General features: G+C 37.0%; 13 protein-coding genes, 2 long non-coding RNA genes and 1 pseudogene across 20 annotated transcripts; 4 read left to right on the top strand and 12 right to left on the bottom strand.

The window, feature by feature from the left end:
• Positions 1-22,694: 22,694 nt before the first annotated feature.
• Positions 22,695-24,317, bottom strand: LOC137736656 (uncharacterized). Its single transcript, XM_068475891.2, has one exon. It carries the CDS (start codon positions 24,251-24,253, stop codon positions 22,955-22,957), a length of 1,299 nt encoding a protein of 432 aa, XP_068331992.2. The 5' UTR covers positions 24,254-24,317; the 3' UTR covers positions 22,695-22,954.
• Positions 24,318-38,496: 14,179 nt separating this feature from the next.
• Positions 38,497-41,715, bottom strand: LOC137737960 (non-functional NADPH-dependent codeinone reductase 2). The gene is made up of 4 exons (XM_068477550.2): positions 41,338-41,715; positions 40,246-40,483; positions 39,955-40,134; positions 38,497-38,926 (listed from the first exon to the last, which is right to left on the bottom strand). Exons 1-4 carry the CDS (start codon positions 41,661-41,663, stop codon positions 38,696-38,698), a joined length of 975 nt encoding a protein of 324 aa, XP_068333651.2. The 5' UTR covers positions 41,664-41,715; the 3' UTR covers positions 38,497-38,695.
• Positions 41,716-45,602: 3,887 nt separating this feature from the next.
• LOC148692003 (protein DOWNY MILDEW RESISTANCE 6-like) lies at positions 45,603-47,699 on the bottom strand (annotated as a pseudogene).
• An 8,774-nt stretch (positions 47,700-56,473) lies between these two features.
• LOC148692002 (uncharacterized) lies at positions 56,474-56,933 on the bottom strand. The gene is made up of 2 exons (XR_015954922.1): positions 56,795-56,933; positions 56,474-56,688 (listed from the first exon to the last, which is right to left on the bottom strand). It is a non-coding gene; the product is annotated as an uncharacterized LOC148692002 (long non-coding RNA).
• Positions 56,934-57,168: 235 nt separating this feature from the next.
• On the bottom strand, positions 57,169-58,303 carry LOC137736942 (uncharacterized). Its single transcript, XM_068476268.2, has 2 exons — positions 58,033-58,303; positions 57,169-57,945 (listed from the first exon to the last, which is right to left on the bottom strand). Exons 1-2 carry the CDS (start codon positions 58,187-58,189, stop codon positions 57,404-57,406), a joined length of 699 nt encoding a protein of 232 aa, XP_068332369.2. The 5' UTR covers positions 58,190-58,303; the 3' UTR covers positions 57,169-57,403.
• Positions 58,304-66,895: 8,592 nt separating this feature from the next.
• Positions 66,896-70,480, top strand: LOC137736876 (inorganic phosphate transporter 2-1, chloroplastic). Its single transcript, XM_068476180.2, has 3 exons — positions 66,896-68,065; positions 69,128-69,319; positions 69,544-70,480. Exons 1-3 carry the CDS (start codon positions 67,310-67,312, stop codon positions 70,366-70,368), a joined length of 1,773 nt encoding a protein of 590 aa, XP_068332281.2. The 5' UTR covers positions 66,896-67,309; the 3' UTR covers positions 70,369-70,480.
• Positions 70,481-70,654: 174 nt separating this feature from the next.
• On the bottom strand, positions 70,655-71,510 carry LOC137736523 (uncharacterized). The gene has a single exon (XM_068475782.2). The coding sequence runs from the start codon at positions 71,508-71,510 to the stop codon at positions 70,872-70,874; it is 639 nt and encodes a 212-aa protein (XP_068331883.2). The 3' UTR covers positions 70,655-70,871.
• On the bottom strand, positions 70,655-74,900 carry LOC148692001 (Nucleotide-diphospho-sugar transferase family protein). Of its 2 annotated transcripts, none has more exons than XM_088683552.1 (6): positions 74,620-74,900; positions 74,174-74,523; positions 73,629-73,881; positions 72,778-73,542; positions 72,406-72,649; positions 70,655-72,241 (listed from the first exon to the last, which is right to left on the bottom strand). In XM_088683552.1, the coding sequence occupies exons 1-6, from the start codon at positions 74,857-74,859 to the stop codon at positions 71,805-71,807; spliced, it is 2,289 nt and encodes a 762-aa protein (XP_088539678.1). In that variant the 5' UTR covers positions 74,860-74,900; the 3' UTR covers positions 70,655-71,804. The 2 variants fall into 2 exon arrangements, with proteins under 2 accessions (XP_088539678.1, XP_088539677.1); XM_088683551.1 differs by having other exon boundaries at positions 72,778-73,548; positions 74,620-74,895.
• Positions 74,901-75,401: 501 nt separating this feature from the next.
• On the bottom strand, positions 75,402-82,823 carry LOC137736276 (uncharacterized). Of its 3 annotated transcripts, none has more exons than XR_015955333.1 (12): positions 82,301-82,798; positions 81,985-82,024; positions 81,265-81,687; positions 79,314-79,621; positions 79,055-79,231; positions 78,779-78,967; positions 78,532-78,606; positions 78,389-78,455; positions 77,252-78,260; positions 77,114-77,170; positions 76,047-76,269; positions 75,402-75,892 (listed from the first exon to the last, which is right to left on the bottom strand). XR_015955333.1 is itself a non-coding variant. In XM_088683550.1 (12 exons), exons 1-12 carry the CDS (start codon positions 82,634-82,636, stop codon positions 75,847-75,849), a joined length of 2,802 nt encoding a protein of 933 aa, XP_088539676.1. In that variant the 5' UTR covers positions 82,637-82,823; the 3' UTR covers positions 75,402-75,846. The 3 variants fall into 3 exon arrangements, 2 of the variants coding, with proteins under 2 accessions (XP_088539676.1, XP_088539675.1); XM_088683550.1 differs by having other exon boundaries at positions 76,047-76,121; positions 82,301-82,823; XM_088683549.1 differs by having other exon boundaries at positions 75,815-76,121.
• A 613-nt stretch (positions 82,824-83,436) lies between these two features.
• ABCB26 (transporter associated with antigen processing protein 1) lies at positions 83,437-88,929 on the bottom strand. 3 transcript variants are annotated; one of them, XM_088682869.1, is made up of 18 exons: positions 88,305-88,929; positions 88,057-88,195; positions 87,719-87,761; positions 87,565-87,609; positions 87,338-87,460; positions 87,120-87,223; positions 86,663-86,717; positions 86,498-86,568; positions 86,288-86,390; positions 85,928-86,138; positions 85,609-85,682; positions 85,190-85,246; positions 85,029-85,103; positions 84,834-84,908; positions 84,475-84,756; positions 84,319-84,383; positions 84,189-84,249; positions 83,437-83,959 (listed from the first exon to the last, which is right to left on the bottom strand). In XM_088682869.1, the coding sequence occupies exons 3-18, from the start codon at positions 87,725-87,727 to the stop codon at positions 83,879-83,881; spliced, it is 1,491 nt and encodes a 496-aa protein (XP_088538995.1). In that variant the 5' UTR covers positions 87,728-87,761; positions 88,057-88,195; positions 88,305-88,929; the 3' UTR covers positions 83,437-83,878. The 3 variants fall into 3 exon arrangements, with proteins under 3 accessions (XP_088538995.1, XP_068332448.2, XP_088538996.1); XM_068476347.2 differs by having other exon boundaries at positions 88,068-88,195; positions 88,305-88,917; XM_088682870.1 differs by having other exon boundaries at positions 87,719-87,807; positions 88,305-88,878.
• A 1,446-nt stretch (positions 88,930-90,375) lies between these two features.
• Positions 90,376-92,734, top strand: LOC137737768 (uncharacterized). The gene is made up of 4 exons (XM_068477321.2): positions 90,376-90,929; positions 91,311-91,463; positions 91,578-91,783; positions 92,394-92,734. The coding sequence occupies exons 1-4, from the start codon at positions 90,444-90,446 to the stop codon at positions 92,599-92,601; spliced, it is 1,053 nt and encodes a 350-aa protein (XP_068333422.2). The 5' UTR covers positions 90,376-90,443; the 3' UTR covers positions 92,602-92,734.
• Positions 92,735-93,314: 580 nt separating this feature from the next.
• On the top strand, positions 93,315-94,009 carry LOC137736797 (Ribosomal protein L18e/L15 superfamily protein). Its single transcript, XM_068476067.2, has one exon. The coding sequence runs from the start codon at positions 93,396-93,398 to the stop codon at positions 93,834-93,836; it is 441 nt and encodes a 146-aa protein (XP_068332168.1). The 5' UTR covers positions 93,315-93,395; the 3' UTR covers positions 93,837-94,009.
• Positions 94,010-96,392: 2,383 nt separating this feature from the next.
• LOC148692000 (uncharacterized) lies at positions 96,393-96,905 on the bottom strand. Its single transcript, XR_015954835.1, has 2 exons — positions 96,769-96,905; positions 96,393-96,683 (listed from the first exon to the last, which is right to left on the bottom strand). It is a non-coding gene; the product is annotated as an uncharacterized LOC148692000 (long non-coding RNA).
• Positions 96,906-97,449: 544 nt separating this feature from the next.
• Positions 97,450-112,947, bottom strand: LOC137736275 (protein DETOXIFICATION 29-like). Its single transcript, XM_088682787.1, has 7 exons — positions 112,442-112,947; positions 111,690-112,231; positions 108,867-108,953; positions 98,657-98,713; positions 98,217-98,574; positions 98,004-98,090; positions 97,450-97,814 (listed from the first exon to the last, which is right to left on the bottom strand). Exons 1-7 carry the CDS (start codon positions 112,796-112,798, stop codon positions 97,725-97,727), a joined length of 1,578 nt encoding a protein of 525 aa, XP_088538913.1. The 5' UTR covers positions 112,799-112,947; the 3' UTR covers positions 97,450-97,724.
• Positions 112,948-116,854: 3,907 nt separating this feature from the next.
• LOC137737977 (protein DETOXIFICATION 29) lies at positions 116,855-123,174 on the bottom strand. The gene is made up of 7 exons (XM_088682788.1): positions 122,678-123,174; positions 121,984-122,525; positions 119,681-119,767; positions 117,984-118,040; positions 117,544-117,901; positions 117,346-117,432; positions 116,855-117,175 (listed from the first exon to the last, which is right to left on the bottom strand). Exons 1-7 carry the CDS (start codon positions 123,035-123,037, stop codon positions 117,092-117,094), a joined length of 1,575 nt encoding a protein of 524 aa, XP_088538914.1. The 5' UTR covers positions 123,038-123,174; the 3' UTR covers positions 116,855-117,091.
• A 10,116-nt stretch (positions 123,175-133,290) lies between these two features.
• On the top strand, positions 133,291-138,958 carry LOC137736901 (spermidine copper dependent amine oxidase 1). Its single transcript, XM_068476216.2, has 12 exons — positions 133,291-133,908; positions 134,358-134,467; positions 134,601-134,906; positions 135,006-135,118; positions 135,225-135,555; positions 135,647-135,862; positions 135,952-136,188; positions 136,474-136,659; positions 137,389-137,529; positions 137,632-137,900; positions 138,143-138,224; positions 138,497-138,958. Exons 1-12 carry the CDS (start codon positions 133,695-133,697, stop codon positions 138,617-138,619), a joined length of 2,328 nt encoding a protein of 775 aa, XP_068332317.2. The 5' UTR covers positions 133,291-133,694; the 3' UTR covers positions 138,620-138,958.
• The last annotated feature ends 3,452 nt before the right edge of the window (positions 138,959-142,410 follow it).

Raw genomic sequence — 142,410 nt, 5'->3', positions numbered from 1 at the left:
TATAGGTTTTTCTAAAAGTGATTTTGACCTGTTTTTTATGAATTTTTTAATAGTCAGGGTTTGGATTCACGTCTCACTTGACATATTGTATTTATTTTATTTTATTAAAAAATTCACCTCATAGTCATTGATACCATGTATAATTTTTCAGGTCGACGGGCCGATGACCCACTCCAACAACACTGATACTATCCCCACTTTACTACATGCCCAATCTGTCAGGTGTGAGGTTTTATCACAAAATGTCTCGATTTTAGTTAGAGTGGGGTAATTCTATTTAAATGGCTCTTTCTCCTTCCCTCTGTCCGATGTGGGACAAATGGGTTGCAACACTCCCCCGCACGTGAGACCCCATTTTATGGGTCACACATGAAGATCCACACATCAGCAACCATGCAGAGCCAAGTCGAAGCTCACCCATCGCGCGGGGCCAAAGGGGACCTACCTAATCACGTGGCATCTTTGGCCTACGTGGAGCCATGTCAGGACTCACCCAACAAGTGGGTGTGAGGTTTTATCACAAAATGTCTCGATTTTAGTTAGAGTGGGGTAATTCTATTTAAATGGCTCTTTCTCCTTCCCTCTGTCCGATGTGGGACAAATGGGTTGCAACACTCCCCCGCACGTGAGACCCCATTTTATGGGTCACACATGAAGATCCACACATCAGCAACCATGCAGAGCCAAGTCGAAGCTCACCCATCGCGCGGGGCCAAAGGGGACCTACCTAATCACGTGGCATCTTTGGCCTACGTGGAGCCATGTCAGGACTCACCCAACAAGTGGGGCCAAATGGGGGCCCACCCAATCACGTGGCAGTACGAGCCCGTCCCTTAACTGTGATATCGTATAGATTTTTTCAAGTCGACGGGCCAATGGCCCACTCCATCAACACCGATAGTGTCCCCACTTTACCACTTGCCAAATCCGTCAGATGTGAAATTTTATCACAAAGGGCCTCGATTTTAGTTAGAGTGGGGTAATTATATTTAAATGGCTCTTTCTCTTTCCCTTTGTTTGATGTGGGACAAATGGGTTGCAACAGATTTTGACCTGTTTTTTTATGAATTTTTTAATAGTCAAGGTTTGGATTCATGTCTCACTTGACATATTGTATTTATTTTATTTTATTAATAAATTCACCTCATAGTCACTTCTCATGAGAGCAATGCTGGAGTGAAATTGATTTTACGGTTTATAAAAGAAGAAAAACCTCATATCTTGGCAATAATCTCAATAACTCTCCCACGACGGATATTGGTGAGTATCTGTAGAAGCTGATTCAACCGAAGACAAATGTTACCTTGCTTGCATTTGGATTTTACCTACTTGCATTAATTTTAACCATCTTTGGCAATTTAGTTGAGACTTCCAATCTGCAAGAACAAGTTGGGGTCACTTTCCTTCTCCTGTTGATATGTAAAGTTCCATGGTTGCCATCCAAAATGATTAGAGCAATAGGAATGCCATTGCTATTGTTGCAATGCTAGGAATGTACTGAGTCAGATGCCAATGTATCATTGAGATCGAATTCTGCATGCAGAAACAAACATCTTGCTGTTTGGGGAAGGACTTCAGAGATGGACGGAATTGATCTCGCGTGTGTAACCTTTGAGTTGGTGCTTCATAACATGGTGTTATTTGGCTGGATATAAGCCAAAAGAATTATGTGCGAGATGTGCAGGATCGCACGTCGAGGTAGTACAATAATAATCTAGAGTTACAAAATATCCCGGTATGGTTTGGCTTTACTGGAGGACACCTGCTATGTCCGTGCCACGACACATAATTGTGACCGCGATCGTTGTCCTTCTTGTAAACTAAAATAGAAAGGAACGAAGTTTCCCGAAAAATGTAGAAGTCTTGAGTGGTGAATGATTCTTGGGATAAGTCGCAGACTAAGTCGCTCTCTTTAAAACGTTTCGCGGCTTTGCCCAAAGTGTGCAAACAGTTCACAAATACCACGTCGTTCCTTGGATAAAACAACCCAAAACCTTCTTCTTCTGATGAAGTTCTTCCTTGCATACCAGAAAAACCTTCGAACTTACGCCTTTTCGATATGTTGCTATCAAACCAATATATGTAAAACTTCTATTTTTTTTCACTAAACCTTTCTACAATTCGCATGACATATATATATATATATATATATATATATATATATATATATATATATATATATATAAAGAGACGTTGGGATTACAAAACCGTAAGGAATCAAAACTGTAGGAGTTATTTGGGGTGCAAAACTATAGGAGTTACTTGGGTTCAAAGCCGTCGGAAATCATAAGGAAAAATTAAAACGGACGAGATCCAAAACGGAAAAAAATCAATACGGAATGATTATGGAAGGATTTTGGATTAAGACTTGTTCTTCTTCTCTATACAGAGAAGGAATCTCAAAACATGTTTATGTGGTGCCAATTACTCCTTATTAACTGATAAGGTTAATAGCAATTAACAATTATATACTTAATATTTCTAATAAAACAAAACATAAATACATATATATATGAATATTTAAATAAAAACATAACTGCTCCAACAATCCCCCACTTGTTTTTATTTAAAAACCGTATATCAAGCAACATATCATAAAGCTATGCATAAGTAAAGGTGTTTCTCAATTTGAACCTACACATAGTGTTAGTGATCCATATTATACTAGAATAACTTATAGTTTTGAACTCTATCTCTGACAACACCTCACACACAACTTGATTAAGGTGAAGTTCAAAAAGCCAGCACATTACGGCCATGTGCTTGTATCCCAGTATAGTGAATGCTCTAGAAACTTGCCCAAGACTTCATAGGAAACGACCTTACTTCCACATTCACATAGGTAAAACTATTAAGGATATTCCTGCAGCTAGATATCCCACTCAACATAGAGTATAGACCTTACTAAGAGAAAAAAAATGTCAACCTAAAAACGCTTCAGGATGTCATGCTTCTTAGGGATGGACATGGAATAATATTCCAAATTAAAATGAGCAAGACTTCACTCATATCACTTGTGACTTGTTATTACCCTTTGAACTTATTTCTTGGGATCTCCAGTCTATAAGTTGGGTTGCTATCACAAATGACTCAATGTTTTACGGGCTTTAGTCCCATTCCTTTCGAGGTTTTCCAAACCTTTTCTCGTGTTAGTCCTTTCTTCAAATGATCAACCAAGTTTTCTTCAGACTGTATATGATACACTCGTACAGCTCTATTAGAGAGATAATCTCTTACAGTGCTGTGCTTACGACATATTTGTTGCCTTTTCCCATTATAATAACGGTTTTGCACTTTAGCTATTGCCGATGTGCTATCATAATGGATCAAAAATGCTGGAATCAGTTTCTCCCATAAAGGGGTATCTGACAGTCGGTTTCTCCCATAAAGAGGTATCTGACAGTAGGTTTCTCAACCATCCTGCTTTTTTGCTTGCCGTAGCTAACGCTATTAATTCTAACTCCATAGTAAACTGAGCCAAGATAGTCTGTTTCTTAGACTTCCATGACACAACCCCACCACCAATACTAAAAATATATCCACTAGTGGTTTTAGAGTCATCTAAAAAGGGTATTCCAATTAGCATCACTGTAACCTTCTAGGACAACGGGAAACTTCTCATTGTGTAATATGAAATTCATCGTTCTTTTAAGGTATCTCATAAGCCTCTTTATAGCATGCCAATGCTCCAAACTAGGTCTGCTAGTAAACTTGCATAAAACTCATACGGCATAAGATATATCAGGCCTAGTGCAATCAGCAACATAACGAAGGCTACCAATAATACTCGCATACTCATATTGTTTAACAGTGTCACCAGTGTTCTTGAACAGTTTTACACTAGGATCATAAAGAGTCCATGCTGGTTTACAATCGAAATAATTATACTTTCTTAAAACATTTTCTATGTAGTGGGATTGATCTAAAGAAAACCCATTTTCGGACCTAGTTATTTTCAAACCAAGTATAACACTAGCTTCACCCAAGTCTTTCATATCAAAATTAGCACATAATAAAGATTTGACATTATTCACAACATGAATATTCGAACCAAAAACAAGCAAATCATCCACATATAGGCATATTATAGTGCACATATTATTTTCAGACTTATAATAGATGCATTTGTCACTTTCATTTATTTTAAAACCATTCGAAGTAACCAAACAATCCAATTTTGCATGCCATTGTTTAGGAGCATATTTCAATCCATAAAGAGACTTGTCTAACTTGCAAACTTTATTTTCTTGTCCTGGAATAATAAAACCCTCTGGTTGATCCATATATATTTCTTCCTCTAATTCACCATATAAGAAAGCTATTTTAACATCCATTTGGTGCACAACAAGATCATGAATAGAAGCTAAAGCAAACATTACGCAAATAGATGTTATTCTAGTCACAGGTGGATAAGTATCAAAGAAATCAATATTTTCTCTTTGTCTATAGCCTTTGGCAACAAGTCGGGCTTTAAAATTTTCAACTGATCAGTCATGTTTACTTTTTTGTTAAGAATCCATTTGCAACCTATTGTTTTGCAACCAGGTGAAAGACCCACCAAGTGCCAAGTTTGATTTGACCCCAGGGAGTCCATTTCATCATTTATAGCTTCTTGCCACAAATCTGCATCTAAAGAAGTTAAAGCTTCTTGAATTGTATTAGGATCTTCTTGTAAGTTATATACATGAAAATCAGGCCGAAAATCTTTAGTTATTTGAACTCTTTTACTTTTCCTAGGTTCTAATGCAGCTTGACTATGTTCTACAACAATAGGTTAATAAATTTTAGAAGAATTAGAACCCCCACTGTAACATCCCACATCGCCTAGGGGAGTAGATCTTGTAAGTCTTATATGTATATTCTCATCTCTACCTAGCACGAGGCATTTTGGGAGCTCACTGGCTTCGGGTTCCGTAGGAACTCCGAAGTTAAGCAAGCTCGCGTGAGAGCAATCACAGGATAGGTGACCCACTGGGAGGTTCTCGTGTGAGTTCCCAAAAACAAAATTGTAAGGGCGTGGTAGGGGCACAAAGCGGACAATATCGTGCTACGGTGGAGTCGAGCCTGGGATGTGATGAGGGCCCGGGCCGAGATGTGACAATTTGGTATCAAAGCCAATCCCTGGCCAGATATGTGCCGACGAGGACGTCGGGCCCTAAGGGGGATGAATTGTAACATCCCACATCGCCCAGGGGAGTTGGATCCTATAAGCCTTATATGTATATTCCTATATCTACCTAGCACGAGACCTTTTGGGAGCTCACTGGCTTCGGGTTCCGTAGGAACTCCGAAGTTAAGGGAGTTCGTGTGAAAGCAATTCCAAGATGGGTGACCCACTGGGAAGTTCTCGTGTGAGTTTCCAGAAACAAAACTGTGAGGGCGTGGTAAAGGCCCAAAGCGGACAATATCGTGCTACGGTGGAGTCGAGTCCGAGATGTGGTGGGGGTCTGGGTCAGGATGTGACACCCACTATTTCGAAGATTAAAAGGAAAATTATTCTCATAAAAATCAGCATCAAGTAACTCAATTATGACATGGTTTTTCAAATCATAAAATCTATATGCTTTGCTATTACATGTGTCACACCCCAATCCCGACATACGTCTAGGATTAACACGTGACGTCACCAAATACCCGTAACTCTAACATACCCCGCCTTTGGGAAATGGCAAAACACAACTTAAGATCCAATTAGGCAATAATTCTTCGTAGACTTTATAGCTGCATCTAACATCCTCGTTAGACTGCTTATGTACCCGAAATAGGGATCAAGCCATTCGTAGTTCATTCAAACATTATCCTTAACTTTTATCACAGTACTTTTAAGTGGAAAATCATAGCACTCACCAATCAATTATTAGAACTTGACATGCTTGAAATTACCAAGTTAAAGGTTACATAACAATCCCACATGACCATTAGCATTTCCACTTCATCCATCACATAAACCATCATGTTTCTCCACATAAAATCACAATACATAGCATGTAACCAATTAAAGAATCAACAAAGCACAATATTATTTTCTAGCCACATCAATCAACTAAAATAATCATACTAATAACAATCATATCCATTGTCATTTCACAAACCTGTCAATTAATCAATTCATGAATCAAAGATGCAGGATCTTAGCATTTAATTACGTCAATGAATACAGTAACATATCATTTCATAAATTTAACCAATGAACTCTATATAATTCCCTACTTGGATTATCAGTAATAACATGGTAATTCTAATTTGTATTCACAAGATCTATTATGGGTAATTCTCATTCACTCGAATCTAGGATACTAAGATAACCTTATGGAAATGAACAAGAGCAAGGATTTCGGACCACTCAATGGAATCCAACAACATCGGGTTCCGGGCCACTGAACGGAACCAAAATACCAAACAGTTTCTTGTAATCTACCCAGACCTGTCATATGTCAAATTAGTGCCTCAAGGGAATGGTGCACTGGTAAATCAGAACTCGGTTAAGCTGTGAAGCTCAGGTGAGTGACAATAATACAAGTATGTGATATTCAATAAAAACAGACCATCGATCACAATCTATAAACATCGAGTATAGAATCATGCTTTATGAAATCATAATCAAGTCACTGAAAAACTCTGAAGGAGTCATCCAGACATCTAACAGCTTTTCCCATTCAAACCACTAAGATTCCCAAAAATCATCGTTCATATGTGCATTAAAAACTAAGGCTAGAAGGACGTAGTTCGGCCGAAGCATGCATAAGTAACCAAATAGGAAGTGGCCCCTTATCGCGGATTAACCAAGCAGAACCAACCCTGCAGTAACCAAATAAGCAGTGACCCCCTATCGTGGATGAACCAAGCAAAGTCACTCCTACGCATCTGTTAGGCAGATTCTGGACCACTCAATGGAATCCAACAACATCGGGTCCCGGACCACTCAACGGAACCAAAATACCAAACGGTTTCTCGTAATCTACCCAAACCTGTCATATGTAAAATCAATGCCTACATCAAAGGAATGGTGCACTGGTAAATCAGAACTCGGTTAAGCTGTGAAACTCGGATGAGTGACAATAATACAAGTATGTGATATTCAATAAAAATAAACCATCGATCACAATCTATAAACATCGATTATGAAATCATGCTTTATGAAATCATAATCAAGTCACTGAAAACTTCGAATGAGTCATCCAGACATTCAACAGGTTTTCCCATTCAAACCACCAAGATTCCCAAAAACCATCGTTCATAAGTGCATTAAAAACTAGGGCTAGAGGGACGCAGTTCGGCTGAAGCCTACATAAGTAACCAAATAGGAAGTGGCCCCCTATCGCGGATTAACCAAGTAAAACCACCCCTGCAGTAACCAAGTAAGCAGTGACCCCTTATCGCGAATGAACCAAGCAGAGTCACTCCTATGCATCTGTTAGGCAGTGATCACCTATCGCGGATTAACCAAGCATGATCACCCCTAAATGTGTGTATATGGCTATACCAAAGATATAAGGATCACCTATCGCGGATTAACCAAGCACAATCCATAGAAAATATGGTCCCCTATCGCGAATTAACCAAGCAAAGTCACTCGTACGAAATTGTTAGGTAGTGATCACCTATCGCGGATTAACCAAGCATGATCACTCCCAAGTATACATGGCTATAAGGATCGCCCATCGCAGATTAACCAAGCGCGATCCATAAAAAATATGGTCCCCCATCGCGGATTCACCAAGCAGGACCATCCATGTACCACTGCTACATGGTGCAGACTCGGTGTCACCTAACCCCGTGACATTAGGGTAACGGTCCCTTACTAGCCCTCGCATTTCTCAACATTTCAAATGTTTATTTATAACACAATTCATAAACATTTCAATATGCACTTCAAATCACCTTTTCTTAAATATTACCAATCCATGAATCAATTCACATTTGATAAAATAGATTGATGGCCAATTATAAAAGAATCACATTCTCATAGAAAACACATTTATAAAACCAAGTCACATTTTCATACTAGTAACCATACATATTATTTCTCATCTATGCAATCAACATTGTAAGGTTTTATGCATATGCTTCGTAACCTTCTTTCTCTATCCTTTAATAAACCAACTTAAAGTTAATGGTTTTCAACTTAAAACACTACCTCTTCACTCCTGCCACTACCCCTTTTTGACATGTAAATGCGGCAAATATATATATATATATATATATATATATATATATATATATATATATATATATATTAAGAGAAATTGGTTCGTTTACCATTGATTTAAATATAAATACTAGTAAACAATCTAAACTCTCAAACCCCAACCAAACACACTCAAATAAGCACAAAATTAACAAGGATGTTATTTCAACTAGAATTCCCTTCTAGGCCTAGATGCTTGGTAACGAAAGTAGCATTTCATATAACAAAACTCTAAATCCAGAAGGTAAAACCATTTTCTTGTTAATCGATATAACAAAACAGTGATTTGGTTTAACTCAATTTAATAACCTTATCAATAATAGAACTTAATAAAGATCCGCATTAACATTTGGTTGTTTACTAACAATTAAGTTTCAGCATCCACATCCAACAATTTCATAGAACAAACTAAGCGTAAGTTCTCTTGGGTAATAAATCAAACACCTTGCAAGCATACATGAATTTATCTACTCAACCAAAAATATCCACTTGCCAGCACCCACAGTTTCACACTCTTCAACACCCAAAAATATCAACAACCACAATCATACAGATCAACAGAATTCTAAATTTATAAAAAAAAAAAAAAAAAAAAAAACCTCACCACTTGCCAGCACCCTTTGTTGTTGTTGTTGCAATTGGATGACCACCGTTGCAATTTGAAGCGAGATTCTCCCTTTGCGGCTCTGCCTCAGAGCAAGAGTGAGAGTGTGGACCTCCCCCTCAATATTTTACAATTCTGGGGATTTAAGTTTTGAGAATCCTTTTCCTTCTTCCCACTTGGAGTTAATGAGATCATCTGGAAGTAGAAAACAGAGAAAGTTCCAGAGAGTTCCTCCGAATGAGAGTCGGGATTTTTTATTTTCTCCCCCCTCCTCCCTGATTGGTTGCTGCCTTCCTCACCTTATTTTCTGATTGGTCCACAAATACACATGCCTAATTGACCTCCTGCCATTTGTCTAATTGGTCCACAATCACTAATCCGATTCATCTTCTTTCCCACAAGGTGAGAGTTTAAATAACTTAAAATCTAAATTTTAGAAAAACAGCTTCAAATGTCTGTAATTATATTGTTATAACCCGGACTCACAAACACCTTTCGCATATGCGCTCATGGTTTCGAGATTTATTCGAAAACATTAATTGTGACCTCGAAAGGACTACAGATTTTAAATTAATTAATTTCCAAACTTCAAACTTCGTAATTAGTTTAATTCAAATCTAAATTCAAATAAATTAATATAAATTCCCTAAAAATAACATAAAATTTCAATAATAACAATACGTAGATTATAACAGTGAAATCCGGGAACGGGATTTTACAACATGCATAACCAATAAAAACACATTCATATGCTCTACTAGCCAATTTCGATCTTTTTGGATCAGGTTTACGAACATAAGCTAAACAACCCCAAGTTTTGAAATACAACACATTTGGTTTCTTATTTTTACAAATTTCATAAAGAGGGATATTCGTTTTTGAGTTAGGAATTCTATTTAACACATAACATACAGTCAACACAATTTCACCCACCAATAAGAAGCAGCTCCAGAACCAAGTAAAGTAGCAACATCCAATTCACAAAGAGTTCGATTTTTTCTTTCCACTATACCATTCATTTCAGGAGAATAAGGAGCAGTAGTTTCATGAATAATACCATATGAATTAAACAAACTAATACATTCAGTGGATTCATATTCTTGTCCTCTATCACTACGAAATCTTTTAATCTTACGATTAAATTGATTTTCAATTTCAGTCAAGAAAGTTTTGAACATGTCAATAGCTTCACTTTTATTTTTCATAAGATAGACAAAACAATAATTCGAACAATCATCAATAAAGGTAATAAAATAACGTTTTCCACTTCTAGTTAACACTCTATCAAATTCGCATATATCGGGATGAATTAAGTCAAGTGGTTCAGATACTCTATTAACAGATTTATGCGAAGTTCTAGTGATTTTAGCTTGACTACAATCTTAACATTTTTCAAAATCAGTCAATGATAAGTTGAGTAAAAAGCCTAAGTTACTCATGTTCTTAACCAAGCGTTTTTTAACATAACAAAGTTTAGCATGCCAAGTATTAAAAGAAGACAACATGTAAGTAGAAGTAGACATTTTATTAACATTCAGTTTAAACATTCCATCAGTAGCATATCAATTTCCCACAAAAACCCCATTTTTAGTAAGAGTACATGTATTTACTCCAATGGTTTAAGTGAATCCAGCCTTGTTGAGAAGAAAGCCCGAGACCAGATTCTTCCTTATCGCTGGAGCGTGCATCACATCTTTCAGTATCAATGTATTTCCAGAGATGAACTTCAACTCCACCTCTCTAGTACCAGCAACATCAGTTGAGTGCTAATCACCCAACAACACATTTCTTCCCTTAGCCACATAATAGGTCTTGAAAGAGAACAATTGTAGCGAACATGGCGAGAAGCGCCAGTGTCCACCCACCACCCCTCGAATCCATCAACAAAGTTGATTTCTGATATCATTGCAATCAGTTGCTCTTCAACAAGATTTCCTGAGAAGCAAAGTTTTCCTTATAATGCACGGCATATTGAATTCGTCTTAAAATTGTTGTAAACTGAAATAGAAATGAACGAAGTTACCCGAAAAATGCAGAAGCCTTAAGTGGTGAATGATTCTTGGGATGAGTCGCAGACTAAGTCACTCTCTTTAAGATGTTTCGCGGCTCTGCCCAAAGCGTGCAAGCAGTTCACAAATATCATGTCGTCCCCAGGATAAAACAACTCATAACCTTCTTTTTCTTATGAGGTTATTCCTTGCACACCAGAAGAACCTTTGAACTTACACCTTTTCGGTATGTTGCTATCAAACCAATATATGTAAAACTTCTTCTTCTTTGTTTGTTTCACTAAACCTTTCTACAATTCACATGACTTATATATAGACCTGGCAAACGGGTCGTGTCTGTCGTGTTCGTGTCGTTTTCGTGTAACACCTGTTATCTTAACGGGTCGTGTCGTGTCACACCCGTTATCTTAACGGGTCCTTAACAGGTCGTGTCACTTTACCCAACGGGTAAAGTGACCCGACCCGTTATGACCCGTTATGACCCGTTAAGAAAAAAATATTTTTTTTTAAAATTTGCACATACCACACATTGCGACATAAATATTACTTGAAAACATTAAAACATTTCTCGTTCAAGTACTATATCTACACTCGAAAATGAAAGCCTAATAAAAAAAATAATACATACACTACTAATCTATTACAAATATTAAATGTGCAAGGATAAAGAGTTTGTTTTTAAGATTGACTAACACTTAGAGTTTATTTATACTTTTATTAAGTATAACATAAGATTTTGTGGTATCCACTTGTGTAAATATTTTAAATTGAAGATCGAATTCATTCATTGTATTCATATAGGGTCAAGGAGTGTAGTTATAAAAAATCATCAAAATCGGAGTTAAAATAACCGTTAAATCGTGATTTTTCGTTTATAACCGTTGAAAAGCTTTGTCCCGTTACTTGATCTCTGAATGTTTTTTTTTTTGTGATTTTTTGCTGATGTGATCTCCAAGCATATACAAACAATTTTGTCGGTTTGGATCGTTGAAATTAGTTTTGGAGAATTCGTAAAACGATAGATTGACTAACACTTAGAGTTTATTTATACTTTTATTAAGTATAACATAAGATTTTGTGGTATCCACTTGTGTAAATATTTTAAATTGAAGATCGAATTCATTCATTGTATTCATATAGGGTCAAGGAGTGTAGTTATAAAAAATCATCAAAATCGGAGTTAAAATAACCGTTAAATCGTGATTTTTCGTTTATAACCGTTGAAAAGCTTTGTCCCGTTACTTGATCTCTGAATGTTTTTTTTTTGTGATTTTTTGCTGATGTGATCTCCAAGCATATACAAACAATTTTGACGGTTTGGATCGTTGAAATTAGTTTTGGAGAATTCGTAAAACGATAGATTGACTAACACTTAGAGTTTATTTATACTTTTATTAAGTATAACATAAGATTTTGTGGTATCCACTTGTGTAAATATTTTAAATTGAAGATCGAATTCATTCATTGTATTCATATAGGATCAAGGAGTGTAGTTATAAAAATTCATCAAAATCGGAGTTAAAATAACCGTTAAATCGTGATTTTTCGTTTATAACCGTTGAAAAGCTTTGTCCCGTTACTTGATCTCTGAATGTTTTTTTTTTGTGATTTTTTGCTGATGTGATCTCCAAGCATATACAAACAATTTTGACGGTTTGGATCGTTGAAATTAGTTTTGGAGAATTCGTAAAACGATAGATTGACTAACACTTAGAGTTTATTTATACTTTTATTAAGTATAACATAAGATTTTGTGGTATCCACTTGTGTAAATATTTTAAATTGAAGATCGAATTCATTCATTGTATTCATATAAGGTCAAGGAGTGTAGTTATAAAAAATCATCAAAATCGGAGTTAAAATAACCGTTAAATCATGATTTTTCGTTTATAACCGTTGAAAAGCTTTGTCCCGTTACTTGATCTCTGAATGTTTTTTTTTTTGTGATTTTTTGCTGATGTGATCTCCAAGCATATACAAACAATTTTGACGGTTTGGATCGTTGAAATTAGTTTTGGAGAATTCGTAAAACGATAGATTGACTAACACTTAGAGTTTATTTATACTTTTATTAAGTATAACATAAGATTTTGTGGTATCCACTTGTGTAAATATTTTAAATTGAAGATCGAATTCATTCATTGTATTCATATAGGGTCAAGGAGTGTAGTTATAAAAAATCATCAAAATCGGAGTTAAAATAACCGTTAAATCGTGATTTTTCGTTTATAACCGTTGAAAAGCTTTGTCCCGTTACTTGATCTCTGAATGTTTTTTTTTTGTGATTTTTTGCTGATGTGATCTCCAAGCATATACAAACAATTTTGACGGTTTGGATCGTTGAAATTAGTTTTGGAGAATTCGTAAAACGATAGATTGACTAACACTTAGAGTTTATTTATACTTTTATTAAGTATAACATAAGATTTTGTGGTATCCACTTGTGTAAATATTTTAAATTGAAGATCGAATTCATTCATTGTATTCATATAGGGTCAAGGAGTGTAGTTATAAAAAATCATCAAAATCGGAGTTAAAATAACCGTTAAATCGTGATTTTTCGTTTATAACCGTTGAAAAGCTTTGTCCCGTTACTTGATCTCTGAATGTTTTTTTTTTGTGATTTTTTGCTGATGTGATCTCCAAGCATATACAAACAATTTTGACGGTTTGGATCGTTGAAATTAGTTTTGGAGAATTCGTAAAACGATAGATTGACTAACACTTGGAGTTTATTTATACTTTTATTAAGTATAACATAAGATTTTGTGGTATCCACTTGTGTAAATATTTTAAATTGAATATCGAATTCATTCATTGTATTCATATAGGGTCAAGGAGTGTAGTTATAAAAAATCATCAAAATCGGAGTTAAAATAACCGTTAAATCGTGATTTTTCATTTATAACCGTTGAAAAGCTTTGTCCCGTTTACTTGATCTCTGAATGTTTTTTTTTTGTGATTTTTTGCTGATGTGATCTCCAAGCATATACAAACAATTTTGACGGTTTGGATCGTTGAAATTAGTTTTGGAGAATTCGTAAAACGATAGATTGACTAACACTTAGAGTTTATTTATACTTAGATTCACCACTTCTATTAATTTTCATTTTTCCCTCTCTTTTTTGTTTCCTTTTCAACTTTTTCTTATCATTTTCACTTTTCCCTCCAACATCTTTCCCTAATTGAATTCCCTCACTTTTTTGTTTTATTTTCAACTTTTCTTAACATTTTCATTTTCCCTCCATTTTTTTTTTCAAAAAGGGCGGCAAGTTGGCAAATGGCAATGGCAAGAAATTGATTATTGAAATTTGAGAATGGAAACAAATCACATCTGAGTCCTGACGCATCAAATTTCAATGGATGCAAAATCATGCAAATATGCAATGCATGATCATGCATATTAAATTATTAATTAATAATTATTATAGTTTTTATAAAATTTAATATATATATATATATATAATTAGTATAGATAGACTTAATATTTTGGGGTATAATTATTATAATTATTATAAATTTTATAGTTAATTTAATATATATATATATATTATAATTTTTAGGGGTATAAAATTGTAAAATTAATGTATATAATTATTACAGTATTTTTTGAGGGTTATAAAATTATAAAAATAATATTCTGCTTATCGTGTATCGTGTTTACCCACGTGTATACCCGACCCAACCCGTTATCTTAACAGGTGCTTATCGGGTTACCCGATAAGACCCGATTCGTTATCGTGTCGACCCAAACACCTGTTAATTTCGTGTCGTGTCGTGTCGGGTTATCGGGTCGTGTCAGAAATTGCCAGGTCTACTTATATATATAGGAAGCCTTCCATTTTTCAAAAAAAATGGGGACATCCTCTTAACTATTAGATTTGGGTTTAATGAAATCATGTGGTTAAGATTCTGTGGCCTGTGATTTAATCTCAGTCACAGAATTTCATTAAAATGAAATCTAATGGTCAAGAGGGTGTCCCCATTTTCTTTGAAAAATGGGGATCATTTCTCTTAAAGGGCCTATATATATAAAGAGATGTTGGGATTACAAAACCGTAAGGAATCAAAACTGTAGGAGTTATTTGGGTTTAAAACCAATGAGATCCAAAATGGAAAAAAATCAATACAAAATGATTATGGATTAAGACTTGTTCTTCTTCTCTATACAAAGAAGGAATCACAAAACATATTTGTGTGGTACCAATTACTCCTTATTAACTGATAAGGTTAATAACAATTAACAATTATATACTTAATATTTCTAAAAAAACAAAACATAAATATATATATATATGAATATTTGAATAAAAACATAACTGCTCCAACACTCCTTTTGATATGATTACCGTCATCATGGTCATTATAGTTTTCCTCTACATTTTGCCAGAATTGTGTGGAAGCGAATGTCAAATTGTATAGAAAAACATTGACACACAGCTTCAAGTGTTGCAATAAGAAACAAACCATAAAATAAAAAAAAACCAGCCAGATTTCGTGCAATATATAGAAATTCTATATAAATTATACTACAAATGTGCTAGTTTTGCAGCGATTATGAAACCCTTGATAAAATGCCAGCTTTTTAATTCTCAATACAAAATAAGGATGGTTACAAAGTACACAGAAAATACAAAAATTCCAAACTTTAGCAAAGAGGCATGCCATATATTAACGCTCTTATTTTTCTTTAGATCATTGTTGGCGTTACAAGCTTAGGATCATGGTGATGAGCAGAGGTGAGTTGCATTAGAAGCCAGCCTTAGGCGCTGGGCCTCGGGGCGAAGCATAGTTCATGCTTTTGGTCCGTTGGAGGCTCGGGGAACGGTGAAGCCTACAACGGAACGAACCTTCATGCGTGGTCGGGGAGCAAAGGCAATTGTTCTTGGTCATGCTCTGCTGTCTCATAAGCACGGCGCACGCGACTTGATCAGCCTGATTATCCGATGGAATCTCCACCTTCATCACGTCCGTCTTGCTTACTTGTTCGTGACTTTCCATTAGACTCGATCAGTACACCTTGAATTATATGGGAAAAAGAAGGACGCAAAGCGAACAAAGAAAATAAAAACAAGAAGAAGAAGAAGAAGAAGAAGAAGAAGAAGAAGAAGAAAGAATTAGTAAATCGTGCACCTAATAAAAACTTGGTGATCCGGAAAACTAGTGAGTGGTGTGACAAGATAGAAACGGAACCAATAATTAAAATTTTGGTACGAAAATATTGTTGGAGAAATTTTTGCTTGAAGGATCTATATCTGCTACTACTACTAGTTTGAATTATATGGATGGAAAGCGAGGGACAAGAAAAAGATAAGTAAAGGTAAAGGGTATCTACACTTTGATTTAAAAACCTTGAGGCGAGGCCATGCAATCTCTCTCTCTCTCTCTCTCTCTCTCTCTCTCTCTCCACGGGTGTGACAATATAATCCATTAACGTCCCACCTACATCACTATCACCTTTTGATAATGCACAACCACCTGTAAAAACCCATCATCATCGTCATCCATAACAGAGCGAGCATTAGTTAAGTTTTCTATTTCATTCACACTTTTTTTTTTGCTTCTTACATTTGTTTTTTTATTTTTAACTTGTGATCGTCAGATCGAATGATGAAAGAAGATCAATAATTAAAAATTAACAAGAGTACGTAGAAGATAAAAATAAGTATGTGAATAACACTATTATTTTTTTAAAATTGCATTGAATCAAGAAACTTCATGAGATGATATATATTACCCTCTTAAATTGATAAAGAGAAACTTTGACATATTGTCTGATCACGGCAACTCGCATATCTAAAATCAATATAAAAATACTTATAACACAAGAGATTTCACTGTTGATCACCTCTACCCAATTTTTTTTTCAAATAATGTTTTTCTTCAAATGGAGATAACTATATATGTAGGGACACCCCACAAATTATCATGGTACACATTATCATGGGGTGCATGTATTTTTTTTTCTTTGAGAGAGATGATTGAGGGTGCTGTGTAATTGCAGGCACTCTCACAAACCAGTATATAGAAGGGTTCTAATGCTTATTCATATCAACTTCCCCCAATTAGGTTGTACATTCACATGAATGCAAAGATTGTTGCAAGAAAAAAGGAAGAGGGTTCACAGAAAGGCTCTGATCCTATAAGTTGGGACAACACAAAGTCCTTCATAACACATGTTACAAATTAATTAAAGACACTTTTATAGGAAATGGATTAAAATAGTCTTTGATACATTTACAAATTAACATACCTCAAATTTAGGGTTTAAATTGTCATCAATTTGGACAGAAAAGGTAAATGCTCTGGAAAAAAAAAAAAATATATATATATATATTCTCTCACAACTTCTCCCATCTCTATTAAAGAGGTGTTACAAATGCGGTGAGTGTAACAATTCTTTTTGCTTCTTCTTTCTCAAGCAATGGGAAGAAATTGGATCGGGCAATTTTGTTTTGTACTATTGGGCTTACATAATATGGGCCGGGCCTATCTCCATCTGTTAAACTTTCTAGCCCACAGTATTCATGATTAACTGGGCTTCTGACAGCAGAGCTTTCTGAAAGATCGGGAGAACTCAATCCTGAGCTTTCTGATTAACTGGGCTTCGAACCTTCGATGAGATGGGTATAAACTTGGCTATAATGCCACGGCACTAATCTCCCGCCGTTTAGATTTTTTGTTTTTTGTCACTTAGTACTATAATCTAATGGTATATCTCTTCATTTGTAAGTGAGAAATCTTAGGTTCGATTTTGCTAAAGGTGAATCTGAACCATATTATTGCTAACTCATTGTAAGACTAAACTCATCTCATTTCCCTTAGTGTAGATAATATCGTTTGCTTAAAAATAAAAAAATAAAAAATAAAAAATAAAAAAAGATATGCGAGTGAAGAAAAGAGGTGTACAGATCTATCCAATGATGCTTTTAGTGCTAGACATGATTAAGGGGAGGGATTAACAAGAATAGTTGAATTTGATTTTCATGAGCATGGTGCACGGCGTTGAGCTTCTCGCATACCCTCCAGGGTTATGTGTCCACAGCCTGGGGTCGTGAGTTCGGAGTAATGATATTATATCTCAACCAAACAAGAGATAGGATTAACATACTAATCCACTCCCACTACTTATCCTCTGTTAAGGGCATTACATAGACCTAAAACTTGGTCCAAGAGAGCTCCCTCCAAACCTAATAAGGGCCATTCTCTTGGTGAAGTAGCTAATTAGTAGAGTCATTAGGAGCTCTTAAACAGTATCTGTATGTACATTCACTGTTGAAGTCCAAGTGTCTAACCTTTACTCCTAAACCGTGGTCCAGCTTCTATTGATCTCAATTATTAACCATTTATAAAAGCACTAAACAGGTAACTTAAAAGAGTTAAACACGTAACTGGTAGAGGAAAAGGGATCTTTAGCTGCTTTTGTGAGGTGCATCCCTATGCATGTAAGCGTACAAGAAATAAGGTAAGTCTAGCCTCCTTCACGTCTCCTTCTAGAGAAATGATTTTCACACCCAATTTTCTTCATTTACACACCCTCTCATAACCATTCGTCTTTTATCATTTTTTCATATCTCAAGGACAAAAGTTAAAACCAAATTAAAAATATGTTTATCTAATAAACCCTAAACTAACTAGGTCATTTGAAAAGTAGTCCCTCTTTTCTGTTCTAAAAATATATTTAAGGCATTTTAGTTAAAATGATCGCTGAGATTTGAAATCAATAGAAGTAGTCCTTGAGTTTGTCTACCATCAATCATTTTGATCATTCCATGAAAAATATTCACAATTTTTTGTCAAATCATTCGGCCTATTGTTTATTAAATTGAGGGTGTTTTTATCATTTTGATCCTTATTTGATATAATTTTTCATGGAATGACCAAAATGAGTGATGATGGACAAACTCAATGACCACTTCTATTGATTTCAAATCTTAGAGACTAAACTAATTAGTTATGCAAATCTCAAAGACAATTTAAAGTCTATATTTAATCTACACCATACAAATAAGAATCCAAGCATACTCTAATGCAACCAACAGTCCCGATTACAACTTTAATGAATCTATAGTAAGATTATATATCAATTTGCTTACGCAATGCTAAAAGTTTTGTAGGCTGTTGTCATGCAAAGGTTTGTACCACACTACTTAAGCATTCAACTTAAAAATTAAATTGTAAGGGAACAATAAATCCACTATTTCTAATTAAAGTCAGAGTTTTTAATTAGGGTTAATCTCAGTTTACTACTTTGAAGTTTCGTGGTTTTCAACATTTGGTACATCAAGTTTTTTTCATCCCAGAATCATACCTCAAGTCCTAATTTTGGGACAATTTCAGACATCCGTTAAGTTTTCTGTTAGAACTTCTGTTAATTGATGACGTGGCACCCACGTGGACAATAACTGAGCGCCACGTGAGTTTTCTGTTAGAACTTCTGTTAATTGATGACGTGGCACCCACGTGGACAATAACTGAGCGCCACGTGTCAATATGAGCTCACTTCAATATTAAAAAGAAAAATGAAAAAAAAACTACCGTCTTCTACCTTCCCCCAACCACCTCCCTCCCTTCTGCAACACCCTTTTTGGCTCTCCCTTTTCTCTCCCCCATTTTTATTCTCCCTTCTCCACAACCACCACCTCCTCTACCACTCCTCTCTTAATCCCCACCCTTCTCTTCCTCCTTCTTATCCTGCACCCCAACCCAAACCCAAACCGAAACCATCACCCTCCTCCTCCTTATCCTACACCCCAGCAAACCACCACCAACCGCCACTCGGTATTTTATCCCTCAGTCTATGGTCCAACAACACCCACCACACTCTCACTCACTCTGAGCTCTGCACGTCACCGGTTCCTCACCTGCTTTTCTCGACAAACATGCCAAATTACTCGACTTCGCAGTCGTCCCGATCTACTCACCATTTAACGGATGAGATTAATTTGTAATAGGTTGCTATAATTGCACTTTGTGTCCATCTTTTATTATTGGTGAATATTGTTTTTGGTGTTCGTTTTAAGATTTGAATACTTTTCAAAAAGTGAACAACGAAACGAATTAAACTCGTAGCTTTGCCACAACTAAGGATGGATTTTGGTGTGTGGAGTGAAGAATATGATTAGGTACTTATAGAAGACAAAAGGGAATCGTCGAAGTTTTTTCTTTTCTACGTATAAAAAAATTCTAATTTGTCCTAAATTTTTACCCTTTTTTATAATTTGTATCTTGAAATAAATCGTGACAGTTTGAATCAAAAGGCAAGAATTGTGCCACGTGTCATAGAGTTGCGTTATTTGCGTTGCTGACCTTTGGGGTTGGCTCCATGCCCTACTTTACTGTCGGGCCACTGGCCTGACAGGTGCATGTGGCACAAGCACATGACGCAACAAATATGAATGAATGAGACATAAACATGAGTATAAGTTTTAGTGATTTGTTTCTTTTCAATATTAGAAGCGGTCACAAATTTGAATTCTTGCGTAAATTAAAAAATATTCTTGTAGACAACATCTTCTAAGTATATATGCATACTCCGAAATCCATAAAATGAAACATAAACATATAATTTTCAAAAGAAAGTGAGATATATGTTAGAAATAAAGTATAAAATAGAGAGAGACAAGAGAGAGAGAAAGAGAGAGTAGGAGGAGAAATTAGTTTCTTATTCTCATTAGCATGCCTATTTATAGGCTCAAAGTTCACAGCAATGAGGAACTAAAATATTAGTATATTAAATATTGGCCATAGATACATATTTTGTGACCGCCACATAATTAACAATATTCGCAACAATATATGTATCCCATGTATTGTTGTTAATGAAGTTTCCCTCTTCATAAAAACAAAACGGATATGGCTGTCCCAAAAGTAGACCTGTCAAACGGATCGTGTGTACTGTATTCGTATCGTTTTCGTGTTAAATTCGTTATTTTAACGGATTATGTCATGTCAAACATGTTATCTTAACGGACTTTAAACTTTAAAACTAAACTCAACATGTTAAAATTAATATTTTACCTACCCCGACAGGTATTACTTTTACCCGTTTAGGACAATATATTACTTCAATAACTAATCGAATGAAAAAAAGAAAATTATACTTAACATTAACATCTAAATTCATAATTTCGTTTTAATTCAACGATACACAATCGTTTCATTTAACAATACATCTACATGCCGCATAAATTGAAAGAGAGACCAAGAGAGATAGGGCTTTAGTTTAACAGGTTACCAATGGGTAGACCTTAATAAACCTGTTATTTTAGCGGGTGCTTGAACGATTCCCTTTAAACCTCTTCTCGAAATCCCTTTTTTCACGTTAAATTAACATGTTGAGCATGAAATTGTCAGGTCAACCCAAAAATATCATATATATATATATATTAAAAGGGTTTGGGTAGGTAAATTTTTTAGCACATCGATATTTTTACACTAAGATGATGAAGAGTTCGACTAAGCCACACAATAGGCAGCCTAATTTGATATCGAATTCGTCATCCACGAGATTCAAATGTAAAACCTCTCATTTTTAAGCGAAAAAAAAATACCACTGAGTGACTAAGTAGGTAAATTTTAGTTCTATAAATAGAACAGTAGAGAAGGGGTTCGGTAACAATAGTTATATAAAAGGGAAATAAAGGCCAAGAGAAAAAGAGCTTTGCATTATTTTATGCAGGCAATAAACTCTGGATACAAAATTAATTGCTGGGGCTTGGAGGACCATTCCTACCTTATTCCTCTGCCTAAATAGCACAGCAAGTACTGAACACTTGGTTAGTGGTGGTCGGTTCAACCCTAATTAGTCAGGGCCCTTTTTTTTAAAAGGGTATCCCACCTGGCACCTGATGGTTCATGCGACCACTTGATTCATTTTCATCAGAAAGCTGCCAAATACATGTTTCCAGGGTTTGACACAAAACCTGAGCAATCTAACAAATTTGAAAAAAGTTAAATATATATTTTGCTTGTGTTTGCATTGATTTTTTCTCTCTTTTTTTGCTCGTTAAAATTGTTTTAGAAATTACTTGATGTAGATGAACTTCGAAAATTAGCGAGGAAGAGAAAATACACTAGAGGAAAATGAGATGTGAAAGTCATTTCTCCCAATACCGTGGCTGGCCTGGAAACGACTCGGGAGAGGCACTACTACTCTTTTGCCATTGGCAGACCGATTACTGAGAAATCAAGGAAAGAAAAACTTTGTCCTAAAACGAACTTATGTAACATTTTTTAGGTTAAATCTTCTGCCCTCAAAACTCGTGGTATCTTTGTGTCCTATCTTATTTGTTGACACTTTGTCATTTATTTAAAATTTACTTAATAGTGTCAACTTTTCAAATTATCTCATGAATAAAAATTTAAAAACTAAAGATAAATAAAGTTAAAAGAACACGTTTCACTTAAGTAGATAAGTCACCAAGACCACGTAGAATTTTGGATGTAGAATATTTGAACTCAACGTATTTATGCCCCTAACTCACAAGGGAGGTGTTCTATTTAGCTAAGCAAGGCAAATGCAACTTCACTTATTATTTTTTTTTAAAACGATTCAATCTTTGGAACAGAGTGAAGAACAAACTGTTTCTACTTAATTTTCTCCAATTTTCACTCTTAATTTTTATTTTATTTTCGCTTGCTGAGTTCAAGAATATTGGATATGGAGCTCATTGAATATATAGGTATCAACAATACAAGAATAATGAAGACAGGGCCGAAAAGTCCAATGATGGCCTTACAAGTTCCCAGATTTCAATGTCAACCATATCACTCTAAGGCCAACTGAACAGACTGAACAGTTGGTGTCACAGTTCTGAAAAACAAAAGCAAAATTAAAACGAGACAAATTTCCAAAACTAAAATAAAATAAAACATAAAAAGAAACCCAGAATTTGCATAATGTAATCAAAATACGATAACAATTCAGATATTTTTCTCTCTTCCTGTCTGTTCCTCACTAAAAACTAAGCAGCGGAAACAGTTTCCGCTAACCTTCTTTAAAATAAAACAAAAACAGAAACCCTAATTTTAGTTGGGAAGAAAAATAGAAAGTTGCATGCAAACTGGTTACATCCATACCCTTCTTTTTTCTAGCTATCTTAAGCTACCTTATCATATGGGAACATTTTGCAGGAAACTATATAGGAATTATTAGTTTTGGACCCTGGCTGCAAACTCACCCATAACCTCAGGGTACTGAAACATGTTATCCACTCCCATGGAGTGATCTGAGCCGCCGCCCAACGGCGCGTGATCGTTGTAAAACGGTACCGCCTGTGGATGTGACACTTGCTGTTGTTGATGATGATGACCCATTAATTCGTTGAAACTACATCCTTCCAGCTTCTGCGGCTGAGGCAGCGGCAGCAGCTCTTGGAAACTGTAACAAACATTTACCTGACGGTGATCGTCTTTTGAGTACCCTCCAACGGACCTTGTCGAAGACCCATCAAAGCTAGGTGTCTGAGCTGCACTGGAAGGATGGGCGTAGTCGTCAGTCCATTTGGGAACATCATTTGATAGTTTCTTGGAGGTGGGTTTTGAGAAGAAGCGGTCGATCACCTCTTCTAGAAACCCGGAATCGGACGCCTCCGTGGGGAAGAAGTCGGAGGAGTAGTGTTGATCGTCGTTGGAGGTGGGTTTTGTGGGAGGAGGTGAAGTAATATCCATGAAGGGAAGAGTTGTAGTAGTAGAAGTAGGAGTAGTAGCCATGGAAGAAGAAGAACCAGTAGTGAAATTAGTACTTCCGGAGATGTTGGCTTCATGGCGTGGACCAGAAGAGGGGTGGTTGACCAAAGAAGCTGAAGAACAACAAGTAGAAGAAGAGCCGTTTATCTTGTACGGAAACTGGTTATTGTAAACGGGAGATGGGCTTTGTGAGGGATTTATGAAATTCCGGAGGAAAAGCATGTTGAAAGAAGAAGTTGCAGCAGCAGTAGTAGCGCCGCCGTAGCCGTCGTTCTGATTAGGAGATGGGTATTGCAAAAACGGTACAGAATTCCAACTAGGAGAGTAGTTAGCGCCGCCGTAACCATTACGAGTTTTAGCAGACGGGTGAGAGTGCATGTGGTAGCTGAAAGGAGGGAAGGGGTGATCGGCGACGACATCGGTAGGCGGGGAAGGAGGATAGACGAAGTTGGTCCGAGCCTTGACGCCGCGCATGGCACGAGCGGCGCAGTCGTAGGCACAGGCGGCTTCCTCTGCCGTGTCGAAGGTCCCCAGCCAACGCCGGTCTTTGGACAGCGGGTCCCGGATCTCCGCCGCGTAACGACCCCACGGCCTGCGTCGCACGCCGCGGTATCTCATTGCACCCGAGGAAGCGGCTGTCGCAGTGTCTCTCAGCGAGCGCTTACTGGTGGCGGCAGTCGTTGACTTCCTTAGCTCTTTAGTGATCGGGTCGGGTTCAGAAGAATGAGTGAATTCGTCCATCCTTCTGATCGCTTCTTCCATTTTTGTTGTGCGAGAGATAAAAGGGTATCTGTGGTATTATGTGCGTGGTTTGTTGATGATGATGATGAGTAGGAAGACAGTTGTGGGAGGTGTATTTATAGCTGGAGATCCATTAAGGAGCTGGAAAGTGACTGATTTTTAATTTTCTTTCAATTCTAGGCGTGTAGAAATTTTTATGGAGTATTTGAGTCTAAGGGCTGGTTTGGTATTGATGTGCTTTGAAAAAAAGTTGTTTCTGCTGTGTTGTGAGAATAAGCAGCTGTGAAATAAAGCAGCAGAGTGTTTGGTAAACTTTTTTGTAAAAGTGCTTTTGAAAAAAAAAAGCAGTATTATAGTGTTTAGTAAACATTTATGTAAAACAGATGTGAAAAAAAGCCAGTTTTTCAAAGCTGGGTTTTGCAGCTTCTTGTTTTTGGCTTTTTTTCACCCAAAACTGTGAAAAAAAGCTGAAGCTGAATGTTTACCAAACACAAAAACAACTCCCAGCTTTTTTTGATACAAGCTTTTTTCAAAATCACCTCAGTATCAAACCAGACCTAAATCACACGATGTACTATTTAACGTTTTATAATAAGATGGTGCTACTCGAGCACTATTTTTTTTTATCTTTTACATTTTATTTTTTATTTTTTAAATTTTTTTGTTTATTAAATCTTTTCAATTTATTCAATCTAACGGTCTGTTAATTTTTGAAAATAATGTGTAATGTTGTAAATACTTCATACATTAAAAGTTGTTTGCATGTATATGGAGGTGGAAATGTGACACAAAATTCGAAAAAGGAGAATCATCAGGGTTGGTTTGAATTTTTCAGAGTAAAATTCTAACGACTAGGATGTGTTCTACTGGCCCAACCGTCTCTGACGCAGAGGTCGTGGTCATTTCCTTCATCTTTGTTCATATTTTCAACCCAGAAGTTGTTGGATGAAAATCGGCGTAAGAGAACCAACCACCTACAGTTTGCTTAGACAAATTGCCACTAACATAGAAGATATGAAACTAGTTTTCCTAAAGAAAAATTACATGTGGATTAGAGTACCCTAAACCCTAGTTTAATTCTTGAGTGTAATATATGAATTTCATGAATATTTTTTTTATAACGTATAAAGGTGTCACAATTGTTATGTCACATCCCGGTCCGGGACGGATCACTTTCCGGGCCCATTCCACCACCGTAGCATGATATTGTCCGCTTTGGGCTTACCATTCCCTCACGGTTTTGTTTTTGGGAACTCACGAGCAACTTCCCAGTGGGTCACCCATCATGGGATTGCTCGAGCGCGCTACTCGCTTAACTTCGGAGTTCTAATGGAACCCGAAGCCAGTGAGCTCCCAAAAGGCCTCGTGCTAGGTAAGGATGAGAATATACATATAAGGATCACTCCCCTGAGTGATGTGGGATGTCACAATCCACCCCCCTTAGGGGCCCGACGTCCTCGTCGGCCCACCACGGCCAGGGTTAGGCTCTGATACCAAACTGTCACATCCCGGCCCGTGGCGGATCACTTCCCGGACCTACTCCACCACCGTAGCACGATATTATCCGCTTTGGGCTTACCATTCCCTCACGGTTTTGTTTTTGGGAACTCACGAGCAACTTCTCAGTGGGTCACCCATCATGGGATTGCTCGAGCGCGCTACTCGCTTAACTTTGGAATTCCAATGGAACCCGAAGCCAGTGAGCTCCCAAAAGACCTCGTGCTAGGTAAGGATGAAAATATACATATAAGGATCACTCCCCTGGATGATGTGTGATGTCACATGTTAACTCATATTAGTTCAATAACAATACGTTTTAAAATCAAATTCAAACAGCTTGATTTGTGTATACGAGATGCAAATTCACTTACACTACTATAAAATTTCTAAAACATCATTTTTATTAGAGAAAATTGAAGTATTGGTTCCTAAACCTTGACTGAATTGGAACTTTGCTCTATAAAAATGTAGAGCAGTGATCCTTTTTAGTAACTCCCCTGCAACATTTGTCTCTTATTTATCATATTATTTAATATAAGCATTGTTTCATATATAACACATTAAGAAATAACATTCACGAATATTTAATTCATAAGTGATGTTCCAGTTGAACCAAAGTTCAAACACCATGCTTCAATATTTCTTATTTCATTTTATAAATTTTCAAGAAATAATTTTAATTTTTTTTGTTAAGGAGTTTTACCGGCATGATAAATAATACAAAAAATTATTTTCACTACATATTCTTGTTACGCATGGACATTTCCTTTGACAGCTGAGAGTAACATGTGGAGAAAATTTTTATTGTGACCGAAACATGAGTGGTACACCACATGTTTTTATAAAAGTAAAGTGGTGAGAAATTTTATTTTTTAAGTTATTAACTTTTTAACACACATATCCCGCAATTTGTATAATGACACATAGTAAGAATATGATCTGATATTTATCGGTTTTCAGATTAATATTTGATATTTATCACGTCAGCTATCAAATTAATATTTGATATTTATCTTTTGATCTTACGTGACAGAAAAATAAGAAGGGGAAGTAAGAATATGATTGATGTAGATTGTATATTAATGATATTGCCGTAAATTACAGGTTGCTTTTCAATGTCAACTCTTTTATTTTATTTTTCACTTAAAAAACTGGAACACTAGTAACACGAAGAAAAGCAAAGAACCAAACGAAACCACGTTTCCGGAAATGGTTATAACATGCACATGACTCCATCCAACAGGCAATGAAACCATGAAAGAGCCTGGAGTTCTGGACAAGCATATAAAAGTAGCTGCTGCTACCCTCTAATTTTGTAATAAATTAAGAAATATAAATTATAGCCATAGGGAGTTGGAGAAGAAAAACAATAATTTATATAAAACTGTTTCATAGTCAAAGTGGTGTTTCAATTTAATAATATAATTTAATTCATGTTAAAAAGATTATCTATGTGAATTATATTTTATAAAACATATCTTAAGTTTATAAAATATAATCTAAAAACATGAATTATATATATATATATATAATATGTATTTACATTATTGAAATTATAACCTCACGTGAAGGGTGAGACCGATACGCGCAAAGGTGGCCTATAGAACCAAGAGTTCTTTCTCTACTTCCTTCTTTGTCCATTGTGATTAACATTCTGAATGAATACATTGGCGGCGCTCAGAAGTTGTTCCTCCTACTTTGGTTTTTGTTATTTTTTATTGGTTTCATGCATGTTGGCAAAATTTTCCATATTTACAGTTCCAAACTTTCAATGGCTTCGCCGGTTTTTTGCATTAGCGTGATGAGTTAGGGTTTGAAAACCAAGGATTTAATGGTCACATGGACTTGTCTGATTTAAAGTTAGGGTGTTTTTAGGTTCTTTATAAAAGGGTTTTTGTTATTAGAGTATTCTTACCCATGTTAAATTAATATGTCTAGATTCCAAATCCAACTAAAACGACACCTCCACCAATTTTGGGGTCATCAAGGCTAACCAGCCATGGCTGGCGCCATGTTGATTCCAAGTCCAAATCCAAATCTAGGGCATTGACGTCAGCGGGTCCACATTAAATTTTTATTTTTATTTTTTTGCACCAAGCGTGCGCTACATGCGCCCACCTGCGAGAATGGCGCGACAAAAACTAACGTTTGGAGCCTGCCACAATAGTAGGTTGGGCATCCAATGGTCACTAGTACATGGCCACATCTCAGATGTCCATTTCAAATTCTTACTTTACATGGCCACATCTCAGATGTCCATTTCAAATTCTTACTTTTAATCCAATGATTCTTACAATAATTGTAGTCACCTTTTCTAAATTAATTTCATCTGTTCAATAATTTACTAAATAATTGAATTGTACATTAAAAATAAATAACTCTTCTGAATAGTAACATTCATAAGTCATCCAAATTCACGTGGAAATGCTCTTAGGCCTTCTTTTATTAAGTTTTGTTTTATTATTAGGTTCTGTTTGGTTGTGAGATGGAGACTAAGGGTGTGTTTGTTTGGCTGGACTAAGGAAAGGAGGTTAAATGTCTACCAATCTAATGCTCTTCTTAATTATCTTTATTCTATTTACCTTAATTCATTATTTACAAGTCTTTGCCCTAGCTTAAAAACGAGTATACATCTTTGTCACACGTGTGTATGCTTCATTTTAAGGAAAATACTTGTGTCTATTCCTGTCCATCTTTTTGTTTGTTCAGTCGTGATTGACGTAGTTTAATTGTACAATTGTTATAGCTGATAACGTTCATTGTCTTCATCATCATTCAAAGATATTCTCTGCCAAACAAAAAAAAATCAATCAATTTAGCAGTCGTTTGTATAATATGACCCTTTAATCTAATGATCAACCGTTGAATACATAGATGAACAAGGTGTACAAAAGGTGAATGCAAATATATTGTCCTCAATTTAATTTCACAAATGCAATAAACAAAATATTTTATTTCATAACCATTATTTAATAAGGCAAACTAATGAAAATGATTTAAAAACTTTGAGTTTTAACGATAAGGACAAAATAAAGGGTGAAGTGAATAGTACCAGGATTGACTTTTTAATATAAAAATATAATTTTTTTGTTAAAGTAAACAGTACCAGAAGCTTTTCATTAAAATTCCTTATTTAATATCATATACACAAGTTCTTATGTAGAGAACAAATAAACGTGTCTAGAAACGAGTAACATTATACGAGAAGTTGTTCATTTATTTAATATATATGAATGACTAAACGGTCATAAGTTTGTTTGAGTCTTTTACACACACAACTTTAAATAATTTTTAGCAAAATAAAATATTTGAATTATGATATTTGCGTGAGTGAAATACATTAATCAGACAATGAGGTGCCCCGTGGAATGGACACAAGTATTATCCAACCAAAAAAATATTCACAGATACGGTACAACTTCTTCCTTCCCAATGTAACTAATTGGGCATGTTCCGTCCAAGATCATACGAGCCCTTATGTTTTTAACCAAACAAGGGATATCCTAGAACACCAAAAGAAATGAGGCAAGGACAAAGGGCACCAAACAACCCGTTAGTTTCAAAAGGAAACCTTAGGGTTTAGCCAAGAGAATCCATTGAGAAAGTACCCAGTTCATGCTCTCAGCAAGTTTGGCAAACTTTTAATTAATCCGGTACCAATAATTGGAATATAGGTTGAGATATTTAATTTCAATATCAGTTAGGGGAGAGAGAGAATTTCCCAGCATAGTGGACTGTTCAGGACCGACCTAGTTATATATCTAATCAAGTAATCAACTCTGATTATTGCACTCATTGCCGTATATTACAGATAGGGATGCTGTTCTATATGAACCACAACAGTGTGTAACAGTACAAGGTTGTTTTTGTACAATAAATGAGAAAATAAACTAGTTTTTATCAAATGATACACTATAGAATTAAAAATAAAGTAAGAATTTTAATCAAGAAAAATGATAGAATTAAAATTAAGAAAGTGAACTATTATTGACATTTCAAAAATTTTAATTGTTCACTTGTCACAAGTATATTTTTCTTTATAAATATAAAAATTTGGAGTGCACAATAAAAAATTTAAAATACTAGTAAGAATTTTCTCAAGAAATAACTTTTATAAGTTTTTTTTTTGCTGACATTTTCTAAAAGTTAATGTGTTCTAAACTTTTCGGATAGCTCGAAGAGTGTAAGGCCATCTCCAACCGAAGGGTTCAGAGGACCAAATGACTAAAAATAACCCAAAAACCATCTCCAACCGAGGGTTAAGCCAAATGGCTCGTGGGCCCTATCGGACAAAAAAGGACCAAAAGGCAACCTAGCCAGCAAGCCAGCCTCAGGACAGGCCACAAATTTGAATGCAACAGCTAGCCGTCGTATTTGGCTTTTTTTTTTTTTTTTTTTTTTTTTTTTTGCAAATTTTTTTTTTTAAATTCTATTTTTTTTTTCCTATAACTTCCTAAGTCATTAAACAACATTAAGTAACATGAAACAACATTAAACAATGTTAAACAACATAAAAATATACAACATAAAAAAAAAAAACATTTAACAACATGAAACTTAAACACATACTCCATGCTTCTTTTTAAATTTAATTTGTAGTTTTTAAATTTAAGTTTTTGTAGTTTTTTAATTTAAGTTGTTGTAGTTTTTAAATTTAAATAATAAATTATGTTTGACCTTTTGACCCTCGATTGGAAATGATTTTTTGTCACAGGGCTATATTTGGTTTTATGACCCTTTGATCATCGGTTAGAGATGGTAAGAAATATAGTCTTGCATTGTTTATTAAAATATTAATTTCTTGGAAGGTCAGAGGGCTAAAATGAGCACTCTAGCCCTCATTCGGTTAGAGATGGCCTAAACCAAACAAGAATCAGTTTTGACCAAATATGTCTTATTGATCCCAAGTATGTTTGGTCTCTAGTATGTTTCTCCAAAACTTTAGTCTCGAGCTTTGTTTATCAGAAACTTTGTTTACGTGTTTCTTTTATATAATATATATTTAGGATTTAGGATATTTTTAAAACTTTATTAGTTTTAATCACTATCCTTATCCTAAAAAATATCATGAATCACACTACCTGAGTGACTGTATGAATGTATCTACATCTATCTTGTTCATGTCAAACCAGGATGCACGTCTGTCTTGTATAATGATCTCGCAAGTCGCAAGCAAAGATTATCACTCTTTAAATTCATATACGGTATGATCATCTGAACATGTTATCTCATGCAATGCTAATAAATATCTGAGATTTTATCCAAAATACTGGTAGCTCCCTGTTTTAGACGGTCACTTCAGGGTACGTGACTAAAATATTATAAACCCTAGCTAGCATATCATATCTGCATTGCCACATGAACACCGACACAAAAGAAAATAATATTAGCAGTAGTACACGAGAGAGAGAGAGAGAGAGAGAGGAGAGAGGTTTCAGAGAGCGAGTAAACGACGGTGAAGAGTATTTCCTAACCAGAAAGAAAAGGAGGGGAGCAGCAAAGATTTTAACGACAAGGAGATCGAAGGCTGTCAGTCAAAAGGGGCAATAGAATCAATGGAAAGTAATTTGGGCAGCTTTTTTTTCTTTTTGTTTGCAGTTGGATGATGGGAAATGAGAAGGTCAGAGACTTTATGACCTTTTTCTTCTTCCATATATTATCGAATCTTAAAATATTACTACAAAATGTTTTATAAATTGAGCTTCTCAATAATCAAGATTTTGCTGGTTGTAGAGTTGTGGTCGACTTGGAGTGGTAAGGAATGTCTTGAAATTCATTTTATTATAAATAAAATTTACAAATTAAATGATGTATCATTAATAATAATGAACATTTTTATTAACGTTTAAGTAATAATTCAACCATTAACTTTCATGTCATTTAATTTACAAAATTTTGTTTACAAATTTAGTTTCCTTAATATTACTGTTCACCAAATATATCATCCTCCCATTCTTTACTTCTTTTAATTATTTACTCAGAAAAACTTTTACTGCTTAGCTTGTTTTCGGGAAAATGTTTAATGATATTCATTAGATATAGATGAGCAAATACGTGAGAAAAATGAGGATATACAAGAAATGTATTAAAAAAATGTACACAAAATGAAACTTAAAATCTGAAAAATACTTATGATTTATAAAACGAACACTATCTTTTAAGAATGAATGAACAATGAGATTTAGGCAACACTACGAAAGACCTTTCTGTATGTGTGATCTAGCTAGAATGTTTTGTTGTTGGATGGAATTCTACATCACATCTCTTGATGAGCAGTCTTGAAGGTGGGGTATGGGAGGCCGTAAACATGAACACGAACAGCAAAACATGAAAAATATTACATCAATTCCAAGAGCTTCGAACCATAGAAAACACAACCACCCACGCCCACCTGCCCTGCCCTCCAGAAAAAGGGCAAAAAAAATGGGAGAGACAGTTTATGCCCCTGAGAATAAATAATGAAGTGAATAATTAATGACATAGGCTACAGCTTTTAACGGTTCTCCACTGTTGGGAGCACTGGGTACGTCTGTATCAGAAGGAACAGGAAGGGAAAAGCGCAGGGGATCCGAGCACGGCACAGCACAGTGCCATTCTGTGATCATCTCATGGCTTTCCTTAAAAATCAGCTGGGTTCAGGGTTCGTATTACAGGCTACAGCAAGCAAAAGCGTGCATGCATGCATATCCCCCATCCAAATTTTGCTTGTTTACGTGTTTTACTACCGAGACTGCTCCAAGTCCACTATTTTATATCTTCTGCTCCTTGCTTTTGGTGATGTTACTTTGCGAATGCCATTAACATTCTCATTTTATATTATCAAACTCTCATTCGGTAATATTCTGTCACTACTTTTCTTTGGTCGCCATCTTTCCGGCATACTTTGGTTTGGATGCAATTCAATTACTCAAGATATAGCAACAGATACGAAACTGGTAAATTAAAGTACCATTAACCCTACAAATTTAAACCTAAACCTAGCTGGCAGCAAATGCATACAATAAATTACGACGAAATTTCAAAATGAGATTAGTCTCCTCGTTTAGGTCAACTACTTCAATGTATTTTAATCAAAGCTGTGGAGTGTGGACCAACCAATGTATTTTAATCAAACTTCGATAATAAATTTCCCCCTCGTTTTATTAAGCCACTAATACTTCCCTCTTTCTTTAAGAAATTAGGTTTTCGCCTGTTTTTTATTTTATTTTATTAATTGAAATCTTATTCATTTTCAATTTTTGATCAATTCATTTGATTTTTATCCATGTCAATTTCAATAATCTTAAATTTACATGTTAGGATATTTAAATTTTATAATTAAAAGATGACATGTAAATTTATTATTATTGAAATTATTTAATCATTTCCAAAGCATAACATATGGTATATTTATATTTATGGTTAAATTTTCCATCAAATATTTTTATTTCTAATTTATACTCATTTTTGAATTTGCAACTATTTTTTAATTTGTTTCCGCTTTATTTTTAATTTTTATTTGTATCCATATATTTAAATTCTTTTTGTGCCTATATTTTTAAAATTTTATTTGTATCCTTAATTTTTTTAAGTTTTTATTTTTATTTTTTGAACAAACGATATTATTTATACTAAGTGGGTGGGAATGGGCTAAGCCTCATGTGGTTCAATTCGCATTTGGCGAGAATTGAGCCTAAAACATATTACTTACAAGTGAAGAGAAATACCACTAGACTGTAATGTAAGTGGATTAAGTCTTTTCCTTGAACTAATAATTTTAAATTCTGATACGTACCCTAAATTAGGTCGCGGGTACATTTTGTGGGTACTTAACATTTTTTTCCTTTCTATATTGAGATTGGTAGATTTTTCTTTTTTGAACAAAACTGAGATTGCTATATTCTTTTGACATGGAGAATGTCTATGTGTGGCTACATTTTTTGACATTGAGACCAATAAGTTTTCAGTTATAAAACAATAATGGCTAGAGAACGCGGGCATCTAAAGCCTCATTTTTTCTTTTACGTGAAACAATATATTGTTAAGTTGTTGCTAGCCACTATTTCTGAAATTCTGCAATTGATTGGGTTGCATCGCAATATAAAAGAGGAATGTGTCCAGACGTTTCGCTTGACACCATCCCCTCCCCCTCTAGTTCATTTCTTGTCCATTGATGTTTGCCCTTGTTCTCATTAATTATCCCCATCCCCTAGTCCACTTCTTGTCCATTGATGTTCTCCTTGTCCTCATTAGATCTTACTACGAGTCATCTTACCGTCTATTCTCCCTATACCAATCCCATCTCGATCCACCGCGAAACGGCTTAGTTTTTAAGCTTGCTTTTCACCTCCTCTGAAGGGTTATGGTTAGCTGTTGCCGCCCTAAGCTATTCTGTACTTAACGCTAGGTTTGGTCCCCTTGATGAATTTTCAAAGTTCTTTCGGAAAAAAAATTGACCAACTCGGTTGGAGATCCATGATTAACCTATTGGAATTTGACTACTGCCTAATTTTACGTCATTGGGTTTTCAATTTATGACGTATTGTCTCCTAATTACGGTACTAATGCATTCTTAAGTTGCATATCTGATTTGGAGTTTTGAGATTGAACCAATGCTCACAAGTGGTGATTTCTCAGTAACTTTGTCCAAATAATGAAACATGCAATACAATGTTGTTTATTTATTTTATTTATTTACAAATTATAAGTACAAATCAATTAGTAATATGAATAGTAGTCCAACCTATTATAAGTACATGCAAGGTTTCCTCGCTTATTAATGTGGAATTCATTTTCAAAACGCTTTTTCATGTGTGAGAAATTTTCAAGCCTAACACGTAGATAACACAAGTAGGGTGACATAGAACACGTGTGGCCGTTAGGCTTACACGTGAGATAACCTGCTCTGATGCTATGAAGAAAATTAATTATGATTCCACCGTAAAATCATTTGGCAGTATGAAGAGTAGCTCAACCTTTTATAAGTACATACAAAGTCTCTCCTCTCGTCAATGTATGATTCATTCTCAACACAAGCTATATTAAGGAAGATTCAAAACTAATTATAAAGAATGCTAAACACTGTTCTAACTAACTTAAATAAACTAAAAGTTCATTTAAAAAATAATTTTAAATGACTAAAAACATTTTAAAGTAAAATATTTTTGAAACAAATTTTTAATAATAATGCAAGTTAATCATATAGATTAATGTAACTAGCATTGCAATTAAACACCTGCCGAACATGCCCAAGTCTAGGGAACTTTTGATCGTACACACCCAGTTGTGCCAATTGGGGTAGATGTAACTAGTATTGCAATTAAACAGTAATGCAATTAACTTTTCTCTTTAGAGAAATTTTTCGTCATGATATATCACGTGTTTTTATATAAATAGTAGAAACTTTTAATATTCAAGTTATTAACTTTTTAAAACATATATTCCAGTCACACTGAGAAATCTCTCTTCCCTTTTAGATAAAGTAACAAGTATTTACACTTTTATGAAGATCGATGTAAATGCAAGACTGAAAATTTAACAGACTATCTGATCTAATTGTCCCCTAATTTGATCGCTCCACAGTAATTTTCTTCAAATTTATACTCACACAAATATAGCAAAAGTAGTTTGAATTTTTTTTGCCCAAAAAGCACTTTATACTTATACGGCCTAGCTTTTACTCCTAAAAGGTCCATGGCATTTTATGAAGTATAAATGCAACCATACTCACAAAATATAATAGGTCAAGGACTCCACTAAAATTAGCGAAATAGACCGAAATAATTATTTTCAAATTTTAATTAATAGAAATGATCGATTTTTTAGTATGTAGCCGTTATGTCGCAAATAAATCAATGTTTTATCCTCAATCTTTAACCTTTTTTTTTATTATTTTAGCCGAATTCTTTTAAAATAAACAAAAATAAGGTTGCTCTATATTTTAAGACATTTTTATCGTTTTAGTTTAAAGCCATTTATAAAATAAAAAATAAAAAAAAACAGAGAATCAGAGAAGCACCTAATAATATTTCTGTTTTAGGCAGCTTTGATAGAGCAGAATAACGATGCATGTGTAGTTTTTTAACTCAATGAGTTGTTTGAATCTTCAACTCGTGCTTTAAATCCAGTTCTGCATCCAGTAATTGAATTACTTCCCCGTCCTGTACTGTATGTATCTTGAAGAACAAGAATAACTAGCAAGAAATTAAAAAAATAATCAAAGAAGATCATACACTTACTATGTATTTATATCATTCTTCTAATAAAATTAGAATCCACTAACATATGTGAGTCTCATCTCTATTAAAGATATGATATGAATGAATGGTACAAATATGTGATAAGAGTAACATTTTTGTTGTATTTAATATCAAGCTTGTTTGCTATTTTATAGATGAGTCTGTCAAAAATGAAACTCTCTACAAACTCTCCGCAACCTTATGTATTTGATACAATATTTTATAATAAGGAAAACTAATGGAAAAAATTTGAAAACTTTGAGTTTTAACGATAAAGACAAAATAAAGGGTAAAATGAATAGTACCATAATTGACTTTTTAGTGTAAAAATATGATTTTTCGTTAAAATGAACAATACCGGAAACCTTTCGTTAAAATTCCGTTTGTAATATTAGTATGAAAACTAATGCTAAACTATGAAGTGGCATAGAATACATGAAAAAACATACTTTTAAAAAACCACATTTTATAATATTTCATTGTATACGATAAACGAACATAATTCACTAATCCTCGAGATTTTTACAAAAGTGATCCAGGATTCGGATTCTATAAGGAGAAGATGTGAGAAATTATTATAAATATTTTTATTTAAAATTAAACACAAATATTACTTGATAAAAACTAATAACACGATATATAATAAATGAACATAATTTGCAAATTCTCATAATCTTCACCAAAAGATCCGGAGAGGATCCTGTTGGCTCCTTATATACGCATCAGGATCCTCTCCTAATCTAAGGATGAGGATCCTCCTAACCAAGGAATGTGGTTCATTGGATGAAAATCCAACGGTTATAATTATTATAACTTTAAAGAGATCCTCATATTTGTAGCCGTTGGATTTTCATCCAACGGCCCATACTCCTTGGTCAGGAGGATCCTCATCCTTAGATCAGGAGAGGATCCTGATCCCTTATATATTGGACCTGGATCCTCTCCTAAGCTAATGGAGAGGATCCACCTCATCAATCATCGTGGACAATTAGATTTTTATCCAACGGCTACAAACAGGGGTTCTCTTTAAAGTTATAATGATTGTAGCCGTTGGATAAAAATCTAACGATCCACGATGATTGATGAGGAGAATCCTCTCTATTGGCTTAGGAGAGAATCCAAGTCCTTATATACTGCCATGATATTGCCTCTTGTAAATCACCAGCAATCATGCGCCACGGGTGCACCGATTGAACAATCATGCGTGCCTTTTCACACGCTAGCTACCAATAGCTGGAGTTGCTCCAAAAGAAGTGAACATGTAGCGTGGTAGGTAGGTAGTTCTAGTGCTAGTAGAGTACTCATCGTGCCCCTATTGTTCTTTATTAATATGGCGGCTGCATGCCCTGCACCTGCAGTAGTTGACCACTTATTTTTCAAAAATTTTTAGTACTCAAAGATGATTTTCACTAAACTAATTACAATTAGCTAACTTCCACTTTAGTAATTAGTTGACAATAATGTTGTCAGACTCATCGGCCATGCGGCTCATTAGTCATGAGAAGTGTCAAGGCTCCATGTTGCATGGATGGTAGTATATGAAAAAGAGTTGCCTAGAATTTGAAGGGATAGGGTGATGCTATAGAGATCAATTTTTTTATATCATATTTACAAATAATATGATATAACAATTGATTGTTAAATTCTTTCTTAAATTATTAGAAAAGATATTTAAAAATCAATTGTCACATCATTTGTTTTGCAAAATATGATTTAAAACGATGATCTTTATGACCAGAAAGAGGACAAGAGTGAATAATATTGTATGTATTCAAAAGACAGGACAACAAAGGGCGAAAGGCAAAGGACGTCTGAACTCGGAACTAAGTAAAGATTTGAGAGGTAAGGTAAGGTCTAGTGGTATTTCTCTTCACTTGTAAGTGAGAAGTTTTAGATTTGATTTTCACCAAAAGTGAATTTGAACCACATTATTGCTAGCTCATTGTGAGGCTAAGTTCATTCTTTTTGTTAGTATAGATAATATCGTTTGTTAAAAAAAAAAAAAGGATTTGAGGGACATCCCAGGATGGGCAACGAGGTAGTGATTCGGTCCTGTAAACTACGCAAATTAGGCCACAAGGAAAAGGAGCAATTCATGCGTACATAGGTTCCTCAAAGAAACTCGACCACAAATTTTAGGGTTGGTTTGAGTTTAAATCAAAGGAAAACTAATGAAAATGGCTTGAAAACTTTGAATTTTAACGATAAGGGAAAAATAAAGGGTAAAGTGGATAGTACGAAGATTAACTTTTTAGTGTAAAAATATGATTTTTAGTTAAAATAAACAGTACCGGAAGTTTTTTTTATTAAAGTTCCCTTAAATCAATGGCTAACGATATTAAAACATTGAGGAACTTGAATATAGTTGGCCCAAAATGTACCGAGTATCAATATAGTTGTTATAAAGTTTGCGAAAGAAGTGGGCCTTCATCCCATAAAAAATATTTTCTCGAAACCAAGAAACTAAGGAGGATATGAAGTTGGCAAAAGTTTTGTAACGAATTACATAGTTCAACGACAGCGTAAAAAAGAAAAGAAAGGAATACATTTTGAAAAGAATGAAAGAGAATAATCCCATTACACAATATCCTCGCTGAAGAAAGTTGTGGTTCAAATTCTACAATCAATTGGTAATAATGGAAACAATACGAGTTTTTTTTCTTATAATTATGATGTTGGAAAATCCTGCACATCCTCACTCGCGCTTTTATTTTGACGCAGACAAACATAACAAGGTGAGAAATGCTTAAATCTCTCCATCCCATAATTCTTCAACAGACTTGTATGGGGATGATCCATCAGTTGCAACCAGGTCTTCTCTAGGCAGCATCTTCTTCTGTGGGATTTTATTGATCTTGGCAAGATCATCTTCTGATAGCTCCCAGTCAAACACCTGCAGATTCTGCTTCAACCTCTCCTTGTTGTAGCTCTTCACAGCTAGTGTTGCCCCTATTTGGTATACCCATCTAATGCAAACCTGCCAAAATTTACCAAAAACTCACCAAGTTTCAGTCCATTGATTCACAAAATTGTAAACATATGAAAATTAATGGTGGGTACTAATCCTAATTTTGATTGAGAAATTATTAATCACGTTTGTGTATGCTTATTTTTTACTACTTCCTAGTTAGATATTCTCTTATCTAAACTACGTAAACCACATGAATGTTGTGCAAACCACCATCAAGTCTTACCCAATCGATATTTAGTGGCGAAGCTAGAAAGTTAGCTCACCATAGACATGACTAAGTAGTAGTGGATGCAGGCTATCCTCATTGCATCCCAACAATATCGTGCAACGCCAAATTTTTTTTTTTTCTTTCAATATTTTCGATGAGGCATTTCATCGAGCACTTAACCGACCCATACTATCGTGTGCTTAGAGTACATCCCCATTATTTAGTGCTCTTTAATTGTGTCTTTAGGTCAGTATTGTTATAGGCCAAACAAAGAGTAAATCAAATATGTATATGGTTGGGAGCTCAAATTTATACAATGACTGGAAAAAGGGCCGGTTAATGAGCCCTTTATTATTTTAAGAAAAAATGGCTGACTTTAAACTTTATTAAAAACGGTGTTGTTTTGCTAAAAACATATACTTTTTTTCCTTAGTGGTCTTGGATGAGAATCCAGTGAGAGTTGTACTAGAAAAATATCGATGTTGTTTAACTTCTATTGAACTTGTCTCTTTCACAAAAAATGAAGTGTATATTTGTTGAACCCAAAAAAAACTGAGAGCCCCTGGCCCTTCATCAAATTCGCCCCTGCTGGCACCAGTTTAATCACTCAAGTCTAATACTGAGTTGGATTAGGCTCAATGAACGTATACACAGGCATCCAAATGCATGTAATTTTTATCTCAAAAGGCATCAATGTTGTTTATAGAGTGCATAACTTGTATATTGTTGTGGTACTTTTCCGGATTAACCCCATTCACATTCATAACTTTATCGAGCCACACAACCCCGATCCAAAATATCATCAAGAAAAAAAATGTGACCGAACCTGAGCAACAGTCTTTCCCCGAGCCTCTGCTATATCCTGAAGCACTTTGCTTTCCAAAACATGATTGCTGCCCCAACTGGAACCAATTGCACCCAAAGGAGAGAATGCAGTCACCACTATACCATTGGCTTTGCAGAAGTCTCTCAGCTTCTTCTGTTGCCAGAATGGACTCAACTCAACCTATATTTACACATGCACACACACTAACACATTAAAGACTGAAAAAAGGGAAAAAAAAATCAATTTTCAGACACAAATGAAGCAATACAGTAGGTTGAAAAATGGACTTACTTGATTTACAGAGGGAGGAATGGAAGCAAAAGTGAGTAAATTTTCAATCTTTTTGCTAGAGAAGTTGCTGACTCCAATGGATTTGGTGAGGCCAAGTCTTTGAGATTCTTCCATGGCTGCCCACACGCCTTTGAAGTCCATAGGCATAAGGTCAACTAATCGGTGCACCAATTCTCCTGGCTTGGCACTGATAGGCCAGTGAATCAGATACAAGTCAAGGTACTCCAATTGAAGATTCCTGCACATTATCATACAATCAAATCATCACCTAATAAACTCCATTTCGTCAAAGTGATGTTTTGATAAGAAATTATTGTGTTCGAGAGTTAAACTAGGTGGACTGATCAACCTACTAACAAATAAACTAGTCTTTATATTGAGAAATACTTTAGGGCAACATGCCCCTTCTCTCACAAAAGCGCACACGCTTTTTTAGTTAATTCGACCTAACGCAACAACTGAAGAAATTTAAGGTTCTACCATAAAATCAATTGACAATAAGGGGAGTAACTTAACCTCTTATAAGTCCTTGCATGGTTTGGTTCCTCACCAATGTGGGACTTTGTCCTCACATTCTCACGCACCCTCTCGCATGTGGTGAATTTTCAACCCTAACATGTGGACAACACAATCGGGATGAAGTGAAACACGTGTGGCCATTAAGCTTCACACGTAGGTCAACCTGCTCTGATGCAATGAAGAAATTGAGATTCTACTATAAAACCAATTAGCAATATGGGAGTAACTCAACCTCTTATAAACCTTTACATGATTTTGTCTCTCACCGATGTAGGACTTTGTCACATTCTCACAACAACTCCTTATTGCAGAGTCCTAAAAATCTAAGATCTCTGGTCTACTTTCGGGTGGCACTTGGTCCAAGTACAAACTTTAGTGCAAGGGTTCCAAAATTCGACTGTTGGACACAAAAAATTTACCTACACATGGAATGCTACGGTGACATTATTTTAAATCAATTATACTCTACAATGCACTTTAGCTTTTACTCGAAACAGTATACGATTAGTTTGAGATGCCGTCAGCAGTCGGATATAGATAAGTAGTGATTTTCCATAACTACTTAGTACTTACTGAAGTGATTTCTTGATAGCAGGAATGATATGATCAGGGTGAGCATCATTGCTCCATAGCTTTGAAGTGATGAAGAGCTGGTCTCTGGAATCAACAAGGCCAAGTTCGAGAGCTTCCTTAATGGCTTCGCCCAGAGTCTGCTCGGAGCCATATATCGAAGCCGTATCAAAATGCCTGTAGCCGAGCTTGATGGCCTCAACCACTGCCATTTTCAACGTGTCAGGTTGTAAGTTGTCGGCTGCCGTGCCGAAGGCGAGCACGGGCATGCTCTTGGGGCCGGCGGAGGAGTCGAGCACCACTTCCGGGATTTGGGTTGCTGCTGCCATCTTTGAAAACTCAGAGTATTGAATTGAAGTTTGCTTGTTTGATTTTTAGTTCCAGGCGAAGTTTGCTTTTAAACCGCAAGATTTTCTGGTATTTTTGGGTCTGCAATCGTCATCGATTATGTAACTCTCAATCTGCAATCGTCATCGATTATGTAACTCTCAAACTCCCTTATTAATACTTCATTAGAAAACTGAATCGTCAACGATTATGTAACTCTCAAAGGGTAACCAAATTCCATTTGACTACTTTTTTTAATGTTAACGGTCGTTTTAGACCCTTAATATATAGGGTTAGTTACATAAACATTCCTTGAAGTTTATCGAGTTTTTACAAAATATCTTTATGTTTAAGACATTACACAACACTTTTTTTGGTTTTAATTCATTTTCATACAAACTTTAAGTCAAAATTTAGCTTATAAATACCCTTATTAATTACTTGAAACTAATAAAAAAACTTTATAATTATATAAAAAAATATAAAACATTAAACATTTGAAAAACAAGAAGAAGACCATGTGGACAAAACAAATTAAGAAAAAAACTTAATTATTACTTTGAAAATAATCTAAACTATCTATTAATAAAATTCTATTTGTCAGTTAAAACTTCATAAACTTACCATTCTAACCCTCTTACCAAAATTGAACAAAAAAACATGAACAATTTAGTAATTACACCCAACATAAATTTTGTAGTTTTTTACACCAACCTCACAACCATGTAAACATAACATACCCTATTTACAAAATAAAAATTAAATAAAAAAACCCCACTTCTCTCATCCTCTTCTTCTCTCTGCATTCCCCACGTTCTTCCACGCTCTCCTTTTCTTTTCATTCTTTTTTCATTTTTCTTTGCTTTTTTCGAATGTCATCCCATTCATTAATGATAAGTTGTACTAAAATAAAAGGCAAACTTAGTTGCAGACGCAAAGTGTGTGGGGTGATTGCTAGTATTTTATTAAAACAAGAAGTTGTTCATCTTCTTCTTTCCCTCCCACCTGATCGAGCAACCACCTCTACCTCCATCTCCATATCCTCATTCTTCCTCCATCACCACCACCCATTCAAACTTTTAACAAACCAAAAAACGATCTCCCTCTAATAAAATAGGGTAAAGTACAAAAAACTACCTCAACTATTGGTGTCACGACACTTTCATACATTATCTTTTAAAATTGACAATGTCATACCTTATCTTTAGAATTTGATCCAATGTTATACCTTCCGTTACTTGACCGTTTACTTTTCAGTTAAATGCTGACGTGACTTGATTTTGGATCCACTTTCTATTAAAAAATCATTAAAATATTATTAAAACTAAAAAAAAATTATTTAATATTATTTAAGTATTAAAATAATAATAAAAAGTTAAAAAAAAAAACAAAAAAACCATCAGTTTGTCCCTTCCCTCCCCCCTCCTCTCTCTTCTCCCCATCTTCATTTTCTTCCCCCTACCTGCAAACCCAAAAAAAAAAATAATAATAATAATAATAAAAAGTTTGAAAACCCAACAACCCCCCCCCTGCGGAAGAACAAGAAGAAGAAGGAGAGGAAAAAAAGGAGGAAGGAAAAAAAAAAAAAATCCCCCCCCCACCCCCCCCCCCCCCCCCGGGGTCGGCGCGGAAGAAGAAGAAGAGGAAGAAAATGAGGAGGAAGAAGAGGAAGAAGAGGAAGAAAAAAAAAAAAAAAAATTGAAAACCCATCAACACCCCCCCTACGGAAGAAGGAGAAGGAGAAGAGGAAAAAAAGGAGGAAGGAAAAAAAAAATTTATTTTTTGAAAACCATCAACTCCCCTGCAGAAGAAATTTTTTTTTTTTTTTTTTTGAAAACCATCAACTCCCCTGCGGAAGAGGAAGAAGGAGAAGGAGGAAGAAGAAGAAGAGGGAAAAAAAGGAGGAAGGAAAAAAAAAAAAAAAAAATTTTTGAAAACCCATCAAACCCCAAATCCATCACTTTCATCCATTCTCCACATCCTCTTCCGCATCCATCCTCCACCTTCTCTGCGCACCCATTTTCCCACCGACGGGGTCTGGGTTTTTTTTTTTTTTTTGGGTTGCAAGAGGGAGAAGAGTGTGGGTGTGGGTGTGGGTGTGGGGGAAGACAAATTGGATTTTTTTTTTTTTTTTTTTTTTTTTTGTTTTGTTTGTTGGGATTTGCAGGTGAGGGAAGAAGATGAAGATGAGGAGAGGAGGGAGGAGGGAGGCGGGAGGAGGGAGGAAGGGGGGAGTGGAGGGACGAAATGAAGGTTTTTTTTTTTTTTTTTTTTTTCTGCTTTTTATTATTATTTTAATATTTTAAAAAAATATTAAATAATTGTTTTTTAGTTTTTAATAATTTTTTAATAGACAGTAGGTTCCGAATCAAGTCACGTCAACACTTAACAGAAAAACTAACAGAAAAATTGACGGAGGTATGACATTGTCACAAATTCGTAAGATGCGGTATGACATTGTCAAATTTAAAAGATGAGGTATAAAACTGTCGTGACTCCAATAGTTGAAGTAGTTTTTTGTACTTTACCCAATAAAATAATAATTGGTAATCAAAATCAAATCCCTACTATTTGATTCCGCACTAAACTAGGAAGAAGAAATCATAGAAGCAGCGGAGAAGGATTTGCGGATGCGGTATGACATTGTCAAATTTAAAAGATGAGGTATAAAACTGTCGTGACTCCAATAGTTGAAGTAGTTTTTTGTACTTTACCCAATAAAATAATAATTGGTAATCAAAATCAAATCCCTACTATTTGATTCCGCACTAAACTAGGAAGAAGAAATCATAGAAGCAGCGGAGAAGGATTTGCGGAAGCGGGGGAAGTCGGGGGGTGGGGGGGGGGGGGGTTGGATGACTTTCGAGGGGTATTAGAAATGGAAGGAAGGGGAGATTTGGGGGACTGAGAGGGGTTGGAGGACGGGGGAGATTTGTCCACATGGTTTTCTTTTTGTGTTTCTTTGAAGTATTTAATGTTCTATAACATTTTTTTATATAATTATAAAGTATTTCTTTATTAATTTTAAGTAATTAATAAGGATAAATTAGTAAACTCATGAACATATTTTGACTGGGGTTGTATGAAAAAGAATTAAAACCTGAGGGGATATTAGTGTAATATCTCAAACGGAAGGAAGTTTTGTGAAAACTCGATAAACCTTAGAGTGTAGTGTAATTAATCCTAATATAATATGACTTGGAGAAAGCCCATGAAAGGAAAAGAAAATTAGAGTTTGGGCTTCTGAGCTATTTGAACAAGACGAATGAACTCTGATTGCTCAACGGTCTGGATCAAGTATCAACAAAGAATATGAGCGTTATTCAAAAAGGTACTTTCCAATCGGTTGAAGTAAGTTGGTAAACTGATAAATTTATAGCACGAAGGCCCTAAGCACTCGAGGCAGTGTTTTCTCAACCACCCAAAGCCTAGCATAGCACTCAGTATGTGTTGGCCCATAATACCTCGCAACTAGCCCTCAACAAATGTCAATTGATCTCCGCGTGTCGACTGAGTAAGGAGGAGTAGCCAACAAGATAAGTCTACATATCTAGTTCATAATGCTAGAACGGTGACTTGGAGCCCATGACTTTTACAAGCGGTCGGACAAAAAATGAAAAGAAGAGATTACACCATTACAAAACACTTGTAACCTATATCAATATATAGAGAGCATTACAGTGGACATAGCCAGTTTAGGGGTGAACCACTTAAATTTTGTTGACAACTACTTAAAGTCTTTATCCCAAGCTCATCAAGAGTTAATCATACTGATCTTTGTTGACGTCCTAATTTTGAGCGTTAACAAATGTATTGTTAACAATCTTATCATTTAAATTTTTTTTTTTTTTTTTTTGGTTCTTATTCCATAATGTTGCACAATAATTTAAATTGTCTAAAAATCATATATTTTTAAATTAACTAAATTTGAGATCTTTTAATCATTTTTTCCTAGTAATAATTGAAAGCCTTCTTGTTCCTTCTTGCCTGTAGAACTCTTAAAAAAAACTGCATACTTGTAGCTCCGATGCAATGCAGGGTGCTCCTCATCAATCAAATCCTCAATTGGACCATTCACAGTGTCCCCGTTGGGTCCATAAAACATTGCCAGTGACAGACGGGGCTGAATTTTGTTGGTTACTGGACTCACTGCCCTGTGGTGCACACTGACTCTTGTACCTTCCATTACTCAAAACCTACATAAAAAAGAGAGATGGATCAAATTAACCCATAAACTGTGAAATACGTTTATATAGAATAAAAACTGCATATAAATCACGGTTTAGTACTCATTTATTATTTGTTTATATCTGCTGCTTTTGTTTTTAAAAGTTTGTAAACGGTTTTATTTAAGTCACCTGTATTTGGTCACCTAGATTGATAACAAAGGCACTGGGGAGAGAATCACCAGCAACCCATTGCCTATCATTGATCACTTGAAGGCCAGTCACTCCCTCTGTCTGCCTAAGTACTGTGAGTGTATTGAGAGCGGTATTGACAACTAGTCCAAGTGTGAGCGACATGGTGGATACTGGTTTCCTTGTGCTTTGAGAGTAGGATTCTCACCCAACTTCTTTTGTGAGCAGTCCTCTAGCCCAAGCCCTCGGGATATCAATCCCAAAATCCTATTCATCAATGTCCAATCTCTCTTGCATACTCAGCAAAAACCTCACTAACCAAAACCGCCAAACACAAAGTGAAGAAATAGAATTAGAACCGGTTACAAACTTTTAATAAAATTAGAATCAGATGACACAAAACAGACCATAAAATGTATATAATTTACGGTGTACTGCTCCTTTATTGATATCTTGCCCAATTTTTTATTAAAAGCAGTCACTAGTTACATTTGTGTTATGTCTCCCAAGAAAACTACATAAAATTAGCACAAACTAAAAATTAAGCTGCTAGGAAAACATGGGCGTGCTCATTGGTTATTCACTTAGAGCTCAAACTTCCCTCTCCACAATTTAGATTAGTTTAAAGTATAACATATCGCTCATATAAAAAGAATAAAATTAAGCTGGTACCGGTATTGGGGAGGATTTTCAGGTAAAGAATTGAGAGGAAGCCAAAGATGAGAGAAGGGTTCACTCTACATAGTGACCTTTTGCTCTTGCCCTTCAACTTTGAGGTAGTAATAGAAAAGCTTCACTTACTTGGAGTGATCTGTGGTAAAGTATTTTGGCCTTTCTTCAGGAGGCAATTTGAAAAATTGGTTCACGGCAGACATCATTTTATTGCAGAGTTCCTCAGGCGCTCCATGGTTGATGGTCTGGAAAAATCCGTACTCCATCTCCATTGTTGCTGCTGCCTCGGTCGTTCAAATCCACTGTTCTAAAAATCCCTGCTTAGCGCCGCCTAAGTTTTGCTTGGGCGCTAGGCGGTTGACCACCGTTCCGATTAATGCCTAGACGTTTGAAATTAAGAAAGGGCGCTTAGACCTACTGAGGTGCCTGCCTATACCTCCTAGGCACCTGCCTAGCTCTCCTAAACCCGCCTAGACACCATCCTAGGTTGCAACTCATTTAGACAGAAAATAAATAACTTTGATTTTGCATTTTATTTTTTCAATAAATTATAAGAGACTTGTTAAATACTTAAAGGAACACACATATTATATACTTGTTTTCCATGTTTTCATTATGTTCCAATAGTTCATAAATATATAACATTCCATTTTGTAGTTTATGATGAAATCATATATATTTTAAATATAAACAGACACTTATTTATACGAAATATAATAGATTTAATTAAATCCGTCTAATCCGCCTAGGTACCCGCCTAGCCGCCCAGTTTGCTGCCCGACTAGTGCCTAGCGTTTTTTAAAACATCGTTCAAATCAATGGTGGGGATTGATTCCAGAGCTGAAACATTTGGGAGGTGTGGCCTGTGATTCTCTGGGAGAATGAAGTTTGGAGAGAGGGATAGAGGAGTGGTGTCCATTGCCATTTGGAAGGATGCCATCTTTTGAGGAAGGACTGTTTGAGTTTGATCGGGTGACCTAAATGGAATTATTGTACAGACAAGAACACAGTTCTGGGTAGTTGACCGGTGGGGTAGTTGTGTGTCATGCGCACGCAGCCAACCGAACGAATTCATAGGTAAATGATTGAAATCAGCGCGAGTGGATGTGCACACTGTCTCGAGTAAACTTTCTATTTCACGGATATATATATATATATATATATATATATATATCACCATTATAGCGTGACTAACATCTAGTAATCCAATCTCCCATTTATTCGCGGCCCTGGACGACACCATCGACCCTTGTATGTTCTGTTTTCACGTTTCAATCGAATCCTAATCCGTTGGAAGTAGTCTACACCAAACAAATGGTAAAAAATCCAACCTATCCGTTTGATCGACCTTAAAATTTCATACATTTCAGAATGCAGAATCAGAGACACAGCTCACAGCTGTTGCTCTCCGTGGCCTATACGTGGGATCCAACACAATCTATTACCACTTTTCCGCACATCACTGTAAAACGTTATTTTCTCTCTTTGTCAAAAGTCGATGGCCTCTAGTGCCACATTTCAATTTCGAACAAGGACCAGATAATAAGAACCACACGTGGTGGGGGTAGGGCAGGAGGATCATCAAACCTTAAGCCACTTTAATTATATCTTAATCTATTGACTAATTTACCCACACGATATTCAAGATAATAACGTGCAGTGCTCACATCTCTTTTTGTTGTAAAATCGATGGTGTGTGCAGTGAAATAAATAAAACAAGACACAAAATTTACGAGGTTCCTCTACAATCAGTGTGACTGGAGTACGTCCTCGGAGCATCAGTGGTGCTTCTATTATAATTTAGAATAATATGAGTACAAAATAACTATCTCTCTATTATCCCCTCTCATCTTCCTCTCTTTTCTCTCTTCCTCTTCTGTGAGCCTATCTGGCTTCTATATCCTCATTCATTTTATAAGCAAAGAGAATACTATTCATTTTACAAATTTTCCACAAATTAATAATGAAAATACTGTGAATAAATAGTAACAAACTATTCATGTGGGCCATCCATATATTATTCACAACACTCCCCCTTGAATGGCCATAAGTCTTCGATTGACTCATTAAAATCTTGATTTGTTGTGGATGCTCCCCTTGATGAGTATCTCCCCCTGATTTCAAATCATTTAGATTGATCGTTGATCATTCTGCTTCAGTCTCTTAGCAAGAAGAGTTGCCAAAAGAGGTGCTTTACTTGTTGTTAACTTTCCATAAGCTTGTTCTTGAACTAGGTTGGAGGGCCTTTTGCTAGACTTCCTCCAAAAGGTCAGAATTTACTACTTTTATCTGGAGCTGAATTTGATTCAAGGGTGGTGGACACTTGATCTTGAATCGGACTTGTGATTTCTTCAAGGGTCGTCTAGGCTTGATCTTGAATGAAATTTGATCATGAGGAGCTTCATGTGACAAGTGATCTTAGGCTTTGTCAGGGATGAACTAGCACGTGTTTTGTTGTGCTTGTCTCCACATGTTTCAATGTATCATTTTCACTTGCCTTATCTGTTCCCCTTGTAGAAGTGATATTTTCCCTAGTTTTCCCATATGTAGGTGTGACATCTTCTCTTGTAGTATTTGTCCCCTGATGCAGTAGTGGAATGCAACCCTTGCATTTGAATGGTCCTTCAGAACATTACTTCTCAGCAACTTGTCATGCTTGGCAGCTTCAGTGTAAATAACCAACATCATATCAATAGTTGAAAATGAGTACTCGAGAGCAATGCAAGGTAAGCAACCAGGCAAAAGTTCCGGGCAATCAATTCCAAATCATTCTTTTTTTCCTTATCCTGCAGGTGAGAACAAGGACAAAGGAAAGGATAGGGAGATTGCATGATATAAGATACTCTTGCTCTCGTCCCTGATGATATGAGATAATCTTGCTCTGGTGTGACTGGTTTTGAAGGGTATTCTCGGAGATGAAGAAAACTGAGTATTTCGAGATGCTTTGTTAAAGATGCATTCTCGGAGATAAGGAAGAGTTAGGTATTCTTGCAAATCTGCCTTATTATGGAGAACGAAGATCGACATATATAGAGATTTTTCAATAGCAAGTAGTGGTGATGTGCATTTACTCTTGTTAGCAACTGTGGTGTAATTAGAACAATAAGATTTACACATTTTCAACTTTGTTCGAAAAAGCTGTGATTGCATCTGAAAAATGTTGACGAACTTTATCCTAAAAATCTGATTTTTGAAATTCGGAGAGCGATGCTTCTTCGATCTTTGAACAAGTGGCTCTGTTGTCTCTTCTTTTATAGAGACATCAATTGTGTTCAAAAGTATGCTAAAAAAGTTGCTGCCTGTAGAAATTTTCCCTTTCTTGCACTTCTGAGATTTTATTTGACTTCATTTTTCCTTCATCATTTCTGAAAATGGTTTGCCCATCTAACATTTGCTTAGATTTGAGTCTTAGGAGTGATATAGACGAGTAGCGTCAGGATAATATATGGCGTCCGTCCTTCTTATCTTTTAATGGTTCTCTTACGGTTGGGGACTCTGTAATGAAGAATAACATAACTGCTACTATGGTAGCTAGGAATCTTCTCACTCGAAAGGATAACAGAATCCTTTCAAAACGGTTTGATGAGTTGGCCGTTCAAGACTCATTGGTTCTCAATGTTCAATGTGCGGGCTCTGTATCCAATATAGGCCAACGCCTACTTGCTCGAACTCACCAAGTTGAATCATTGATGGATGAAGTGGTAAGTCTTAAACAAGAGATCAGAGGGCTCAAGCACGAGAATAGAGTGTTACACGTGCTTACAAATAATTACTCGACGAGCATGAAAAGAGATCTCGACTAGCTACAGGAATCCGAAAGTCGGATTCAAAGTGATCATCAGAGGTTCGTTGCTAGATTCCGAAGGCAACTGATGCCTTCCCCTTCTGGTGTTTTGTCAAGTACTGGGGTGCCACATGATCAATCTCCAGTGCCTCCCCCTTTTGGGGTATTGCGGAGTATTGAGGCTTCACATGAGCAACCTTTGTGAAGGCTTCATCATGTTTGTTTGTTTTAACTCAAGTGTATGCGCATATCTGTAATTTCTCCGAGATATCAATATATAAGTTTTATTTCATTCAATGTATTGTGCCAAATACAATAAAGCATATACTTCACTAAGATATGGTGCTTCTAGACCAAATATCAATTTATCTTTACCCTCACGAAAATAAATGATCATTATTAGTGTCTAAATCATTTGAGTATTCAACTCATAATCTTCAATCCATATGATTCTTTAATATCATAAACATCATGGATAAGATTCGTGTTGGCATATTGTTCAATCTGCAGTTCGAGATAATATTTCTCTCAACACTTTATAATTTTTCTTGACTCTTCAGGAGTCCCAATTTAATATCATCAACTCTTGCAAAAGATTTTAGTATGTTGCAACAATACCATAATAAAAGTACTCACTAAGGCAATTTATATCATCCATTAGTATTGAGTACATATTTTATGCTTTACCTTTCCGGGGCTTACTTCAAGCAATTTAAATCCTTCAGGGATTTTCTACACTTCATGACACATTTTCCTTTTGAATTTATACAGAGCAATTTGCTTCCATGTATATTTGAGGGATTTACTTATGGAGATATGATGTGGGCGACTCATAACCCTTCTTATATAATTCTCCATTCATATGAACTTGTTTATAACCTTGTGTCATATCATATGAGTGTGTTTCATGGTATTACAAACGCCCACATGTAACCTTCTAGGTTCAACATCCTTTGGCTATTTGTATTGTATTCAAGTATATAGGTCCATTTTTCCACGTTCTTACAAAATTGTAATGGAATTACCTTTCTCCATTTTTGGCCAATAATTTTGTTGACGGAAAAAGAACAGGATTCAATATCAACACAGCTCATTGATGAATTTAGTAGCTACTTGTAGAAACCAAAATTACTATTGGTTATCATCAATTCTTGATCCCATATTCTCAAGTGCATGCACATGCATAAATTATTTATTTATTTATTTTTTACATATTTGGATATCCATTGCCTCTTCAAGGGCATTACACTGTCTCTTCCAAGACAGTCATACTTTAGAGAATGCAGATCATAACCTCTTCTTGAGCGTTATAGAGCTTGGATTGTAATCTCCACTTCCGGGAGTTGAGTCATTGGAACCTATATGTCTATCATGCTTCATGCATGAGACATCAACATTCCCATATCCGCGGATTATCCTTTCTGGGACGTATATCCATGCAGCGACTGTCATGCTTCTGGCATGCAACAGTTATGCTTCGGGAATGCAATAGTTCAGTAGTGCCATATTATTCTTCTTTCAAATGACTAAACCTTTTGAGTCTGAAGGTTTGCCACGCTTCAGGCGTGCAACATATAAATCATTTACTGCCTCATTATATTGTCCAACAGGGACATTAATTCTTGTAGGCACATTTGCAGCAAGTATATGTGAATTCATTACTTTCGTTGCATCATTCAATTATTCTCACTTCGTTTTTATATTGATTGTTTCATGAATCAAAATAAGACAAATTCTCTTCGTTCTTCTGGAATGGTCTTTTCTCATCATTCTTCTGGAATGATATTTTCTCATCGTTCTTTTGAAACGAAGTTATTTTCTCCCCCTAACGGCGGGAAAATTGTCTTATCAAAATGACAATCCGCAAACCACGCGGTAAACATATCCTCAATCAAGGGTTCCAAATTTTGAATGATAGATGATGTTCAACGTCAATGCCTAATCTGCGATGATGCCTCATTTCAGTACGTTGTGGCAGTGAAATAGGCACAAAGATAATACAACCAAAAACTCGTAGATGTGTAATGTTTGGTTAATGCCCAAACACGAGTTGTATTGAAAAATATTGATGGTTGGCAACATGTCTCAACCGAATTAATAATGCATCATGTAAAATGACATGTCCCTATGTAGAAACTTGGCAATTTCATTTTCATTAGCAGAGCGCCGGTAATCAATTTCATCCGCTTAATAAATACTTCTGCCAAACCATTTTGAGTATGAACATGAGGAACTTCTGGTCCTTATTTAATAATCTGTATACTGAGACTCTAATGGCTTTTATTGCAATTAAATTGTGGCACTTTGGCTCTTCAAACTTAAGGTACTCATCAATGAACTTCATGTCCTGATCTTGAGGATCTACGGACTTCATGCCCGATCTTTTTGCATGATGGAACTTCAGGTCCAATCATTTTTATATGATGAGGATCAAGAAACTGCAGGTTCTGATCTGATCAAGGAACTTCAGGTCTTGTATATACTCATCGTAACAAAAGATAAGTACAATAAATAAATTAAAGCAATATGCGGTAATTCCAGCCATAGGAAATAAATTGCATTTAAGTAAATAAAGCTTGTGACAAGGGCTTTTATTCAGCACCATTCACATAAATCAAAACTTAAAGCAGTAGGCGGTAAAACCGTCCATGATAAATAAATTGCTTTAAAGTAAATAAAACTTGTGAAAGTGTTTTAAACCAACACCATTCACATAAATAAATATGTATATATTTTTCTTCTTTCTTTTCAGATGGAACAACACCATCCAAAAGCCTTTATCTTTTTTTTATTTTTATTATTATTATTATTATTATTTCTTATTCATTCACATGATGCAACAATCCAAAAAACCTTTGTTTTTTTTTTTCTTAGTTTTTACATGGTGTTAGACGCACGATCATTTTTCCTTTTATTTTATTATTTTGTCTAATGCTTTTTCAAAATGTTTTGATGCATCATTCTATTGCTTTTGCCCATTTTTCTTTCTGCAAAAACCCACAGACTGTTACTTTTTGCATGGGAGAGGCCAAATAAGGAATACCATTTCCCATCCCCGTGTTTTCTTCAATTTTCCTTGCATGGTCTAGAGAACATGGCATCGCGAAGCAAGAACTTCCATACAAGAACATAGATGACATCGGGGTTGATGGAGGTACAAGAGAGGGAGGCCTATGTGGAGTCAGTGCTGCCATCACTATCTTAGACAACCGAGTATTCATAGGAGTTCTCGAGATCCGTCGAAAATGACACGATATGGGTTTCCAAGTTTGATGAGATACTTCTGGATCTTTGGAAACCAGTTGTCAGGTAGGAGTTTTCTTATCTCGTGATGACTACTGGTCGTTGTAAATTTCAATTCTCACCGGAATTCGGTGGGGTGCTTTTGGAGCGGTGGGAGAGACGAAAAAATGGACATACCTTTACTTGTTTTGTTGTACCTTTGTTTGTCCGAATTTATGGCGTTATACTTTCCACTAACATGAGAGCTTCTCGTGCTGATAACATGTTGTAAAATCGATGGTGTGTGCAGTGAAATAAATAAAATAAGACACAAAATTTACGAGGTTCCTCTACAGTCAGTGTGACTAGAGTACGTCCTCAGAGTAGCAATGGTGCTTCTATTATAATTTAGAATAATAAGAGTACAAAATAACTCTCTCTATTATTCCCTCTCCTCTTCCTCTCTTTTCTCTCATCCTCTTCTTCTCTTTTCTCTCTTCCTCTTATGTGAGCCTCTCTGGCTTCTATATCCTCATTCGTTTTATAAGCAAAGAGAATACTATTCATTTTACAAATTTTCCTCATATGAATAGTAAAAATATTGTGCATAAATAGTAACAAACAATTCATGTGAGCCATCCACATATTATTCACAACACTTTTAGATTTGTCTGGCACTTTGCCTAAGCAAATAAATAAGTTAGATTACAAGGTATCTTTATGTCAACAATATTTCTGATTCGGCCACCTGACCAATACCAGTCAAACAGACATTATTACCATTAAGTGACATGTGTCGTCATTTGGTATGTTGGATGCAATGGACAGATGGCATCATTTAATGTATTGAGTTGTTAGCTCTGTTAGAAGTTTGTTAGGTTGTTAAGTGTGTTAGATTATGGATATATAGCTAGACTATTGTAACAGATAATCATTTTCTTTTACAATCTCTTCTGTTTCTCTCTATCATCTTCATCTTCTTTTGTGCCAATTCTTCATCTTTTACAATGTAGTTAATAATTACAACTTAATTATCTATATAACTTAATGGATGTTTAGTTTTATTACCAAAAAATGTCGATGCAATTAAAACGTAGTTGTTTCATATAATTAAGTTAGAATTTATTTATTAAGCTTCCGACATATAATTACATTTTTCAAATCTTATATCTCAAGATTCTCCAAATATAAATGGAACTCATAATTTTTTTTTTTATGTTTTTGGTGAGAGGGGCCGGGGAATCTAATCCCCTGAATGCTACGTGAGTGGAGTGGACTGGAGAGCCTTCTTTATCAATAAAAAGTCATTCCATCAGCTGTCATCATTCTTCCTGTATTATATAGTTTACAAATACTGGAATTTAAACTAATTACGTGCAGCATCGTGAACCAGTGTAGCTAGGTTACATACAATATCCAGCTGGCATCTATGTGACAAATGTGTATTTTTATGGTTCAGTCCCATTTTATTCCACGTTCAATAAACATTTGGGTACTAATATTTGATAAGTTCTTGTAAATCTTTAATGCATGATGATAAATGTAGGATCCAGGACAATTATAGGGAAGGAAACTATGTTGCAGACAAATTAGCAGAAATTCGTCCTTCTTTGAAGTATGACTGTCATATTTCTTAGGCTCCTCCCGTTAGTGTTAGTGGTTTAGCTCAGAGACATGTATGAAGGATTGCTACATCCATATTTGTTGAGTTGTTTCCCTCATGCAGCTGTAGGTATTCATTTGTAAAAAGAAATAAAAATTGTGATTTGATACCCCAATGTGTATGTATATATAATGAATGGTCCCTCGATGCTTCCAAACTATATCGCTATTGCATATTTGGAATCATATGTTTATTTGATTTGATGTGAAATCACCATGCATGGTCCACCTCATCTCTTAAATTCTCCTGTACTTCAACCGCCTTCCACATTTAATCGCAGCAAGCCATCGATCGAATCTGGTCAAGAAAATGTTTTTGTCATTGCGGTCATGCATGTATGGACCATACGTTATAACCATCATAAACTCCATTTTTCGTAAAGGTTAAATATGTCAAAGCATATTGATGTCCGAGATTAGAAATGCCAACAAAGAAGAAAGGAACCCAAGAGGCATGTGTGTGTAAATATCTTGATTTTAAGTTTTAAAAATCTGGGCAGGTAAGATCGTAGAAATAGTACTACTGTTTAAATATTATAGATCCACAACATTGAAACTTGTTGACATATTTTCAGATAAAAGTTGTCTTACGTAGTACAATTTAAACCACAAACTAGACATACTGCTAACCCTCTCTTCTATATGTAGTTCTCGCCTACAATTGTAGGACATACATTTATTCAATAGTGTTAATTTTTGTGTATCTAAATATTATGATTAGTCTTAACATTGTAACGTAGGACCTTACAAATACAAGAGCGTCAACAAGCGCGGGTCTTGCATTCCACATCTTTCAAATAAGCCACCCAAGTTAGTTTACCGGTTAGTGTAAATAATTAAGGTGGTACGTAAGAGTAGGCTAAGTGTGGTTCAAAACCTCGGAATGTAAAAAAAATAAGTACAAAAAAAGTAATACTACGTATTTGTATTATCATTTATATCATCTCTTTAATTTAAATGTAATTTACTTGTGTTAGTGTTCTTTACCACTATTAGAGATGATACAAATAATTGTACAAATATATGGTAATAACACAACATCGTGTACATATCTCAGAACATAAATTAAAGTTTAATTTCGAGAAAAAACCTTTTGTGCATAAAGGATTGAAGATTATATAAATCAATTTAACCAAAAGCTATGGCTTTGCCTTGATTAACTAGTTCCAAATAACATAATCGATTCATGAAGTATAATTTGCAAAAAGAATTAGCGCTACTTAGTACTTACATGCTGCAAGCTCATCAGTTCTATATACCCTCAGAAATTGATCTCGATCGCACTCGCTCTGCTGTTTTCCAGAACATCATCCTGTTTGTTTCATGAACCTGCAGTACGTCCACGATGTTAAAAATATTGATAAAAAGATATACATAACACTTACAAACTTGATTAACTACTTCTGCAAAAGAGAAAAAAGGACGTGGAATTTACGACGAACGAAGAGACATGAGTCAGCATGTCAGATGGGGATGGGGCTTGTTTATCCCACGTAAAAGCTTAGAGCGACACATAACAAACACGGTGGACACTCTAATCACACACCAAACGCTATGTGTCACGGAAGTACAAGGAATCTGACAGAAACCTAACAGAGGTTACGCGTTTAACGACAATGCAATGCACAACACCCAACGGCGTTTAACGGGACGCTAACGGAAAACAGCCATGGAAAGAACTCTAGTGCAGAAGCAACGGCTATAGAAAGACTAGAACAAAAGAAAAAGAAAATGAAAAAGAGAGAAAAAGGGAAGGATTGCAAAGGAAAAAGAGCACTCACCATGTATGTATTTGTGTGCACACTGAAAAAACGAAATAAGACCGAAGTTCATTAATCGCCACGGATATTCAAAAGCAGTCCATCTGATGAACGATTACAGCTCCATATTTCCAATTACATCATGATTGATCAGATATTTTATATATCTGATATAGTTTTTTTTGTGTTTTTAAATTTTAGGGTTTTGTAGTATTTAACTTGTTTTAATCGGCCGTGGCATATTTGTAATTTTGTAGTCCGGAACTCCGACCATGCAAAGGATGCTATTGCCAGTGATTGCCGTTGTGAACGAGGTAGGGACGACTACCGGTAGTACTTGCAGGTCTGTTGCTTCCGTGGCCTTGGCGAGCATGGTAAATATTAGCACAGTGAGGAACCTTGGAGGGGGGTCTCTGAAACGGCACCGTTGACGGGGATGGCTGGGGCGGCATTTGACGGAGGCAACGGTCAACGGGAGTGGAGGACGGCATGGGAAATCTTGGGGTGGACCCGGAAGCCGCACTGAAGTAGTTATTTGACGACGAGGAGTTGCCGGAGGACGACGTCGTGGAGGCGGCGGAGGCCGAGGAAGTTGAAGGGGATGAAATGCTTTTGGGTGTCCTGGCGGTGGGGATGAGTGAGAGGAATGCTCTGATCTTCATATTAGCGGAAGAGGCTGCTCTGTCGTATTCCTCGATGAGATTAACGAGATCCTCATCGGACTTGATGGACACGAGGGCGTCGAGATCTTCGGTGGGTAGTTGACAGCGGAGACTAACCGCCGTCACGGATGGCCCACACAACTCAGTCAGCTTGGACGACAGCTCTGTTACACAACCACACCCCTAAATTCAATACAACATCCTCCGAACAAAAGTCTAGAAAAAATGGGGGAATTTATATATAAACTGACCGGAAAAGGAAATAGAGCGGGGAACGGCGAGTACACGGGTTTCGCCGCCAAGGTAACGGAGCTTGCCGTCGGGGTAACGGGGGAGGATTTTGCCGCCGTAGCTGCAGAGGAATTTGATGATGGTAACCTTGGTGAGGTCAGGCGAGGGTCCGACCATGATTTTAATACTAGGATTTTGCTTCGACTACTAACTGGGAGATGAGGATAGCTTAGGAGAGAGAGAGTGATTAGAAGATGGGGCTGGAGTTGTGTGCTCAAGCCTATGTATGGTACCCTTTGGCCCTTATTTATAGACTTGGAGTCTTCAAAGGGAAAGGAGCAGGGGAAGTGAAACTAACATAGAATTGATTTGGTTGGTCAGCTTACGTCGGTAATTAGATTTACACTCGGAGTAAACTGTAAACTTTACGTTTACTTCTTTTCTTCTTCCAACAAAGATGATATTCTAAATTACTCTCGTTTGAGAGAACGAGTGTCTAAATTTGAGTATAAGAGGATTGACATGTTACTTGACCAACTGGTTAAATAATTTACGAACTCTATGTTAACTAAATCAGGTATGAAAATAATGTAAAAAAAAATTGATACCTTATTGTTTAGAAACGAAACAAACAACTCCCCTTTATGGCACAATTTACATAATTTACAAACTTTATGTTTAGACAAAAAATGTTGAATGATACCTATACATACAAACTCATTCCTCGTAAGTATAAATCACTTACATTACAAGTGCAGTATCACTTCCCCATCTCTCTCTCCTTATTTTATTTCAAAACAAATTATAATGGTTTGTCGTTGTGTTCTTTTTTTTTTTTTTTTTTTTTTCGTCTCTCTTTCCATTGTTCCTTTTGATCTTTGGATTATTAGACAAGATGGTGTTTTATTGGCAAAAAATAATAATATTTGTCCATTTTGGTACATGTTCGATCTCATCAAACTTTTTATCTTTGATATTTAATAATTTAACCTACTAATATCATTGTTTGTTAAAAAGAAAAAACTATAGGATTACCGGAAAAGAGAATGTTCAAAGCATGGCCACTAGCTAGCTAATTACAAAACCAGGAAATGAAACTATCGTGTGTGTGAACAAAAGAAGAATATTTTCGCACAAGCTCTAAGATAATTATCTTGATACCAACCAAAAAGTTCATATTTTGAACATGACGGTACCTGAAATTTATCGTTGTTTGACCTTTATTATTGGTTAAGATGAAGACATGAATTTAACTAAGTTGTTATATTATGTAATGTGTATTATAATCTACGTTTCAGTTAGGATCTCCATCTCTGTAGTTTAAATGAACTTCGTGTTATAATTCCTATCATTTATAAAAAATACAGATTCAAAAGAATTGTTGAAAAAAAAAAAAAATTCATGCTTAAACTCGTTCATGATGCATACATAGAAGTAGTCAGGTTCATAGTCATTAATCATTGATGCAAACGGGAAGGTAGGGAAAAGGCATATGGGATCCACAGACACTGTTTTGCTTTTACTTTTTAGGGGAGAAGCCGACTTGAGTTTGGGTAGATCATGCCGTCGCTAAGTTTTGTTCCCGCTAACATATGGCAGCATATGACATGTACACACAAATAAATAGCTCTCAGTCATGACTCACTGCAGCATATATATCTTCTTTCACAATTATATCCCATCGGTTTTTCAAATATAAATACAAAATATTATGTGGTGGAGAATTTGGGATTAGGTTAGCGATTCTAATTTGATAATCAATTATGAGATTTAATTTTATTTATAAGTGAAGAAGAATGAAATCGTATAATAAAATAACTATAATTCACCGCTTTAATTTGACATATATATATGTTGGATAGGTCATGTGGTCCTGCGATGTCCACGACCCACCAATTTCTTGGAGACTAACAATACACTTGCATAAATAAACAAACAAAAGATATTTGAGAAAAGGAAACCACCTTTCCTATTCTTTCCCCAAACAAAAGATATTTGAGAAAAGGGATGGGGGAGGAAGGAGGAGGAGGGGGGTGGTTTTCTGAAAATTACCAAACAAATGAAGTGTTACGCTCAAATAATGCTGCCTCGTTATTAATTAAGGTTGTTCGAAATAATCTTTGGGTCTCCCATCTAGGCACGAAATTATTAAATTATGAGGTAGTTAGGTGCATTATATATATTTTCCAACATTGTGTAAGCCAACTAATATGCACAATAGGCCCACATTCCATCCCTTGTAAACAGTTGTTAACGTTGGATCAAATTTGGATTATTCTACCAACCAATCGCTATAGACTCGAAAGAATCGTGCATCGTCTTTAATCATCTAGAAGTTTAGAGTAAAGTGATTTGGAAACCAAATAACATGCGTACGATCATCACATTTCAGTTGCTATTTACTAAAAAAATCTCTGTCAAAGTAAGTGCTTGGATTATGAAATAGTAATGGCAAATCCAAAAGACATGCATCATTGACAAGTGACAACTTGATCAAAAGGTCATGAATTCCTTATCCGATCGACCTCTATCTCTTCTTTTTGGATAACTTCTCCCAACACTAAATAATATTAAACTAAAAGTCCTCTAATCCTTTGTCATTATGTAAAAGATGAACATGTCAAGGGGTCCTACTTTAGCCATGATCGACCAAATCCTATCTCCCACCTTCCCTCTAACCCTTTATACCCTCTATCCTATTTGTCTCCAAATTCTAATCAATAGTAAAGGCTTTTTACTTGGCTCTATACCTATAAGAAGTCATCCTTCTTTTGTATTTGCAGAATTTAATATGCATGCATAAACCTGTCTGGTTGCGATTGTAATATGAAAAGTTTTGAATAGGTGTGATTTATAAATAAATGACCTTAAATGTGAGAGCCAAATGGTGGGTTTCATATTGACTTCTTCCATATTCTAATATTTTGGTATCTAAAGTTCAAATGAAGACTATTATTAAGCACCATTAAGTGATATCCGAGAGTATAAATCTCATATCAGGAAAATTGACTTTTGCATGTACTTATAAGATATTGATTATGGAACTGTTATTAACATTCCAAAAATCTCATTCTACACTCCTCACAAGTGTATTTTTCTTTCTAATTATAGAAAGTTTGGAGTGTCAAATGAGATTTTTGGAGTGTTAATAACAATTCCCTATTGATTATTTCTCATATTTTTATTTATGATGGAATTTCAAATTTCTTCAGTGTTGTTTTGTTGCCTAAACAACATCGTACGCGGATGAACCGTGTCTAAGCATCAATGCGCACACTTTAAAAACAATGTGTATTGATGAGATTCCTAGTGGTGCAAGTAGTCTTGTAATAATTATTTCAAATGCTGAGGATATCCACCTTTATCTCCTTATCCTTTACGAGAGAATCATACACTTTGCTTGGTTTATTCACATATATGCATCATACATAAGCCACTAGAATATTAATATATAGTATAAGCAGGTCCCAATTCCCAAATACATAGTGGAGGACATAAAAAGCCCTAGAAAAGCAACTCCTTGCAATTCCATTTTTGCATCTCATACAGTCCTCCTGGTGGGAAGGTGTGGATTTAGCAACATCCTTGTGGAGAATAATAAGCATTTCCTGTTCTTTTGTGATGCTCTTTTTACCTTTTCCTTATTCCGTTAGTTACACACTTTTTATTTACCTTTTGTGGTATATATTTGGGATCGGATATTCATATAAACACAATTGAAAAATCCTGACCCTGCAAAGTCTCTTTTTACGCCTGGCAAGGACCCATGCACAGAAGACACTTGTAAATGGATGCTGACACCTCGTTGTCCAACCCTAACAAGTCACCATCCAACTTGGAGTGTTAAGATAGCTAGTGGGTTGTCGTTTTGGAATGAGGATCCTCTCTCCAATCATGTCCGTTCATTGTATATCGTGCGACTAATTTTTGTTATGTATTATTTATATTCAATTTTAAATAAAAATTTTACAATAATTTTTTACCACACAATGTATAATAAACAAACATAATTGGAGGATCCTCATTTGTCGTTTTGTATCAAATTCCTAAGCGTGAGTCACTCGTGTCATCTCCAAGCTCGAAGGTGATGAGAGTATTAAACCCTCCTCGATGGAAAATTTATGCTTCAGTAAACTGTAATATTAGACAAGAACGGTGACTGATGAAATGATTAGAGCAGATATACAGTGGAAACTTTGTTGTGTGTGATATATATGTACCTAAAAATTTGGTAAGTGAGGTCTCCATACATGCATGATGAATGATGATCACCTTACACAATTTTGTGCCGGCATATTGAAATAGGATAGGACCCATATTGGACCCTACTTACCAACTTACTATTAAAATTGATTCACATGAGTAGAGTTTTTAACATACAAACTGTTGATACCATACGAATTTCACAATTAAGATCAATTAAAACATAAAAATGGATAGATAAGAAGTTTTTTGTGCCAGTTTTGATCTTTAGTGGTGCATTTGGATGAGGGTAAAAGTTAAACAAAAGTTAGACCACATTGAGGAGGAATACCCTAAAAACTTGATTGACTGACAACGACTAGAAGCAACACATTAGTACTGCATTTGTAGTGTTTGATTTAGTAGTAGCTTTTCTAGTTTAAGTAGTTCATTGCTAGTCTTCGTTTAATACATATTTAAAAGGAATTGAGTTAAAGTACTTTAGTATTTATAAATTTCTCTTCTAAGCATAGTACAAGTATTTTTGTATAAACTTACAGTAGATGTGATTTGTTTCTTACTAATTTACTGATATTCTTGTAGCCAAACAATTTAAACTTTTCGAGTTTGAGATCCATGATAATATAGTTCATGTCATTCAAGTATTGCAAAAAGAACATTAAAGTTACCAATCAGTACAGTATTGGCTCGCAATTAATTTAAACCGTCAAGTACTTAATCCTTGTTTTAGTAAGATGTAACACACTTATACTTTCTTTTTCTTACATATATACACGTGAGTTGTTGAATGCTACATGAACAACAAATAAGTGTTTCTTTTATAAATAGAAAGACAAAAAAAAAAAAAAAAAAAAAAAAAAAAACCCTTACCTTCTACACATATGGTATGGAGATGAAAAGTACATCAATATATAGTACTGTGCATGCAAAAATAAACAATTAAATCTATCAAATTCCCTCTGAGACTGCCGTGCGTATGTGCCACGTACCCAGTCTGGTCGTATGGAGTGAATTCGATATTGTTCGATTCCTACTGTGGCAGATGGTGAATGGATTGGCTGCATGCACTGTGGAGGGTTTTGGATGTGGAATTGGTAAAAGTGATGGCCGGGGGCTGCCGGCTGGGACGTCGATAATTGGGACCCAGTGGACCTTGAGCTTTAGGTCTTGAAGCTTTGGGACTTTCTTATAATTTCTGAGCTCAGTGGGGGACCACACGGTTCAGTGAATGTGTGGATGGTCCTCCTCTCCCAATTGGACTTTTGAACATTTTGATTCTTTGTGGGTTGAACATGGCGACTCACTGAATTGAGAGCATTGAACGGATACAAAGTTCACAGAGAAGAATATGTGAAGGTTGAAACTCATGTCTCCATTATAAAGTATATTACCAGAAAGATTTATTCTTTATTCTTTTTTTTTTTATTAGACTCGAATCCATGTATTTTTATTAGGGTTAGTAGTTTTATGCTAGTTCATCCAAGTCTAGAAAGGTTGCCTCCTCCTAATTAGACACCTCTTCCACCAACGTATATAATGAATATATATGCTTGACTAATTTCTTGTTAAATGGTTGATTAGATTTTGAGAAGTTAATTGGTGTACAAATGGACCAAGATTCCAAGGGTCACGTGGGGAGAGATTCTTAGGTGCCCATCGTCGATCGTGTACAACTATGGATCCTAATTATGTAACGAGAGATAAACACATGGTTGTATACAACTAATGATATGTTATCCCAAATTAGAGAAGATGCAAAAAATCAACCAGACTAATTTTTGTTACATGAGTAGTGTATAACGATATTGAGTTTTCATCCTAAACTTTAAACTCTATACAAATAAAGTTCTGCTTGATTGTTTGCATTTAGAGAGTCAATCTATATGATCTTTTGATATGCATCGTAAGTTCAAAAAACTAAAAATAAAAAAAATAAAAAAATAAAAAATCTTAGATAGCTTTGTGAGAGGTCCGCGGGAATCATGATTTCGTCGTGGCCTACAAAATATTACTTTTAGGTTGAGCACTCTAATTTTGATACCATCTTCTATACAATGTAAAAGCGTTGGGAGTATATGCAAGTCGAGGTCGGCAAGGAATCTAGTTTCGTAGAGAAAACTACATCTTTGAAGTTTGAAGTTGGAAAAAGGAGTAGAAAAAAGTGTTCGATGATAATAGCATAAGCCATAAAGGGTTGAAAACCGTCCAATGTCTAGGAAGCTCTATAATGATTGGCATTCCCGACCTTTTTTAACCCAAGAGACCGACCTAATTATCCAATATTGTTTTTAAATCACTTTTTTTTTTTTTTTTTTTTTTTTAATCTAAATTATGGAGAAGGAAAATTGAACATGAGATCTCCGATGCAAGAGACTACGTTCTTAATAAATTGAGCTACAAAGCAATTGCACCTAATTGTCCAGTATACAGTATACTTGGTATGTCACAGTACTCAGTACTGTGTGAGTACGTGTAAAATTATATTGTACTTAACCACGTAATACTATAATATAGAAGTAAATTTTTTTGTTATTTAAAAAAAAAAAAAAGGTTTGATATTTGATTCTCATAGATATAAGATACGAGTACGACACTAAAAACTTAGGGGGCGTTTGTTTGCCCTTCTTAGCCTTTACTGGATTGGATTAAGTATTAATGTAGTCTTGTGTTTGGTGGCTTGCGGGACTAACAATAATGGCACTAGGTGGGACTCACTTTCACAAACAGCTTCACTAGTTGGTCTTAACGAGAGACCCCGAAACCCACGAGGCTAGCTAAAACCTTCCATTGTCCTCTCTTGCCTTCGTCCACTCTCGCTGCATCCTTTATCACCTTCGTCTGTTTCGTTGCCTTGGGTTCATTGACCTCGATTTTCGACGGCATGGGCTTCAATGAAAGTTGGAACTTGGAAGATAGAAAATTTTCAACGGCTGGGTTCATCCATCTTTGTCTCCAATTTTTTACGAGATCGACCTCGACCTCGATTTTTGACGGCTGGGTTCATCCATCTCTGTCTCCAATTTTTGACGGCATCGACCTCGACCTTGATTTTCAACGACTGGGTTCATCCATCACTGTCTCCAATTTTCAATTTCTTAAATCTAATTCGCAATTTATCCCAAATTTTCATTAGGAAAATAGAAAATTTGGATCTACATTTCTTGTCAAGTTTTAGAATTTTCTGGTCAAGCATCAAGAGTTAACTCAAATTTGGGGATTAGATTAGGGAGAAAATTGCGATTTTCTCACAATTGAAGAAGCAGATTATGTAGGAAATTTGTTTGGGATTGTGGGAAGAAAATTGCAATTGGCTGTTGCTGCTTGTAATTTCCAACGAAGAAGAAGAAGAAAGAGTCCCTGCTTGTAATTTCCAGCGAAGAAGAAGAAGAAGAAAGAGTCCTTGTTTGGGCCCAATTTGAGTCGTTTGTGCTAATTTGGTGTCGGATTTGTGAATTGCATGTTGAAAATTTTCTATCATACTTCTTAGTCCGACACTGCACCAAACGCTTTACTAAGTTAATCCAGCTTAGTTTAGTTTAAGCCAGTCCAGCTTAGTCTCTGAAGTTAGTTCAGTTCAAGATAATCCGGTGCAACAAACGCACTCTTGAACTCACTTGGAGTATGGCTTGGCCCAAACTCTTTACCTTTAAAGAAAATATCGTTATGTCAAGGAAAGAAATTATTTAACGTTGGGTCTATTCCCGCCCTGCACAATTGGGGAGCTATTGGGCTGGAGCTGTCAGTTGTTTGGAGGCCTAACTAATCATGGGTTCAGCCTAGGAAAAATGAATAGCATTTCATCTTGGCTAATTAATAGAAATTTAGCATGTACTACTTTAACGAGTGCTTCTCTAGTGTACATGCCAAAATACACATGTTTATCGGGGCGCGAAATTGTGTTGCTGATCAGATGGGGAACTAGAGTTTCAATTGTGCTTTGGCAAACCTTGTTTTCCATGGTCCTTCTTCTTGGATTACATCTGCTCTTATGGATGATGTGCTTGGTATTTGTAAAATGAGATATGTTGGTTCAGATGAGTTGAGTTTGGTGCATAATATATCAGGTTTGGTTTTTTAATGGTAAAATCGAAAACCAAGTTGGTTTAACCCAAAATGAACTTTTCGGCGGCGCTTAGATATGATGGCCACACCTATCTTAAAGTTGAAGATTATTATGTTTTTAAAAGCTATCGATGGTGAGTTGATATTCATTTATTCGTTTAACATAAAGTTAGAAGCTCACTTTTTGGATGAAAAATTATTCTATTTGTCTTAATTTAATTTTACTTAGCCTTTACTCGTTAGAAGGTATAGAAACTATTACAGCTGATCAATTCCCCACCACTCTACCTCATTATGTCATGTAGAGGATAACAAATTATATAGAACGAGTTGTTTTCCCAAATGATAGCGTTTTGGGGTTAAATTGTTAGTTGTTAAGTGGGAGGGAGATTGATGGAGATTGAACCCACACTTTGGTGCTTAGACATGATTACTTTTCGATACTGCAGTAAAGCATCATTTGCAACTCACAGAGAACAGGTTGATTGTCACGTGACGATCTGATCTAATAACACAACTTCATATATTAAAAAACTTGCACATTTAATTATTTTACTGAAATAGAATGCCACAATAAAGAACACATTCTATATAATCATTCCTCACAATAAAATCCTCACAAGTCACAACACACAATAAAAATCATCAGGATCATCTCTTTTGGATATGGTGCTTGAAATATTCTCTCTTTTTTCTCCTCCTTTTTTCGTAATCTCAATTTTTCTGAATATTTGACCAATAGAATATATGAATGAATGGTGAGAAGTCCCTCAAGAAACACGCCCACCACTCGTTCCAATCGAACCAAGGAGCTGCCAAATCCACTCCCACCTCCCTTTCTTTCCACCAAAAAAATTTAAAACAAAAAATAATAATCATATCCAAATCAAAAAAATGCATTCTCCTCCTCTCCCTCACCAAATTCCATGGCCAGTGGCCAAGAATCTACCTGAATAATTCCCTCTGGATTCTCAACCCTCTTTCTTCCTCCTCCTCCCCTCTCAGCCGCTGCCATCTCTCTCCACCTAAGACATGATTCCTTCTTACTGCCTATCTTCTGTAAGAACCACATCCAGACCAGAAGCATTCCTCCTCCACAATCCTCACCTCTACCTCCCAAAGCACCGCTCTATTTTCCTCCCAACAGAACCCCACTTTCCCAAGAAGGGCACAAACTTTCTCAGCTCCCAAACACCACTGCCCAAGTCTTTTCTCCCCACTCTGGGGCTCAACAACTCCAAACTCTCACAACCCTTTGCCAGTTTATCCTCTTTCGCCGATGCCGAAGGCAAAAACGAAGAACAAAACCAAGATGTCAAAGCCGAACAACATCACGAAATCGCAGAAACAGGGGAGCAAGCTGAGTCGCCGGGAATGGCGCAGGCCTTCCACATATCTTCCAGCACGGCCTCCGCCATTTCCATCTGCATAGCGTTTGCGGCTCTGAGCCTTCCGTTTTTCATGAAGTCTCTGGGGCAAGGGCTGACCTTGAAGACCAAGATGCTGTCTTATGCTACTCTGCTATTCGGGTTTTACATGGCGTGGAACATCGGAGCCAACGACGTGGCCAATGCCATGGGGACTTCGGTGGGTTCGGGAGCGCTGTCGCTGCGGCAGGCGGTGCTGACGGCGGCGGTGTTGGAATTCTCGGGGGCGTTTCTGATGGGGACTCACGTGACGAGCACAATGCAAAAGGGAATTCTTGTGGCAAATGTGTTTCAGGGGAAGGATACTCTGCTTTTTGCTGGTCTACTTGGCTCTCTTGCTGCTGCTGGTACTTGGTTGCAGGTATATTTGTGTTAATCTTATGTTTTCATCAGTGGAAAAATGTGATTTTTCGTTAAAATAAATAGTATCATACACTAATGTGATTTTTCGTTAAAATAAATAGTATCATGAGCTTTTCGTCAAATTTTTTTTTTGATTGCATGATGTTTTATTGGAAAACAAAATAATTTTTTTTGAAATGCCTCTAAAGTGGAAGAGGGATTTTTTCAGTGTGATCAGTAAACGAATGATACATCACGAGTCATTATATAAATAGTGAGATATGTGTGTTAAAAAGTTAATAACTTAAAATATAAAATTTCTCACAATTTCTATAAAAACATGTAATGTATCATTCATGTACCGGTCACAATGAAAATTTTCTCCTTAACGACCGTGTTGCCTAAGTTTTCAATTTCGTTTTGAGCCTCTCTATACTTCCAATTCGTGTCAATCTCCCCCGACGTTAGATTTGAATTACTGCAAATGTATAAGTTTTCCTATTCCTCTTAATTTTATGTCACAACTCGATTATCAGAATTTTCATATAATTATTTGTTCACTTAATAAAAGCATTTTGTGGACGTACATGCCCCTAAAATTCACTTGCATGGGATGAAAAACAATAGTTGAAAGAAATAAAATAAACAGAACTACATAGTCAACTAATTCACATGTGCTATTGAGTTGAGAGAAAGAGAAGATGACTTAACATTGTAACAAAATTGATAGTTAGCGGGACATTGGCGTGAAAATTTAGAGGGCTGAAAACTAAATTGAAAGTTCAGAGGGTAAAATGAAACGCAGTCTACAACTTAGGGGAGTTAGCATGTCGGTGTCTTTATTGTTTTCAAAATTCCTTCTCTTCATTTCCCAACTTATGGGATTAAATACTAAAATTTCCATGAGACAAAAGGGGAGATAGTTACAAGAACCTTTGGTGGACTTGGTACTAATCTCATATCCTCTTGGGAGACATGAAATTCAAGAGTTAGCCTAGTTGTGCACGATTTATTATTCGTTTCATAAGTTTATGTGCTACGTTGCCATTCCATCCACGAGTGATTGTTTTCTGCTAGTCAGGTTGCATCATCTTATGGCTGGCCGGTCTCGACAACGCACTGTATAGTTGGATCCATGGTCGGATTCGGACTTGTCTACGGCGGCCCAGGTGCTGTCTTCTGGAGTTCGTTGGCGAGGGTGATTTCGTCGTGGGTGATCTCACCGTTCATCGGAGCACTGGTGTCCTTTCTTGTGTACAAATTCATTCGTAGGGTATGTTCTACTTCTTTGGAGATGCAACTAAACCGATTCTGTGCAGGACGTCTTGTTTTAATGAAAGATTGAGAAAACGTCACTTCTACTCAATTTTCTTCGACTTTGTTCTCTTCTATCGACGTGACTGAATGTTGCTTAGGACCTGATTTTCTGTTTGAATTTGCGAATACAATGCTTAGTTCTTACTTCTTACAACCCTTATTGTTCTCTATTCCTTTCAGTATGTGTACAGCGCTCCAAATCCAGGACAAGCTGCGGCTGCAGCAGCACCAATTGCTGTACTAGTCGGCGTAACTGGAATCTCATTCGCAGTCTTTCCTCTTGGAAAAAGCTTGCCTTTGGCTCTCGCCAAGGCTCTAGCATGTGGAGTTGCAGGTGCGGTCCTCGTGTACAGAATAATCCATAGGCAGCTAGGTCATCTCCTCGTCAAGTCCATGTCATCGGAAGCAGAGCAAACGGAGGGTACCATCCAGCAAAAAAATATCGGGTTTCTTTCTGATATTGCAGGTCCAACCGGTACACAGTTGGAAATAGTATATGGAGTTTTCGGATACATGCAAGTCCTCTCAGCCTGCTTCATGGCATTTGCTCATGGCGGGAATGATGTTTCAAACGCAATAGGTCCTTTGGCTGGTGCATTATCTATTCTTCATGGCTGCGCTAGTGGTCCGGAGATTGTTATTCCGAATGATGTTCTGGCATGGGGAGGATTCGGAATTGTAGCGGGTCTCACAATGTGGGGGTACAGAGTGATAGCAACGATCGGGAAGAAGATTACAGAACTGACACCAACGAGAGGATTTGCGGCTGAGTTTGCAGCAGCCTCGGTGGTTCTATTTGCTTCAAAGCTGGGACTGCCAATCTCCGCCACGCATACTCTGGTGGGCGCAGTCATGGGGGTGGGATTTGCAAGGGGGCTTAATAGAGTTAGAGCAGAAACTGTGAGGGAAATTGTGGCTTCTTGGGCTGTGACAATTCCTGCTGGTGCTTTCTTTTCAGTTTTATACACATGGATCTTTACCAAGTTTTTGTCTTATATTTTATGAGTCTACATTTGAAGATTTAAGTGATGGACATCTAATGTAAGTCATTAATTAAAAACAATCACTTCTTTTCCTAATTTGATTTATCGAACTAATGATCCTGCTTGTTCTCAAAGCCTTTTTATTCTCAAATTTCTTTCATCGGGCGTTTCTTCTGTTTCAGTTTAAGAATTATTAAAGACATGTATGTTCTTTGCGGCTGAATCTACCTACAAAATCTCTTGTGACAAAACTGATCTTCTATTTCCAGGGAAACATCAATATATTCAACGAATCTGACAGTGGAAAATTGTTCAAATAAACTGCTATGATTATCGATTATCGTACACGAGTAGTCTGATATAGAAAATAGAATATATTGCTGGAAAAACGGTACATTACTTATTACGTTGTATAAATTTTTTGATAAATCTCTCTCAGAATTTTCATGGAACCAAAAACATACTTGCAGTAGCAATATAACCACGCAGCAGAATCCGAACGCCAGGTTAACAGCATACAGAAAATCATGGAGAAAGCTCTTGCACAGAAGTGAGACTTGGCTCCCAATTTATTCCTCTACATGATCTTGTCCTCGGAAGTGGGGGAACAAAAGGCTTCTTTCCTCTGAAACCTTTTCTCTGTAAACATTTTGACCATCTTTCCTTGGAGACATAATATTCTTTATCGGAGCAAACAGAATCATCTGTGTCGGAACCTCCTGAATCCACGGTGATCTTCCCATCCGGAGCCTCATCCTTTCCTTCAGCAGCTTCTTTGGCCTGCAATTTCTTTTGGTGTTTTTTCTTAATTTTCTGCGCTGTCGTACATGGGATCATATAATACTTGTTACCAATCAACAGAATCTCATCTGGCCGTAAAACGGCCTCATGCGGATTTTTGAACACTTCTGGGCGGGCGACGCACAAACCAGGATACTTTTCCATCAACTGAGATGCAGGAACTACATTCTGGTACAGCTCCTCTCGACCGCCTGCATGAACTATCCTCACGAAAATATCCTTCGACTGCATGCTCAAGTCTAATGATATGGAAGCAGCATCTACTTCCTTTCTTTTGGATTTGTCATCCACGGAAGGTCCTGTCAACTGATTTCTGCCAGGATTCCGGGCTAGGCCTAACAACTGGAGGCACCACTTCAGCATAGCTGCAGTTAAAAGTAGCCCGATCAAAACGCTTTAGCATGGTCCATATGTGGAAAGTGTGAGCATTATATTGCCTTGATATTATTGAGCATTGGCCACACTGCATAGTTCCTGGTTTCTGGTTTTTCGTGGCCGGCTTTCCTTCATATAATATTCTCTTCCACAAGAAGCTGTGATGAAACCAAGGCTCCCATAGTTGTAAAATATGAGGAACAATTTTGTTGTCACTGTCGGATGTGAAAAGTTGAAAACCAAATCAGATGCTAATGAATATAATAAACCACCAATTAGGACTCAAACTTTGTTTACTAAGTTGAACTCGTGCCGGCACATCCTTGTGCTGGTATCATATTCCCACAGGCCTGATAAAACCTGCCTTTCTAACTTCTTCAGTCTCCCGCTGATCCAGTTGTTATGGAGAACTAAACAACCCCGCTTTGCACAGGCTGCCCTCACGTTTTTCCTCTGCCACAGCTCCAGATATGCACCATTTGGGAAGAGATCTCTATCCAAGAAATGGACAGTCAGATTTGTTTCAGGTTCCAAGCATCTATCGTCACCCACACGATTGGAACCCCCTTCTCCACATAGCGTGTCGTAGAAGCTTGGCTGCTCAGATAGACCCGAAGTTGCTGCATGTGCCACCACCTTCCTCATAGCATTGATTGTTGAACTATCAGAACGGGCAAAGTAAAAGCCAGAGTTCAAGCGCCTAGGTACGTTGATTGGTCCTTGATACAGAAAATACCACATAGGGGTTTTAGGTTGCTCGATTTAATAGCTAAGCAGTCGCACAGAACATTTATCCGGTTATATTCCAAACATCAAGGGAAATCTATCATTTTTTTTCTCCTCCATGCTGAGTGATTATATAACATAAAAAAAAAAAGACTACCTGTTTTGTTGAATTCATCGGACTGTGCTGCAAGAATAGCAGGGCCAAAGGAGTAGAGCAATGGCAGCGGATTTCCAAACCAATAAACATCCACGTCGCTAAGAAGCACGTTGTAACCCAGCGTCAGTATCTTCAAAACCATTCGGGACTTCACTTTGGTCACCTTCTGAAAGCATTTTGTTCCAAAGTGGCAGTCGCTGCTGATCTCACTCGGAGCTAATGGATCCCTGAAAACAGGGAGGCCCTAACAATAATACAAAATAGACAATCAAAACTACAACACATTTGATGTGGAGATCAATCTACAATACAGACTAGCTTCAACATTGAATTTCCATTTACCGAAATTTCACAAAATAAATATAAAGATACCTGCAAGACAGCAAACTCATATATTTCCTTGTCGAGGGCACAAATGATAAAATTTGTGATCTGCAGTTGGCGCAATCTGCACACCCAGCTCATGAGCATGTCCTTGTAACTATATCCACCAGCAGCAAGCACAATTGTGTTATTTTTGTCTGCATTTAATGGTAGTAGTGTCTCCAAGGAGAACGGAAGGTCTAATAGTTTCGAACGCTTTAGTGGAACCATCAGATTGCAATCTGACAACCAGCCTAGTGATTTAACACCGTCAACCAAACCCAAAGTTTTCTTCTTCCACCAGGAACGCAATATCCTTCCTTTTCGTAATCCCCCTGCACTTTGGTATTCCATTGGACAAACAATGTTTTCTGCTGTGTTTACGAAAGTATATTGCCCATCACACTTCAAAAGCTTTGCTAGGCTAGAATAGTTAGTTTCATGATGAGACAATGATCCATATAGTGCCCCAAGGTGAGAATTTCCAGCATATTCCCAGCTTCTTTCAAGATTTGAAGCATTGGAAGCTCCAACAGGGCGGTTAATCTGACGGTCCTGATCAATCAGATAGCAGCTTGAGACTGTCCAACTGGTATCAAATACAAACCTCAGTTCAGACGACAAGGCCTCATGAACGATCCAACTGTTGTGCACCCCTCTACCGTATAAGAAAGGAGGAAGGACCCCTGAATGTAGTGGCGTATCTCCGTTATTCCATGCCATAAGCAACTTCCCTTCGCAAGGAGTCCATTGCCAACTCTGACCAAAAATCTCCTGCAACTGATGGAAGAGAGCACAATATTAATGGAGTTGTCCTGAATTGTCGATCAAATATCAGACCGGAATAAGTTACTTCATACCTCTTGTGTTCCCATCAATTCGCCACCCTCTCTTTGCCAATTTTTTCCATCCTCGTCCAAGTAGAATGGGAAGTAGGACGCATTTCGTGATGAAGCAACTAGAAGCCAATCTCGGTCAAGTGTGTAAGCATAGTTCAGGGTGGAAATGAAGTCAGGTAAAACAATGGTTTCAGGATCAACCAGAACAGAAATGTCTGTTGAAAAGGACTGTGATCTTGCCATCATCGAATGAAAAAATGGTGTACCGAGGAACCTAGACCGACACAGATTACAGACACATATCAGATGGCAATAAATATACGCCCGTTCTAGCTCCAACTACATTACTCATCGAGGATTTCCTGAAGCCTGAACTAGTCATCAAAATCCATCTTTTGGAGTAAACCGCCTTATATACAGGCACGTTCGATGACCATTTCGATTTTTTTTCCTTCCTTTATTTATTCAATCATCAGAAATTCACTACAAACATTTATGTTCAACTAAATGGGTTTTATTTGAATAAAGTAAAGAGCAAGAAATTAATGAAAAAGTAACAGGCTTACGTGAAATCGATGTTAGGATCGACCAAAACCCGCAAACCAAACGCTCCGGCAAAGGAAACAACAGAAGGGTCGCTGCTGAAGAGCACAACTGTGATCTGTGGAGACAATGCAAGCCACGATCGAACAGCCAAACTCTGCCTACCCCCAACAGAACCAGCAAAAGGCGCAGGCGCCGAGAATATAGTAATCCTGGGTGTGTCCAAACCGCCGCCAGCCCGTTGACCGAGCTGGGGCCTCATGATCTGATCCTTAAGGGAAGGAAAATATTGAGTGGCATACAGGGAGAGGGCAATTAGCGCCAACCCAGTTAGCCAAATCGACCATAAAGTCCCTACTCCAGCTTGAAATGCCTGCAAAACCCAAAAACGAAAACAAGAACAAAATTTGATGTTTTTGTTTGTGAAACAATGGCAGAGAGAATTATAAGAAGCAGGGGAGTTTGTGACCTTCATTCGACGTGGAGTTGTCGACAACAACGTAAGAAAATGATGATTTTGTTTTGCTTGTATGAATAGCGAGCTGAGCTGAATATAAATGTAGAGAGAGAGAGAGAGAGAGTATGGAACTTTAACAGAAGAAGAAGAAGAAGAGGAGAGAGAGAGAGGGGAGAGGTGGGAGAGTAACGAACGCACCAGGCGGGCAGGCGGCGTCGCTCGCACCAAGGACAAAGACCGTGCGGGATCCATGTGAGTTGTGCGACTTGTCGTATTCCGCACGTCAGATTCCAATCTAAGCCACCTTTTTCTCCATTTGATTTTGATGTGCTTCTTTGAATCTGGAAGTCATCAGAGTCAACGATATCAGGCCCCCAAAGCCTGCGGCGTCGTTTCGCTTCATTTCATTTTTTGTGACAATATTTATTACGCACGCGGCACGTCAACCCAATTGTTGTTAACGAATTTTTAGATGCATACGTGGTATAATTAAAACCGTTCACTTTTTTATTTGTCACTTAAAATTATCGTGGCAAGAATCAATTAAAGATGAGTGATTCAATTGATATAAATATGACCGGATGATCTTAAATTTAATGAAAAACTAATAAAAAATACTTGAAAACTTTAAATTTTAACAATAAAGATAAAATGAATAGTATCAAGATTGATTTGTTAGTGTAAAAATATGATTTTTCGTTAAATGAACAATACCAGATGTTTTTCATTAAAGTTCACTAAATTTAATTGATTTTCTTTGAATGATTGTAATTATAATATTGTACGATTTAAAATCCATTAATCACAACGCATTTATTTTCTTCTACAAAAAAACTACGATTACACATCATCTGGGTCGAATCATAAAAACACATCATATTTCTGATCCTTGAGTCACAATCCGGGGGTAGGAACATTGGAGCAATACATATGACCCGAAACCACAAATCGCTATGCCACAGAACTATGATTATAATTCCTACGAAACCAGCAGCAGTTCACACACATTACCAACCGGACTCAAGCTGTCGTGCATGCTGTGCCATACCTGCCATTATCCTCGGTACTAAATGGAACCATTGAACAAAGTACACCGATTTCGTAATTGGAACAATACCCAACTGCGGTGGCTGAACATGGTGCACCGGCTTTGTTGCGAAACTCAGTTCCACCGCTTGTCTGATTCTTCAGTATTGGACATAATTCTGGCTCTCTATCGCTGTAGGATCCTTCCAACAATCATCTCTGCCGCCGCACAGGTGATCTGGATCTTGACCTTCTTCCCCTGCATATTGATTAGAACAGTTAAGACAGACCAGACGGTGATTAGAGTTGTAGAAGCGGAAGCCCGGCAATATCACCTGAGTTGTTGCTTATTGATAGAGCTGTATATGTCTGAAAAACAATACACAACAAAGATTTCAAGGCAACATACATACCTGCTCGTCTCAAGAGAAGAATAAGGAGAATGCCTGCGCTGAGAATGCTTGCTATGTGGAGACCGCGAAACTTGTCTAGAAACGAAAACATCCATGATACTTATTTGGTGAGTTTAAACATGCATTGTTCAGAAGAGAAATGCTCAGCCTTTTGCAGAGCCATACTTGATAAGGAGTGACCCATTAGAACATATTTTTCGGCTTTACTGACTATGTAAAGAACCTATATGAACAAGTCATAATTCTCAAAAGGGTTTAGAAAACAAAGGTTTAAAGCTTTTCTCTGCACATTACTATGTGTCAACTGTAACTAGACATAAAACAAGTTCCAAATGGTAAAACGGACAAAGACATCCAGGATACTGACTCTCATTACTACAATTATGTTTTTGCTGCAGCATTGCATACAAGGTTACCAAGATCCAAATGATTGATCGCTATTCATATAGGCAATACAACAATATCCAAATGAAATCGATTTCAACAACAGTACTAGACAATATACAATGAAACCATGTATACCCTTTCACTCTTCATTCTGAATTTTAGTTTTTATTTCTGACCTTGTAAATCAATTCAAAATAAAAGAGCTAAAAATATTAGACGTTTCATAACCTCAAAATGTTAAGTCAGTAAAATCATTCACAAAAGCAAAAGAGAATGCTGAAAGATTTACACATTCTAATACAAAAAAAAGGGAAAACACTAGTGCAATGTAGTTGCCAAAAAAAAAAAAAAAAACACTGATTTACGGCTAAGTATAAAAAATAAACCATCACAATAAAGTTCCAATCTCACACAACAGTCACATTGGAGCCACAAAAGTACCTCAGCTGAATAGATTTAATATCAGTTCATTTTGTATCTTATAGCTTTTGAATTAACCTGCTAATGGCATTATTTTTAGTTTACATTGATTTCTCTGTATAAAACTTTGACACAAGAGGACAGCAGTCCAAAACATATTATCAATTTCGATTTATTGGATCTTTGTAAAACTCAATGGTATGAACCTTACGATGCAACAAAGAACAAAAAATGAAGAAAAAAAAACTCATAAATGGTACCTTCTCCTAGACCTGACAGGTGATGGTGATAAGTTACGTCTCCTTGAATGCCGCTTCCTGCCACATTATATTATATGAATCACAGCGTAATATAAGTTGAACTGAAAAAGAAATAATCAGATGATCAACATGGAGAACCTTTTAGAATCATCAGAAGCTTCATCGCTTGAATCATCCTTGCTGTTTCTTCCTCTACTGCCAACAGAAGAGGAGCGCCTTCTCTTGTGCCTGCTTGAGTCAGTAGAATGTTTGTGTCTTGATCTATCACCCTCCTTATCCTTTGTCCGTTCTCTTTTCCTTTCCTTATCTTCTTTACCACTTGCCCTATGGAGTCGCTCTGTTTCTCTTCTACCCTCCTTGGCATCAGCATGGGAAGACCTTTTTCTTGACTCAGATTCCTTTACATTTTGCTCTTTCACCTTTTCTTTTGAGCCATTCCGATCATCTGCCCTTTCCTTTCTAGGATACTGCCCCTTACGATTCTCATCACCCTTATCATCTGTCCTAATCTTACCACTTTCTACCTCCTTATTGATGTCTTTCACAGAACTCTTTTTATTCTCGTCTCGATCATGCTTATCAGGTTTCATCCTGGACTCCGTAACTTGTGGGTCATCTTTTGATGTGGTCTTCACATTGACATTTTCTTTAGGTAGTTCAGGTTTGAATATTCCTACGGTATCCTTCAACCTAGAGGCAGTAGTTCCATCTGGCAGATTTCTATCACCATTACTATCATCATCCTTGTGTATATTATAGGACTCAAGTGAACTGGTTTTGCCCCGTCTGCTCTCCAAAATTGTCTGACTTTTACTATGCTCCTGAAGCTCTACAGAAGAACGGTCATTTACAGTGGCATCAAGCCTATCATTGGAAGGCTTTTTGACAGTTGACTGCTGAAGCATAGCATCTTTCCCAGAATTTGGCATACCAGAACTTTGAATATCACTATCTTCATCCTCGTCATCTGTAGCATAATCTGCAAGACCCAATACATCACCAGGTAAAGTAGGACTGGATTTGACATCTTCAGTCTCGTGTTCCTTAGACTTGGCCGCAATTAGAACTTTTGCAGAAGCCTTGGGAGCTGTAACTGCTGGCAGAGATGGCAATACCTTATGATTTGAAGTGAGTGTGCTCTGTTCAACTGTAACAAATGACACAATTGGTTAAATTCTTTCCTTTTTTGAGAAAAGAAAAAGAAAGAATGCTAGACTAAACAAACAACATTAAATATATAAGCACAAATCTAAGGAGCAATTATGGTACAATTACCTTCAACTGTCAGATCATCTTCAGTAAGAACTTTTGTAGCAATTTCATCAAACAGCTCATCAGTAACCTGTACAGAAACAAATTAGTTAAAGTTACAGTATAATGGAGTTAAATAGGCAATCTACACTCCTAAACACTGCAACCTTCAGGAAAACTTCAGTTAGGATACACTTTATTTCCTGGTTAATTGCTGCAGTCCTAGCAGCTTCCACTTGATCCTACAAAACAAAAAGATATGGCATGTCAATCCCACAATGAAAATGAAAAGCATGAAATAGCTATTATTATGGATAAAGAAAAAAAAACTGCACTTTTTTAGAAAGTACAGTTTCACCAGAGGTGAGTGGGACTTCAGATGCAAAATGAATCATCTTCGGGTGAGAAAAAAACCTCATCATCCTCTTCTTCTGTTGATCTAGAAGAATCGATGCTCTTGCTGTCTGCTTGGTCACCCTTCGCAGAAGATCTATCAAAACCTTCATCCTCAACAGATTGAGTTTCCTCCTTAGGATGGCCCATAGACGTACTTGTGATGACTGCTTTCTTAATTTCATCTCTAAGCCAACTAGGCACTGGAGCCTGGCATAAATTTCAGGAGCAGATTGAATAACAATCATGTAACTCACCATAAAGTATAAGCATATGTTAACAATGGCAAAGTTTTACCTTTTTGGGGCGCTCAGTAACTGTGGAAACTCCATATGCATCACCAGGGAAGGCTGCAGTAGGGTGAACTGTGGTTCCTGCAGTGAGAGCAAAGGGCATTGCAGCAGATGGGAAACTTCCAAACGAATGTGGAGCATGCCCAGGAACAGGAGAGGGTATTGCATTAGAGGGATCATGCTGCAGAATTAAACAAATGTCAGCACACATTCATACGAAGGACTTAGAACTGAAGAAAGACACATGAAACCAGAATTAACACCTGTAGTCCTGATGGAACTGGAACATTATGAGGATAACCTACACCAGGTGCAACAGAACTAGGCCAGGTATTCATGGAGGGTGCTGTGGTCGCTGGGTCGACACCTCTTATAGTTCCATGTGAATCAGGATAAGCATAGCTCGACTGCATGTGTGGACCATGATCAGAGCTAAACCCAGGTGCAAATTCCAAAGGCTGGTCAGCAACATTGGTTGTTGGATCAGCAGACTGACTGTCATAGGCAAAAGGAAAGGGCTGCGATGGCTGCATGTGATGTTGTCCTTCTTGAGCTGCAGTCCCTTCATTGCCTGCCATTCAAGTAAATAGTCAAACAGCAAATCAAAAGACTTTTTAGGGGTGAAATATCCTTGGCACAAATAAGGGTACAAATTTGCTACTAGGAATTGGATCTTTCCAGTTACACAAGCAAAGCTCATCTCTTTTGTATGAATTCTTAAGACACATTGTCAACAACAACAACAACAAAGCCTTTTCCCACTAAGTGGGGTTGGCTAGATGAATCCTAGAACACCATTGCGCTCGGTTCTGAATTCTTAAGACACATGCACCATAAAAATCCGATGAAAATGTGAGAACAAAGATGTAACCAGACTCTAAAATCTTATTCCATTTCAACTATGAGTATTAGAATAGGATAATTATTCTCTTTCTAATCTCAACGGAAGCTGATTAAGGTAGGCATATTATGTCCCAAAACCCATTTATATTACCACGAATCCAACTCGGAGAATCTGTACAGGGAAGATGGGGTTCTTGACAATTAATATTGCTCTTTAATGGAGATGGTCAGCACTAAATCAAATGGAAAATGCATTCTTTCTCTACATGGTAAGACTCCTCCAGCTTAAAAAGAGAACATAATTTAATTGCCAACGTACTATAACAGTGTATCTGATTGGGTATGAGTAATTACTCTAACCTCCTTTGAGCTTTGCACCAATTGCTTGCTAAGGTGTCTCTTGCAATTAAAAGAAATTTAATTTACAACTATTCCCAAAAAAAAAAAAATATGTTGTTAGGATGTTGGCCAACAATTATTTTATACTCCAACACTCCCCGACTAATGTGGGTCTCAGCACACTTCTTGCTTAAAACAACATGTGAAATTCGTAAATTACAACGGCTTGCAAGGATTCACACATAATAAGCTTTGTTATATTCTACCAATTTGTAGTCATACTATATATTAGAGAGGTAGTAACGAGTCTTGCAAGGGAGTTTGGAGTAATATACTCTGTCCCTTTTTTAGCATTAATTCAGCCACAGAAAAAGATTCTAATGTTGTAATTTCCTGTCAGATTCTCATTGTTATAATTATTATTTTAAAAGAATCCAGATGGAGGCCTACACCTGCACAAAGAGTGTCAAGTTTATGCATTTCATTGCATTACATCTCATAACCAACTGCAAAAAATGGTATTAGGATTACGAAAAAGAAACTCAGCATCCATTCAATATAGATAATTAATGAATGAGAACAGTTATCTCAAACCAAAAAGAGGGAGAAGAAGGAAAGCCACGTAACCAGTAAGTATAAACCACCTACTTGTACCGAGATTAATATTAATTTGGTTGAAATAATCACAGCTAAAAAGAAGCAACGTCCAACTAACATTTTAAAGATACTTTAAGGGAACTTTAACGAAAAACTCCCGGTACTGTTCACTTTAAAAAACCATATTTTTACACTAAAAAGTCAATCCTGGTACTATTCACTTTACCCTTTATTTTGTCCTTATCGTTAAAACTCAAAGTTTTCAAGCCCTTTTCATTAGTTTGCTTATACTTTAATGATCTGAATGGAAGGTCCTATATTTGGTAATATTGAAAGAAATCCAGAATGTCGAACTAAATAGTAAAATTGAGTTCCATAACAGCAGTTGTGGAACACAAGCTTCACATGCAAAGCCAGTACCATTTGAATTATTACCTGTAACAGAAGAATAACTATAAGGTACCTCCTGCTGATGGACAGATGGACTTGCAGATAGGCTTCCTTGATGGTGAAACACAGCAATCGAGTCCCCAGCTGGCGTTCCATCTCCAACAGTGTGATGAGCATAAGAAGATAGTTCGGAGCCAATAGATGAAGTCTCCTGGGAATGAATTCCCGGTGGGTAGTGTGTTGGAGCGCCTGAAACTGGAACTTGTTGATAGCTAGATGTAGAAAATGACTGATGGTGACTTCCAGAATAATGCAGGTCACCATTGTGGGGATATTGTTCGTGATAATGACTTTGTTCTTCTAATCTCCCCGCCGGTGGAAACTGCACCTGTTGATGTTGATTCTCCATTGCTGTTCTGGCATCTGCCCATGCCTTAGCCTTGGCTTCCCAATCTTGATTATTTTGGGCTACCATTACAAAAAAAAAAAAAAAAAAAAAAAACAAAACAAAATTAAATCATTGCCATTAACCCGCAAAAAGCAGAAACTCCTATTCCCAGCAACATTTTGTCTTTACACTAGATCAAATAAGCAATTGGATAGTTGCACAAATAGGACCTTGAATTTGTTTTACTGCACAAAGGAACTAATTCCGCTGAACAGATTAAGTGGATGACAGAGATATAACGGGGAACATGGTGTTTTGCTGCATATTCAACAAATAAAATTGTGGTTTACATAAAATGTGATGTAAACAGAACTCACCTGCGTAATTCGGCCAACTCGGTGGAGCGGCTCCCCACTCCTGCAAAGGTTTATGCTTTGCGTTAGAACATCAGCATTACACTATGCCAAATAACTTTTACCCCAAATATTGATACAGCGATTGTATTAATCATAATAACGTCAAGATTCAAGCATACCCAACAAGTTCAAAATACCAAAAATAATCAATTTATCAACATCAGAGATCAGACCCACATGCATACATATACATATACAAATATATATATATATATATATATATATAGAGAGAGAGAGAGAGAGAGAGAGAGAGAGAGAGAGAGAGTTGAGGGGATACCTGGGTGTGTTGAGGATAAGAATGGGGAGGAGGGCGGGGCGGAGGGGGAGGCAGGTGAGGGTGAGATTGATGAGGAGGAGGGGGAGGGGGAGGAGGGAAGTGGGCGTGATTTGGGGGATGCGCAGGATAAGGGTGAGGGGGCTGAGGATAAGAGCCCGGGGGAGGGAGATGCTCGGCGTAAGGTGGTGGTGGTGGAGGTGCTGTGTACTGGTACTGATTGGGGTACCACTGTGGCCTCGGCTGCTGCTGCTGGTGGTGATAGGGATCCGACGTGGCAGGTGGTTGCGGCAGCGGGGGCGGTCTCAGGTACCGCTGCTGCGCTTGGTACGAATCCATTGCGTTTCCTTTTGGATTTTTGGCCTCCTTTTTCCTCTTTTTTTCTTATTAATTGGCCTTTTTCTTTTCTTTTTTTTGGTTATTTATTGCTTTTGACAAATGGGGGGCTGAAGGGGGTTTCGATTTCGATTTGCAGCGAGGGTTTTACACCAAGTGCAGTGTAATTGAATGAAGGCGGAGGAGGAACGTTTTCCACTCCCGCGGGCCCGCGGGGGTTTCTATAACTTGGGCCTTTTGTGGGCCTGTTTTTGAGCCCATAACCGAATCAGATGAAAGTTAAAAAAATTACATGTTTCATTCTATTTTCCGGTTCGCTGGGCAATATTTTTTCACACAATTTTTTTTTGCTTCTCACACTTTTTTTTTTAAATTTTTTATATCAGATTGAATAAATCAAACAGTTTGTATTTATTATTTCTCTATAGGATAATGATAGAAGATTAAATTTTTAAACCAAATGATGTGGTTATTGATCATTGAATTGTTAATCAAGTATCAATTAACGTGCCAATTTCTTACTGGTGACATTATTTGGTATGAAAATTTAATCTTTCTAGCATTACTCATTTACCATTTCTCTATCATGAATTGTTAATCTCGAGAAGCACTTCTAGGTTTTTTTTTTTTTTTTGGGTCAAAGCACTTGTAGGTTAAAAGCGTTTACTACCAAGATTCTGTGTTCAAGTTCCCCAATATCCATTGTATCGCAGATTAGAAAAAAGCTTGACTTCACACAAAGAAAGTGAGTGAGTCACAAAAATGTGGTAGGATTAAGCAATTTTACCCAGAGCCAAACAAGGTAGTAAAATCACAATTAATAACTCAAAATATTTGATATAATTGTGTCTGTTCGTTTCACTCGACTCCAACGGTGAGTACATACACAAATTCTAGTTGATGTACAAGTATATTTCCGGTCACTGGATTCAATCCATACATCTGTGCTTTTTCTAATTATACTTCGGACGTCCCAAAAAGAGGTAAATCCGATGTTGCAGATTCCGTTTGTAGCGGCATTTGCATACCTTATGGAGATGGCAAAGCATCACTACTACACCAGCTTCTGTGCTGCATGATCTATTGACCTTGCTTCACAGCTTTACACCCAGTGCGACCTCTCTGTCACGTGTTGTATGAGTCAGCAGTACGAAATTTGGTTGCACCTCCATGGTCCATGATGCATCTCATAAACATTAATCGAACAAATACGAGTTAAACTTGTGGTGTCATGATCCTCTTAGATCATGCCACGGCATCAGCTTGTCTTCTCGTCAGTCGTGCATAGAGGCCACCATCAACGAGAAGCTCCCTGTGACTGCCAGTCTGTGTAACACAAAAGTTGTATTCAGGTTACATAATCAAATAGCAGGTGCAAAAGACACTAAGCCTCCTGGTTGCGTGGGTGCCTACATCAAGCACCCGAACTTCAACCCCGAAAAAGAAAAAAGAAACTGAATCAAGCTCTAGTACAAGAGATCAATCGATAGTAATAGTATCCTACAAGGTTTTCTCTAAGCAGGGATATCTGTGAGGGATAGACAAAGTTTCTAACCTCAACAATTCTACCAGCATCCATTACCACTATCCTGTCAGCAGCTTGTATGGTCGATAGCCTGTATAAAAGCAAACTTTCAGAATCACCTAATCGGACAATAAAATAGAGCAGTTATTAGACAACCAACCTGTGGGCAATAATGATGACAGTTCTCCTCGTTGTCTTATCACTTCTGACAGCACGAAGAACACCCTGGATATGAGGGAATGCCACATCAAATTACTTATCCTTTTAATCCCTTGTGGTTCGGGGTGTGGGGAGCTTATTGCCAATAAATGCTTACCTTCACGTTGTGTTCACTCTCTGCATCCAGTGCGCTTGTGGCTTCATCAAGGATCAAAACGGTTGGGTCCCTAAGGATAGCCCTGGCAATAGCAATTCGTTGCTTTTGTCCCCCACTAAGCAAATCGTCATCGACAAGCGTACGATATCCATTGGGCAGGGATAAAATGAAATCATGTGCATATGCCTGCTTTGCAGCCCATTCTATATCTTCCTGTGTTATATCTCTAGTGCATCCATATCTAATATTTGAGCTAATGTCCATACGGAAAAGTTTGGGTTCCTGTTCAGAATGAAATGTAAGAAGACAAGGTCTACTTAATAATCTGCTCATTTTCATGCTGAAAGTAAAATAAGAACCTGTCCAACAAATCCGATTCTTTCCCTCCACCACATGACATCTAAACCTTGTAGAGGAAAGCCATCAATCAAAATCTGCAATTAAAGCAACACATATTTCAACTACCGAATCTCAGCATCACAGATCCTTCCTCTTTTCTTTTTTCTTTTTCTTTTTGTTGAAACACATATATGGAAAGCTTTAACTTGTTCTACCTGACCATTTGTTGGCTCATAAAGACGGAGCAAAAGATTCACTAGTGTGCTTTTTCCACTCCCACTAAGACCAACCTAAGAAAATGAGAAGATTGCAAAGTTGAGTACTTAACTTTAGCAGGGAGAATAAGAAATAAATAAAGAGAGTCAGCGATACTCACAATAGCAACCACTTCATTAGGTTTCACCGATAAGCTGACGTTTTGCAGTACAGATACCTATTCAAATGTCTAGTTGCATCAGCAATTTTAACAATTTTAAGCAACGAAGAATTATATAAATATTTCAAATCAGCTACAGCCCAGTCAAATGAAACAGGTGACAATAAAATGTTGTCATTAGGAATTTGGTGGTGTAAATTTTAATGCTACATAAACTTAAATTAGTAATTTTTATACCCCTAAAGGCATAGAAACCAAAAACAAAACTAAAAAAAAAACTCGGTAGAAGATGAGAAACTTTAGTGGGAAAGACAAAAAAACCAAAGTAAGCAGCTTCTAGTTAAAAAATATCCCAGGAATGTAAGAAACCCGGCTGTCATAAACAGAACCCAGATGCAGTATTTGTATAGGGAATATACCGTTGGTCTTGTAGGATAGTGAAAAGACACATTTACAAACTCAACATGTCCAACCAGCCTTTGCAACTTTGATCCTGCCACACAAACATAAAAAATTCAATCAAATAAAATATTAAAAAAAGTTACTAGAAGAAAAAAATAAAGCAGATGTGCTGAATAGTCACTACTGACAAAGAACATCAACAAAAAAATTTAAGGCACGTCAATAGTGCGAAACAAAACAAATAAACTACAGAAAACACCAAAAAACAATTAAACTAATTTTAGCGGGAAACAACATATTGATGTAAAATGTTCATGAAATTTATAAATTCCTTGCCTTTCGATATAAATTGGTCACTGGGCAATAGATCCATCAATTGGAACACCTTTTCACTTGCCCCAACAGATTGCATCAGAGAGGATATATTGTCCCCCACCCACCATGTTGAATAAATTAGCCACTCGCTGTACAATATAAACTTTGTAAGTTTCTCAGCTGTAATATGGCCAGCAAGAATAGACATTCCTCCCATCAGCACGGCAATGACCTAGAAAATTGTGCGCGCCAATAAACGAAGTCAACTACAAGGAGTAGCAGGATGAAGAAAATAAAAATGAAACTTGTCTTGATCATGAATGCCAGAATGTGCCTATTTTGAAACTAAATCATCTCTCTGAAACATTGAAAAAGCTAGACCTGTGTTGAGTGATAAAGAGCGTTGAAGCTCAAGTTCCAGAAACCATATGCAGCACTTTGCCGCACACTTATATCAGCTAGTTTCCCCAGCCAGAGTTTGTACCTATACAGCATACATAGATGTCAACATCTCAGTCAACCACTAAGAAACATCTCTGCACTTGTCAAATCTCAAACTGGTAAAAGGTTCAATTCTATAGCATCTCTCACCTTCCAAGTTCTTGTTCTTCTGTTCCATAAACACGAACAGTTCTCACCAAAGAGAATGTCTCTTGGGCAACCTACATTATACGAAGAAAACTCAGGTAAACTATAAATCACTTAAGAAACCACAAGCTTCAACAAAACAATTATATCTAACATTTTCAATTCTACCTCATTGGCAGAAGCAGTGAATTCCTGAGTTAGCTTCGCAGCCTTCTTTTGGTATCTATAAGAAAGGAAAGGTTTTAAGCCTCAACCTTTTTAAATTAACAATGAACAGAAAGATCAGGACTCAGTAACAACAAGCGTGACACAGACATTTCTGTCCGTTTCTCCCCAATAAAGATTAATATCTGATGTGAAGTCATAGGGCATCTTGTTGTTCTGAAACGACAACAACATTTTTTTCCCCAACGTTATTCCTTACTTGTCTTTGTAAAGCAACACAGACCAAACTACAATGAATCATTCACCTCCAACGGCATACAGATTTCTATTGTTACCCATTCTTCTATTGAAAAGTTTATAACACACCCAAATCATATTAACAGATAAATTTTACAGTAATATAGCAAGGCAGTTCTACATATAGAGGAAGAATTACTGACGAAACTGTGAAAAGTTTTACCGGCCATATATCAGCATAATTGCTGCTAAAGTAGAGCATATCGCCAATACGCATAAACCAAGAGGCCGTGACAAAATTAGTAAATAGATCATCGCGCCTGTCCCCTGAAAAAGAACCATGGGAAGGACAAAATAAATCTCAAGAGCATAGGCAAACTCAGAATCAATTGATAAAGTAGTGGATAAACCAGAATATGATGATTGAAGTAGTAAAACTACCTGAAGAACATTGCGTAATATCATATTGAGATCATTCCCAATAACTCGAGATACTTGCTGACAATCTGCCCCAAGCCTACTCGTCAAATCACCAACTGTTTCAGTGTCAAAAAAGAATATATCCTACAATGGAAATACTGTGTAATAAGTCACAGAGTAAACCAGCATATCTACAAAGTTAAAGCTTGACGGATACAAGAAAATGAAAAATCTAAGAATTTCAGAACCTGAACAAGAAGCGAAGAGTATAGTGTTTCCCTCATTCTCTTGACCTAAAATATGACATGAAAGGATCCAAGTAAGTAATTGAGAAAAAAGAAAAACGCATGAGAAATGACGGGGCAGAATTGAAGAGGGAGGAAAATCATGACAGAGACTCACAAGAAGCATATTTGCAATGCCGAAACAGCATCCTCGTATACCACTGAAGTCCAGAAACAGATTATGAGGTCAGCCGCTGTGTCAAATTACTGACCACCCAAGAAGTATACAAATTCCAAATATCAAATGTGAAAAGTTCAGTGATTGCACATAAAAACAACTTAATCAAGATTTCTTCCAGAAAAGCGGTAATTTTGATATTAATGCTTATTAAACAGGTTGAATTGCAGCGGCAGGGCGGGGCAGTGCGCCACCGCATTGCACCGGAAATTGAATGCTCGCCGGAAAATTATAGTAGTGTCTCAAAAAATTAAAGAAGAAGGGAACTTTGTCCATACAAGATTTTGACCTGCAAATTCCCGAAACAACACAAAGAAGCACCAACAGCCGCACATTTTGATGGAACACCGCGACTTCGCCGCTCTGCGCCGTGAAGATTGACGCCGTCAAGTAATGCGGTATGGATATCTCCGAAAGCTGAAGCAGCAGCAGCAGCAGCAATGCCAAACAATTCAGTATACAAAAAACAAAATTGACAGAAAAAGTTACAAGCTTTCAAGTTTGAAATGAAGAAAAAACGACGAACCGCAGCGACAATTAGGGCAGAGAAAGCGGCAAACATGACCCAACGGTCACGAGCAACCAAGCCCCACATCCGAGTGAGAGCGCGCGCAACAGTCACCGGCTTCGCGAAGATTCTAATCTCCGCCTCATCGGAGAAGCTCCACCAAGTCCCTCCCGGTAATATCGAGCGGAGAAACGCGAAGAGTTGCCGGAGCTTCTCTGACAGCTGGACATCGGCTTCTTCGGCGCCGTTTTTGTACTCTTCGGTGGTCGCGTAGCCGTTGACGGAGGCCGATTTCGGGGGAGAGAAGTGGAAGCGTGTGGAATTGGAGGAATGGGTGGAGAGAGAAAGGCGAGGGTTGGGGATGGTGGTTCGGGTTGCGGAGGTGAAATGGCGGAGTTTGCGAGGGGTTATTGTGAGGAGAGGTTGTTTGTGGCGGAAGGAGGAGAGGAGAGGAGGGTGAAAGTTGCAGAGGGGCTTGGCCATGGTTGAAGGGGCATTGGATGGAGAAAAGGCTATGGCTCTGGTATATATCCTCCCTCTCTCTCTCTCTCTCTCTCTCTCTCTCTCTCTCTCTCTCTCTCTGTGGCTCTGTGGTTGTTTGAGTCGGGGAGACGAAGATGTGGAAGTCGAGAGTTCACACATCAGGTCAGCTGTTGCGGGTACTCAAGACTACGGTTGCCCAAAAAAATAGAAAACTACAAAATTTAATTGCAAATTTACCCTCGGAAATTTGCGGTCGTTCCACTTTGATCTTTTAAGTTTTATTTTGGTTCCCGATTCGTCCATGAAGTTTTAAAAATGAGTTTTGTGTTTTTTTTTTTTTCAAAGAAGGATTATGGGATATTAGTTCTTTGTCAAGAGTCATGTGTGAGGCACCAACTCTTCCTCGAGGGAGAAAGAACTATTGCACTCATAAAACCCCCCGTTCGTCCCCTTTTTACTAGATTTTATTAATAATATGAAGACAAAGGAAAAGTAAAACAAGAGGGGGACTAGACCAATACCCATTGAAAACAATTAAAGAAAGCAATATGTTTTGGTTCAAGAATTCTTTAGCTTCAGTCACTTGAAATTGTTTTTCCATAATTCAGCTGCTCATATTTCACTGCCAATATCTACTTCCTCATTTAGGCTATTTTTAATGTTTCGGCATAAAGTTATAAAGTTATAAAGTTATAAAGTCATAGTTGACATCAAAAGTTATATCATGGCAAATGCACATTTTGGCTTTAAACCAATAACTTTTAACTCTTGTGCAATGAAAATAGTTGAACTTAAAATATTTTTTTGTTTTATTTTTATTTTATATTATAAATCACAATAACATGTATAATTTATTCCGTACATAAAAAATATTATTAGTGTTCTGCTTGTTAATTCCACAATAAAGTATCTTGAGGTGCAAGATTGGAACATTTTTAATGGAGAGGTGCAAACATCACATTTACATTTCATTTTACATTTTTTGCAGCGTAAGGGTGAGTTGTACTCCAATAATAAAGATACAAACTTAGAATCCCATTTATTTTTCTCTATTTGTTTAGCGAAGCCCACCTCCAAAAGAGGTAAAAAAAAATGCAAATTTTCATTTCTACTTACATTTTTCAATCAAGCTGTAAAATTTACTCTTTTTTTTTATCATAGAACTTTTCTAGCAACCGAAAAAATAAAATGCTCATTTCAAGACAGTTACCTTTTTCATTGGATATCCCCTGAAATTATAGTTAAGCAAACCAAACCAAATTACAGTTAAGCGTGTACTAATATATCAAAAAAGTTGAAGGATGAAATGTAAAGAAGCGAAAACTTTATGGGGCATATCTGAAATTCCGGCGAAAGTATTGACTCGTGTGCGCCTGTCGTAAAACGACGGCGTAAGTAACGTGTTTTCCCGAGACAAGCGAGGCTGCTACAGTTGCCACACGTCTCTCGCCTGTGACGCGCCACGTTCACATGCTTTCCAACAATATTGCCCTCGCCAAACACAGAATCTATTCCCTATGGCGCCCAAATTAAAAACGTAATTACGTGTAAATTTAAGGGTATTTTAGTCTAAATAAATCAACGACCCAAATATCTCTCTCACCGTCACTTTTTCAGCGGGAATCCCATACCTTACTCCTCTCTCTCTTCCGCTCTGACTCTTCCCGGGACACGATGGCCGTGGTTATCGGAAACCTAGCTCTGCTACTAGACGTCACGTCGCCCAGGACCGTAATTCCAGACCGGAAGACTCGTCCGGTGGCGCTCGACACCCTTTTGAACCTGAGTCTGATCTTGCCGAAGCGGGACCCGCACAGTCACGCACACAACGGTTTTATCGCGGTAAAGGGGTTTGACTCGGACGGGGAGACTCGGAGCCAGCGAGTCGTGGCTCGGGGGAAGGCGAATTCGAAGGTAAACGGCGTGAACTTCGACAGGGACGAGGAGGGGAACGGGAATGGGTACGGGGACGGGGACGATCAGGAGCCGTTGGATTGGGAGAAGAAAATGCGGAAGAGGGTGAAGGAGATCGAGGAGAGGAGGGAGCTGGAGAAGAAGGCGGAGGAGATACAGAGCCGGATGGAGGAGGATTTTGAAGACGACGGCAGGGAGGAGACGGAGCAGGAGAAGCGGATGAGAGTGAGGAAAGAGCTGGAGAAGGTCAGTCTTTTGAGCTAATTTACTGTTTAGTAGTAAAGTTTCCGATTTTACGTTGATAACTGACAAGTGATTTGCGCATACCCTTTTTCCCTTGCACTCCCGGTTTATTTCTGCTTTTAGATTGAATAAAACGATGCACATAACTTATGTGACATGTATACAACGTGTGATCGAGGTGTGCATAAGGAGAAAAGAGTTGCGCGGAAATTATTTCCCGAATAAATTTATATACCAAATTGAAGCTCGATTCTCGAAAAGTTCACTGCTTTGGGTGTATATCTGGTTATTCGATTTCACGATTGGTGGTTAATTTACTGGTAGCTCCAATTGTAGTTGTAATGAGATTGATTGATTTTGTTTGTTGTTATGGTACGAGGGCAGGTGGCTAAGGAGCAGGCGGAGCGGAGGGCCACGGCACAGTTGATGTTTGATTTGGGGCAGAAGGCGTATGGAAGGGGCATGTACGGCCGTGCCATTGAGTTTTTAGAAGGCGCGCTCACGATCATTCCTAGGCCCACGTTATTCGGTGGTGAGGTTGGTTTAAGTCCCATTGAGTCATTGACTATGATGATCTCCTTTTGACAATCGTGTTAATGCCACTACATGTTTGATCAATGCTAATGGAAATTTTGGCGGTATACTTTTCAGATACAAATTTGGCTTGCTATGGCCTACGAGGCTAATAACCGCCATACCGATTGCATTGAACTTTACCATCAATTGGAGAAGAAGCACCCGAGTGTCAGCATCCGGCGCCAAGCCGCAGAGCTTCGTTACATTTTGCAAGCGCCAAAGCTCAAGATATCCCAAGAGGAGATGGTAACCATACCACTCATTGGTTCCAGTTATGACAGGTATTGGTCCTTTTGACACAACAAAAGCATTGTAATTGACTAATTGTTCCTTTAGCATATGGTTAGTACTTAGTGTAGTATTATATGTGGGTAGTTTGTGTTTCCTCTGACCTGTATAGGGCAATCCCTGTGTTACCTGCATAGGGCTTTCCAGTTCTCAGTGTATCAATTATAAAGCCACCACATTTGGTGCCCTCGTCGTTGAGCATTAGATCCTTCAAAAGTAATGGATACATTGTTGATCCCTAAATCTTTGTTTAAGATGGTCAAACCGAAAATTAACCTCTTGACGAACATTTGGTAATCTTGAAGTTCTCTCAATTAACATTTGGAGTCTGTCTGAAATCAGTGCATTGCGTTGGTGTCACCCTTATCTTAGTCTTTACCAGTTCTAGAGAAGCAGGGCTGCAAATAAACATATTGAACTAAAACCGTTGGCCGTATTTTCTTCACAATTCAGTGACTTAGTTTTGAATAACTTGGAGGCCGTTTCATGACCATATCGCTTTTGGTCTTGAGCACCCATTTACGTCTCAGTGTTTTATCATTTCCTGCAATTCATCTCAAATCCTCCCTGACTAATGCGGTTTATGATGCTTGAGCAATGCAGCTATGCTGGAACGTGGAGTGATAAATACAAAGACAAGGAACCGATTAGCAGCGGAACAGTGACCAATCAGCTCTCTTCGTCTAAAGACTATTTCGGAGACTTTATGGTATGGCGACCTCCAATCGGTCTAGAGAAAAACCAAGCCTTTTGGATAGGTTTGACATTGTGGTTGGGTTTAGTTGGAGCTGCCCTCTTTATTCAAAACTGAATTGTACAAACCCTTTTGTTGTATTTGTGTATCATTGAGGTGTTCATCATCTTGTTCATGTAATTTTAGGTTGTTCTTGTAATATATGTACATTTCAGGGCTAAAATATTGAATTTCTCTACTTCTTTCTCAAGGTTGCAATTTGTCACCGATTTGAAATTGTATCAATTCATACATCAAGTCAACATTTGAACCGGACCAACCAAGAGTCACCAAACTCATCTTGTGCTACATGTCGCTGGGTTTGCTCCATTCCTCACGTTGTTGCGGAGAGCGTGTTATCTGCTTGTACAGGACGAAAGACACTACAGACTCCGTAGGGTACTTCTTCATGCGAGATCCGATTGGTTAATAAGGCGTCGTCCCGGTGAGTCTACCAAACGAAGTCATGATGGAGCTTCCCCTTCTTCTCAATCAACGAATCGTATTCCGAAACGACGACAAATCGTTTAATGTTTAAGTGTGGTCTCTATACGGTCTAGAAGTCAGTTCAACATGATAGAAGACGAAATGATATGATTCTAAAACCTTACTGTGCAATATGAGAAAATTGAAACACCGGTAGACATAGGTCTAAACATGTTTCTTGTGTGGGCCGGATTATTGGGCTATGGCAAAGAGTACGGATTATGGGCTGAGAAACAATCTAACCTAACTCAGGGCGAAATCGTAAACTCACATAAATTCCCATCCAATAAATATCCTAATTCCCCGCCTCCCTCAATCTTCAGTGCCGCCGAAACCCTAGCTAGGTGAGTGAGAGAAGGAGGTGCAGACTCGGGGAACAGAGAGAAATGACGACCCGATTCAAGAAGAACCGCAAGAAGAGAGGCCACGTCAGCGCCGGTCACGGTCGTATCGGCAAGCACCGCAAGCATCCCGGAGGTCGCGGTAACGCCGGAGGCATGCACCACCACCGGATCCTCTTCGACAAGTACCATCCTGGGTATTTCGGTAAAGTCGGTATGAGGTACTTTCACAAGCTCCGCAACAAGTTCTACTGCCCCATCGTCAACGTCGACAAGCTCTGGTCGCTTCTCCCTCAGGAGGCCAAGGACAAGGCCACCAAGGACAACGCCCCGCTCATCGATGTGACTCAGTACGGCTTCTTCAAGGTCCTAGGCAAGGGCGTGTTGCCGCAGAACCAGCCCGTCGTGGTGAAGGCCAAGCTCATCTCCAAGACCGCAGAGAAGAAAATTAAGGAGGCCGGTGGCGCCGTCGTGCTCACCGCTTAGGTTTGTGTTGCTTTGTTTTTTGAGCATTGGGGTATCGGATTAAAGTTTCTGTATTTTGGATTTGAAATTTCAGTTTAGACTGCTGAGCTACAGTTTATGTTATATTTTGGAAGTTTAATTAGCGGATATTTATATGCATTTCTGTTTTTCCAAATGAATGGTTTTTCTGTGAATGGATGATTTTGTTTTGTTGTCGTGATGGGTTTGTTTCGATTTCTGTTTGCTACATTTTGGTTGGCATTATGATTCAGGATTATGAAAATTTGTGATCGTTGCTATGTATGCTTTGCGAATGCAATATTGAAATTCATGTCCATTCGCCACCACTTGTACTTGTGAGATCAAATTTTTGCATTTGTGCATTTAATTTCTTTTCGACAACGTTTGTGCAGGGTGTATGTCTAAACTTTTATCTTGTTAGTCCAATGCACAGGATGTATGGCCGCAAATGCTTTTTGCCGGTCTCTATGGTTGTGGCAATGTGCAAGTTTAGGTAGAGGTCATCCGACTGCATAACAGTTTTATCATTGTTTTGCATATTATATCCTCTTAACATTCACATTCATTTTCATTTGTCATGCGTTTTTGTGTTAGTTACATGTTCAACGAATGCTATAGAGGAAGAGTAAACTTGAATAGAACTTCTGTCGTTCTTATTAATCCGTTAAGTATTTAGTAACTATCACATCAGATGTTCTTAGGCTCTACATATAGCTGCATTTGATCATTTGTTCACCTAGGCTATATAAGCATATGATGCGAGTTGTAGTAATTCAGGCGGTGTTCTAATTGCACAGTTTTATGTCGATAAGGTTGGGCTACCGCCATTTTGGCATCCCAGTTCGTGCAACAATATAAAACTATAAGGATTATCAACATAAGATTTCATTTATCTGACTATTTTCATTGTCGACTTCCATTGCCATATAAGGATTCACAAGATCTATGTTACTTTCAGCCCTCCTTTGTGTTCAATCTTTCTTTATACGGTATGAGTCGGGCATATTCAAAACTCGATTTTATTTATAACTCAATCTTTGGGAGGGACTTTGTTGTCTTTCCATTGTGATTGAGCGAGCCATCTTTATCAATTTCTGAATGCTGTTTAATCGTTCAACTTCAAAATTTTATGCCGTTTCCTTTCGAATCTGTATGGTCTCTGTTCGCTTTCGATACTATTTGCCCTCCCTATTTCCTTATCCTATCTTCAAACTATGGATGCCCGCAATTTCGTTACATATACGTCTGGGCTGTTTTATTACTGGACAGACCAGAATATGCGCCGTTACGTCTTTGTTCCAGCTGGTTTTACAAATCATTGGAAAAAGGACACTAGTTTGAAGGACACTAGTTCGAAGCAAATGTTGGTTAAGTTAGTTCGCGAGAACTCACCTTAGCAACCCCGTCGAGCTTGTAACCCGTGATTAGGCCCAAGGGAACCACAAATACATAGCATGCTATATTCACATAACCCACTACAGCGGGATGGCCTGTGATTAGCATACTGTATTCACATAACCCACTACAGCTTACCATCCTGTTCCAATGGCGACCTCTGAGAGAACTGGTTGAAAGTTGTTTACAACAATGCAGGTCGCCAGCAATGGAGTGAGCTGCTTCACTAGAGCTTTTACCTCTGCATCGCTTGAAAACAAAGACGGATATATGTCTCGGGTGATGACGACTTATAACTTTGCCGCTCTTGGGTGAGCAGCGCCTAGTTCATTAGACGCTTAAGATCTTTTTAAGAATTTTGAAAAGTTAGAAGTTGTTATGTTTTCGTAATGGATGTGGGACTGAACGACTGACCTTATAGCTGTGTTCATGCCAAGAGCTACCATGAACGTCCATCGAAATATGTTGGGAAGAGATCTGGTCCGAATCTCTCCCAAATCAAGTGATCTGGGCCGTTGAAATTTGGTACAGAGACTACAAATAAGGGGCCCTCTAAAAGTTATAATAATTGTAGCCGTTGGATCAAATTTAAATGGTCCGGATCAATTAATCCTGGGCCTTTAATGGGAGAGATCCAGACCGGATCTCTTCCCAAATATGTTCACACTGCTAATTGGGCTTGGAAAAAGGGGATTCGGATTCAGAACTTTAAATCTCTGGTTTTTCTTTTCTTTTCAATATGCTCAAATTGGAAGCAAGATCTCGTTTTTTTTTTTAAATTTCTGAATCAAACCTTCTTTCTAATTGCGAACTTTCGAAACATTTGGAGTTTTTGGAAATTTTGGAGTTGGTGTTATCTTGGAGTTTTCAAAGCGTAGTTAAGGATTTCTACCCTAGATGCCATGCAAACAAGGCGTGCCAATTTAAACTGACCCGAATGCAAGGACGGAGCTAATGAAGGCTCACTGGGGGCATATGCCCCCTATTAAGTGATTTGTTTGTTAAGTTGCAGACTACAATTATATAATATACACGCATTATTTTTGAAGAAAATATATGTACCTAGTATCTAACATACTTTCATACTGCGTATACTCCATATCAAATATTATATGAGCAAAAATGCTCTTGTTTTGTCATTCAAACCTAAAAACCTCACTCTTGCGTAATTATGTATTAATATTTTTCTTATCACTTCGCCACTTTCCACTACTACATTGAAATTTTTGTAACATTGGAATTGTGATACATTATCATTTGAAACCATTCCTATTTTCATACTGGTTATAAGCCATACTATAATAAGATCTTCTTAATTGATATTCGGGTTGCCCCCACTAAAAGAAATTTCTAACTCCGTCCCTGCCCGAATGCGTAACAAATTAGCAGAAGAAGAAACAACTCACCATATGGTTAGGCCATACATACAAACCTTTGCATTCTTCAGATACCCTGCAAAAATAACCAGTGCCATAACGTAAACAAAAAAAATCAGTACTGTTGTAAATGTGGATGGCATTATTTGGTTTGAACGTACTTTCATTTATGGACAAAGTCGAGAAAAGTGGCCATCCCCTCTCCAGCAGCAGGACTTGGATGGACAGCAACATGGACTGAAAACCTATTTAAGTTGCTGTTCCAGAGGCCATGAGGGGCATGTGAGGCAGCAATCCCCTCTCCAGCAGGACTTAGATGGACCAGATGGACAGCAATATGTACTGAAACCCCATTTAAGTTGCTGTCCCAACCGAGGCCATGAGGGGCATGTGTTCGTATACCAAACGGTCTATAGAAGCTTCTGTTGCAGAGATTATAGATCACATTAAAACTGCATGGTCCCTCAGAGGCGTATGTGGTTGTGATAGTCATGGCGTTTCTGTCCATATAAGTTGCTCTGTCGACCGAAGTGCCAAGGGCATGTGTTTATGTACCACACGGTCGGGGCGTTTTGATACAAGTGCCTCGTTTTTTAATTTTGCTAATTAAACATCTGTTTCTTTTAAGAACTTGGTTGAACATTTTTTTTCTACAATTTTATTAGAGGTACATTTGATTATATTGGTAGTTTTTATTACCTATGGGTACATTTGGATTTTTGATGCATTTTATTTCTTGGTACATTTTTATATCAATATACGTAAAATTTTAACAAATTAATCAAGTTTTCTTATGAAAATATTAATGACTTTGTTTTAATGAACGAAGAGACAATTAAATATAAGAACATAAATAAAAAGTTCTCTCTTCTTTTATAGAGATAAGGAAGAACTAGTTAAAAAATCAAAATAAAGGATTTGATAGTGCTGCCCATTTTGACGCCAAGAGCTTGATGCCAAAGTCTAACTCAGCTTCAGCAGACCTATTACATTAGAGCTCCAACTGTGAAATTAAAGCCTCAGATGGAGATGCTCTAAAATAGCATTTTGCTAGTCATATATTTGGATATGAAGACTTTTTCGTCGTAATTAATTTTGCCCTAATTGTGGACGATGATCAATCTTTTGGATTCAATTTTCCATCCTCTTCTGAACTTTTCACTGTTGCCCCTCCCCATTTCTTTATCCTGTCTTCAGCTTTGGATGCCTGCATGGTTAATGTACATAAATTACATCAGTCTCTTTTAGCCAATAGCTTAAAAGTGCAACTTCGGTATACTCTTTTGTGTACATCGATCTCTCTCTTTTCACGTCGCCCATCACGTCATTTTGACATATGGACGCAGAGAGAAGATGCCATATTGCACACGAAATGGGAGTAAATTGAAACCCTTACCTCCTTGTTCCAGTTGGTTTTATAAACCATTACGAAAAGGACACAAGTCTGAAGGATCGTCCCTAACAACATTCCAATCCATATGCCCTGAAAATGATCATCGTATAAATGTTAATTTTAACAATTGAAGTGCTAATAAAATCTCTCGATGTAAAAACTAAAACCAACGAAATGTTGAGAGGTGGGATTGTGGGAATATGAATGAAAACTTACCTTAACACCCCAATCAAGCTTGTAGCCGAAAATTAGGCCCAAGGGCACCCCAATGACATAGTAACAGGCTATGTTCACATAAGCTACTGCAGCCTGCCATCCTGCTCCAATTGCAACCCCAGAAAGAACTGGTTGAACGTTGTTAATAACAATGCAGGTTGCCAGCAATGGTGTAAGCTGCTTCACGAGAGCTTTAACCTCCGAATCACTTGAGAACAGGGCTGGATATTTGTCCCGGGTGATGATGAGGATGAGCGAGAGGATAGCCCCGATCAAAAAGGAAGTTATTACCGCTACTACCAGTGAGAACTTTGCTGTTCTTGGGTGAGCTGCTCCTAGTTCATTTGACACTCTCACGCTGCAAAATGTTTGAGTTCATTACGACAGATATTTTTGTGTGTTCTAAAGTTTGTGGACTTTGATATGAATTAAAAGTTGACCTTATTGCTGCGTTCATGCCCATAGCCAACATGACCGTCCATCCCAATATGTTCATGCTGCAAATTCAACAATGCATATATAAAAAAACTAGTCAATTAAATCCAGTTTTTCATAAACCAGAAGAAAAAAATAGTTTATAATGTCTACATTGATAATATTTAAAAGCTATATTATGCTGAACAAATTAAGGACACCAGATAATTTTTACTACAAGCGATATTTCTACTTTGAATTAGACTAAAGAAAGAAGAGAGAACTCCAACGCGATAGTCTGGGATGAAGAGGAAGAACATATCTAAATTAGAAAATAGAGATAACTAAGTGTACGTAGTAATAAGGAATGAGAATTCTCTCCGAATTCTCTTTGTGAGGATCTTGAGGATCCTCTAATCACATCCGTTTATTGTACATCGTGCAGCCAATTTTCGTCAGGTACTGTTTATATTTAACTTTAAATAAAAAGATTTATAATGATTTCTAACTGCATAATATACGATAAACGAATGTGATTAAAAGATACAGAGAGGATCCTCACTCAGTAATAAGGCCCCTCAATGTTTAAATCCAAATGATGCAAGCTTCCAATACAAATTTGTCAAGGATTTCTGATGACTAGAAGCATGAAATCAAGAGAGAAAAGTGATTTGACCGAAAGAACAAAAAAAAAAAAAAAAAAAAAGGAGAAAAGTGCTTTTACAGAAAGAAGTTTTTCCATTTCGTGAGTCCAAAAGTATGAAAAAAAAAAAAAAAAATTGATTTTATCTTTTTTCTTTATGTAGACCCGCAAAATGGGATAAAATATTGGTAATCATAAAAAGTTATATATATATATATATATATATATATATATATATATATATTATGCAATCCGACAATTTGAGATTAAAGGGACGGTTTCTTAATCATATCATTTCTTTGTTTAATTAATTTATAGATTTCATGTTTTATATGAAGTGTGGTCTATGCTCAAAAGAAAATTTCCAATTCCAATTCCTTATTTATCCTTATAAAGTTTGGTAAACTTCCTCCGTGAGATTTTTTTTTCTTTTGCCAAACGATAAATTTGTTAGGTTGATGTTAAATTAAGGAGCCGACGAGGTTCAAACTCACGTTGTGATGCAAGTGCAATACTCCTTTGTGGAGCAAAAAATAATCAAGAATAATATGGAGGCGACACGTGAATTATGGGGGTTAAAATGATAAAATTACCCTCAAGGAACACCAGAACTCTTATGCGCACGCAGTGTGCAATCATTCCACAATCAAGTCATAAGTGCCCAAAATAGGTATTTATTCAAAACTTATTTCATCCATCCTTATCAAATCTTCTCCACAAGGTAACCCCCAAAACGTTCCTTTCAAATTATATTAATTAGCTAATTAATTGATTTATTACCTAATTAATATATTAATTGGCACTACAAATTACACCCAAAAATGCCATAAAGGGCTGGTCACCATCTCTCCAAAGGGGACCGGCCATGCCCTATATATGCTACCCCATTTTCCCTAAAAACCGAAGTTCTACACTCTTGCTAAATTCCCTAAATTCTCTAAACACTTTTCCCTCAAAATTCTAACTTTGACATCGAAGGTTCTTCGGCCAAAGCACCCCTCCCCCCCCCCCCCCCCAAATTCATCGTGGGCGCGTGAGGCTCTTGGCCTTGACCTAAGGTGTTGTTTGTTTTCTAGGTGCAATTTTGTCCAAGAACAAGGAGGAATAAATTTACATCCACAAATAGGTGCTTTCATTGAGAGTTGAGTCACACACTCGTAGAAGACTCTCGCATCTAAGGTTTTTCGTTTTCTTGTTCATTTGTAGATTTTTCGTATATTCTTATTCTTAGAATTTTTATTTCTAAAAATTCTTTGTAAAATGTAAAAGATAAGTACAATGGTAAGGGATTCAGAAATCTTGACGAACGAAACTTCCTATGTTCAAAGATCCGGATCGAATGATGGAGGACGAGACGTAGCCCCACCATGACAATCCACAAGGCTCAACACGATGGCAAGAAGAGCAACTTTACCACCAATGAGCACCACCATTATGGCAGCCACGGAGACTACCATGGCAATAGGGAGTGGGCCAGCTCCATGGCAGTGAGCTCACGGTGAGCAAGGGGCAGCGAGGCAGCCACCAGCTCAGGCCCACGCCACTTTGCAGCAGCAAGCCCAAGTGCTAGAAGCAGCCCAAGTCGCTGCCCTAGCCTCGCACCCACGTGTGCCATACGCCGAGTAGCCCACTCTCGTGGCCCAACCTGCTCCCACGGTCTAGTCTGCTCCAGTGGCCCAGCCTGCTCCCGTGACTTTCCAAGCAGCCCAAATCGGTCCAAAACTAGTTTAACCGTTTCGGCTTTAAATTTATGGGCCTACGATTGAGCTGGGGGCATTTTCATCACATTTCTTCATGGATTTGACATTTCCCAACTCAAATCTCATGCCCGGAGTCTACCACACTGCTCAAGGAGACATTTTCCTTCTAAGCTTTTCCAACCCAAATAGACAACACTTATCTCGACAAGTTATAGAGTTGACGAGCGCCATCACACAGCAGACGACCTTGGTGAATCAGCTCTTGCAGCGCACAGAGATGCAATGTACCCCTGACGAGGTGTCCCGAAGTAGGACAATGACAGACGAAGAACCTTTCCAGCAGTGTCCCGACAAGCAACCTCTCAATTAGCCACGATCCGAGCGATCTAGCAGCTTACCCTCCCGCCTGGGTCCTCAGGATAGCGTATACTCTCATCTTAGCGCGCGGATGAGCGTGTATTCTTGATCAAACCCATGGACGAGCATACATTCATGGTTGAGTCCATACTCCGATTATCAACATGGACAACCTTTTAGGCAAAGTGTTCATTCACAACTAAGCTCGCAAGGAGCATTCTCCACCTCACATTGGAGTAGGCAGCACGACGGATGGAGAAAAGCAATCACTCAATCCTACTCAAGTTCAACAGGCAGCCTATAAACAGCTCGCTTGCTCGCCAGAAACATCCCACATGCATCCCAGCCATGACATAGATGAGTCGAGCATAATGAAGAGTGGCCTAGACCAATAGGTCACGACCAGGGTGTGAGATCCCCTATTTTAAAATTAAAAAAAAATATTTATTTAGAGTTTTAGATGCCAATTTTATAGGTAATTAATGGTGCAACATGGAAACGGGAGGTGGCAGGGGTGGATATGTTTAAGTGCTTCGTCACTTATATTTCTTACACGTGTGATTATAGGTTTAATGAATAAGCAGTATAGATTGCTTAGTCTTCATCAAAAAGTGGTTGCGTGGAAAGATTTTAGGACACCAGTTTATCCTTGCCTTTGAGACCGCCAAAACCATCCAATTGCAACTAAGTTGTTGCCGGTTTCCCTAACTTATAAATAGGAGCCTCACTCCATTGTTTTTGGAAATGAGGCGATGTGTAGTTTGTGAGCTCTCGTAAGAGAGAAAGATGGAGATAGCATGCAATGCATGCATTACGTAGAGGTTGATGTGTGTGTGTGTGTGTGTGTGTGTGTGTGTGTGTGTGTGTGTGTGTGTGTGTGTATGTGTGTGTGTGTGTGTGTGTGTGTGTGTGTGTGTGTGAGCTCTCGTAAGAGAGAAAGATGGAGATAGCATGCAATGCATGCATTACGTAGAGGTTGGTGTGTGTGTGTGTGTGTGTGTGTGTGTGTGTGTGTTGTGCATATATATTTATATATACGTTAGAGTGAGAGCTTAGAAAGAAAAGAATAAGGGAAAGCTAGGGTTTGAGGTGTGCGGAGATGTTAGTTGGGTTGTCTTGCCAAAGCTTGGATTATCGAGGTGAGTTGTCTAGGTAATGTGTTGCAAACTAGTCCTATTTTCTGATAAATGGAAACCATGAGATATCAGGCGATTTATCTATATTCAAATCTCTCTATTTCAAGTCAAGCATGTTGGAATTTGTGGAAATGCTTTCGGAATTATTAATATAGTGATATATGAGTAATTGGAATTGTTCATGGAGCATGAGAATTTTAGTGTTGCATTAATCCGGGGGATAAATGTAAATTGCACACGGGGACATTAGGGCATGATAGCCAGTAGGGGTCACGCAGTGAGTTACAATTTATGAAGGATACAATGAACACGTAAAAGGATGACGTGATATGGAATTAAGTGGCTAAAGCTTTGATATTATTATCCTATTTTATAGTACATTTAAAATGGCATCGCTTGATTGGCATATTTCATATTCTACTCATTGAACGACGGTGGTTGTTGCTCACCCCTCACCTATTATTTTACAGATGAGTTATTTGGCAAGACAGGTGATAAACGAGCTGAGGTTGTGTTAAATAAGGGTTTTAAGGATTTTAATTTATTACTTTTGTACACCCTGTAAGGATTTTGGAGTTATTTTAATAAGAGGAGTTTATTTTCCAACCCGTTCCAATTTCCTTTTAATTATGTAGCTTTTAACTCACGTTTCGGATTCGGGTTTGAGTTTTTATTACCGAGCCAGTTAGATAGGTTGAATTGAATTGAGCTAGTGATATAGAACTTTAAGAGTATACTTCGGAATAAGGTTTAGTAAATTTCGAGGACGAAATTTTTTTAAGGAAGATAGATTGTGAGATCCCGTATTGTAAAATTAAAATAAATATTTATTTAGAGTTTTAGATGCCAATTTTATAGGTAATTAATGGTGCAACATGGAACCTGGAGGTGGCAGGGGTGGATATGTTTAAATTCTTAGTCACTTATACTTCTTACACGTGTGATTATAGGTTTGATGAATAAGCAGTATAGGTTGCTTAGTCTTCATCAAAAAGTGGTTGCGTGGAAAGATTTTAGGACACCAGTTTATCCTTGCCTTTGAGACCACCAAAACCATCCAATTGCAACTAAGTTGTTGCCAGTTTCCCTAACCTACAAATAGGAGACTCACTCCATTGCTTTTGGAAAGGAGGCGGCGTGTAGCTTGTGAGCTCTCGTAGGAGAGAGATGGAGATAGCATGCAATGCATGCATTACATAGAGGTTGGTGTGTGTGTGTGTGTGTGTGTGTGTGTGTGTGTGTGTGTGTGTGTGTGTGTTCATACATACTTGTGTGTGTATATATATATGTGTGTGTGTTGTTCATATATATTTATATATACGTTAGAGTGAAAGCTTAGAAAGAAAAGAAAAAGGGAAAGCTAGGGTTTGAGGTGTGCGGAGATGTTAGTTGGGTTGTCTTACCAAAGCTTGGATTATCGAGGTGAGTGGTTTATGTAATGTGTTTCAAAATATTCTTATTTTCTGATAAATGAAAAGCATGAGCTATCGTGGGTTTTGATCTATTTACAAATATCTCTCTATTTCAAGTCAAGCATGTTGGAATTTGTGGAAATGCTTTCGGAATTATTAATATAGTGATAGGTGAGTAATTGGAATTGTTCATGGAGCATGAGAACTTTAGTATTGCATTAATCCGAGGGATAAATGTAAACTGCACACGGGGACATTAGGGTAGGATGGCTAGTAAGGGTCACGTGATGAGTTATAATTTATGAAGGATATAATGAACACATAAAGGGATGATGTGATATGGAATTATGTGGCTAAAGCTTTGATATTATTATCCTATTTTATAGTACATTTAAAATGGCATTGCTTGATTGACATATTTCATATTCTACTCACTGAGTGACAGTGGTTGTTGCTCACCCCACACCTATTATTTTACAGATGAGTTATTTGGCAAGACAGGTGATAGACGAGCTGAGGTTGTGTTAGATAAGGGTTTTAAGGATTTTAATTTATTACTTTTGTACACCCTGTAAGGATTTTGGAGTTATTTTAATAAGAGGAGTTTATTTTCCAACCCATTCCAATTTCCTTTTAATTATGTAGCTTTTAACTCACATTTCGGATTAAGGTTTGAGTTTTTATTATCGAGCAGGGTCCAGGGCGTGACACAAGGGCAGCCGAAAATTCCACTGCCCCAGCAGAGGCAAATTCAAGAAGAAGTTGACAAGCTCATGACTGAACAATTATGCAATTTCCCGCGCAACAAGGCTGCTGATGATGCGCTTCAACAAGAAATGACCAACATAAATATGTCACCATTCACGGATGAGATTGAGCAGACAAGTCCCCCTCGTGGGTTCACTATGCCTCACTTCACTCTGTACAAGGGAGACGAAAATCCTGATCGACATCTTAAGCATTACCGCAGTACCATGATCCTCTTCAGGAACGACGACGCGCTTATGTGCAAAATTTCTGCCACAACTCTACAAGGCGAGGCGCAAGACTAGTTTCACACCTAACTGCCTCAGTCAATCCGGAGTTTCAACGAACTTTCCTTAGTTTTCACTAAGGAGTATACATCTAATCGCTCAATTAAAATGACATCCGACCATTTCTTCAGCATCGTAAAAGACCATTAAGAAACAATTCGCAACTATGTCAAGAGGTTCAAAGTGGAGAAGGCCAAGATTGTTGGCTACAACGAAGACATATCAATGACAACATTCAGAAATAGGCTTCCCACCGAACACCCTTTATTCGGAAAATTGATCATGGGAGAAGAACTGACCCTGGCAGCTTCGTATGCTTTGACGGAGCAGCACGCACTATGGGACGAGGCCAAGCAGTTCAACAAAATGAGTCGGAAAAGAACCGCATGGAATGTTCCTCGATCAGAGAAGACTCAATGCTTGAAACATTCACCAAGTTCTTAGTTCCAATCGGCCAAATTCTCCGTAAGCTCAAGAATGAACCTTGGTTCTAGCTGCCACCACCCATGAAGGGCGATCTTACCAGGCTGGATCAGACAAAGTATTGCGCATTCCATCAAGGACCAGGCTACACTACCAACGGTTGCCAGACGTGGAAGAAATACCTTGAGAAGCTGACAAATAAGGGCCGATGTGATGAGTATCTTGACAGGTCAACGACAAGGCTTATATAAGCAGGGGAAATCTCTATCACTCCCTGAACCCCCTTAAGGCTTTTCCAAATAAGTTCGACGTCTCAAGCAGCTCGACGAACAAGACCTTGCAAACCAAGGATTATCTAGTTTGTTATGCACTTTCTACCTTCCAGCACAATTGATCCATTTATGTGTTCTCAATGAAGATTCAAGAAGTTATTCATAAGCCAAGCTCAACTGCTATCTACAACGACTGCTCAAACCCCCATCCGGGTAAGCTCTTCAGTGCGAGAGGGTAAACTAATTGCTCTCCAATACGAGAGGGTAAACTAATTCCCCAACACCCATTCGGGTCTACTCTCCCGTGCGAGAGAATAAACTAATTGCTCTCCAGTGCGATAGGGTAAACTAGTTCCCTAACACCCATCCGAGTCTGCTCTCCAGTACGATAGGGTAAACTAATTCCTCGACACCCATCCAGGTCTGCTCTCCAGTGCGAGGATAAACTAATTGTTATCCAGTGCGAGAAGGTAAAATAATTGCTCTCTAGTATGAGAGGGTAAACTAATTCTCCGACACCCATCCAGGTCTGCTCTCTAGTGCGAGAGGATAAACTAATTGCTCTTCAGTGCTAGAGGGTAAACTAATTACTCTTTAGTGCGAAAGGGTAAACCAATTGTTCTCCAGTGCGAGAGGGTAAACTAATTGTTTTCCAGTGCAATAGGGTAAACTAATTCCCCGACACCTATCTGGGTAAGCTCTCCAGTGCAAGAATGCCACATAGCTTAAAAGATTAAATGCTTGAAGACCAACTAGGCAACGAATGGTTAGGGGGCAGCAACCACTTTGCACTCATTCGACCGCTCCATCTACATCAACTGAGAAATCAAACTCAAGCAGTTTCCTTATTTTTGGCAAGTAACTCAGACAAAGCAGCCCAAACTGTGGTCCATGCCACGCCACCTCATTAGCCTATGCCAAGCTGACTATTAACCTTTGTCGGCCAACATGCCGCACCACCCTGATGGCTACCCCGCGACAGCACCACCCAAGAAGAAGATAGGAGAATTAAGTTTTTCTTACATCGATGCGGCACGAAGAAGACAAAGAAATCAACGGAAAACGGTTATTTACACGAACAAGCAAAGAAGAGTGATAAGGGAGGGGAAACAAATATCCTCTAATTTTCTCTCTTTCTTGTAAGGACAAATAATTGCCCTCTGAAGTTGATTTAACCCCTACTTAAGGTAGGCTTAAATAGGCTTTGGAGGCGATTTATTTCCCTTTCCTAGAAGAATCTAATTCCAAGTCTAATTGAGAATCTACATCAAAGCTGGAGATCTCTACACCTGCTGCCTTATCCTGCGAGTAGCCCAGTAGGCGTGGGGGCATTTGTGGAGCAAAAAATAATAAAAAAAAAATATGGAGGTGACACGTGGATTCTAGGGTTAAAAAGACAAAATTACCCTCAATGAACACCGGAACTCCTACACGCAGTGGTGAAGCCACATGAGGGTGAGGAATGGCGGCCGCCACTCCCCTTGCCAAAAAATAGGACTTTCTATTTTTCTAAAACATCCAGACCAAACTGGTAAAAAAAAAAATTAAAAAAAAAATTGAAACGGCACCGTTTGTACGTTTCGAAATTAAAAAAAAAAAATATATATATATATATATATATATATTGGGGGGACCACTTCTCCCCCTTTCACTCTCAATCCCTCTCAAACTCTCAATGTTGCCGTGTTCCTCTCCCTTTTGCTTTTTCAACCTTTCTGCCAGAGAGCACAATAAAGCGGCCCCCCAAAGTCCCAGCAGCAACAAAAGAAATATTTTTTAATTGGAATTGAATTTTCAACCTTGAGAGATGATGATTTTGGGGACTTGCTTGATGATGTACAAAAGTTTTGAGAAGAGTATAATATTGTCGTTCCTAACATGGAGGATTTGCATTTCGTATCTAGAAATCAAGGCGAAAAGCTCCAAGACTCACAAACTTCCATTACTATCGTGTGAACCTCTATTTTCAAGTTCTTGATACGCAATCAATGAAATTGAATGATCGTTTCAATGAGGTAAACACCAAGTTGCTTCTTTGTATGGCATGTTTGAGTCTGATGAATAATTTGCCATCTTTTGACAAAGCAAAAATTGTTCGTCTACCCCAACTTTATCATCAAGATCTTGATCGTATGGACCTCATGAATCTTCCAATTCAACTTGATAATTATATTCACGATATGAAGATGCATAGTGAGTTTTTATCATTGAGAGGAATTGGTGATCTTGCAAAGGAGTTGGCGAAGATGGGAGGTGTGCAAGCTATATGTTAGTGTATAAGCTTCTTACATTGGCTTTGGTGTTTGCTTCGGTGGAGAGAGCTTCTTCTGCTATGAAAATTGTGAAAACATTATTGCGTAACAAAATGGGAGATCAATGGTTGAGTGATAGCATGCTTGTTTACATTGAGAGTGATGTATTTGCTTTTATTGATAATGAGCCTATTATGCGACGTTTTCATGATATGAAACCTCGCCATCAACAATTGCAATTTGTTTGTATTGATAAATTATGGAAGACATAACTATATAAAAGGATTTGGTTATTGCTATTTTTTTTAACCTTGCAATCTTTTAACTTCGCCCCTCCTCCCGTCAATTCATGGCTTCGCCACTGCCTACGCGCGAGCAGTGGACAATCATCCCACAATCAAATCAAAAGTGCCCAAAGTAGGTATTTATTCAAAACCTATTTCATCTATCCTCATCAAATCTTCTCCACAAGGTAACCCCTAAAACATTCCTTTCAAATTATATTAATTAGCTAATTAATTGATTTATTACCTAATTAATCCATTAATTGGCTAATTAACTACACATTACACCCAAAAATGCCACAAAGGGCTGGTCACCATCTCTCCAAAGGGGACCCGTCATGCCGTATATACACTACCTCATTTTCTCTAAAAACTGAAGTTCTACACTTTTGCTAAATTCTCTAAATATTTTTCCCTCAAAATTCTAACTTTGGCATCGGAGGTTCTTCGGCCAAAGCCCCCCCCTCCCCCCAAAATTCATCGTGGGCGCGTGAGGCTCTTGACCTTGACATAAGGTGTTGTTTGTTTTGTAGGTGCAATTTTGTCCAAGAATAAGGAGGAATAAATTTGCATCCACATCCTCTACCATTGTGATAGAGGACCACTTGTGCCATGAGACATTTTTTCACATGCTTATAAGATGAACTAGGCTTGACAATGTCTCTAAAAATACCTAAAAATTAAAATGTAATTAGCAGAGTTATGAAGAGATTAAGTACTCACCATATGGATAGGCCATCCACAGAAACTTCTGCATTCTTGAGATACCCAGCAAAGAGAATCAGTGCCATGAAGTACCATACTTCTAAACTGCACAAGATTTAAAAAACATAAAATCAAATGAGCTTGTTCTGGAAATTCATTTGATCATTTGGGATCTCTATGAAACCAATAGATATAATACAAAATTAGAATTAAACAGAATCTATAATATTGTAGATAATTGTTATTCGCATTTCACAAAACTAATCACGAACAACTAATTTAAAACTTGTTTGATAATTTCTTTATTAAGTTTTTAAAATTTGACCTTATTTTGATTTTTTACCGTTACCAATATAAAAATATTTACTATAAATAATTATCAAACAAGTCCTAAATTGGTAACTTAGTAAGTGCGGTGTGGTGTGGGCTACTTGTTTGGTAGCAAAAGCCGAAAAGCAGAAGAAAAAGTAAATATAAAATCATATGCTAGGTAGCAGAAGGCAGACCAATAGAAGAAACGGCAATTATAAATCATGTTGAAGAATAAAGACATAAAGCTTTCAGGCGGTCCGACCTATGTGTGGATTATTGTCATCCACACATAAAGACACGATGGTGGTTGTTGGCTGGTGTGGTCACAAAGTTGTGTTTCTACTTGTATTAAAAGCCGAGCATTTTTAGTACGTACTTTGATTATCTTCATGGTTCCGATCTTTCATTTGTCATGGCCCAAGGCACAGTTGTAAAGTTGAATCCACCTCTATAAATTTGAAATGTGGATGACAACGATTTGTTTTTCAATGTGATTGTTTGATACAGCCATATTTGGGAGATCTGTCTGTCATATCTTCTGTGCATCGCACTGGGTGGATACTCACCGGATCTTCTTTATGAGATCCTCATCGGATTTTCTATGTGAGGATGAATGTTAGATGTCATTTATACAATAAATAAATGTGATTGAAGGATTCTCAAAATCCACACAGAGAGGATTCAGTGAGGATCCTCATTCATATATATATATATATATATATATATATATATATATATATCATGTTCATGGAATACGATGCATTTTTAAAATGTCTTGGTAGTGAAATAATAGACACGCGAGACTCAAAATCTAAGTTTGGCATTGGATTACGAAATTTTACTCAACTAAAATCCATGAGAATTTTGAAATGAAGTTAGTTCTCATTTCTATATCAATTTAAAAATAAATATTTTATTTGAAATAGTGAAATTTTAATAAATAACAAGGTTCTAAAAAATGTTATGCGCTAGTCGGACGGCGGGCTAACACTTAGCGCCTAGGCAGCCTAGGCAAATTTAAGTAAATTTCTTGTGTATCTTGTAAGTAAGTGCATATTGACATTTACAAAAAATTATACTTATATAAAATTTATGAATACAATAATAAATGATAAGATGCAAAACTAGTATCCAAAGTTCAAAATTTAAAAACACACATATATGCCATATTAGTTAAGATATTTTGAATGATTATATCTAATTTTCATAAAAATAAAAATAAAAATCCCACTTGTGTCAGTGTGTGGTGTGGTGTGGTGTGAAGGGAGATGGATTGTCTACCCTCCCCTCCTCATACCCTTCCCATGCCCTCCTGTTTTGTGCGATCACGGTTAAATCACGTCAACATTTGTTTTTTGTCTTATTGTCTTATTATTTTTATAAAAAAATTAATATAAAATGTTGATGTAACTTAATCGTGATCGCACAAAACAAGAGGGCATGGAGAGGATATGGAAAAGGGAGGGTAGACAATCCATCTCCGGTGTGAAGAGGGGCATGCATCCTCCCAAATTTCAAAAAGCACCATGTGTGTGGTCATGTGTGACCCTTACCCTCCATCCCTAGTCCCCATCCCTCACACATCAATCAAGAGACTCCTTTTTGTGTGAAAACCAAAAACTTTTATTCATTTTATTTCTTTCATTTTTCTCATCGGCTTCGTCTTCTTTCCTTTCCATTTCTTCTTTCTTTTTCTTTCCATTTTCCTTTTGTACATTCTCATTTTTTTCTTATTTCCTCTTCTTCTATTTTGCACTGTAAATTCCGCTTCTTCGAAGGATTTCAGAGAGAGGGAGTCGCAACAGCTAAGAAGGTGGTGGTGCACAGAGAAAGGGAGGCAAAGCGATGGAATTTCTTCTCAGGAAACCTCCACTCCGCCTACACTGCCGTCTAGACAGCCGCCTAGACCACCGCCTAACAACTCCCTGATTTTTCTTAACGATTCGAACCTAATTGCATCAGCACCACCACGCCCAGCGCCTAGGCGGCCGCCTAGGCTATTTTTTAGAACACTGATAAATAAAAACTTCGCCGAGCGATGTATTAAAAAAAGTGATATTGTCTAGTTTCTAAACTCATACACTCTTATTATAACACGTGAAATAACACACCATGTGTTTTGTGTTTTCAGTACTTATAAACATTTATTTTTGTGGTATTATCAATTTATTTATGTTATAATGAGTTGGTTTATTTACTAAGGCTACCGTATTATTGTAATTATATTTGTAGTACTACATGATAATGTGACCACGAAAAGTTCTGTTATTTTAGCATTTAAAATTTTTACTTATTTATTTTCAATAAAAGAAGGGTAGTGCTATTCATACATCTTTTTTTACCTTATATACACTTATTATTAATTTATATTCATTGATCATCTTCAATTCATTCAATCAAATGGTCGAAAATTAAGTAGAAATTGTGAAAGATAAAAAATGGTGTGTGCATAGTACCACCAAGTTAAAAGAATTCAAGGGGCCGGAACAAGAAAACAAAAGAAAGATGCGTGAAAGGGGTTTTAATTACCAGAGCATGATTGCGGAAGCGAGAGACAACTTAACAAAAGCCCAAAGATTATGAAACGCCTTCCATGAGAATCCAACCCAAGCTTGGCCACATGTCCCAGAAAATATATAACCCAGCTGAGCTAAAACTATGAACCACCAGGACGCGTTGAGCACGACCGCCGCACCGACCAGTCCCCATCCGACCTTCAATATCAAAATCCAGCTGAACAGCGTATGCAGGATCAAGGCCACCGCCGATATCACCGCCATGACCATCATCTTTCTCTGCGACTGCAAAAACTTGGCTATCGGGAAATTCATGGCGTACGCGAACAACTGCGGTATCATCCATATCGCGAACACTCCCGCCGCCTTCGATATGTCGGCGGTCTGCCCTATCGCTTTGAGAAGTGGCTGAGCAAAGATGTAGAGAAAGGAGAGGAGTACGGCAGTGGAGTTGAGGATCACCCACGACCTCTGCATGTAGATTCCTAACATGTCCAGCTGCCCTGCTCCAAATGCTTGCCCACATAGCGTCTCGAGAGCACTCCCCATTCCAAGCTTCAAACATATTATCAATTAATATGTGAGATTCAAACTCAGTGGGTCTTTGTCACAGTTAAAAAACTGACAATAGCTACTGACATTAATATTAGTAACTATTGCCAGTTCTTGTAGTGAGTGTTGAGCGTGGAACAAAATCCACATATATGGATATTCATATTTTTTATATTTGATTGAAGGGTATGGGAGAGGGGGAGATATACGTACCATAACGCCGAAGGAGAAGCCGGCGATGACAGAGTTTTCAATGGAGACGGCGGCAAGGTCTAAGGTGCCAACTTGGCCGGCGAAAACTTGAGTGATTGCGCCGAGGGAATACTTGCATAGGGAGGTGAAGATGGCGGGGCCGGCGAGAAGCCATAGCCTTTTGGTTTCTTTGAAGAACTCGCGGAAGAAGTCGCGGACGCTGACGATGGGAGAGATGTCGTCGGCATCGGGAGTGAAGGAAGCGGTGGAAGTAAAAGAAGGGTTTGCCGGCGGAGCCAGGGACTCTAGGTGGTCGTGCAGGTGATGATGATCAAACTCGTCTGTCGGCGGCAGAAGCGGCTGCTTGTTATCCGCCATATATTAAAGAGAGGGAGAGAGTTTGCGATTGCGTTTGCGTAGGTGTCGAGAAATTTACAACTGAAACGTGCGTGGAAGCCTAGGTGTATGGAAAAGGCGTGGGCGAGGATTCCTTTCCCACGTATGCCGGAGAAATTTTTAGTTATGACGGGAACACGGATAGTATATCACGTGTTTTTATACAAGTTGTGAAAAATTTTAATTTTTAAGTTATTAATCTTTTAACACACATAATCCATCATTTATATAGGAACACGTGGTATACCATTTCGTGTGATGATCACATGGAAAAATCCCTCCATGTGCTGCACGAGAAATTTTTGCAGGTTACCATCACTCCAACACAGATTGACAGCTGGTGTTCCAGACAAATTAAACTTCGACACCTACCCTTTGTTCGTTTTAAATGACTTGACATGGCTTTTGATCTAATTATGGTTAATTGTAATTAATAAATGCTGAAGTAAATTTAAGTTGTTAAATTTCAACCGTAAGATTGATCCAGATATGGGGTTTAGGATTTATTTACACATTTTATAAGCTCTTGGATTTATTTACATCTGACGCTTCTAATTAAAAGTTAAGATGACTACTAAATAATGTGGCAATGACATAGAAATAAAAATAAATTTTAAATAAATATTTTGATAAAGGAATATTGTGAAGTTAAAAATAGATCCAGCTTCCTTCATGATCTCTTTGCCGTTTGAGTCTGCAACTCTCCAACAACAACAACAAAAAGGTTTGCAATATGACAATGACGAAATTCATCATTGTCTTTGATGCAGTGAATGCTTCTTCATGGCTATATAATACTATTTTTTTTGCCATGAAAATAAAAAAAGGAAATTGAAACAAGAATGATGTCATTCCAAAAAATTCTTCTATCTGCATGAAAATATGATTTGTCTTCCTCATTCAATTACAATTTCCTCATGAAATTTTAATATCCAACCATCTTTGTTCATGTTTGCAGAGTTTACCACTTTAGTTTTCCTCCCAATTTTAACTTTTTGCAACCATTAAATAGCAAACAATAAACTACTCAACATTGTACAGTTAATCACATCGTTGGAATTCAGGGAAATCTCCATCCCCCAATCTCCATAGATGTAGTAAGGCTTTGGATACGAGTTCACAAGAGTCAAATAGGCTTCTAGGGTTTTTACCTTTTTAGCGAAATTTCCAGTTTTTATTCATTTTAAGTTTTAATCTTTATTTATTTATTATATTAGTTAATAATCCACTTCATCAACTATATTATTTAATGACTAAAAGTCTCCACATCACTCTTAATTAGGACCATTGGATGTTATAAAATCTGAAGGCTCAGAAAAATGTAAAAATATTTGTCAAAATGTTTGTCTCTTTATTCTATCCCTATATATAATTTTCCCAACAACTGCTTTTATATATTATGATGTGACATGGCATTTTTAGCTTTACAAATAGACTTGTCGTACACTTTATGTTTTTAATATTATTTGTGAGTATAAACTTGTGGCATGACATCCTTGCATTTTATCGGCTCATTATTACATGTTTGCACGGTGTCTCTTAGTTATTTGTATTGTCCTAGGTCATGGACCAGCTTCACTTGTAGTTCACATGCACCGTTTACATTCACTTTGGATCCAGAGTTAGGTGTCAGCCTATGTTTTTGTGTGATGTTTTGGACTCGTATGTGATGTGACTAGCACAGCTCACGTGATGTAGTACTAGAATGTAAAACCTACACCCAATCTATTCCATTGTCTAAATATCTATGCAATGGACTTGTGTGCTTATATAAGTTAATGAGCATTGATTTCTTATAATAACGGTTTGAGATTTAACTTTGAGATACCTTGTTGTTGTACCTTGCATCTTTGACATACTTCTGCTGCAGGGTACCTACTACATACTACTATTATGATATTTTTGAGAAACCATATACTTGTTTTACAGCTAAGAATTACACTTTTCGAAAAGGTTTTACAAAACTTTATTTTCGAACCCACTCACCCTTATTTTTCGCCCCTCCAGGATTTTAGTGGCAGAGGTTTTGTGACGACAAAGATTGTTGGTAAAAGCTGTTACATAGGAGACTTCTCCTTTCGGTATAAATATCCTTACTCTTCTTTTACTGCAATTTATCTATACTCTAACATCACTTGTGTGATATGGATTTAGTTCCGCTCACATGCACACTCTAAATTAGTCACTTTTATGTTTTAATTTATTCACATTTTTCATATCACTACACTTTATCACTTCGTCACCTTCTAGGGGTTGGCCAACACATCCAGATTTGGGTGTCTAGATGGACATTTTGGGTCGGGGTGTGTCAATTTAAAATTCCTAAATTGTAGGAAATTAGTTGTAAGCTAGCTTAAGTATAGATATATTAAATAGAAAAATGCTAAGTTGGCAATTGATCAAAGTATCTTAATCGAATTTTGTAAAGTAACAAATGTTTAGTCTAAACAAGTTGGAAAAACTATAAGGGATTCTAATTACTCGTATATATGTATTTATTTATTTTGATATAATGACCTAAAAGGAATGTAAAAATATTTGTCCATATCCTGACCCATATAATATTGAATATAATGATGTATTGGGGCCATATATATTTACCCTAAGCCACCTAATGAGTGTTGTATATACGAAACTTGTAACATCCCACATCGTTCAGGGGAGTGATCCTTAAATGTATATTCTCATCCCTACCTAGCACGAGGCTTTTTGGAAGCTCACTGGCTTTGGGTTCCGTAGGAACTCGGAAGTTAAGCGAGAAAGGGGCTAGAGCAATCTCATGATGGGTGACCCACTGGGAAGTTGCTCGTGAGTTCCCAAAAACAAAACCGTGAGGGAATGGTAAGCCCAAAGCGGACAATATCGTGCTACGGTGGTGGAGTCGGGCCCGGGAAGTGGTCCGCCCCGGGCCGGGATGTGACAATTGGTATCAGAGCCTAACCTTGGTCATGTGTGTGCCGACGAGAACGTCGGGCCCCTAAGAGGGGTGGATTGTAACATCCCACGTTGCCCAGGGGAGTGATCATTAAATGTATATTCTCATCCATACCTAGCATAAGGCCTTTTGGGAGCTCACTGGCTTCGGATTCTGTAGGAACTTCGAAGTTAAGCGAGAAGGAGGCTAGAGCAATCCCATGATGGGTGACCCACTGGGAAGTTGCTCGTGAGTTCCCAAAAACAAAACCGTGAGAGAATGGTAAGCCCAAAGCGGACAATATCGTGCTACGGTGATGGAGTTGGGCCCGAGAAGTGGTCCGCCCCTGGCCCGGATGTGACAAAACTAAACTTAAAATCTCTTACTTAAAAATAAAAATATTTACCCTAAGCCACCCAATGAGTATTGTATATACAAAACTAAACTTAAAACTTCTCACTTACAAATAAAAATTAAGTAACATTACTAAACTATAGTGCTAAATGGCACGTGACAACATGCTGGTTTTAACATTTTGTTTTTGCTCAACAAGCTAATTTTAATATTTAGGATTAAGTCAATTAACATTTTGTTTTTTTAAAGAGATGTCAATACCAAAAAAAAAAAGAAAAAAAAAAAAGCAGGCTAGCATTACAATCATCTTAGTTGGACTAGTTTATTATATTTTTATCGTTACCGTATTGATCAGGTTGATCCAAAACTCTTCATTATTTTGAGAAATTAGCTAAAATAATCATAAATTGAATTTCAGTTGTTGATGGAAACAAAATTAAATACGGCGACATATTAATCAAATATTAAAAACTCAACATTTCAACATTTTAAATTACCACGAGATGGTTCTGAGTTGTAGACGAATTTTAGGCTCGTATTTCACACAATACATCATATGTTTGATTCCTGCCGCTAGTGAATCGCATGATAGCGACCAAGAAGAGGCTGAAATGCCTCTGTGAGTCTTCCCAGTCCCTAAAAGGGTGAACTGACGCAATGAAGCCACTAGCTGCTCCTTTATATATATATATATATATATATATATATATATATATATATATATATATATTAAAAAAAACATTTCAAAATTTAAATTTGAAAAATAATCATTTTGATCAATTTCCCTATTTTAAAAAAATAATTAAAATCTACTTTGTGAATATTGAACAAGTGATCTGCAGCCTTATTTGTTCGCTTAAAAAAAAAAAAAAGCACATGGGATGTATCCTCCGCGGTGTGGCCTGCTAGTTGTTACTAAAGAGTTGTATATGCACGTAAAAACAATAAGATGGCATTTTGCTTGACATATATTTGGATATTAATTTTGGCCAAATTGTGGACGTTGATCAATCTTCTGGATTCAATTTTCCATCCTCTTTTGAATTTGCTGCCCCTCCCCATTTCTTTATCCTGTCTTCAGCTTTGGATGCCTGCATAAATTACATCGGTCTCTTTTAGCCAATAACTAAAAAGTGCAACTTCGATATGCTTTTTTGTGCATATCTCTCTTTCCACATCACACATCACATGATTTCGAGAGATGAACACAGAGAGTATATGCTATGTTGCACAGGAAATGGGAGTAAATTGAAACCCTTACCTCCTTGTTCCAGTTGGTTTTATAAACCATTATGAAAAGGACACAAGTCTGAAGGATTGTCCCTAACAACATTCCAATCCAAATGCCCTGAAAATGATGTATAAATGTTAATTTTTAACAATTGGAGTGCTAATAACATCTCTCGATATAAAAACTAAAACCAATGTCACGTTGAGAGGTGGGATTATGAGAACTTACCTTAACACCCCAATCAAGCTTGTAACCGAAAATTAGGCCCAATGGCACCCCAATGACATAGTAACAAGCTATGTTTACATAAGCTACTGCAGCCTGCCATCCTGCTCCAATTGCAACCCCAGAAAGAACTGGTTGAATGTTGTTAATAACAATGCAGGTTGCCAGCAATGGTGTAAGCTGCTTCACAAGAGCTTTAACCTCCGAATCGCTTGAGAACAAGGCTGGATATTTGTCCCGGGTGATGATGAGGATGAGCGAGAGGATAGCGCCGATCAAAAAGGAAGTTATTACCGCTACTACTAGTGAGAACTTTGCTGTTCTTGGGTGAGCTGCTCCTAGTTCATTTGACACTCTCACACTACAAAATGTTTGATTTAATTAAGACAAACATTTTTGTGTGTTCTAAAGTTTGTGGACTTTGATATGAATTGAAAGCTGACCTTATTGCTGCGTTCATGCCCATAGCTACCATGACAGTCCATCCCAGTATGTTCATGCTGCAAATTCGGCGTGTATAAGTCATTAATACTACATTCTAGTGATATTTCTCTTCACTTGTAAGTTTAAAAACAATATCGTTTGTTCAAAAAAACAATACATATAAAAAACTAGTCAATTAAATCCAGTTTTTCATAAACCAGAAAAAAAAAAAATTTATAACGTCTATATTGATAGTATTCAAAAGCTGTATTATGAGCTCGTTTGGAAGTGTTTTTAAAATGACTGAAAGCACTTTTAGTGAAATTTATTTTGAGTTCCAAAAACACTTTAAAGTGTTTTTTAGAAAAAGTACCAGATATGTGATTCTCTATCACTCTCTCCCTCTCTCCTTCTATTTCAAAAACAAAAATAATAAATTTTCTCACACACTTTGTGTGTGCCCATATGTGAGTATGCTATAAAAACTGTTATTGACACTTTAAAATTTTTATTTTACATTCTTCACAAATATATATTTTTTTAAATATAAAAAATTTGGTGCATAATAAAAAATTTAAAATGCTAATAACAATTTCCTATGCTAAAAAATTAAATTTAACAGAAAGAAGCTTTTCCATTTCCTGAGTCCAAAAGTATGAAAAAAAAAAAAAAGCAAAAATGATTTTATCTTTTCTTTATGTAGACCTGCAAAATGGAATAAAATATTGGTAATCATAAAAAGTTCTATACCTATATACACACACACACATACCTTTTATGCAAAGGGATTCTCATTTTTTCCAAAAAATAGGGATTATGTATGAGGCCTACTCTACATCAAACTTCAATGATCCGAACCGTCTATTTTGTAAGTCTCTATTCCTAGATCATCTTTACAAAAATTCAATTCAATCCAAAATCATTTGTCCATTTAATTATCAAGATAAAATTTCATTGTTCTTATATAACATAGTATTCGTTAATTTTGTCTTAAATATTTCCAATTTGGCTAATATTTTGTAAGAATGATCTATGAGGTGCAACTTGAAAAATAGACGGTTTGGATCGTTAAAATTCGATGTCGTGTGGACCCTACAACTAATCCTCATTTTTATGAAAAATGAAGATCCCTTCCTTTAAAGGCTTCCTTTATATATATTATGCAATCAGGCAATTTGAGATTAAAGGGACGGTTTCATAATCATATCACTAGAGGGGTAAGGGAACGGGCTAAGCCTTACAATGGGCTAACAATAATGTGATTCAAATTTGCCTTTGGCGATAATCGAACCTAAGACCTCTCACTTACCAGTGAAAATGAATACTACTAAACTGTAGTACTGAGTGGCAAATTTCATGTTTAATATGAAGTGTGGTCTATGCTCAAAAAAAAAAAAAAAAAAAAAAAAAAAAAAAAGTGTGGTCCAATTCCTTATTTGTCCTTATAATGTTTGGTAAACTTCCGTTGTGAGATATTTTTTTTCTTTTTTGTCGAACGATAGATTTGTTAGGTTAAATGTTAGATTAGGAAACTGACGGAATTCGAACTCATGTCGTAGTGCAAGAGCAATACTCTTCTCTACTACTGTAATAGAGGGCGGCTTGCACCGTGAGACATTTTTTCACACGCTTAGAAGATATATTAGGCTTGATAATGTCTCTAAAAAATACATATTAAAATGTAATCAGCAGAGATTTGAAGAGATTAAGTACTCACCATATGGATAGGCCATCCACAGAAACTTCTGCATTCTTGAGATAGCCAGCAAAGAGAATCAGTGCCATGAAGTACCATACTTCTAAACTGCACATGATTTTAAAAAATAAAAATCAAATGAGCTTGTTCTGGAAATTCGTTTGATCATTTGGGATCTCTATTAAACCAATAGATATAATATAAAATTCAAATTAAACAGAATCTATAATATTGTAAATAGTTATTATTCGCATTCCACAAAATTAATTTAGAACTTGTTTGATAATTTCTTTATTAAATTTTTAAAATTTGACTTGATTTCAATTTTTCGTAGTTACCAATCTATAAAAAGTTACAAAAAATAAAATACTTTTTTTTAGCACTGCACAAAATGTTGAATGCATCCTACATTAAAATTTAATATTAAATAACTTATGTAATGACAACTTCGACCTTATTATTTAAAAAAAAAACTAAGAAATTTCTAAAAACATTCTAAATCACTTTTAACGTATTATTTACCTTTTTCAACTATTAAAACCCCTCACCCGAACAAAACCCTAACCAAGCTATGTTCATTGTTTAAGCTATCTGCATTATTTTATTCCCTGATTTTGATTTCAAAGGGGATTAGTCCCAAATATCTGCTTGGGATTTCCCAAGAAACTATACTACCCAAGCCTATTATTGATTGATTTAAGCCTAATATTTATTTATCATTCCCAGAAAACCATATTACCTAAATGCTTCTCTCTCCGGAGCTTCTCTAATAATATGTTTTTTTTTTTTTACTTTGTGCTATCAAGTTTAACCTCTAACCTTATAACAATTCTTCGGTCCTTTTAGTAATTGGTGACTCACTGTTTTCAGTGGTGAATTACTACAATATAACTCATTCAATTTACCCATTTCATTCAATTAGCACCTCTCAAGTGTCTATTTTCTTCTCTCCACATCAAGCAAGCAGGATGTTAGGGTTTTTTCCTTAAAAAAAAAAGATTTGAAGAATGTGGGGTGTATAGGAAATGTAAGGCGTATGTTGAGAATATGGGGTGTGAGGATATTGTAGGGAAGTATGTGATGTGTATTACAATAATTTTTAATTAAAAAAACAAATATAAGGTGTATTAAGTATGTAGAGTTCATTCAACAATATATGAGTGTTAATATAATAAGGCAAATAAAATAGCTATTAAACGAGCCTAAATTAGTTAACTTTGCAAGTGTGGCGTGGCGTGAGCTACTTGTTAGCAAAAGCAAAAAAGCATAAGAATAGGTAATACAAATCATATGTTAAGTAGCAAAAGGCAGATGATTAGAAGAAGAGGAATTATGAATCATATTAAAGAACAAAGGCACAAAGCTTTCCGCCGATCCGACCTAGGTTTTTCTATATCTACACATAAAGGCACGACTGTGCTTATTAGTTACTGTTATTTGTAAAGTTGTGTTTCTACTTGTATCGAAGGATGAAAGCATTTTGCATGTTATCTAATATTCTAATGGATAAAATATTAGTTTTTCTAATCATATTTTTTGAGTTCGAAACTTTTTCATCACTTAAATTATTATAATACTTTTGAACTCTACTTCTTCCTCTAATAATAGTAAATTTTAAATAAATAAATAAAAGATGAGACCATTTTTAGTATGTATTTGGATTTATCTTCATGGTCCCAATATTCCATTTGGCATGACCTAAGGTATAGTTGTGCATGTAAAAGTCGTAAAGTTGAATCCACTTCTATAAATTTGACATGTATACGAAGCAATGATATGTTTTTCGATGTGGATTGTTTGGTAAAGCCATTTTTTGAATATTTATAATATGGTATAATTTTCATCCACTCTTGTCATAACATGTAAAATAGTACCCTATGCGTTTTGTGTTTCCAATACTTATAAACATTTTTTTTTGTGATTTATCATTTTATTCATGTTATTGTACTTTGCTTATTTACTGAGACTACCATAAGTTTGCAATATATTAGCTATATCATCCACATTATTTTAAGGATAATCCTAGGAAGATCAAAATTTTAAAACAAATTTACAAACCAAATGATGTGTCAACAATAAAAAATAAACACGTTAAACAATATTTGAGTAATAATCCAATCGATCCACATCATTTCATTTGTAAAACTTGGTATAAAAATTGTTCTCCCTAAAATTACTCTTTAAGTAATTGAATTAGTAGTAATACGTGTAAATGTGACCACATAAAGCTACTTATTGTAGCATTTACATTATTTCAATAAAAGAATTCAAGGGGCCAGAAGAAAAGAAAACAGAGAAAGATGGGTGAAAGGGGTTTTAATTACCAGAGCATGATTGCGGAAGCGAGAGACAACTTAACAAAAGCCCAAAGATTCTGAAACGCCTTCCATGAGAATCCAACCCAAGCTTGACCACATGTCCCAGAAAATATATAACCCAGCTGAGCTAAAACTATGAACCACCAGGACGCGTTGAGCACGACTGCGGCACCCACCAGTCCCCACCCAACCTTCAACATCAAAAGCCAGCTGAACAACGTATGCAGGACCAAAGCCACCGCCGATATCACCGCCATGACCATCATCTTGCTCTGCGACTGCAAGAACTTGGCTATCGGGAAATTCATGGCGTACGCGAATAACTGCGGTATCATCCATATCGCGAACACTCCTGCCGCCTTCGATATGTCGGTGGTCTGCCCTATCGCTTTGAGAAGTGGCTGAGCGAAGATATAGAGAAAGGAGAGGAGTACGGCAGTGGAGTTGAGGATCACCCACGACCTCTGCATGTAGATTCCTAACATGTCCAGCTGCCCTGCTCCAAATGCCTGCCCACATAGCGTCTCGAGAGCACTCCCCATTCCAAGCTTCAAACGTATCAATTACTATGTGAGATTCAAACTCAGGACATCTTTGTCACAGTTCTTGTAGTAAGCGTACAGCGTGGAGCAGAGTCCACATATGGATATTCATATTTATATTTGACTGAAGGGTATGGAAGAGGAGGAGATATACGTACCATAACGCCGAAGGAGAAGCCGGCGATGACAGAGTTTTCAATGGAGACGGCGGCAAGGTCTAAGGTGCCGACTTGGCCGGCGAAGACTTGAGTGATTGCGCCGAGGGAATACTGGCATATGGAGGTGAAGATGGCGGGGCCGGCGAGAAACCATAGCTTTTTGGCTTCTTTGAAGAACTCGAGGAAGAAGTCGCGGATACTGACGATGGGAGAGATGTCGTCGGCATCGGGAGTGAAGGAGGCGGTGGAAGTAAAAGAAGGGTTTGCCGGCGGAGGGAGGGACTCTAGGTGGTCGTGCAGGTGCTGATGATGATCAAACTCGTCCGTCGGCGGCAGAAGCGGCTGCTTGTTATCCGCCATATATTAAAGAGAGGGAGAGAGTTTGCGATTGCGTTTGCGTAGGTGTCGAGAAATTTACAACTGAAACGTGCGTGGAAGCCAAAGTGTGGAAAAGGCATCCGCATCCAGTGGTACATATATGTTCAGCGGTCCATTTTGTAGTTTCATTTAGTACTATTATAATAAACATAATGTTTTTTGTCGTCGGAGAAAAAAGACACGTAACGAGGTAAAGTCGCGTTTTGATTCCAAAGTTTGCACTGCAAATCTTCACCTACATGTCAACGGCACACCTTAGTAATAATTTGTCAAATTAATTATAATTACTTATTGGCCATCTTAGTTTCTTCCTGCGTTTAACGAGCTAAATAGGTATTAACAAGAGCTGGCCAATCATTAATTCTAATTCCAAACACAATAACCATGTAACGTTGCTATTTATTCAAAGGGTAATGATAGGGAAATTAAAAACTAAATGATGTGTTACCCATACGAGTGATCACATTTATCAACGTTTCAGTAATAAACTAATCATCAACTTACATATCCTTTAGTATTCAAAACTTTGTTTCCAAATTTAGTCTTCTTAGAATTACCCTTATTCAAATTATCACATATGTGCACGGCTTGTGTTCTAAAAAAATAATAAAATGAAATGTTAGGGAGATCATCATTTTAGACCATGTTAGTAGAGCACGTGATGAAGTGGTTAATGTTGATTTTCTTTTTTAGTGATCTAAAGAGAAGAAATATAACTATCAACCGATACATTATGTGGTTTACAATACATGATCTAAAAAAATAATCTCTCTCACATTACTCCATTATAAAATTTTCTCGCATTTAAGAATATCTTCTTAAAATGGAAAGTTCCATGCGTAATTTATGACGAATCAGCCACAAGGAAACCTAGTTGAGCTGCATAAACGGGATGTCAATAAATTTATTCAGAACTCTATCCCAAGAACACAAACTAGGTATATTACTCATATGTTTTCATATCCATCTGATTAAGACTTGCGTTGCGTCTCCCTATAAGTTATAAGTGCAATGCGAACTTTCGGAAATATTGCAGGCTATGCCCAATTGAGGAGCATGGGTTCGCAACCAAACGGACAGATAGCATTATAAATGCGTGATCATAGTATGTGTATGGTTGTGATCATCATGCCCTTTGTTTGGTATGCCTCACATTCTTCCTTTTTCTTAGTGAGGAAGGGAAGACACGCTTCCAGTAAAGATAAATTATTAAAGTTCAGTCAAGTTTTCTATGTATTACCCATGCAGTAATATAATAAGCATATTTGACCATAAATTAAGGAGATAAAGAAAAAATGATCTTGTCAGAAGAATATTTGCTTGCATGAAGAAGTGATATACATAGATATTATTAATTTTGTTATAGCTGACAACATGCAGCAACAGTACTAGTATTGAAATCTACACCAATCTTGGCATTGCTAACTTAATTTTTTGGGATGATCAGGCGAAGATGATATATACGTTCAAGAAGATAAGTGTCGATCCACGTACATATATATCAATATATGCATGAAGATCACTGTTTTCTTGGGAGGTGGTGCATGCTGTTTTCTCCACGTTATGTCCGCAGTCCCACACCGTATGTATTTTTAGATGCTCTGCCTTTCCAATTAGCTGTTGTATTTTTTAAGACAATATTTGGACGAGGGACTTTAAAATCTTAAATATGAAGTCAAGTTAGTATTAAGAATTGAATTGCAAAATTTCGTATGGGGGACAGATAGAATTTCACTATATGTGAGTATTAGAAAGACATGCAAGAGAGAGTTAGAGACCGTATGTGGAATGAGTCTTTAACAAATCTCTTATACGTACACGTTTTGGTGTATGATTATATAATGTATATCTAATTCCTTTTTCTAATATATTTCTTCTTCAGTTATTTGCCTGTATGAAATAACTGAAATTCACTGTTTGTCGGTCCTCCCACACATAAATCAACCACCACAATTAAATGGATTCTGTTGAGAGTGAATCTTACATTGATAAAAAAAATAAATTTTGTATATGTGTATAAACAGTTGGGCTACTCTTCATATTGCCAATTGATTTTACAACTTCTTAGATTCTAGTCAAGTCATGTACAAATTTTTATTTATTTTTATATTTTTATTTTTGAAACCAACGGCATCATTCATCAGAACAACAGGATTTGGAAGAAAGGAAGTAGGGATTTTTTTTTTTTTTTTTTTTTTTTTGAAACAAAACCGGAAGTGGTATTTGGAATAAGTTTTAGCCACGTCAACATTTTATATTCCTATTCATTTTTGTCTTATTATCTCTATAAAAAATCAATATAAAATGTTAACATGACTTAACCATGACCACACAATATAGGAGGGGATGGAAAGAGCATTGTAAGGAGAGGGCAGACAATCTGCCTCCCTTGAAATGACTCCAAGATTGGATCATCAATTTATCATCCATTCTGTATAATTGGATCATCAATTTATCATCCATCCTATATGCATTTGTGGAGCATATAGTGCAGAAGATCAGATGCTCTACTGAATCTATCAGGGCCAAGTGTTTTTTCAAACAAACAATCTATTTGTTTGTATGACCACCAAAAATTTCCCAAGTGCCGCGGTTTTCCTGCAGCCATTCAGAAGTGTGAGATTGATAATAATCCACCTGAATTATATAGTGCTTATCATTTTCCTTCAAATTAACCAACATTCATTCAATTAGCATCCAAAAGAACAAATAATGAGTCAGGATAACGCATCCGATACTAAATATTATGAACGACTCATTGTAGTATTTATGGCTTTGTCAAAATCTCTCACTTGTTAGTGTAAATATATCAGCATTATATTTAAAAAAAAAAAAACTTGGCAACTAACTAATTCAATTTGTTAGTGCACCAAAACTAATAATTTTTATGAGAGTTTAGTGCACCAAAACTAATAATTTTTATGAGAGTTTATCTTCAAACTCTTTTCTAACTTTACATACTTTTTATTTATTTAATAATTAGATTAAAATAATCAAGAATCAAAGTTGAGGAAGAGAGCAGAAAATTCAAAAATCACTCCCCCATTTATAAATTTCGGCTCTCATAGACCGTTAGGTAATGCAATTTGACTGGTTAAAATATGAATGTGCCTGCAGTTGGTCTTTTATTTTTGTCCCAACAAGCTAATTTAGAATTAAGTGGGTAAGACAACAAGGAGATAATTCAACGGCTTTCTATTCCTTTGGTTTGATTAATTTGGCTGCTTTCGAACAGTGATTTAACTCGTAAAGCATTTTCTGGCAGTTTATTCCTCGACAAATAAACTTTTTCCAACTGCACTTTCACATGACCTACCGTATATGTTAGTCAAATTAGAACATGTATCTTGTTTTGGTCGCCTAATTATAATATAATCTCATCCACCAGTCAACCGGTATATGATTGCTGTCTATACTTCTAAGAACGGCAGTTAACAATCATTCATATCTCAGAAGACTTAGTTACTCACCTCCCACGTCAAAATAGAATTACCTATATGAAAAGTGTTAACAATCAATCATATCTTAGAAGAATTAGGTCTAGTTTGGTACTGAGATGATTCTGAAAAAAGTTAGTATCAAAAAAAACTGGGAGCTGTTTTTGTGTTCAGTAAACATTTAGCTTCAGCTTTTTTTCACAATTTTGGGTGAAAAAAAGCCAAAAACAAGAAGCTGCAAAACCCAGCTTTGAAAAATTGGCTTTTTTTTCACATCTGTTTTACATAAAAGTTTACCAAACACTATAATACTATTTTTTTTTTTTTTTCAAAAGCACTTTTACAAAAAAGTTTACCAAACACTCTGCTGCTTTATTTCGCAACTGCTTATTCTCACAGCACAGCAGAAGCAGGTTTTTTTCAAAGCACAGCAATATCAAACCAGCCCTTAGTTACTCACCTCCCACGTCAAAATAGAATTACCTATATGAAAAGTGTTAACAATCAATCATATCTCGGAAGACTTAGTTACTCACCCCCCACGTCAAAATAGAATTACCTATATGAAAAGTGTTCATTGTCATTCATGGTGTTCTAATAAGAGGTTTCGCAACTACTTATTATTGTACCAAATAGTAAAAGGAATTTTAACGAAAAGTTTTTGGTACTGTTCATTTTAACGAAAAACTATATTTTTACACTAAAAAGTTAAAACTCAAAGTTTTTAAGCTTCTTTCATTAGTTTTCCTAATAGTAGTAAAACGGAGCGTCAAAGGCAGAGTCATGGGTCACATAATTATCATGCAAAATTCTCATTAATTTACCATGAGAGAAGGTTGTTGATTGATGAAAATAGGTAGAAATAAATTTATTTCTACATAATATTGTACTATTAGCTAGTAACCTCATTCAATATAAGTTAATTTGTCACGAAGAGCAATATGAGAGGATTTATATGATATGAAAACACCGATGTTATGACATCTGATTTTGATAATATGATAGTATATATAAGATTTCTTTACATAATAATATATAAAATGTCATAACTATAACGGTGTATCGGTAATTATAAATTAAATTCGCTTGGCAAATTGAAAGCCAAATTTGATACATGTGACATCCCACATCGCCCAGGGGAGTGATCCTTATATGTATATTCTCATTCTTACCTAGCACGAGGCCTTTTGGGAGCTCACTGGCTTCGGGTTCCTTAGGAACTCCGAAGTTAAGCGAGAAGGGGGCTAGAGCAATCCCATGATGGGTGACCCACTGGGAAGTTGCTCGTGAGGGGTGACCCACTGGGAAGTTGCTCGTGAGTTCCCAAAAACAAAACCGTGAGGGCGTGGTCGGGGCCCAAAGCGGACAATATCGTGCTACGATGGTGGAGCGGGCCCGGGAAGTGGTCCGCCCCGGGCGGGGATGTGACAATACGTATGTTGAAAGTTGTAAAGGCTTTCTTCTTCTTCAAAAAAGTTGTAAAGGCTAATTAGGCCAGTTTATGACAAAACCTTCTGTTGAACCACTTCTTTGTTTGTTTGTTTTCACCATCCTTATGTGCGATCCCAATTGGATTCATGCACCACGGACTTGTGGGTGGATCGTCTCTCTTTTCATGTCCACCCACACACACACACACACACACAGAGCCTCATCTCCTTTTGCCTGTCCATTCTTTCTCGTCTTATGCCTCAAGCAGAATATCGGTCCCTCAGCTCTTGCCCCCAATCATTATCCGATTAAAAAAATCAGAATAATATGCATACATAGATATACTACAAAACATATTTATTTTAATAATTGCCCCCAGTCATTGTCCGATTAAAAATTTAAAATAATATGCATACATACATATACTACAAAACACATTTATTATAAGGTTAAATAGCCAAAATGATCCATGAGATTTGCATAATCAATATAAATGGTTCCTAAGATCGTTCACCATCCATGATTTTGGTCTTTCCGTTAAAAACTCTTTGGGTAATTTTCAAAACTTCGTAACTCAATTGTTTCTTAACCAAATTTGACCCATAATATATCAAAATGAAGATAGGAAAGTGTAGAACAAGATTATACCTATTTGGAAGCCAATGGTTGCCAGTGATGGCCGGAAAATAGCCTAAAAGGTGACTGGTCGACGGGAAAACTGAAAAACTCGCCGGAAACTGGATAAATTTAAACCTTCATAACTTCTTCAATACTAACGAAATCGAGTGATTCAAAAACGAAAATCATACTTCTCGACGTACCTTTGTAAATGGCTAACTCGCCGTGGTTTGGCTGAAAAATGGCTCGAAAGTGGCAAACCATTTTCAAGTTAGCCACTTTCGAGCCCAAATGATTAACCGATTAAAATTCAGAATAATAAAATGGGATCATGATAGATTTGTACATATTGCAAAGGGCGCGGTAATCCAGTGGTTAAGAGAGCAGTCATCCCTTCATGAGTGCACTATCCAGCTCGACAGGTATATAGACAAACAAAAATGTATTGCTTCAATAACCTTCGTGGAATGTTGAATAAAATGGATGTCTTCGAGTTTAGGATTTTAGGCCAGTTTGAGATTTTTTTTTTAATATAAAAAAAAAAGTACTTATACAATGTTTTAAGAATAATCACTTGCAAAATAAAACTGTTGACCGCTTGATAAACTGTATTTTAAAAAAGGAAAACGAATGAAAATGACTTGAAAACTTTGAGTTTTAACGAAAAGAACAAAATAAAGGGTAAAATGAATAGTACCATAATTGACTTTTTAGTATAAAAATGTGGTTTTTCGTTAAAGTGAATAGTATCAGGAGCTTTTCGTTAAAGTTCCATTTTTAAAAGTGTTGTGAGTATGAAAAATAGTGTAAAAGCGTTTTGTAAATGTTAATGCAAAAGTGATACAATGGTATATAATGACAAAATTGGATGGGCTAGCTGAAATTAGTACCACAAAATTATATGTTCATTTTTTTAGCCTATATAAAATCATATAATAATCGACATGAAACAACAACGATAAAATGTAAATTTTTCTCAAAATCATCATCTAAACGACAAATTCAAGGACAATATAAATAATAAACCTGCTAATTAAAGCAAGAATAGTAAATAAAGAGATTAAGAACGTATCAAGTGTGACTTTCATAGGAAAGTCTCAACGGAAAGTAAGGAAATTGCGGAGCGCGGGGTTTAATAGTTGAATAATTTTTTATTTTTTTTTGTTTCTTGAGCAAAAAGCACAATGGCTAGATTGCATAGAGTAAAAAGCCTTTTTTTTTTTTTTTTGTCACATGATTTGTTGGATTAGGGAGCTGACGGGTTTCGAACTCACGTCGTGGTACAAGGACAACTCTCCTCTCCACCATTGTAAAAGGAGGGGATATATATATATAGAGAGAGAGAGAGAGAGAGAGAACTTATTTTATTTTTAGCATATAGAGTATTATTTGTTACCTATCATGCACTAAGTATACATTAAATATTAATCTGTATTAAAATTGAGTGGGCTATATAGATTACATGCATTAACATAAGCAATTAAAGCATGAATTTACAAAAAACCTCCCTAGGCTACATCTCACCTAAGCCTTGTGGGTGGCTCTGCTGACAACAATAGTGACGAGGGCAATGGTTGTGATAGTGTTGGTGCTGGTGCCAATAAAGAAGTGTGGTGGTTAGGCTGAAGAGGTTACAATGGTGGTAAGGGAATCGATAGTGGTGGTAGTGGAGGTGGTTGTGTTTATGGTAGTGGTGGTGGCAGCAATGATGGTAATGGTAGTGGTAGTTGTCGTTGTGGTTGTAGTGGTGGCGAGTATGGTTATGGTGGTGGTGGCACGATTGTGGTATGGTGTTGGTAATGACAATGGTGGTGTAAGAGGTTAAGGTCTGTATTGGTAGATTTTGGTGATCACTTTGTTCTCCAATGATAAAAATCTGTCTAAAATGATAAAGACTGTCATTTTTAAAAAAATTAATAAGTGTATTTCACTTCCCTAACTAGATAGAAAGGGGAGGGAGAAACAAACTCTAACTAGAGATTCCTTGGGAATGAATCATTCAACTACAAATATAGGTCAAGAACCTTAAAGAGAGGATCCGCGGTCCCCCAGGTAACACAGAGAGCCAAAGAAACCCATAAAGCATCACTATGCAACCTTAGTATTTTTCATGACCTCACTCTGAGTATACCAATCATCGTAAGCATTGCTGCCACCCTAGGAAACCCAAATTATCCAATAGAAAACACCATACAATCACCCAAGCTCTCTCTCTTTCTCAACATGCTAAACTGATGAACTTCTAACTTCCGCACCATGTCTCACTTAAGCAAGTCATTATTTGTTTAATCATGCTATCTTCGAGTCATTGATCCAACCGAAATATTTTCTAAAACGTGCTAATTCTTTCGAGATATTTCGAAACTTGGCATATAACCGAACCAAAAGAGACAAGAGGACGTTCTCAAAACCCAAATCTACCTTGACCTAAAAGTCCCCAACACCTATCACAACCAAATCTTTAAAAATTGCAAAGTTGCAGCCCAAACCCAGTGAGGAGCAAAGCTTGGACCTCATCTTTAACTAACATGTGCTCACGGGCCCGATCCGTTTAGTTCATGTCTTAAGAGGGCATTAGTAGGCTTGGCCTACAACTGTAACGAACTGACCTGCTAAAAGTTTGTTGGGCCTAACCGATTCCATTTAGAAGACCGCTTGGCATTTGGACGCATAATATCTTTCCAACTTCCCAAATGGGGCAAACAAGCGTAAAAAATTGGTTAAAAATGGAGTAAGATTATATCCTCTTCTATTCTTTGTACTTTCCCTCCTCTTCTCTTACATCTTCTATTTTACCTTTCTTTTTATAAAAAAAATTAATATTAAATATTGACGTGATTTAATTATTACTGTTCAAATAGGCGAGGAGGAAAAGAGAGAAAAAAAAATGAGAGAAAATCCTATTCCGTTGAAATGATTCATTCTCAATTGGTCAAGTCATAAATTAACGATATATTAATTAAATACCAAAATTATCAGTAGCAATTTAGATTTGAAATTAAATTTTTGGAAAAATTATGTATGCAAAAATTGAAATTGTAGCCCCAGCTTTCTTATTTAATGGTTTAGACTTTGAAGTAAGTTGAGATTCCACCATAAAATTAATTGGTTGTGGGAGGTGTAGCTCAACACCTTTTAAGACATACAAAATTTCTAAACTTTCCTATGTGGGATTCACACTCGTAACACACCCCATCATGTATGGGACCGTTTAAGTTTAATATGTGGGCAACCCATTTTGCATGATGTGGGAACAAGCTTGTTGTTGGCTCCCCGTTAATTCATGAAAAAAATGTTGAAATTCATCTACAAAACCAATGAAATGTATAAAAAATAACTAAACTCTTTATAAACACATGCAAATGCTCGCTATTTCTTTTTGTGTGATTTATATTCTGAACACGCTGTTAATTTTTCCGAAAAGAAAAATACGGTAGTTATGGACACTAGGTATATTACATACCATTTAGGATGAATACCAACCCACCTGGATTTTAAAACCTATCAACCTAATAATACCAAATAATGCAACCCTAACTACCTAATACTTAATCTCAAGTAGTCATCTGTACAATTGACCTAATAATGTGTGGGTGTGCCTATAAAGAAATGCTTGGATCTGAACGTTCATATGCGTGCACTAGGCACAAAGAGGTGGTGGGATCAAAATACAAGAAGTCTAGTGTTTTTGAACACATCCACTAGGCCATGTCGTCCATTTCACCATTCAGCTCAATCAAATCAAAGTAACATAAAATAATGGCATCTAACCTTCGTACCTATAATTTAATTTTTGTCACTTTTGTGTCAGAAGAGAAGAAGGATATGTATATTGATTCGCTATACTCTAAAGACATCATTATTGAAGTTTCCACTTAAATTCAATTTCAGTGAAATTTTTAAATTTAAGTTATTTTATTAAGTGATTCGTTAGCTGATGACAAGAATGAGCTTTGCCTTACTCGAACACGTCATCAATTAATAGGAAAATTAACAAGCAAGCTAATAGTATGAAAATGGTAGAAAAAACTAATGTACGAAAATGGTAGAAAAAAACCAATGTTTGAGGCACTATGATACAAAAAGTTGAAAATTAAAAAACTTGAAGATAATAATATGAAAATTGCCTTTTTATTTGTTTTTATATACATACTTCCATTGCTTTATTCAAGGGAAATTTTTATTTGCTGTTTCTATTCATGTTATGGACGAAAAATAAAAGTTATGTAAAAGAATATGAAAGTCACTAACCACGCATTTAAATATTTCCTTGAAAACAATTTAATCTTATGAATGATAAGTTGATAACAAAAACTTGTGCAGAAAATAAAGCTATAATTACAATAAGTCTTGTTAAAAAAAAAAAAAAAAATTACAATGTCATTTCTCATTGATGACAAACCATCTTAAAACTTAGAATATATGATAATTATTCACATCATCAATGTATTTATTGAATGCGTGATAACTATCAACCAAACAAATAATATATTATTTAATACATAACAATCATTCATGTCATCAGTAATGTCACCAAAAACAGTATGCTAATTGCCAACTTGCAACTTGCAGAACTTCTCTATCATGATGTTCTTGTTGATAAGAGGGTCCAAATCAATCCTCCTCTTTGATTAATTAAAGGAGAGAGAAAATGAAAATGATCATATAAAGAGTATGTAATATTTAATTTCGGTAGATTTTCCAGCATACAATTCGGTATATTAAATGCTATAAAATAAATGGTACAAGGGGTAGGATACCGAACTATGTCGGTTTCACTGAAAAAGTTTCTTATTTAATTTTGAGCGTTACGGAGTTGGATTGGAGGAGGAGTGACGTGGCAGTAAAGGACCCCACCCCAGCCCACAGTTTTGAGATATCAGCAGAACGACGTTTCTTACAAGTGCAAGCTCCTATCGCTCCACTCCATACCTCCTTTGTCCTTATTCTAACCTCTGTTCCCTTCAACCACCGGCTTTTTATTTTCCCGGAAAAATCAACTGGCCGAGGAAGTGCGAGAAAGTTTCGTTTCGTTTCAATCTCTGTGCCTGTGGGGTTGCTGAGAGTGAGACGACGCAGTGCTGTATGTCAGTGGAATACTACTCCAGTGACTGTTACTACGGCGGATTCGGCGAGCTCGATAACCCTTCCCAATGGCCACAACTCAGGAAAAAGCGACGCCTCGTGACGCTGCATCCGCCGAATCCTCGGCTCTGCTCCGCAAGGCCGGCAAGCCGGTTCGCGATTGGACCGGTTCGGCCACCGATCTGGACTCGGATCCGATCCGCACCAGACCGTCCGTGCCGACCTTGATCCGACCCATGGAGTCCCTTCCTGCTCCTTCTACTAACACAGCTGCCACCAAAGGTACTCAGAAATTTACCGTCCTATTTATATTTTACAGCTTATATTTGCTGATCGTGATTTTGACTTTATAAGACAAGGAAGTGATTATTTTTGGTGTTTGGTTGCTGAGAATATGAAGGAAAATAAAAGAAAATGTTGAGCTGCTTTTGAGTTTCTACGTGTACTGGTTAGTTGGTCTATTGAATTTCGCCTTTCCAGTCTTCTGGGGTCCAAAATCTTACACGCAGGAAAATTTTGTTTCCTCTTTTTTTTTTTTAAATGTTTCCTTTTCTTTTCCCCTTTAAAAAAAAGTTACCTTTAGATTTAACTGCTCTTTGCTTTCTCCAATTGCTGAAGAGGAAAAGGAAAAGCAAGAATTTTTCTTTCAGATTTTGAAAACTGAATGCTACCCATTTGGGCCGGAATAGGATCGGAGATAAGTTTCTTATGATTCTTGTTTATTTGAATAGGCATTCCAGTAATGTTGAGGGCTCAGAGCAGCCACCCTTTGGAGCCTTTATCTGCTGCTGAAATCTCAGTGGCAGTGGCCACTGTCAGGGCAGCTGGAGCAACTCCTGAGGTTAGTTACAATTCGATTATCGATTATGTTTTAGCCGAAAATATGGGTTGGATTCTGTTTACCCAGAATTCAGTTTGGATGATTGATTTGATCATTTAAGGATCATAGGAATTGATTTTATTGTTTTCTGCAGGTGAGAGATAGCATGCGCTTTGTTGAAGTGGCTTTGGTAGAACCAGATAAACGTGTCGTAGCACTGGCAGATGCGTATTTCTTCCCACCCTTCCAGCCGTCATTGCTTCCCAGAACCAAGGGTGGACCTATGATTCCTAGTAAACTTCCTCCGAGGCAAGCGAGACTTGTGGTTTATAATAAAAAGTCAAATGAGACGAGCATCTGGATTGTTGAACTATCGGAGGTGCATGCGGCAACTCGAGGTGGTCACCATAGGGGTAAAGTCATTTCATCCGAAGTTGTTCCAGATGTTCAGCCCCCCATGGTATATAAACCCAGCTACCAGTTGTAGTTTCTAAATTGTTATTTATGTGTTTTCTATTAAATAAAAAAGAGAATTTCATCATTGGTACTGAAAATACAGGATGCTGTTGAATATGCTGAATGTGAAGCTGTTGTGAAGGACTTTCCTCCATTTAGGGAAGCAATGAAGAAGCGGGGTATTGAGGATATGGACCTCGTGATGGTGGATCCCTGGTAAGTTTCTAAATTTAGATTCTCTCAAATAAATACACTGGGAGAAATGATTTCACTCTATGTTATTTCTCTGTATAATGTTGCGGAGTGTGTCTCTTCTTATCAGGTGTACTGGATATCACAGTGGTGCTGATGCTCCTAGCCGCAGGCTTGCTAAACCTCTTATCTTCTGTCGAACTGAGAGTGACTGCCCTCTGGAAAATGGTTATGCTCGTCCAGTTGAAGGAATCCATGTGCTTGTGGATATGCAAAATATGGTGGTTCTTGAGTTTGAAGACCGTAAACTTGTTCCCCTACCTCCTGCTGATCCACTGAGAAATTATACTCCAGGTGAAACACGAGGAGGTGTTGATCGAAGTGATGTGAAACCCCTACAGATAATTCAGCCTGAAGGACCCAGTTTTCGTGTTAATGGGCACTTTGTTGAATGGCAGAAGGTTCTTGATTATTTTATGGAACTGTACCATTGGATTGTCTCACATCAGCATGTATTGATTCTTATTCTCTTTTTATTTTTCTGGTTGGCAGTGGAATTTCCGTGTTGGTTTTACCTCCAAGGAAGGCTTGGTTATCTATTCTGTAGCATATATTGATGGTAGTCGAGGCCGGAGGCCTGTGGCTCATAGGTTAAGTTTTGTTGAGATGGTTGTTCCTTATGGAGATCCAAATGATCCACACTACAGGAAGAATGCATTTGATGCAGGGGAAGATGGGCTGGGTAAAAATGCACATTCTCTTAAAAAGGTCGGGATACCTTCTTGTACCCTTTTCCACTTCATATCTCTTTGTTTTTTGTATTAAGGACACTTTGTGATGTGGTTTTGTTGTTGCAGGGTTGTGATTGTTTAGGCTATATCAAGTACTTTGATGCGAACTTTACAAATTTCACCGGGGGTGTTGAAACAATTGAAAATTGTGTTTGCTTGCATGAGGAGGATCATGGAATCTTATGGAAGCATCAGGATTGGAGGACAGGTTTAGCAGAAGTTAGACGATCTAGAAGGTTGACAGTGTCTTTTATTTGCACTGTCGCCAACTATGAGTACGGATTTTACTGGCATTTTTATCAGGCAAGCTGTCATCAGCCTTAATTTCACTGGGGGTTTAATTTTCTTGTTTTTCCTTGATAACAATCAGCTGCTCCATCATGTTACTTATTAGTTAAAAATGGCCAGTACTGTAATGGGGCTGGGCTACCATCTTGTTGGCATCATTTGAATTCACTTACCATAATTAATATCTGTGTGCTTCTTATCCATTTGACCTACCTGCTCCCTTTCTTTTGGGTATGATTTTGTTGTTTGAGGTGAGCAATTAAAGTGACGGTGACACTTATCAACTTTCGCTTTTTGTAGGATGGGCATATTGAAGCTGAGGTGAAACTTACTGGAATACTAAGCTTAGGTGCACTGCAACCAGGAGAAACCCGAAAGTATGGTACAACTATTGCACCTGGACTATATGCACCTGTGCATCAGCACTTCTTTGTAGCTCGTATGGACATGGCAGTTGATAGTAAGCCTGGTGAAACTTTCAATCAGGTCATACCAGTGTTCTTGGGATCCTTTCTTTGATATACTACAGTAGTTCGTTATATAGGTTTTAAAAACAAAAGTGACATCCAAGTTCATTTTCACAAGTCAAGTCTTTATATCGTTAACCATTTCAAGTCATTTGAAGAACCAAGTAGCCTTGTCTTGCTGTGATTCGATGTCCAGTGTTTGTTCTCTTAAGACTTCTACGATTATGATTCATTATTCATGTCCTGTATTGGTTTGTTGTTCAAGTGTTTCATGGGTCAATTGATTTATTGACTCAATAAAGCTGAGCTTCCGTTGGGTATTGATGTTGCCTTATCTAAGAAAATGTCAGCCTTGCCCTCTCATCAAATGAATTGTGGGAAAAATCTACTCATGCATATGAAATCTGAAAGTTAGCCCAAACCCCAGTAATTAGGAGCCAGTATGAACCCATATGAAGTTCTTGGGATAAACTTTTATGATGTTGGTGCTATATGTGAGATTCTGAAGCTTGGTTTTCTGTTATCCCGTGGTTATTAGGTTCCTAGATTTTCTGAAATTGATGCCAATGCTTTATGAAATGATGGGAAAATTAGTTTCGTATCATTCATAATTTAAAATTTCAAGAGTAGAATTCTAATTCACATTGCTTACATTATTATTGCCTCTGGGTCAACTCTTTCCTCTCTCTCTTTGAATATATTGATAACCAGCCCTATTTATTTCTCTTTGTTTGCTGTTTTCCCACAGGTGGTTGAAGTAAATGTCAAAGTTGAAGAGCCAGGAAAGAATAATGTTCATAACAATGCATTTTATGCCGAGGAGAAATTGCTGAAATCAGAACTGCAAGCAATGCGCGATTGTAATCCTCTATCTGCTCGCCATTGGATTGTAAGACAACATTCCTTGATTGCTTCAGAAATGAGTCAATTATTTTCTTTACAACTGAAGTATGTTATTGCTTAAATGCCACATGCTATTTTGTTATTTTAGGTCAGAAACACCAGAAACGTCAACCGCACTGGGCAGCTGACAGGTTACAAGCTAGTACCTGGCTCAAATTGTTTACCATTAGCTGGTTCTGAGGCAAAATTTCTGAGAAGAGCTGCTTTTTTAAAGCATAATCTTTGGGTCACATCTTATGCACGTGATGAAATGTATCCTGGAGGAGAATTTCCTAATCAAAACCCACGTATTGGGGAGGGATTGGCCACTTGGGTTCAGAAAAATCGGTCGCTGGAAGAAGCTGACATTGTTCTTTGGTGAGTGGGCTTGCATTATCTAATACACTAAGTTGTTACGGTGCGTGTGTGCAGTTGTGCACGTAGTCACATTAAAAATTGGACGTATCCTAAACTCTGACCATTACTAGGCTGGGAACAGTAATCGTAATTTTTAGGGTACGATGTTAGAACTAGGAGGGTATAAATGGTCTCCGAAAACTAACTGTAAGTGAATACCGAATAAAGAGGTTCACGATCTGATCAATGTCCGATTGTTACAGGTATGTATTTGGAGTGACACACATTCCTCGACTGGAAGACTGGCCGGTTATGCCTGTGGAACGTATTGGTTTTACGCTCATGGTACGCAACATATTGTTCAACTTCTTCGTAACTGTTCACTTGTCCATAAAATTAGTTGCATTATACCTCTTTCCTAGGACAGTTATATTCAACGTGTGATGCTTTCGACACGTGTAAAATTTGAAATCAGTACTTCATGGGATCAAATGCATATAGATTTAACACGAATTTGCACCTCTGATACTTGTGAGCTGCTAGCTCCCAAGTAAGTGCACACATAGATTTGATAAAAAGATTCATGATTCTGGTTCACCTTATTATTTGTAACGCAGCCGCACGGGTTCTTTAATTGCTCACCGGCGGTGGACGTCCCTCCGAGCACGTGCGAGTTGGACCTCAAGGACAACGGGATGGCTGCAAAACCTATTCAGAACGGGTTACTCGCCAAGCTCTGAAAGGATGACGTACCTACCTACGAATCACAGGGAGAGATTGTACGTATCCATCTCCATATACTAATTGAAAATAATGCGGCGTGCTTATGAGAACCTAATTATTTTTAAGGTAGACGATGAACTGCTAATCATGTTATAATAAAAACATCTGGTGCTCAAACGTCTGTGTCGAGCCCTTTGAATACATAGTGACAATGTGATGCTCCGAATGGGGCTGACTATTTTTCTTTTTTTTTTTTTAAATTTATATACTGTAATATCTGAAATAAATGGATATCATTTTAAACATGTTTTTAATATTTGTTATTGTATAATTCTTCCGCCCACTGGCTGTCTCAATCCTGGGTTCATTTTTTAATTAATATTATATATTTTATTAGGTTAAATTATAGGAATTGGATCTTCTCCTTAGCAGGAGATCAGGATCCTCCTGACCGGCTAACACGGTCCGTTGGATTTTGATCTAACGGCTACAAGCAGGGATCACTTTAAAAGTTATAATAATTGTAGCTGTTGGATCAAAATCCAACGGTCCATGTTAGTGCGTCAGGAGGATCCTGATTTCCTACTCAGGAGAGGATCCAATTCCTAAATTATAAACGTCAACTTTTGAAAACAAAGACAGTAATCACAGCAAGTAAACTCAGTTTTGTTCACAGAAGCTGATGGTGTTGTGCATGGGAATAGGATGGGCTTTGCTCACTTTGCCTTTCTTGTGTTTTGTTAGGGGTTTAATTAATAGAAAACTAGATTTTAATTCTTAAATAAGATCAAATTTAGATTAATGTATGTACAAGTTTTTTTTTCTTTTTTTCTAAACATTATTATTTACACTAACGGGGAGAGAGATGAGCTTAGCCTCACAATGGTCTAGCAATAATGTGATTCAAATTCTCCTTTGGCGATAATTGAATTTAAGATTTCTTACTTATAAGTGAAAAGTAATACCACTAGACCGTAGTATTAAATGACAATGTACGTACAAGATTTAAAATTGAATTTAGTCTCTTGGTTCTATTTAAATGCGAGCATTTATATTTCATGACATTTTATTTCTTCTTTATTTTTGGTAATTTCATGATTTTTCTTTTAATTTTTATTTTTTTCAAATTTACACTAATTCATTATAATATTTTTTGGTACATTAATATAGTTCGTTATAGATCGAAGTTTTTAATAAAAAAACAATTGTATTCTGAAAATGGTGATTTTAAAGGAGGTGGATTGTTTGCCCTCCCATTTCCATACTCTCTCCATGTCCTTCTATGATGTGTGGTCACGGTTAATTCACGTCAACATTTTATATTAATTTTTTATAGAAATAATAAAACAAAATGTAATAGGAATATAAAATGTTGACGTAGTTTAACCGTGATCATACAAACAGAAGGGTATGGGGAGAGTATGAAAATGGGAGGGCACACAATCCTTCTCCGGTTTTAAATGGGGGAGAAAATTGAGAAATGGAAATTTCCAATCAAAACAGTTGGTCCTTTTGGCAACGACCATATTTTCCTTGTGCACCAAGAAACAGAGTATTTCTTTTTTTCGGAAATATCCCCTCATCCACGCTCCAATTCCGCGTTTACTAAAAACTCCCACTCCAACTGGACCCCACGCCCGCCCTTAAAAACGTCGAAAATAAAAAACATACAAGGAGGTTAGAAAGTTAGTCTGAACACAAAGTACCTTAAAAACGGTTACAGAGAAGACTAATTGGCTCGTCTCCCCACTAATTTCCGATAAATTATAGTATAGTAATGTAGTACCACGTCAGCCGTCGTACTTTCATTCAAATTTATTCATGTGTCATTATTTGTAAAGAATATTAACGAAAAACTCACACTGTTTATTCAGAACATGAATCCGTCCGTCCTTTTAACATTAAATTTATTCAAATTTATTCGTGTGTCGTTAAATGAGATTAGATTCATCCCTGTCATTCAATCTCTCCCTCCTCAATTTCTCATGGCAAGCTTTTGCCCGTGATCCTCCAAAGCAAGAATCCGTCCGTCCCCTTAACACCACCAATCTAACAGTCAATTTCGTGACAAAAAGTTTGGAGCTTTCGTGACTCAGAAAGCATTACAATTCTCAAGATTTCAGATTTCATCTAAAATGGACTAGGAGGAAATACCTCTTGTTGGGGCACTCTTTTTCCTGTGACTGAGGCTGAGGAAGCGGCGGCAGCCGGAACATTGACGGCGGAGAATTCGAAATCACCGAAAGGAGTGTCATTGGGCCGAAGGAAATCGGTGGGTTGGGTTTCGTCGATGTAATCAAGATACTCTATCCATTCCCCCATTAGAGATTACAAGAGAGACTGAGTCCTCTGCTATTAATATGATTCTCTGGACTTTTGATGTAAATTTAAATTTGGTTATTTTTGAAAAAAAAAAAGAAGCAATCATACAAAAAAAAAACAACTTTCTATATCATAAACAAAATTTAAATTATTGTTGTTTATTTTGCTTTATGAATAACTAGTCTCTTATCACACCGATACGTTTCTGACAATAGATTTTTTTTTTTTTTTTTTTAATTTTGCTTATGTTAGATATATTGTTTTTTTTTTATGGAAATACATTTTGAAAAACAATGAACGTAATCACTCACATTTTCACTACATGCGTATTATGAAAACAAAGGTGGTTTCTGGTGGGTTTATTTTAATTAAATTTCATTTCATTTGGGATAAGTGGTTTCTGGAATTGAAAAAGGTTTTCTTCGGTTTTCACAATTTTTAAATTTTAATTATTTAAAAAAAGTAAAACCAGTTCATTTCCGACCGTACAAAATAGGAGCACATGTCAGATTTTAGTGGGAGTACCATAAGTGACGTGATATTACTGTACCACACTATAATTTGTCCTAATTTCCAATCCACGTGCCCTTTCCGGGAGTGACTTAATTTTTAAAATAATCATACCAAAAAAAAAAAAAGTTTATCTCAATTTACTACTCTTAATTTTCGTGATTTTCAACATTTAATACATGAAGTGTTTTTCATCCCAGTGTTATAGCTAAAGTGTTAATTTTAAGACAATCTCATACATCCGTTAGTTTAGCGGTTAAGTCTTCCGTTAACTGATGACGTGGCGTCTACATGGACAATGATTGGGCGCTATGTGTCAATAAGGTCCTACGTGGATATTAAAAATTAAACATTAAAAAATTGGAAAAAAAAAATTTGGGCGCCTTTTTTTTTTTGGTTGTAGGTGCAGAGGAGATAAGGGATGGAGGGTCGGGGGTTTGAGGAAGAAGGCACCTTTTTTTTTTGTTGTAATTTTGTAATGTTTAATTTTTAAGTTTTTTAATTTTTAATATTCATGTGGAACTCTTATTGACGGAAAAAACTTGTGTGGAGTTTGGCTTGTCACTAAACTTCGCTGAGTGACACTACAACCCACTCAAAACTCGCCACGTGGTAAGTCTTAAATATAATCTTATTCTTTTATATTTAGAATTTTCATAATTATTTTGTCTACTAAATAATATATATTAACCTAATGTTTCCTTCTTCTTTCCCCTTTTTTTTTTTTCTTTCCAAATTCCCCTCCACTTTGTTTTGCCGTAGGTCTTCAGTACTCTCTCCCACTTCTGTCTCCCAGTTTTGTTTCTTACTTTCCTTAAAATAAAAATTCAACACCCACTCCAATTTTATCATGAAAAGTAACCAATAATCTGTAAGTTTCTTTTCGTTCTTTATAAACAGTTGCTTTGATCATGTGAACTTGACATGAATAACAAAACAAAGTGGAGGGAAAGCAAGCAAAGAAATTTTATGAAGA

Source organism: Pyrus communis, chromosome 13 (assembly GCF_041283825.1).
Source record: "Pyrus communis isolate YQ-2024b chromosome 13, ASM4128382v1, whole genome shotgun sequence".
Classification (NCBI taxonomy): Eukaryota; Viridiplantae; Streptophyta; class Magnoliopsida; order Rosales; family Rosaceae; genus Pyrus; species Pyrus communis.
This window is presented reverse-complemented; position numbering and strand designations above follow the sequence as displayed.

Coding starts and splice junctions, on each gene's coding strand:
- LOC137736276 (XM_088683549.1), bottom strand. CDS start 82,636: ATGGATTCGTACCAAGCGCAGCAGCGGTACCTGAGACCGCCCCCGCTG. Junction 81,688..81,984: donor GAGTTGGCCGAATTACGCAG/GTGAGTTCTGTT, acceptor TTGTAATGGTAG/CCCAAAATAATCAAGATTGG. Junction 78,456..78,531: donor TAACTGAAGTTTTCCTGAAG/GTTGCAGTGTTT, acceptor GTTTCTGTACAG/GTTACTGATGAGCTGTTTGA.
- ABCB26 (XM_068476347.2), bottom strand. CDS start 88,769: ATGGCCAAGCCCCTCTGCAACTTTCACCCTCCTCTCCTCTCCTCCTTC. Junction 86,139..86,287: donor CTCTTTATCACTCAACACAG/GTCTAGCTTTTT, acceptor ACAATTTTCTAG/GTCATTGCCGTGCTGATGGG. Junction 84,757..84,833: donor GAATCGGATTTGTTGGACAG/GTTCTTATTTTA, acceptor CATTCTGAACAG/GAACCCAAACTTTTCCGTAT.
- LOC137736275 (XM_088682787.1), bottom strand. CDS start 112,798: ATGGCGGATAACAAGCAGCCGCTTCTGCCGCCGACAGACGAGTTTGAT. Junction 112,232..112,441: donor GCTTCTCCTTCGGCGTTATG/GTACGTATATCT, acceptor ATATGTTTGAAG/CTTGGAATGGGGAGTGCTCT. Junction 97,815..98,003: donor AAACCAACTGGAACAAGGAG/GTAAGGGTTTCA, acceptor TTAACCATGCAG/GCATCCAAAGCTGAAGACAG.
- LOC137737977 (XM_088682788.1), bottom strand. CDS start 123,037: ATGGCGGATAACAAGCAGCCGCTTCTGCCGCCGACGGACGAGTTTGAT. Junction 118,041..119,680: donor GTGGATGGCCTATCCATATG/GTGAGTACTTAA, acceptor CCGAATTTGCAG/CATGAACATACTGGGATGGA. Junction 117,902..117,983: donor GGCATGAACGCAGCAATAAG/GTCAGCTTTCAA, acceptor AACATTTTGTAG/TGTGAGAGTGTCAAATGAAC.
- LOC148692001 (XM_088683551.1), bottom strand. CDS start 74,859: ATGGATCCCGCACGGTCTTTGTCCTTGGTGCGAGCGACGCCGCCTGCC. Junction 74,524..74,619: donor CAACTCCACGTCGAATGAAG/GTCACAAACTCC, acceptor TGGGTTTTGCAG/GCATTTCAAGCTGGAGTAGG. Junction 73,549..73,628: donor AATTGATGGGAACACAAGAG/GTATGAAGTAAC, acceptor CTCTTCCATCAG/TTGCAGGAGATTTTTGGTCA.
- LOC137736523 (XM_068475782.2), bottom strand. CDS start 71,510: ATGCTGAAGTGGTGCCTCCAGTTGTTAGGCCTAGCCCGGAATCCTGGC.
- LOC137736876 (XM_068476180.2), top strand. CDS start 67,310: ATGATTCCTTCTTACTGCCTATCTTCTGTAAGAACCACATCCAGACCA. Junction 68,066..69,127: donor CTGCTGGTACTTGGTTGCAG/GTATATTTGTGT, acceptor TCTGCTAGTCAG/GTTGCATCATCTTATGGCTG. Junction 69,320..69,543: donor TGTACAAATTCATTCGTAGG/GTATGTTCTACT, acceptor TATTCCTTTCAG/TATGTGTACAGCGCTCCAAA.
- LOC137736656 (XM_068475891.2), bottom strand. CDS start 24,253: ATGGAAGAAGCGATCAGAAGGATGGACGAATTCACTCATTCTTCTGAA.
- LOC137737960 (XM_068477550.2), bottom strand. CDS start 41,663: ATGGCAGCAGCAACCCAAATCCCGGAAGTGGTGCTCGACTCCTCCGCC. Junction 40,484..41,337: donor GCTATCAAGAAATCACTTCA/GTAAGTACTAAG, acceptor GATAATGTGCAG/GAATCTTCAATTGGAGTACC. Junction 38,927..39,954: donor GGGGAAAGACTGTTGCTCAG/GTTCGGTCACAT, acceptor AAATTTTGGCAG/GTTTGCATTAGATGGGTATA.
- LOC137737768 (XM_068477321.2), top strand. CDS start 90,444: ATGGCCGTGGTTATCGGAAACCTAGCTCTGCTACTAGACGTCACGTCG. Junction 90,930..91,310: donor TGAGGAAAGAGCTGGAGAAG/GTCAGTCTTTTG, acceptor GTACGAGGGCAG/GTGGCTAAGGAGCAGGCGGA. Junction 91,784..92,393: donor ATTGGTTCCAGTTATGACAG/GTATTGGTCCTT, acceptor TGAGCAATGCAG/CTATGCTGGAACGTGGAGTG.
- LOC137736901 (XM_068476216.2), top strand. CDS start 133,695: ATGGCCACAACTCAGGAAAAAGCGACGCCTCGTGACGCTGCATCCGCC. Junction 135,556..135,646: donor ACTTTGTTGAATGGCAGAAG/GTTCTTGATTAT, acceptor TCTGGTTGGCAG/TGGAATTTCCGTGTTGGTTT. Junction 137,901..138,142: donor GAAGCTGACATTGTTCTTTG/GTGAGTGGGCTT, acceptor CGATTGTTACAG/GTATGTATTTGGAGTGACAC.
- LOC137736797 (XM_068476067.2), top strand. CDS start 93,396: ATGACGACCCGATTCAAGAAGAACCGCAAGAAGAGAGGCCACGTCAGC.
- LOC137736942 (XM_068476268.2), bottom strand. CDS start 58,189: ATGGTCGGACCCTCGCCTGACCTCACCAAGGTTACCATCATCAAATTC. Junction 57,946..58,032: donor CCGCTCTATTTCCTTTTCCG/GTCAGTTTATAT, acceptor GTTGTGTAACAG/AGCTGTCGTCCAAGCTGACT.